The sequence below is a fragment of the Hypanus sabinus genome, chromosome 21, assembly GCF_030144855.1.
Source record: "Hypanus sabinus isolate sHypSab1 chromosome 21, sHypSab1.hap1, whole genome shotgun sequence".
Classification (NCBI taxonomy): Eukaryota; Metazoa; Chordata; class Chondrichthyes; order Myliobatiformes; family Dasyatidae; genus Hypanus; species Hypanus sabinus.
In genome coordinates this window covers 20248691-20392869 of record NC_082726.1, presented here as the reverse complement: position 1 = coordinate 20392869, position 144179 = coordinate 20248691, and the positions used below count along the sequence as shown (strand labels likewise).

At 43.4% G+C, this 144179-nt stretch overlaps 1 protein-coding gene across 6 annotated transcripts; it reads left to right on the top strand.

Moving 5' to 3' along the window:
• Positions 1 to 34895: 34895 nt before the first annotated feature.
• On the top strand, positions 34896 to 125871 carry slc28a1 (solute carrier family 28 member 1). Of its 6 annotated transcripts, none has more exons than XM_059946137.1 (18): positions 34896 to 34939; positions 78468 to 78569; positions 78658 to 78734; positions 87925 to 88016; positions 91818 to 92007; positions 92496 to 92637; positions 94804 to 94917; positions 96176 to 96253; positions 98565 to 98645; positions 98959 to 99039; positions 104829 to 104954; positions 106699 to 106829; positions 111971 to 112139; positions 114560 to 114757; positions 116596 to 116677; positions 122237 to 122335; positions 122942 to 123053; positions 125235 to 125871. In XM_059946137.1, the coding sequence occupies exons 2-18, from the start codon at positions 78516 to 78518 to the stop codon at positions 125362 to 125364; spliced, it is 1956 nt and encodes a 651-aa protein (XP_059802120.1). In that variant the 5' UTR covers positions 34896 to 34939; positions 78468 to 78515; the 3' UTR covers positions 125365 to 125871. The 6 variants fall into 6 exon arrangements, with proteins under 6 accessions (XP_059802120.1, XP_059802125.1, XP_059802122.1 ...); XM_059946142.1 differs by lacking the exon at positions 34896 to 34939 and adding an exon at positions 36612 to 36677; XM_059946139.1 differs by lacking the exon at positions 34896 to 34939 and adding an exon at positions 37155 to 37405.
• Positions 125872 to 144179: the final 18308 nt, after the last annotated feature.

Genomic DNA, 144179 nt, shown 5'->3' with positions numbered 1-144179 from the left:
ATACATTGTATCAAAAGAAGGAAGGAAGGTAGAGGGGGCAGCATTGCTGCATTGATAAAAAATTAAATCAAATCATTAGAAAGAGGTGACATAGGGTCGGAAGGTGTTGAATCATTGTATATAAAGCTAAGGAACTGCAAAGGTAAAAAGACCCTGATAGGAGTTGTATAGAGAACCCAAACACTAGTAAGGATGTGGTCTACAAATTACAATGGGAGATAGAAAATGGATGCCAAAAGGGCAATGTTACAAAAGTCATGGGGGACTTCAATATGCAGGTAGATTGAGAAAATCAGGTTGGTGCTGGATTACAGGTGGGGAATTTCTAGCGTGCCTACAAACTGGCTTTTTAGAGCAGCTTGTGGTTGAGCCCACTTGGGGATCTGCTATTCTGGATTGGGTGTTGTGCAATGAACCAGAATTGATCAGAAAGCTTAAGGCCAAGAGATTATAATCGGATTGAATTCACCCTGAAATTTGAGAAAGAGAAGCTAAGGTCAGATGTACCAGTATTACAGGGGAGTAAAGGGAATTTCAGAGGCACGAGAGAGGAGCTGACCAGAATTGCGTGGAAAAGGACACTGGCAGGGATGACGGCAGAACAGCAATGGCTGGAATTTCTGGAAGCAATTCGAAAGGCACAGGATATATACATCCCAAAGAAGGCAAAGTATTCTAAGGGAAAGATAACATAATTGTGGCTAACAAGAGAAGTCAAAGCCAACATAAAAGCCAAAAACAGAGCATATATTGGAGCAAAACTTTATGGGAAGCTGGAGGATTTGAAAGTTTTTAAAAACCAACAGAAGGCAACTAAAAAAGTAATTAAGGTAAAGTTGAAATACAGAAGTAAGCTAGCCAATAATATTTAAGAGGATGCCAGAAGTTTCTTCAGATACATGAAGTGTAAAAGAGAGGCTGGAGAGGTAGTAATGGGGGACAACAAAATGAAGAAGAGCTGACTAACTATTCTGCAACAGTATTTACTGTGGAAGACACTGGCAATATGGTGGAAGGGGTAATGAAGTGTGAGAAGTTACCATAACTAGAGAGAAGGTTCTCGGGAAACTGAAACGTTTGAAGGTAGATAAGTCACTTAGACCAGATGGTGTACATCCCAGACTTCTGAAAGAGGTAGCTGAAAAGATTGTGGAGGCATTAGTAATGATCTTTCAAGAATCACTAGATTCTGGAATGATTCTGGAAGACTGGAAAATTGCAAATGTCACTCCACTCTTTAAGAAGAGAGAGAGGCAGAAGAAAGGAAATTATAGACCAGTTAGCCTGACCTCAGTGATTGGGAAGATGCTGAAATCAATTATTAAGAATGAGGTCTCGAGGTACTTGGAGGCACATGTTAAAATAGGCCATTGTCAGCATGGGAAAATCTTGTCTGACAAATCTGTTGGAATTCTTTGAAGGAATAACAAGAAAAAGGTTGATGTTGTGGGCTTAGATTTTCAGAAGGCATTTTAAAGGTACCACCACAAGAGGCTGATTAACAAGCCATGAGCCCATAGTATTTCAGGAAAGATTCTAGCATGGATAAAGCAGTGACTGACTGACAGGAGGCAAAGAATGGGAATAGAGGGAGCCTTTTCTAACTGGCTGCTGGTGACTAGTGGTGTTCCACAGGGGTCTGCTTTGGACTGATTCTTTATACATTTATATGTCAATGATTTGAATGATGGAATTGCTGGCACTGTTCCAAAGTTTGCAGATGACATGAAGACAGGTGGAGGGGTATGTAGTTATGAGGAAGTAGAGAGGCTACAGAAGGACTTAGAAATATAGGAACATAGAAAACCTACAGCAGAATACAGGCCCTTTGGCCCACAGTGCTGTGCCGAACATCTACTTACTTTAGAAATTACTAGGCTTACCCAAGCCCTCTATTTTTCTAAGCTCCATGTACCTATACAAGAGTCTCCTAAAAGATCCTATCATATCCGCCTCCACCACAATTACCGGCTGCCCATTCCACACACTCACCGCTCTCTGTGTAAAAAACTTAACCCCAACATTTCCTCTGTACCTACTCCTAAGCACCTTAAAACTGTGCCCTCACATGTTAGGCATTTCAGCCCCCGGGAAAAGCCTCTGACTGTCCACATTATCTTATACACCTATATCAGGTCACCTCTCTTTCTCCGTCGCTTCAAGGAGAAAAGGCCGAGTTCACTCAACCTATTCTCATAAGGCATGCTCCCCAATCCAGGCAACATCCTTGTAAATCTCCTCTGCACCATTTCGAAAGTTTCCACATCCTTCCTGTAGTGAGGTGACCAGAACTGAGCACAGTGCTCCAAATGGGGTCTGACCAGCTGTAACATTACCTATCGGCTCTTAAACTCAATCCCATGGTTGATGAAGGCCAATGCACCATATGCCTTCTTAACTACAGAGTCAACCTGCGCAGCAGATTTGATTGTCATATGGACTCAGACCCCCAGATTCCTCTGATCCACTGCCAAGAGTTTTGCCATTAATACTATATTCTGCCATCATATATGACCTAACAAAATGAGCCATCTCACACTTATCTGGGTTGAACTCCATCTGCCACTTCTTAGCCCAGTTTTGCATCTTATTGATGTCCCGCTGTAACCTCTGACAGCCCTCCACACTATCCACAACACCCCAAACCTTAGTGTCATCAGCAGTTTTACTAACCTATCCCTCCACTTCCTCATCCAGGTCCCTTATAAAAATCACAAAAAGAAGGGTCCCAGAACAGATCTCTGAGGCACACCACTGGTTACTGACCTCCATGTAGAATATAACCTGTCTTCAACCACTCTTTGCCTTCTGTGGCCAAGCCAATTCTGGATCCACAAAGCAAAGTCCCCATTGATCCAATGCCTCCTTACTTTCTCAATAAGCCTTGCATGGGGTACCTTATCAAATGTGTTGCTGAAATCCATATACACTACATCTACTGCTCTACCTTCATCAACGTGCTTAGTCAGATCCTCAAAAAATTCAATCAGGCTCATAAGGCATAACTTGTCTTTGACAAAGCCAGGCATGACCTGCCTTTGACAAATTCATTGCAACAGATGGCTGTGGAGGTGAAGTCATTGAGTATATTTAAAGCGGAGGTTAATAGGTTCTTGATTAGTCAGGGTGTCAAAGGTTACAGGGAGAATGCAGGAGAAAGGGGTTGAAAGGGATAATAAATCAGCCATAATAGAATGACTGATCAGATGCGATGGGCTGAATGGCCTAACCATATAGGACATCGAATTTAGGAGAGTATAGTACAGGAACAGTCCTTTCCACCCACAATGTCCATGACAAACACAATGCCAAATTAAAATGAACCTCTTTTCTCTGCACATGCTCCATATCCCTCCATATCCTGCTCCCTAGAAGCCATTTAAATCATATCTGCTTGCACCACTATCCTTGGCAGCTCATTCCAGGCACCTGTCACCCTGTGTAAAAAATACTTACCCAACACTATTCAGGTAAAGAGTCACATGGCAAAATGTCAAACTGTTTATACCCCTATGTCGATGTCGAGTTCCTCCAGCCTCTAGATTTTCAGTATATTGTGCTTACCCCGCACATCTCCTTTAAACTTTTCGCCTTTCACATTAAATGCATGTACTCGAGCATTTGACATTTCTATTCTATCTCATCTATGCCTCTCATGATTTTATGAAGCTGTAAACTTCTATACTTCAACAAAAGCAGCGGAGGAACAAAACTTCAGGGGGAAGCGTTAAGTGTCCATGAAATGTGTAATTTAAGGACACTGATATTGATGGAGGATATTTGTGTTTTACTGAGCACCTTCTTTCGGCATTACTGATCACAAACAGAAGCGATTACATTCCTATCTCAGATTGAATGAGCAGACACAACAGGAAGCTCAGTGCAAATGGCAGTGGCTGACAACAGGAAGACAGGCTGATTAGAGAACTCATAAGCATCGATGATTTGCTATAAGCAGACCGACAGGAAGAAAAGTAAACGTTTAATAAAATCAATTAATAATTATAATTCGAGCAAACTGGCGGTGATTGTGAAAAGTCAAATGTAAACATAGACACAGCTGTAAAACCAATGAGCCAATCATGTACCTGACAGCCAATGACGACAATTCAATCTCAGACTAAATTGTATTTGTAGATAGCTGATGAATATCATTGAAAGCAGCAGCAAAAATAATGGATATGAAAGCAAATAAAATATTACTTCTTAGACAGAGAATCCAATAAATGAAGAACATTTGTGTCCGCAGTCATTCCAATTGATGTTAAAGAAAACCTTCTGGGCCCATTACTGGCTGTAGTGAAAAAGGAGGACTGATAACGGTACCAGCTTTAGTTCAAAGTTCATATTTCTAAGTGCAAAGTATATATACCGCACCATATACTACCCTGAGATTCATCTTCTTGTGAGCATTCACAGTAAAGTCAAAGAAAAAATAATAAAGAACAAGAGATGAAGGACAACAGGATAGATCACCAACCAATGTGCAAAAAACTGTGAATACAAAGAGAAATAATAATAATTAAGAAATAAATATCAAGAACATGGGATGAAGCATTCTTGAAAGTGAGTTCATAGGTTGTGGGAGTAGTTCAGTGACAGGCAAGCGAAGTTGAGTGAAGTTATCCATTCTTGTTCAAGAACCTAATGGTTAAGGGTTAATAACTGTACCTGAATCTGGTGGAGGATTGGGATAGCAGTGACAGATACTGTATAAAATTGGGGAAAACACATACTTTATATGCATCTCCCCAGACTGTGGTGGCATGGTAGTGTAGTGATGATCACAATGCTATTACAGCACCAGCCACCGGGGTTCGGTTCCAGCCATTGTCTGTAAGGACTCTGTATGCTCCCCCCATGGCCATGTGGGTTTCCTCCCATATTCCAAAGAGGTGCTGGTTAGTAGGTTAATTGGCTTCCTGAGTGTAATTGGGCAGCACAGGCTCATTGGGCTGGATGGGCCCATTAATGTGTCAAATGTCTAATAGAATGTGTGACCCCTATTGCATTCCAAAGCTGTATATTTTTCTCCTTCTTGTTCCTCCTTGCTGTCCACGTTCCTGCCTGCTACTTCCTGGCAACATTGTCCACAGACATGAGGTTAGGCTCCAGATGGATATTGCTAGCGTTCTCCTAGACAAGTCCGCCAACACCATTGACTCCAGAGCTGCCTCGCAAAGCTATGTGCAGTTCAGCACCAGATGTTTTTCTATCACAACCAGGAGCCTTGTCTGCCTGAACATCAAAATGGCAACATTAAATTTAGGATTGTAGCTAAAATCATGTCAGCTTTTTTGACCCCAGTCTGACTTTTGAATCCCAAATAGCACAGTAAATGTTAACTTTTTCAGGCAGTGATGACCGTTGCATTCCTGTTCAATGTTCCTTTCCATTGAATTCACGAAAAGGGATAAAAAAAAACTCGGAGGGTAGATGCTGCATAGCTGACTAAATTACAGTGGCTTGCTATGTGGCTTTGAATTCCACTAGGGCAACTGGGAGATTTCAGTTCCAGTAACGATATAATTCAAAGGACAGGTCTCTATGCTGCGAAGTGTGATTTCAGACACTAATTGGATATAACACAACAGATAGGGTTGGGAACATGATTTGCATTACCCAAGCCACTATTGGTTATAATGTGATCACAAGCTAGTACTGCACACGTAGGAGCAAAGTTGTATGTGTGTGTGGTATAGAAACACACAACTGCTTTGTCTGAATGACTGGCCGCTCAGCCAGTATTGAGGTCTTTAATTTAATGTCAAACCACTTCTGCTCCATCTACCAAAAGTGGAATTTCCCTGTGGCCAAGCATTCCAATTCCTATCCTCATTCCTGTTCTAAAATGTCAATCCATGGCACAATGAAGCCACTTTCAGGGTGGAGGAGCAACACCTCATATTCCACTGATGTAGCCTCCAAACAGGTGGCATGAATATCAATTTCTCCTGGTCATTTTTTTTCTCTTTTATTCCTGTCTCTTCCCTTTCCTTCTTCTCCTATTCCCACTCTGGCCTCTTACCTCTTTCTTCTCCTGGCTATCACGCCCCCCCCCCCAGGTGCCCCCCCTTCTTCCCTTTCTCCTAAGGTCCACTGTCCTCTCTCATAACATTCCTTCCTCTCCAGACCTTGACTTTCGGCACCCAGCTGGCTTCACACATCACCTTCCAGCTAGTCATCCATCCCCTCCCCCCACCTTATTATTTTGTTGTCTTCCCCCTTCCTTTCCTGTCCGGATGGAGTGAGTTCTCCCAAAACATGATTGTTCCTTCATTTCCGTAGATGCTAGTTTGAGATTCTGTGTTTGCTTAATGATCTAATTTCAGTTCTGGGCCTGGCTCTTCATGACAAAGTGTGATGAAGTGATAGGAATGTGCTGACCACAGTGTAGATGGAGATAGAATGATGGTGATGAAGGTGTGTGCTGCCTCGTGAAGACAGCATCTATCGTCAAGGATCCTCAGCACCCAGCTCATGTCCTTTCCCAGCTGCAGAAACTAAACTGCCTCACCACCAGGTTCAGGGACACAGATGCCTACAATCAGGGTCTTCAACCAAACTAATCTCACGTCAGCAACCGAACACTACAGACCATCTCTTGCACTATGCGGACTTGTCTCTGACTGTGTTTTAGCACTAATAAGACCATGACATACTGTAGGATGTCTTGGTTTGCACACTTTTTCTTCACTGTAGTCACAGGTGGCTGTGGAGGCCAAGTCTTTGTGTACATTTAAGACCGAGATTGATAGATTCTTGATTGGTTAGGGCATGAAAGGATATGGATGGGCAGAGAGGTTGGGGTTGTGAGGAAAAATGGATCATCCATGATGAAATGGCATAGCAGACACGATGGGCCAAATGGCCTAATTCTGCTCCTATATCTTGTGGTCTTGTGGTTTTATGTATCGTAAAATGTTCTGTCTAAACCTATGTGTGATGCTGCTTTAATCGTAAGTTTTTCATTGTACTTGTACACACAACAGTATACCCAGCTTACCCTGATGAAAAATCTTGGCCTGAAACGTCGACTGTTTATTCCCCTCCATGGATGCTACCCAATGTGCTGAGTTCCTCCAGCTTTCTGTGAATGTTGCTCCAGAATTCCAGCATTGGCAGAATCTCTTGTGTTCATAATAAACTCGAAGAAAAGAAAGGCCATTTTTCATGAACAAGAAAGAGATCAAACATAATCAAATGTTCAAAAGAAATTTGAAGCTTAGTCAATATTGTTTGAGGAACTGGCCTTAAGGAATGTACACCATACTATAAAGGATTATGCTAGTAATATAAAAGAAAGTTGTCAAGTGAAACTGCAAAGTTAAATCAAATGGTGATAGTGGATACGCAGAGACTGCTGAGTGAGTGGATCGGACAAATGAGCAAAGCATTCTGGGTCAAGGTTTTTGACAATAGAACAGAAAACAGTAGCAATCACTGTTCCCACTAAGCTGTGTGGGGGCACGGCTACACAGCAACTGAAATGCTCCGACGCACATAGCCTTTGTTGACATGTAGCCGTTTATATAGTGTGTGGCACAGTTCTCAGGCCTCACAAACATTTGCTGTTCAGAGCAATGGTTGGTCTGCACAGCTGTCTGATGATAGCTGAAGACATGAAATGAAATGTGGTGCTTTTGGCACAAAGTAAATTAATGCAGAGACGCTGCATAATAGGTAAAAACACTGCAAAAATAATTTTGTTCTATTGTGATAAAGCTAATCGAGGAGGGTGATTACACACTGGATCAAATATTTAATTTGTATCACAGAATTTGGATGTCAGGGTGGAGATATGTCTGTACCAAAGGAAGTGTAAGGCGCCCCCTCCTTCCACAAGCTTAACCCCCCACCACACAAGTGGTCAGGTGAAGCCGTGGGAGCAGGTGGTGGATGGTCGCATGAGCAGCCGGTACAGATCACAAGTCCTGGTTATGTGACCACTGACACCAGGCAGACAATCTCTGAAGGGTATTGATAAGGGCTGGGGTCACCCGTCTTGTAAAGACTCTGCCCAGAAGAAGGCAATGGCAAACTACATCTGTAGAAATATTTGCCAAGAACAGTCTTGGTCATGAGACCGAGATTGCCTACATCTTACAACATGGCACATAATGATGATGATATCAAGGATGTCCTCTAGGACATATACAGTGAGAAAAGAAGTTACTGGTTTTAAGGCGCTGTGATTTTGGGTGCAAATGCTAGCAGAGACTTGGAGCCTAAGCCTTGATTACTTGATTACTTCTCAGCCAACCCTGAAAGGATGGACAAATCAGGCCTAGTTATTTATTTCCCATTAAGCAAAAGTGATTTGGTGATTGGACTAAAGTTTTCCGCTTTCATTAGTTTTTGAGGGAATCTGCAAGAAGAAGAGTATGGACTTCAAAGCTTTTTGCATCATGGACAAACATCCACTTGCAATTGTGTAACTGTCAGATCATATATGTAACTCCCTGGGTCGCCTCAGGCTCTCTCAGCTCGTTCTTGTCTAGGGGGAGCAGCCTTCAGCCCCGCCAAACTGGGTAATCAGCTGGTGTAGATGCTGTGTGATGTCCCCGCCTCGCCCAAAAACAGATAGTACACCATATGTGATTAAATGAGTACAATTTATAAAGGTTACTATAACTAAGTGATTAATAACGATACAGTATATATGAAGAGAAAAAAAATAAAGAAAAGGCGCCAAACTTATCAAAGTCCAAACTACTTCGTGCACAACCGTTGGAGCTCAATTTCTGAAGTCTTCTGGCCACCATTCGATCCCCTCCGAACTCCTCGACTCGCAGCTCAGGACCCTCCGAACACCTCGACTCTCCAAACAGCTCAGGACCCTCCGAGTGGTCAACCAAGCTCATCTAGCTTCATCCCCCCCCCCTCGGAGAATCTCCCGGCCGCGGACCCCCCTTTGGGGTCCGATCCTCGCCCAGCTTAGAGCATTGCGTCCTCTCTCTCAACCCCCTCGCGCCGATCTGCCCAAAAGCCCGTCAACAAAAGCTTACAGACTCAGAAGAAAGAACATTAATCCCCATTTGGTTTACAAAGGAATACCATTCTCGTTATCAGTAAATTAGCATTCCTGCTAGTTAACAAAAAGAAGAAACCCTCTTTACATATAAAAGGCTGATTTTTTTGTTTTTAACACCACCCATCTCCTACCATCACTTGAGCAGGAAGTAACTGCAATATACATGGCCTCCCATTCGAAGGGTGCTTTCTAAAAGCTGATTAACGCTGAAGTTACAGAGGACAGATCTAGCATCACTGAATTTGGAAATGATTCAATCTCAACCATGCAATAGACATCATCTTGGAGGCTTAGGCTGATATAGAAACATAGAAAATAGGTGCAGGAGTAGGCCATTCGGCCCTTTGAGCCTGCACCGCCATTCAGTATGATCATGGCTGATCATCCAACCCAGAACCCTGTACCTGCTTTCTCTCCATACCCCCTGATCCCTTTAGCCACAAGGGCCATATCTAACTTCCTCAAATATAGCCAATGAACTGGCCTCAACTGTTTCCTGTGGCAGAGAATTCCACAGATTCACCACTCTCTGTGTGAAGAAGTTTTTCCTCATCTCGGTCCTAAAAGGCTTCCCCATTATCCTTAAACTGTGACCCCTCATTCTGGACTTCCCCAACATCGCAAACAATCTTCCTGCATCTAGCCTGCCCAATCCCTTTAGAATTTTATATGTTTCAATAAGATCCCCCCTCAATCTTCTAAATTCCAGTGAGTATAAGCCTAGTCAATCCAGTCTTTATTCATATGAAAGTCCTGCCATCCCAGGAATCAATCTGGTGAACCTTCTCTGTACTCCCTCAATGGCAAGAATTTCTTTCCTCAGATTAGGGGACCAAAACTGCACACAATACTCTAGGTGCTGTCTCACCAAGGCCTTGTACAACTGCAGTAGAACCTCCCTGCTCCTGTATTCAAATCCTTTTGCTATGAATGCCAACATACCATTTGCCTTTTTCACCGCCTGCTGTACCTGCCTGCCCACCTTCAATGACTGGTGTACAATGACACCCAGGTCTCGTTGCACCTCCCCTTTTCCTAATCAGCCACCGTTCAGATAATAATCTGTTTTCCTGTTCTTGCAACCAAAGTAGATAACCTCACATTTATCCACATTAAATTGCATCTGCCATGAATTTTCCCACTCACCTAACCTATCCAAGTCACCCTGCATCCTCTTAGCATCCTCCTCACAGCTAACACTGCCGCCCAGCTTCGTGTCATCCGCAAACTTGGAGATCTGCGTTTAATTCCCTCGTCTAAATCATTAATATATATTGTAAACAACTGGGGTCCCAGCACTGAGCCTTGCTGTACCCCACTAGTCACTGCCTGCCATTCTGAAAAGGTCCCGCTTACTCCCACTCAAGGAGTATCACAAGGGATTGCTTTAAATTTCAAAGTTCAAAGTAATTTTATTATCAATGTACATATATGTTACCATAAACATCCTTGAAATTCATTTTCTTGAGGACATACTCAATAAATCCATACTAGAATAATAATCATAATCGAATCAATGAAAGACTGTACAAACAAGACAGAACAAGCAATAAACCATGCAAAAGAGAACAAAGTGTGCAAATACAAACAGAAAGAAATAATAATAATAATAATAATAATAAATAAGCAATTAAATACCAAGAACACGAGATGAAGAGAGCTTAAAAGTGAGTCCATGGATTGTGGGAACATTTCAGTGATGGGGCAAGTGAAGTTTAGAGAAGTTATCCCCATTGTTTGATCGTTGGGTAATAGCTGTGCCTGCACCTGGTGGAGTGAGTCCTGAGGCTCCTGTACCTGCTTCCTGATGGCAGCAGTGAGAAGAGAGCCTGTCCTGGCTGGTGGTGACGGGGTCACTACTGATAGATGCTGCTCTCCTGCAACAACACTTCATGCTCAGTGGTTCAGAGGGCATTACCCGTGATGCTTGCATGGAATTTGCCATGAACTCCATCTATCAAGACAATGGTGAATGGATCCCACCATCCAGGTCATGGTCTCCTCTCACTACTGCAAAAGGAAGAAGGTACAGCAGCCTCAGGACCCACACCACCAGGTTCAGGAACAGTTATTACCCCTCAACCATCAGAAAGGAGGTACAGGATCCTCAGGACCCACACCACCAGGTTCAGGAGCAGTTATTACCCCTCAACCATCAGAAAGGAGGTACAGGATCCTCAGGACCCACACCACCAGGTTCAGGAACAGTTATTACCCCTCAACCGTCAGCTCCCTGAATCAGCTTTGATAACTTCATGCACCCCAACTCTGAACTGATTCCATAACCTAGGGACTCACTTTCCTGGACTCTACAACTCATATTATCCATATTATTTATTTGATTGTTTGTTCATATTTGCATAGTTTGCCTTCTTTTGCACGTTAGTTGTTTGTCAGTCTGTGTGTAATTTTTTGATGATTCTATTTATTTCTTTGTTCTACTGTGATCTAGGGTGACATATACATACTTTATTAATAAATTTACTCCGAATTTTGAACGTGAACTTTGATAAGTTTTTCTCAGATCTATCAATGATTTTAACAGTAAAATGATTCACAAATTAAATTAATTGTGTGTAGATGATCAGATTTGAAGGGATGGAAGATGAGGATGTTGGAGAATTGCTGGATTCCCACAGAGAAGAGCTTTCTCCTGAAGACCTGCAACAGTTGGCTTCTAAAGGTACACTAGCTATTGAGAGTGATGTTGATAATGTTCAGGAAGCTATGCCTCTTCCATCATGTCCTCTGCATTGCAAGAGATTGAAAAGCAATTGTACTCCTTTGGGGATGATAATTAGCATGCTGAGTAAAACAGGAGAGCCATTGGTTCTATGAAAACTGCTCTCCCACACTATCATGAACCAATGCACGCAAAAAGGTTGGCAAAGCAGCAAGAAATAGACTCCTACTTCAAACCACAACACATCAAGCTGATGATTTCTTCCCCTATGCCCTCATTACCAAGATAACTGGTTTCTCACATTCAGGGACCAAAGAAGGTACACTGATCAGGCCAGCCCTCTTCCTATGTTCCCTCGTCTTACCCTTTCTGAAGTCCACAGTCAGTTCTTTGATCTTACTGACATTGAGTGCAAGGCTGTTGCTGCGACTCCACTCAACTAGCTGATAAATCTCACTCCTATACACCCTCTCGACACCATCTGAAATTCTATCAAGGTTAGTTGTATTGTCAGCAGATTTATAGATGGCATTTGAACTGTGCCTAGCCCGGGGGTCGGCAACCCGCGGCTCCGGAGCCACATGTGGCTCTTTTACGTCTGTGCTGCGGCTCCCTGTTGCTTTGGGAAATAATTGGTTGTGGCGACCCTTTTCCTGGCACATCCGAACCGACTCACTATTAGATAGCCTACGGGGGTTTGCGAGCACAGAGCTTTGGAGCCTCTGCGCCATGGGGGGCAGGTTGAGGGAGGCTTAAAAGTGAGGCTGAAGATTTCGAATAAAGTTTTTTCCTTCGACTGCAGTTACCGACTCCGTGTCGTAATTTTAGCGCTGCGTGTAGCACACCGCTACATGGTCAGTATTTAATTAAAATGTATTTTATGTTAGTTTGTTAGTTTTTGAAATGTAATTCTAAATTTGAAGATTATGGTGATCTTGTACAATCTAAATAAGACGTTGTGGCGACCCATTTCCTGACACATCCGAACCGGCTCACAATTAGCCAGCGCTCAGGCTAAGGGAGATAGCCTACGGGGGTTTGTGAGTACGTGCCTTTTGCAGCATCCGCGCCCATGGGGGGCGGGTTGAGGGAGGCTTAAAAGCAAGGCTGTTTAGTTCGAATAAAGCTATCTTTGACTGCAGTTTACTGACTGCGTGTAGCAACCGCTACAACGTGTTTTTATCGCTGGCTGTCCAGAGGGGAGGTGCTGAAACGCTTTGTCGCGTGTCTGGAAGAAGAGAAAACTTTCCTGGGCAGCAAAGGGCTCACCTTTCCTGAGCTGGAACAGCCAGAGTGGCTGGAAAAGCTACACTTCATGGTAGACATGACAGCGCACCTGAGCACGCTGAACACAGCTCTTCAACGGGGTAAGGACGTACAGCCCTGCACATGTTGGAGGATGTTTTGGCATTCGAGCGCAAGTTGACGTTGCTTGCCAGAGATTTACAGAAAGGCACATTGTCTCACTTCCCCAATTTGAGAGAGTTCAAACAAGGTCACGACATGATAAATTCGGAGTATTTACATTCTGCAATCATCGCAATGCAAACATCGTTTGGGAAACGCTTCTGTGAGTTCAGAGAGGAAAAAAACACATTATCCTTCCCGGTCACTCCCCTAAGCATCGATCCATCCCTACTGAATACGACTGCATTGTCAGGTGTGAGTCAACCTGAACAAGTATGATAAATATTTTAATTGCCTATTATTTTACGTATATTCATATGTTTTCATTGTTCAGTGAAATAGTCCTTTTATTTTTCAGGTTGACAGCTGGCTGACGTTATTTTTGGTTTGCTGCTGGCGGCAAATTCAAGTTTGGCGTTTTTCATAAATACAAGAAGGACTCAAATAGACGTTGAGTATTTTACTTAAAAGTAACCTTCAACCCAACGTCTTTTTTTTCGGAGTTCAAAATGTTTTTGTTGCATGCAGAAATGTAATTTCGTTTTCTCTGCAGGAGTTCATCAATTTCATAAATGCAACACATTATAGTTTGTTTATACATAGCATAAAGGCAAAACAAAACGTTGTATGCAGTGTTATTTCATTTTAAATGTCAAACGGGTTTTGCGGCTCCCAGTGTTTTCTTTTCTGTGGGAAACGGGTCCAAGTGGCTCTTTCAGTGGTAAAGGTTGCTGACCCCTGGCCTAGCCACTGTCACAACCAGAGGTCATTTTGAAAAGTTATTTGTCTGTTAGCATGGGGACTGTATTTTCCCTTTTTTTCAGATTCACTGTGTGCATACACACACAGTGCGTAGTGGATAGTGAAGTTTTTATGTCTAATTGTTTGTCTTTGCAGCAGCTCTGGGCTTTCACTTTGTTTTCCAGGTGTCTCATTTGGGATCATGGGGATTGTTAAACTTTGTTTTTAATAATTTCTATTCAGTTTTTGGATAATTTAGTTAGCACAGTATTGTCAATATCCAGAATTCCTGTGTTCTCTAGGGTGTATTTCAGGGCAGCAAACCAACCCCTCTCTGTGGTTCCATGTCGAGTGAAAATCAGACCAAGTTTTTCCGTGCTTTCAGTTCACCGAGATTCTGTTGACCTTAGCTCTTGTTAATTTTTTTTCTTTAATTTTCTGTATTAAATCTTTAGTTTTGTTTGAATTGCTGACGTCTGTGATCCCTGCACTTGAGTTCGCTGGTGATCCTCGCAGCCATACAGTCACGGGTGTAGAGAGAGGAGAGCAGTGGACTAAGCACACACCCCTGAGGGTGAGCCAGTATATCGAGAGCAGGGACAGAAGTGTGTTTGAATAGTCTAGACCAGGGGTCGGCAACCTTTACCACTGAAAGAGCCATATGGACCCATTTCCCACAGAAAAGAAAACACTGGGAGCCACAAAACCCGTTTGACATTTAAAATGAAATAACACTGCATACAACGTTTTTTTTGCCTTTATGCTATGTATAAACAAACTATAATGTGTTGCATTTATGAAATCGATGAACTCCTGCAGAGAAAACGAAATTACATTTCTGCATGCAACAAAAACATTTTGAACTCCGAAAAAAAGTCGTTGGGTTGAAGGTTACTTTTAAGTAAAATACTCAATGTCTATTTGAGTCCTTCTTGTATTTATGAAAAATGCCAAACTTAAATTGTCCACCAGCAGCAAACCAAAAATAACGTCAGCCAACTGTCAACCTGAAAAATAAAAGGACTATTTCACTGAACAATGAAAAAATATGAATATACGTAAAATAGTAGGCAATTAAAATATTTATCATACTTGGTTAATGGGATTTCTGCTCCTGGACCTCAGCGCACAGCGTCTGCACATCAGGGCTGTATGACGTCAGCTTCATCTTTACACAGGGTCGCAAGCTGTCATCTGTGAGGCGTGCGCGATGATTGTTTTTAATAAAGTTCATGTTGGAGAACACCTGCTCACATACATATGTGGATCCAAAGATCGACAGGACTCCAAGCACATACTTTTTAATGTTTACATAAATGTCGGGGATAGCATTCCATGTTTCGAACACAAGTTTGTCCAGTTTGAGGAGGTTTTCAATATCACTCCATTTGTGATTCTGAGCAAGAACGGCCTTCTGACGGGCAACATCTTCAAGGTCTGCTGTCAAGCGTCTAAACTTGGACACCCATATGTCTTTGTCGGCTATGTCGGCCAGTTCCATTTCAAGATCAGGTTGACTCACACCTGCCAATGCAGTCATATTCAGTAGGGATGGATCGATGCTTGGGGAGTGATCGGGAAGGATAATGTGTTTTTTTCCTCTCTGAACTCACAGAAGCATTTCCCAAATGATGTTTGCATTGCGATGATTGCAGAATGTAAATACTCCGAATTTATCATGTCGTGAGCTTGTTTGAACTCTCTCAAATTGGGGAAGTGAGACAAGGTGCCTTTCTGTAAATCTCTGGCAAGCACTGTCAACTTGCGCTCGAATGCCAAAACATCCTCCAACATGTGCAGGGCTGTACGTCCTTTCCCCTGAAGAGCTGTGTTCAGCGTGTTCAGGTGCACTGTCATGTCTACCATGAAGTGTAGCTTTTCCAGCCACTCTGGCTGTTCCAGCTCAGGAAAGGTGAGCCCTTTGCTGCCCAGGAAAGTTTTCACTTCTTCCAGACACACAACAAAGCGTTTCAGCACCTCCCCTCTGGACAGCCACCGGACTTCGTTGTGCAGCAGGAGATCAGAATATGCGCTTTCCAGCTCGTCCAGTAACAAACGGAATTGACGGTGATTTAAACTTTTTGCCATTATTTTATTGACAATCTGAATGACAACATCCATTACTTCTGTGCATTCTGGAGGAAATGTTTGAGCGCACAGTGCCTCTTGGTGCAAGATGCAGTGAAAAGTCAACAGCTTTCTGTCCAGCGACTTCTGCAGTAATGCCACAAATCCCTTGTGCGCTCCTGTTATACTTGGTGCCCCATCAATAGCTACTGACACCAGGTGGGTGGTCTTTATTCCTTTGGCTCTTAAACAATTCAAGACAGCCTCACAGATGTCCTTCCCCCCCCCCCCCCCCGTGTTTGGCCTTTTAGAGGTATCAACTCAATCATTTCTTCCTGTGGCCCGGCAGAGTTTACATACCGGCAGAACAGCGCTATTTATTCAATATCACCTTTGTCTTTAGACTCGTCACAGGCAATTGAGTAGGCCACAGCTGAATTGATGTCTTTAATTCTTTAATTTGCTGTCTTGTGATGTCTTCTGCCATTTTTATGGTTCTGTCTTTGACAGTCTTTGCAGAGAGGGGCATATCCCTGATTTTCTGCACAATTTCACTCTTGTTTTTAAAGTCCCTGTTTTATATATTCACCATCTGTAAACTGCTTCCTGTGCCTGACTATTTCCTGAGCAGCAACAAAACTAGCATATGTAGTTGATTTTCCAGACTTCATCCACTTCTTGAAATGATTTTTGCTCAGATCAACCTTCCGCATCAGTTCCGAAACAGCTTTTTTTCTCTCATCTCCATCCGGATATTTTTGAGCAAAGGCTGCGTGTTTATTCTGGAAATGTCTTGCGACTTTTGACTTTTTGTTGTTTGCTAGTTTCTCATTGCATATTAAGCATACCGGTAAACCAGTCTTGTCAGCAGTGAAAGCAAATGAATCTGCCCACGTATCATTAAACGTTCTGTTTTCTGCAGTCACTTTTCTTTTTTTAGAATTCTCCATAGTTAGCCTACCTTGGATTGAAAAATTAAAAGAAATCACACACTGACAGGTGTCAGGCATTGGCAGTGGTGACATATATTAATAGCGACAAAAAACATGTTTTATTTAGATTGTACAAGATCACCATAATCTTCAAATTTAGAATTACATTTCAAAAACTAACAAACAAACATAAAATACATTTTAATTAAATACTCATCATTTATTTTCCAAAGCCACGGGGAGCCGCAGCACAGAGATGAAAGATTCGCATGCGGCTCTGGAGCCGCGGGTTGCCGACCCCTGATCTAGACTAAAGGTTTGGATGTGATTGTCAGCAGCAGGTGGAGTTGGGTGATGTAAAAGTCACAGAAATCGGCAGCTTTAGTTAAGGCAGACATGAACCAATTCGTGATCAAACCCAGCAGTAAGAATTCAGTAGAGTCTAGTCCAGTTTATCAGTTTCCAAGGAAAAGAATGGCAATAGTGACTGATGAATTAAGATTGTGAATGAGGCCAAAAATAAGTTCTTCACAATATTTATAGAATCATTGAATTACTGTGATTGAAAATGGCTATTGAACCAGCACATCATGGGAAATATCTATCAGTCCACTTTCCCCGTAATTTCCCACAGCTTCGCAGGTTATTTTCTCTCAAAGCCTATCTAGTTCCAGTTTCAAATCTCAGATTGCCTCTGGTTCACCTCCTGCTTCTTATTAGTGTGAGTCCCGGATGTAATTAGATTCTGTGTAAATAGTCCATCCTGCAAAGGATCCAAGAGATGATTGATCTTTAAATGCTGGGAAATCTCAACAAGGTGGATTTCTATTTAGAACCACAAATACCTACTAGAAATATCTCTTCAGCTTCGTCCACACTTACTTTTGTATTTTGTATTGTAGGTACTGGAGTTGTGGAAGGCAGAAAGTAAAACTGAAAATGCTCGGTCAGTCACCCTACATATGTGGATAAAGAAAATGGATCCTGTGTCTGGTCATCACCATGAGATTTTAATCCTGTATCATTTTTATTCAGTTACCTAACCGAAAGTTACTGTACAAACCTTTCAAGAAAGACCACTTGGAAATCTTAGTTTTGAGGAGATGGATGACCGCAAAATCCTTTTGATCCAAACTGAAAGACACAAAGGTAGTTTGCCAAAAAACTAATAGAATTAAAGTCTGACTGTTCCATTGGTCAAAAAAGGGCACAAGTTAAATTCAGTGCTCTTTTGCTCCCTGAATTGTGGCCGTTAGTGAATGGAAACTGTTCTTTTGTCTTAATTATTCTTCTTACACCAGGCCATTAGACTGATTAATTCATGCGGATACAATTGCATTTTTATGTTATATTGACTATCCTGTTGTACATAATACATCATGGTCGACGCTCAGCTGGAGGGCCGAAGAAGCGCTATCAGATGAAGAATGCTTTAAGGAAGTGCCGAGGACCTGGAGGATGTTGCTACCGACCGTAACACTTGGCGACAGCTGTGTAGGGATGGGGTTCGTATTCTGGAGATGGAAAGACCAACCAGAAGACAGCAGAAGAGAGCCAGGAGAAATGCAGCCATGGTTGCCATCACTACCGCATATACATGTCCCACCTGCAATAGAGCATGTGGGTCCAGGATAGGACCGTATTGTCATCAAAGATCTCACCGTTAAAGGAGTGGATGTCGTCATCGAATTTCGATGGACAACCGAAGAAGAAGAAGACATAATACGTACTATTTATTATAAATTACTATAATTGCACATTGCACATTTAGACAGAGACATAACGTAAAGATTTTTACTCATGTATATGAAGGATGTAAATAATAAAGTCAATTCAATTCAATTCAAAGACAAACAAGAAAATCTGCAGATGCTGGAAATCTGAGCAAAACACACAAAATGCCGGAGGAACTGAACAGGCCAGGCAGCAACTATAGAGACAGAAGGCAGGTTAAATTGTATTGGCATTGACTAGATAGGCCCGAGGGCCTGTTTCTGTGCTGTCCTTTTCTATGACTCCATGCAGAATATGACCCATCTACATCCATTCCTTACCTTCTGTGGGCAAGCCAATTCTAGATCCACAAAGCAAGGTCCCTTTGGATCCTATGCCTCCTTACTTTCCCAATAAGCCTAGCATGGGGTACCTTATCAAATGCCTTGCTGAAATCCATACACACTGCATCTATTGCTCTTCCTTCATCGATGTGTTTAGTCATATTCTCAAAAAATTCAATCAGGCTCGTAAGGCACGACCTGCATTTTGACAAAGCCATACTGACTATTCCTAATCATATTATGTCTCTCCAAATGTTCATAAATCCTACCTCTCAGAATCTTTTCCATCAACTTACCAACCACTGATGTAAGACTCACTGGTCTATAATTTCCCGGGCTATCTCTACTCCCTTTGTTGAATAAGGGAACAACATCCACAACCCTCTATTCCTCCAGAGACTCTCCTGTCTCCATTGATGATGCAAAGATCATTGCCAGAGGCTCAGCAATCTCCTCTCTCACCTCCCACAGTAGCCTCGGGTACATCTTGTCCAGTCCCAGTGGCTTATCCAACTTGATGCTTTCCAAAAGCTGCAGCACATCCTCTTTCTTAATGCGTATGTGCTCAAGCTGTGTTGGCATGTGGCCAAGTGGCCAAGTGGTTAAGGCGTTTGTCTAGTAATCTTCTAGTCTCTATCATTACCTAGTTTTTTGAACCTTTTGTTAGCTTTTCTTTTCTTCTTGACTAGATTTACAACAGCCTTTGTACACCACTGTTCCTGTACCTTACCATCCTTTCCCTCACTCATTGGAACATATTTACACAGAACCCCACGCAAATATCCCCTGAACATTTGCCACATTTCTTCCGTACGTTTCCCTGAGACCACCTGTTCCCAATTTATGTTTCCAAGTTCCTGCCTGATAGCATCATATTTCCCCTTACAACAATTAAACTCTTTCCTAACTTGTCTGTTCCTATCACTCTCCAATGCTATGGTAAAGGAGGTAGAATCTCCAAAATACTCTCCCACTGAGAGACCTGACACCTGACCAGGTTAATTTCCCAACACCAGATCAAGTACGGCCTCTCCTCTTGTAGACTTATCCACATATTGTGTCAGGAAACCTTCCTGTTACAATTGACTCCTTACTGTTTCTAACTTCCACCCACAGACAATCCCTCTATGACTTCCAGCCGTGACACTATCTCTGATCAGCAGTGCCACACCTCCACCACTTTTGCCTCCCTCCCTGTCCTTTCTGAAACATCTTCAGCCTGGCACTCTAAGTAACCATTCCTGCTCCTGCACCATCCAAGTCTCTGTAATGGATGGTGAAGAACAACAACAAATTTTCAAACAAGATATAAAGGCTTTTCAAGATTATATGGATAAGACGGATTCAGTAGTTAACCAGCAGCAAGTTCTAATCGCAACTTTGCAAGAAGACGCTCGGAAGCAAGACTTGATAAGCGAAAAACTGGAGCAGAAATTACTTTGGACGATTAAACAGATGGAAACACTTAAAGCCAAGAGTGTCGACTTTGAGAATCGGTCCAGAAGACAGAACTTACGCATACTTGGTCTCCCGGAAGGTATTGAACAAGGGGACCCCTTGAAGTACTTTGCTCAACTTTTAAAGGATGCGTTCCCTTCTGTATTCCCAGACAGTCCTCCGTTATTTGATCGCGCTCACAGAATTATGCGTCGATCACAAGTGCTTCAGCTAAACCACCGGTTGTAATTGTCCGATTTCACTATGTGCATGTTAAAGAGCAACTTATTCGTGTGGCTCGGCGTGTAGGGATGGTCAAATTTCAAGAATTCAATTTTCGATTAGTGGAAGATTTTAGTCCAGAAGTAATGAAGGCAAAGCTTCTTCTTAAACCTCTGATGTCCGAATGTTATGAGAAAAATCTAAAACCTGTGCTCTTATACCCTGCGAAGCTCAGAATATCGCCTCCCAATGCATCACGGCGTATTTTCTTTTCTACATCTGAAGCGAGAAGCTTTTTGAATGAGAACTTCCCTTCTGCTACAGATTCTCATCTCTAATAAATGAGTGATTTTGATCATTGCAAGATGGTTTTTGTTTCCAAAAACAGATTTTGTTTCTGGCTATTGGTGTAGGTTTACTCTATATTTTATACTGTAGTTAAAGTTTTTTTTTGATGTACTAATCTTTTTATTTTACTTACTTCAATCACTGTATTTTAGCTTTGGTCATTTTTATTAATCCTTCGAAGGTGAATTTTTTTTACTAAGATGGCGGTTTCTTCTCTAAAATATTTTTGGCTTTTTTTTGGTTTGTTTGGGTTTTAATCTGATTTATAAGTTACTAGTGATTATATTCTTTTTGTTTTTCTTACTATCAATTATATTAAGAAGTTTGGTTTCAGTATAGTGAGTATTATTTCTTTAGAGTTTGGGTGGATCTTTTTTATCCTTTATATACGGAGATGCCTTCTGCTGATATGGGGCTAGATTTAGTTTCATTTCTCTTTTTTCCCAGCCTTTTCCTGGCTGGGGAAATCTTTTCTCCTCTTGGGTGGGTGGGGGGTGGAGAGTCTTTTTCTAAATCTTATGTTCTTTACACCAGTTTTTTTTTAGTTTCTTCATTTGGGCTGATTTTAAACTACTAAAATGTAGTAGTCATCACTTCTGGGTCCGCCCCTTATTTTTGTTCCTCTTCTGGATGCATGAGTTCATAATTTGGTTAACCCTTTATATACCAAAGGGTTGATTTCAGAAATATGGCTCAGACCATTAATTTTGTCTCTTGGAATACTAATGGCTTAAACCATCCGATTAAACGGAAAAAGATTTTCAAAGTATTCCGAAGACTCAATGTACATATTATTTTTGTACAAGAAACTCATGTGAGGAAAGAGGATAATTATCATTTTTTTAGGTTTTGGAGGGTCAACAGTACCATTCGAATGCTAAAGTAAAGGGAGTTTCAATTTTTATTGACTCCTTCATTGCATTTGTCCAACACAATATCTTTTCAGATCTGAATGGTAGATTTCTGTTAATTACTGGCTTACTTTTTAACAAAAAGGTTGCTATGGTTAATGTTTATGCTCCAAATGTGGATTATCCTGATTTTTTTAAGTCCTTATTTACTTCTCTACTTAATCTAAATGAATATAAGTTAATAATGGGTGGTGACTTTAATTGTTGTTTAAATCCTTTGTTGGACAGATCTATATCTACTCAGACTTTACCTAGTAAGTCGGCCACTTATATTAACTCTTTTTTGACTGATAATGGAATTTTTGATATTTGAAGATTTTGGCATTCTAAGGACAAAGAGTTTTCATTTTTCTCACATGTTTATCATTCCTACTCGAGAATTGATTATTTTTTATTGACTCTTGTCTTATTCCATCGGTAATTGGTTGTAATTATGATATTATAGCCATCTCTGACCATGCTCCATTAAAACTTTCTATTAAATTTATGGATACAGCTTCTAGTGCTAGACAATGGTGATTTGATTCTACCTTACTGCAAGATCCGGATTTTATTAAATTTATGAAGGAACAGATCGATTTCTTCTTTTCAACTAATTCCACGTCTGATATTTCTTGCAGAACACTTTGGGACACTTTTAAAGCATATATACGTGGACAGATTATTTCCTACTCCATTGGTCTGAGAAAATGCATTAAGAAGGAAACTCTTTTATTGGTTGATAAAATTAAAGAGATTGACAAGAAATATTTGACTACTCCTAGTAAGGAGCTTTACAAATAAAGGGTTGAACTTCAAATGGAACATAGTTTATTACTTACGTCTTTGATTGAAAATCAATTAATGAAAACCAGATCTGATTTTTATATACATAATGATAAATTGGGTAAACTGTTAGCGAGTCAATTGAAGAATGCTTCGGTTAAACTTCAAATTACTAAGATTCATCAGCAGAATGGGGATCTGACAGTTAACCATGATGAGATAAACAAATCATTTCAAGATTTTTATACCTCCCTGTATCATTTTGAATTCCCTCATGATTATAATACCATGTGTGATTTTCTTGGGAAATTGAATTTTCCAAAATTATCATCAGATGTTCTTTCAATATTAGAAACTCCTATTACAGATGCAGAAATTAAAGGGGTTATTTCCTCTATGAATTCTGGGAAAGCACCAGGTCCAGATGGGTATACAGTAGAATTTTTTAAATGTTTTTCCACTACTCTTTCTCCTTGGTTATGCAGGGTTTTTGAAGAAGTATTTAGATTGGGTAATCTGCCACAATCTTTTTATAGAACTTTCATTTCTTTAATATTGAAGATAAAGACCCTACTGACTGTGCATCCTATAGACCAATATCTTTATTGAATGTAGATTCCAAGATCTTTTCCAAGTTACTGGCATCCAGGCTGCAGAAGGTATTACCCCAAATTATTTCGTAAGATCAAACTGGTTTTATTAAAAATCGCTATTCTTTTTTCAATGTTAGGAGATTTTGTTTATACTCCTTCACATTGCACTTCAGAATGTGTCATTTCACTAGATGCGGAGAAAGCATTTGATAGATTTGAATGGCCATACTTATTTACTGTGCTTGAGAAGTTTAATTTTAGTCTGACATTCATTTCCTGGATTAAACTGATATATCATACTCCAGTAGCCTCGGTGTTTACTAGCAATCAAAGATCTCCCTTTTTTCGTTTATTTCGGGGTACTAGACAAGGCTGTCCTCTTAGTCCATTCTTATTTGATATTGCTTTAGAACCCTTGGCAATTGCTATCAGAGAATCACAGAACATTTCTGGCATTACTCGTGGGACGGATATACGTAAGTTATCATTATATGCAGATGATTTATTATTATTTATTTCTGATCCTGAGAAATCCATTCCTGCAGTTATATCATTGTTGGCTCAATTTAGTAATTTTTCTGGGTATAAATTAAATCTTAATAAGAGTGAATTGTTTCCTTTAAATAGACAGGTTCCAATTTATGGAAATTTACCTTTTAAATTAGTTAATGACTCTTTTATTTACTTAGGGATTAAAATCACAAAAAACTATAAGGACTTATTTAAAGTTAATTTTTTATCCCTAATCAATCAGATTAAATGTTTGTTTACTAAATGGTCTTTATCTCTGATAGGTCGGATTAATACTATTAAGATGGCTATTTTACCCAAGTTTTTATATATATTTCAAGCGGTACCAATTTTTATTCCGAAATCTTTTTTTGCTAATGTTGATTCAAAAATTTCCTCATATATATGGCAGAATAAAAATCCTAGATTAGGTAAAAAATATTTACAGAAGGCAAGGAAGGAAGGTGGATTGGCATTGCCTAATTTTAGATTTTATTATTGGGCAGTTAATATCTGATATTTGATATGTTGGTTAAAGGATTGGGATTTATCTTTTAGCCCTCATTGGGTGAACCTGGAAATTAAATCTGTACAAGGATTTTCATTGGGTTCTATTTTAGGGTCTTCTCTTCCCTTTGCTCTTTCTAAATTGCCGAAACGAATTGACAACCCGATAGCTAAACATACTTTACGTATATGGTTTCAATTTCGGAAATTTTTTGGGTTGACTCAGTTTGTTTTAAATATTCCTATTGTATCCATTTGCTTTTTTTATCCTTCTATTATAGACCAAGCTTATTCAGCTTGGAAGACTAAAGGATTACTATGATTTTCCAATTTATTTTTGGATAATTGGTTTATGTCTTTTGAACAATTATCTAATAAATATAATTTGCCTAGATTTCATTTTTTTAGATATTTACAGATTAGGAATTTCTTAAACACTGTACTTCCTACTTTCCCAAATTTTGTGTCTTCAGGTATTTTGGAGAATTTGTTTGAACTAAATCCTTCTCAGAAAGGGCTAATATCAAAACTTTACAATATAATTATGAAGATATGTTCAAAGCCCTTCTATAAGATTAAAAATGATTGAGAAAGAGAACTTAACCTTACTATCCCTATTGAGAATTGGGATAAAACTCTTCAATTAGTTAATACATCATCTATATGTGCTAAACATTCACTAGTACAGTTTAAGGTTGTGCATAGGGCCCATATGTCCAAGGATAAATTGGCTCATTTTTATTCCTATATAAATCCTATTTGTGACAGATGTCATTCTGAGATAGCGTCTTTAACTCATATGTTCTGGTCATGTCCGCTTTTGAAAAAATATTGGAAAGACATTTTTGATATTATTTCTATGGTATTGAACATTGATTTACAACCTCATCCTATTACTGCAATTTTTGGTTTACCAATGATGGACTCACTCCATTTATCCTCTTCTGCTTGTCGAATGATTGCATTTCTTACATTAATGGCTAGAAGATCTATTTTGTTGAATTGGAAAGAAATTAATCCTCCTACCATATTTCATTGGTTTTCTCAAATTATGTTATGACTAAATATAGAAAAAATTAGAAGTGTTGTATTTGATACTTCTATTAAATTTGAAAAGATATGGAGACCATTTATTCAATATTTTTATATGATGTAATATGACCCTGTTCCTATTTGTTTTTCCAGTTTTGATTTTATATATGTTGAGAGGATCAGAGTTGACGACACTGATGATTTTGTAGTTTTGTTAGATATTATAAACAGCCTTTTTTTCTTTTTTCATTTTTTTCCTTATTAGTTATTAGATTAGTTTTTTTGCATAACTTTTTTTCTTTTTCTTTTTTCTGTGTTTTTTTTGTATATATTACAATATACCTAGGTTTGCCTTGTTTATTTGTTGTATCATCCATGATTTGGGAATACTCATTTATACTGTAACTATTGCTTATGTATTCTTTCGTGTTCAGTTGAAATGTGTATGTTTGTAATCCCATTATCTATGTATCAATTTTATTTTGTTGATATTAATAATAATAATAATAAAAAGATTGAAAAAGCAAGAAAGAGAAGGTCTTGGTGAGCAGGATTAAGGAAAACCCCAAGACATTCTACAAGTATGTGAAGAGCAAGAGCATGAGCCATGAAAGTCTCTGGGACCAGATGGGATGTACCCCAGGCTCCTGTGGGAAGCGAGGGGGGAGATTGCTGAGTCTCTGGCAATGATCTTTGCATCATCAATAGGGACAGGAGAAGTATTGGAGGGTTGCAAATGTTGTTCCCTTATTCAAGAAAGGGAGCAGAGATAACCCAGGAAATTATAGACCAGTGAGTCTGACTTCAGTGCTGAGCAAGTTGTTGGAGAAGATCCTGAGAGGCAGGATTTATGAGCATTTGGAGAGACATAATCTGATTAGGGATAGTCAGCACAGCTTTGTCAAGGGCAGTCGTGCCTTACGAGCCTGATTAAATTCTTTGAGGATGTAACAAAACACGTTGATGAAGGTAGAGCTGTGGATGCAGTGTATATCGATTTCAGTAAGGCACTTGATAAGGGTCCCCATGCAAGGCTCATTCAGTAAGTATAAGGACGCATGGGATCCAAGGAAACTTTGCTTTATGGATCCAGATTGGTTTGCCCACAGAAGGCAAAAGGTGGTTGTAGATGGTTTGTATTCTACCCGGAGGTCGGTGACCAGTAATGTTCTGCAGGGATCTGTTCTGGAACGACTCCTCTTTGTGATTTTTATAAATGACCTGGCTGAAGAAGTAGAAGGGTGGGCTAGTAAGCTTGCTGATGACACAAAGGTTGGGGGTGTTACGGATAGTCTGGAGAATTGTCAGAAGTTACAACGGGACATCAATAGGATGCAGAACTGGGCTGAGAAGTGGCAGAAGGACTTCAACCCAGATAAGTGTGAAGTGATTCATTTTAGTAGGTCTAATTTGAAGACAGAATATAAGTGGTAAGACTCTTGGCAGTGTGGAGGATCTAAGAGATCTTGGAGTCCATGTTGATAGGACATTCAAAGCTCCTGTGCACAGGTTGACAGTGTTGTTAAGAAGGTGCATGGTGTGTTGGTATTCATCAACCGTGGGATTGAGTTCAAGAGCCAAGTGGTAATGTTACAGCTATATAAGACCCTGGTCAGAGCCCACTTGGAATGCTGTGTTCAGTTCTGGTCACCTCGCTACAGGAAGAATGTGGATACTATAGAGAGAGTGCAGAGAAGATTTACAAGGATGTTCCCTGGATTGGAGGGTGCACCTTATGAGAATAGGTTGAGTGAACTTGGCCTTTTCTCCTTGGAGCAACAGAGAATGAGAGGTGACCTGATAGAGGTGTATAAGATGATAAGAGGCATTGATTGTGTGGATAGCCAGAGGCATTTTCCCAGGGCTGAACCGGATAACACGAGGGGGCATAGTTTTAAGGTGCTTGGAAACAGGTACTGAGGGGATGTCAGGGATAAGCTTTTCCACACAGAGAGTGGTAGGTGCATGGAATGCACTGTCATCGGCAGTGGTGGAAGCCAATACAATAGGGTCTTTTAAGAGGCTCTTAGCTTAGAGCTTCATAAAATAGAGGGCTATGTGTTAGGGAAATTCTAGGCAGTTTCTAGAGTAGGTTACATGTTGACACAACATTGTGGGCCGAAGGGCCTGTAATGTGCTGTAGATTTCTATGTTTTATGAAGCAGTCTCTTTATTGGACAAAATTTTTTAACAAAATAAACTTTGTTCAAAAATAAAATTATGTACAATAAACCATTCAATGACTCTCAATCCTTTACAGGCGTTTCCACTATATTCTATACATTTCCACACTTTTAGCCACCCATGTGGCACTGATTTTTCATCTTTACACACCATTGTTGAGGGATAAACTCCCCACCACCCAACCCCTCCCACACCCACGGGAGTGGTCCTTCCCACACTGGGCCCTTGTGGTGGCTGCACCAAGTTTCAGTGCATCCCTCAGCACTTACTCCTGCAGCCGAGAATGTGCCAGTCCGCAGCATTCTCCCACGGACATCTCCATGTGCTGGTAGACCATCAAGTTTCAGGCCGACTAAAGAGCGTCTTTCACCGAGCTGATGATCTGCCAGCAGCACCGGATGTTGGTCTCGGTGTGCGTCCCCAGGAACAGCCCGTAGATCAGAGAGTCCTCTGTTACGCAGCTGCTGGGGATGAACCTCGACACTAGTCCTTCCATCCTCCTCCACACCTTCTCCGTGAACCCACAGTGTGCAAAGAAGTTGGTCACTGCAGTCCTCTCGTGAGCAGAGGGGTGTGGAGACGTCGTTCCGGGAATACAGGAGGGATCGGACTGGGAGGGCCCCTCTCACCGCCAGCCAGGTGAGGTTTTGGTGCCTGTTGGTGAGGTCTGGTGATGAGGCATTTTGTAAGATGAACTGGAAGGTCTGCTCAGGGAACCACCCCACTGTGTCCATCACGTCCTCCTCCTGCAGTGCCTGCAGGACCTTACGTGCTGACCGCTGCCTGATGGCCCTGTGGTCAAAGGCGTTGACCTGGAAGAGAAGGCATTATATTGAGAACCCTTTCAAAGGAGTAGGTCTGCCTGACCCAACACTACTGACATTTTATATGCCAAAAGTCAAAGGACAATCCCATATTTACAATGCTTCCTTTGAACTACACATCACCCTCACACCTCCCTCTTCACATCCACATGCCAGACACCCAAATACCGGATTTAATCAGCATTGTCTGGTCTTCCAATTTACGGTGGTTGACGGTCTTAGGAACCCATTGCTTAGAGATCCATTTTAGATTTAATTCACAGTACAAATTAGCATCTGAATGCTGTTACTGAACGTCAGTTGCTGAAATTATTTGCTGTATGTGTTAACCCCCAAAAATCCTGTCAGTCCCTCCTGGACAAAAATAAATTTGTACCAGGAAAGCCACCTTAAAGGGGGTCAACTCAAATAGGGCACCAAAAAATACTCTGCCTCAGAACTCCTTCCAATTACTTTATGTGCATCTATATCTACCCTATCATGTACCTACAAAACACTAAGCAGAGAGATTGTCCCAGAAATCTACACAACAGTCTTTAAAATGCCTGTTCATATGCCTGTTGCCTCATTCCCTGTTGGCCAATTGCAGTTTTGATCACATTCTTTACCTCGCCCTCTCGTTCTCTGGTAGCTGAAACTTTCTCTTTCCAGGGGCACCAGCAAGGTAAATGTATCAGGCTCACAGGCCCTCTCATCAATGCACAGGAGGGGTTGGGGTGGTCTCTATTTGAATGACTGTAAGGACCTCTCCCTGGTGGTACCTCCTTCCGAACTGTCCAGTCGATCACTGGCCCAACTGCTGAAAGGGCCCAGCTCATTTGTATTCACTCCTCATTCAGGCTGGGGGTGAATGCCCTCAGATGCAATGTGCAATTTCTTCTCTTTCTCAGTCTGCCATGCCATCGAAGTTGTGGAACCCGATGTCTCTGCCGTAACTTAAATCCCTTCTCATCTATTTTCCTCAATATCTTTTCTATCCTATGTGATACAAATAATCATTTGGCTTCAGCAACCAGCCTTCATTACAAAGTACCATCACCATTACACTTCAGTATGCTATTCACGGGTTTCTGTCACACTCTCAGTGTCTTCTGCCTTCGTATTTGCTGTGGGTCTATTTCCATCAACTGTGGTCAGGACTGGTGTGGCCAGCCAGTGGAATATTTTTAGTCATAGAGTACTGAATCTGCAGAATGTGGCAGACAGTGGTAGGGGTCAAGTTCATGGTTAGGCTTAAAGCGGAAGTTGATCGTTTCCTGATTGGTCAGGGCATCAAAGGATATGGCGAGGAAGCAGGTGTATGGGGTTGAGTGGGACCCAGGATCAGCCATGATAGAATGTCAGAGCAGACTTGATGGGCTGAATGGCCTAATTCTGCTCTTTTGGTCCTCTGGGGCTTCCTAACAAGATAAAAGCTCATGGTGATACAGGGAAGTACCAGTATGGATAGAAGATTAGCTGACAGGCAGGAGAAAAAGATAGGCTGTTGGTGACTAGCACTGCTCCACTGGAGCTGGTGTTGGGATTGATCTTTTTCACATTATATGTCAATGATTTGTGTGGTGGAATTGATAGTTTGCTGGCTGAGTTTGCTTATGATAGAAAGATAGGTGGAGGGCAGGTAGTGTTGAGGAAGCAGGACTTAGACTGGGAGAATAGGCAAAGAAGTGGCAGATGGAATAAATGAAGTGGCAGATGGAAAGTGAATGGTCATACACTTTTGAGAAGGAATAAATGTGTAGACTGTTTTCTAAATGGGGAGAAAATTCAAAAATCATTGGGGCAAAGGAACTTGGGAGACCTTGTGTAGGATTCCCTAAAGGATGACTTGCAGGTTGAGTGGCTGGTAAGGAAGGCAAATGCAATGTTAGCATTCCTTTCAGGTGGACTAGGACACAGGAGTAAGGTTGTGACGCTGAGGCTTTATAAGGCATTGGTCGGACAGCACTTGGAGCATTATGAGCTGACATTGGAAAGGGTCATGAGAACGATTCTGTGAATTAAAGCGTTAATGTATGAGGAGCTTTTAATGTCTCTGTACTCACTGGGAGGGGAACTGATTGAAAATATTGTGGGTGAGTCTAGGACCACAGGCCACAGGCTCAGAAATAGAGTGATGCTCATTTAGAACACAGCTGAGGAGGAATTTCTTTACCCAGGGTGCGATGAATCAATGGAATTCATTGCCATGGATGGCTGTGGAGGCCAAGTCATTGTGTATATTTAAATTCGGAGGTTGATATTTTCTTGATGAGTAAGGTGTCAAAGGTTACAGAGAGAAAGCAGAAGAATGGGGTTGAGAGGGATAATAAATCAGCCCTGATGGAATGACGGATCAGACTTGATGGGCCGAATGGCCTAATACTGCTCCTGTGTCTAATGATCTTACGGTCTTAGCACATTATCATTTCCTCACGTGCAGCTAAGAGTAGGAATTAAATTTTAGTTTTGCCAGTAACACCCAGATTCCCAGAATTAACATACACAAGAGAAAAGTCATGTTCAAATGTCGCTTAAGGAGAGAGAGGGAGATTAGTTTTACTTGTCACATTTACTTCAAAACATGTAGTGAAATGACTCATTTCCATCAACAACCAATGCAGTCTGAGATTTGCTGGGGGCTTCCCGTAAATGTCACTGTAACGTTCTCTTTCGCGTGTAACGAACGCCGAATTTAACGTCGAGATAAACCACAGTTAATAAGAACCAGATCGCAGTAAGATTAACCATCTACTGTTCACTCTTCACATTAACATATGGTGAAAACTGTTGATAAAACAATACAAGATTGATACAGTATTTGTTCCTTCCTTAATATCACATTTCAATTGTAAATACTTGCAAAGGTGACTATAACCACATTACACTAAGGTGCAGTATACAGGCAGAGTTTACCTGCTCCATTGACTACTTTAAATACACTTCCATGCAAACTATCCGCGACTCTTTAACTAACGAAAGCATAAACATTATCTACCGTCGTTACTTCTAACAGGATCGGCATTAACATCTTAGTTCAATATATCGATTATCTATTAACTTACAGCGTTGCTCTCACTGTGATTTCTCATGCCTGCAAAACAACTTCTGCTCAGGTCTGCCTCGTGGTAAGCCCCCACCCTCGCGCTAATTTCAAACCGGTATTTTCCCACAAGACGCGGCGAAACCGCATGTGACGTCATCACATGCCGATATATTTTACATGCAATGAATATACTTTAAACACTTCTAATTCTAACTAGAAAATACTATCGAATGAATTACTAAGCAAAAATATTATAAACTAAATAACTGTCGTAAAGACAGCACAGTCACCATGCCTCTGGCACCCACAACATACAAACACAAACTATTCACATCTTTGGAGTCTGGGAGGCAAGCAGAGGAAACCTGCCCTGTCAAGGAATGTAAAATCTCCTTACAAACAGCAGCTGGAATTCAGCTCCAGTCGTATAGCTGGAGTTGTAAAGCGTTATGCAAACCACTCTGCCACACTGCCATCATTCGCTTGCCATTCAGTTTGATAATAATCTACTTTTATTGTGACCGCTAAAAACTAGCCTCACCTCCATGGACCCTGTCTACATTTTGCACAGCCTTAGGAAAACAGCCATCATTGTCAAAGGTCCCTCCCACCCCAGTCACCTCCCCATCGGGCAAGAGAACACCTACCACCAGCCCAAGGACATCTTTTATCCCTCTGTTAAAAGACTCTTGAACAGGTCTTTTATTCTGTAAAAAAAAACTCTTCATCTGTCAGTCTTCCTCATCATGGCCTTACAACCAAAGCTAGCTTCCAGACTCATTCCAAGTTTAACTTATAAGCAGTAATCAGTTTTTAAGTTACAAAGATGTCTACCAAAAAAAAAAATCAGTACCCATGAATACTCACAATGGATTTTACATAAAGCTATCAGTTAACTGATTGGACATATGAAGTCCTAGGTTTTAGAACCAGGCATAGGGACTTTTAAACTACAGATATGATACAGATACAAGACTTAGTATTCAGGTACCATGTCTCTCCACATTTGTAATTCCTGCTCTCTTTTTTGTCATTTCCACTATTTGGGAAATTTTCAGTGTGCTCTCAAAAGGCAGACTCGCCTCTAATGGAAACTGTCTCTGAATTCAGACATCACTGATTCTATGTCTGTCCTATCATGTGACAGATATGTGTTGTCTTAACCACTGTCTTGTGTTAACTTCCTAAATTCAGCCATTTTTTATTAGGATTTTCTTAACCATCAATTAAACTTGTATAAATAACTTACTCATTAACATTATCTTAACTTAGATAATTAACAAATTTATATAATAAACCAAAACCAGTAACTTAATCCTGCTGAAGGGTCTCAGCCCGAACCGTTGCCTGTTCACTCTTTTCCATAGATGCTGCCTGGCCTGCTAAGTCCAGCGTTTTGTGTGTTAGCCTTGGATTTCCAGTATCTGCAGATTTTCTCACGTTTGTGAACTTAAAACTTTTGCACGGTTTGGCTTGACTTTGGGTGAAACTGTTTATTTAACAATTCCTTAATATTTATATTGAGAAGCTTCTCTGAAGTTTCAGGGATGATGTGAGCAGGGGGTGGGGGGAGGGTAGCTGGAAGAGTAAAGTGCTCTCCTAGCATCTTACTTCACCCCCTGTCGCCCGTTTCCCACCTTCCCCCTCACCTTGTCTCACCTGCCAGCTCTTCCCCCTCCCCACACCGACTTACTCAGGCTTTGGCTCCCTTCCTTACCAGATCCGATTAAGGATCCTGGCCCAAAATACTAACTGTTCATCTCCCTCCATAGACGCTGCCTGACCTGCTGAGCGTCTCCAGCATTTTGTATGTGTTACTGTTTTAAACCTTACTTCATGACAGTCCACATTGATTAAATTTACCTAAACACATCTGGCCTGGAGCCTTAACCTGAGCGCAGCTCATTTTCACAATGGGGGGGATAGTAGGCACCCAGCTCATCTCTGCGAAGGTCCCAGCATTTTTTTTCCGGCTTGAAATTTACTTTTCGCTCCTTCTGATGCCAGCATCATGCCCGGCAGGCAGCAGGCTGCAATATGTCCGCGTGCTTCACCGTCCCTTTGGAGGCTTCAGTATCAGTCTCCCAGCATTAAATCCCCAGATTCCAAACGTGCACAGAGACAGACCCCACTGCACTTTCCATCCACTGGCATCTTCTCAGAAGGGATGACCCCTTAAGATACACTGCTCCCTCTAAGCTGTGCGGTCACACGGTTACTGAAATGCTCCCACGCACATCGCCTTTGTTGCTGTACAGCTGGACTTTTCTTCTATTATGATGTTAACATAAAGTGCCGTGCAGTTTTCAGGCTGTGTAATTGATCCACAAACCTGTAAAAAAAAAATTAGAAGGAATATTGGTGGCGATAAACTGACAACAAATAAGCTTATTGTAAGGAGGTCAACTGACTGAGCTCATCTTCCCTTTTTAAAACATTTTTTGCTCAGCATAACAAAACTTTCAATTTCCAGACACATTTACATTTCTTCCCCTCACAGATATCAGAACACTTCCATCAAAATAGTGTATAGACATCACCGCAACATCCTACACAAAAGCCCTTATCAGTATAGCAGTATAGCAGGTTTACATCTACATACTGCAGAAAAGGTTGCCACATTTTATGAAAACTATTTGTTTTTGAGTTTACCCTACATGTCAAAAAGTCCAAAGGAATGTATTTCATGATTAATTTACGCCAACCAAAAAGTCCAGGGGCCTTATCAGATATCCAACAAAGTAAAATGTTCTTCCTCACACAAAAGGTCAGGATGTTGAAAAGTTTTTTCTGATGTGCATTAATAATACGACTGCTGGGTAAGCCCAAGAGAAAAGACACTGGGTCCACTTCAAGCTCCATCTTCAGAATCTTTTCCATTTCACCCAAAATATCACTCCAGTGTGCCTGAAGTTTGGGACAAGTCCAAAACAGTGGATGGAAGTTCCAATATTTACTTTACATTTAGAACACATTGGAGAAACCCGTCTTAAAATTCGAGAGACAATCTGGAGTCAGATGGGCTCTAAGCAGAATTTTGAGTTGCAATGCTTTAGTTCTATTACAAACTGAAATCTTCTTTGCATTATCACAGATGTCTTCCCATGTTTCAGCTGTAATTTCTACTCCCAGACCCTTCCCGGCCACTCAGCTTCTCCACAAGAACATTCCCTCAGGATACAGTAAAAAGTACTAATGGAGACTTCACCCTTAGAACAAAACACCCTCTTTTCTAGGTCAGAACTATAGAAATCAGTTAACAATGATGTTTTTTTTTCTGTATATAATCTCTTATCTGAATCATCTTCCCTTTAAGATGTCCTGACTAAAACTGTCCTATATTAGTAATCTTTAGCTATCTAACTAAAGTAACTGAAGTAATTGTCCATGAATACTTTGGACTTCTTGTGAATAGATATGTGAAAAATACAGCCAAATCATAATATTGTCCATCCAGAAGGATGTACGTCATTACAGCTCTGGCTGGTGCTGCTGTACCAACATGTCAGCTAAATTTCACAACTATTTGTAAGTACTTCTAGGTAAACTACAGGAGAGTTTAATAATTAATCAGCAAAGCGTGTTACATAGCTTATGCTTTTGTGATTCCACCTATGAGCCTGAACAAATGATATTGTCCTGCTGCCGTGGGAGATCGCAGTAAGTTTTCTTGTACTGCAACTGGGAGGATGCATGAATGATAATCTGTTGTTGGATTACCATATGTTCTGAGAAACACTGTAAACTGATGTTTATCTTTTATAACTGCTGTTATCTGCTGTGATTATAACATTTAATGTCTTCTAATAGCCTTTGAGTCACCAAATCAGCTAAATATTCATTTTTCTGTTTGCTGAGAATCTGTCTCACTTTGCCATTTAAGCTCAGAGGCAGCATTTCTGTCTCTTCCAATGTGAGACGCACTTTACACATTGAGCTTTATGGAGAGGGTGCAAGTTCACCGGATTAGAGTGGTGCAGTTAATGAGCATTTCCTGAGGTTTTGTCCAGATTGTCACTCTGGTTCGGTGGTGTTCAAGGTTTCCTGGTTTCCAGTGAGAAGCTCGGATTCCAAAGTCAGGTTAATGCTTTCAAAACTCAGTTTAGAGCTTTTGCCATGGATCACAGTCCTAACCGGCCCTGTTACTGGAGCTTTGTGTAGGTAATTTCTGGAATAGTGGGCTTGCACACTGGACCTTACCCTTTGGAGATTGAGAGAGCATCTCATCAAAAGGTATGACATTCTTCAGGGGCTTGGAGGGGTAGGTGCGGATTTAGTGTTTCTCTGGCTGGTGTGGCTACAACCAGGAATCAATGCCCAAAAAAAGGGGATGCCCAGATGAGGAAATATTTCTTCCATCAGCCTTCGGAACTCTTTGTCCAAAGGGGCTATGGAAAATCAGTCACGGCACAGATTGATAGACTTCTATACATAAGGGGTTAGTGCAGGGAAACTGTACTGAGGTCAAAGATCAGCTACAATCTCAATAAATTACTTAAGGGGCCAAACGCCTGACTCCTGCTGCCATTTATTGAGTTTTTATGGGTTCTGACCTCATGGGGTCACTTTGCGTCGTTTCATAAAGGAAGTAGAATGAAACAGCTTTTATCAATGGGAAGGTCATTAACCAAAAGGTGTAGTTGACAACAATTGAGAAAAGAACCCGAGACAAAATGTAAAGTATTATCTTTGTGAAGGGTTAATTAGAATCTGGCCAGCTGGTGGCATAGTGGCATCAGCACCAAACTTTGGAGCAGAGGCTCCCGAGTCCAAACACCTGGAGAGGGATGGGCTCCACCAGGTTTCAGATGCCCAAGACGAGCAATCACCGAAAAGATCGGTGCAAAAAGCTTGTCATGATGACGCCCCAACGACTCCACCAGGAGTTAAGGGCACACACACAATTAGAGTCTGGACGGAGATTCATTGGCAAAAGAATTGGATGTATACTTGTTATCATGAATGTGAGGGAAGTGTACAGGAGTTGGGATTCATCAGAACTTTCAGAGAGTCAGGATCAGCACAATATGAGGAACAGCTAAGGGAATCATCGAATCTATAAATTGGACTCTGTCCAGTATTTAGGCGATCACTCCTCACTCCATCCAAAAAAAGAGGGGGAGCTTGCTATTCCTTCAGGAGTAAATCGCAGCTTTCCTGTATACTCAACAAAGAGGTATGGGTCTTTTTATGGGGTACCTTTTACTGCCTGACTCCCATCTCTCATCCTCTACATCTAGTCATTCAGCTGCCTGCCCTTGACTCTGGATGTGGGGAGTGGGGGTTGCTGCTGGAGTTCCCTGCCCCCAAGGGAACAGAGCCGCTGGCTTGGGCATTTCAGGGTGCATTTAAGATCCAACCACGTTGGTGGTGTCGTGTGCCGTATGAGCCAGACCAGGTGAGCACTGTAACTCTCCTCCCTCCATGGACATTAGTGAGCCAGGTGGGTTTTAATGACACCCGGTCTGTATTGCAAGTTCAAGTTCAAATTTATTGTTGTCATAGACAGGGTGTAACTGGTCAGGAAATTTGAAAGGGATGAGAGAGAGAGAGAGTGGGTTGAGTTTGACATCCATTTCAAGGACAATGCTGCCTTATCAGATCCATGGGAAACTGAGATTTATTCCTGAAGGAACAACAATTCGTTAATTAGGTGTTGGGGGAAAGGAGAGAATAAACTCACTGGGAACAAAGAGACCACTATCAAAATGCACATTCAACCCCAGCTTTTCTGGAATTCACTTTGGCTCTTGGAACTTGAACTTTTCAGACTCTGAAATGCCATTAGATCATTACAACAAGATCACATGGTTTTCTTAGGGGTGGGCGTTAACAGTTTTGTTAGACACTCTAAAAATAGACTGATCCCTGAGATGAGTAGTTTTCCCAGAGAGATGATGAATAGACTGGGCTTTTATGGAGGTGATGCAACCCATGGGAGGCCACTGACATTATAAAAGTGGCTGTGATAGTGAGGATAATAACTGTCAAGCTCAAGTCATTGTCATTTTTATTGTCATTTCGACCATAACTGCTGGTACAGTACTGGACTGTTCTGTCTGGCCAGAACGAGGCTACATTCTCAGAAGTCAATCATTTCACTCCGGGTGAGGAAGAATTTCACAGGTGAGTGTTGTTAAACTGAGAAGCTGATTAACTCAAACTAAATTAACTCCCAGCAGAGGTCAACGGAACTTTAGACATTAAGGGCTTTGACTGAGTGGACTGTATGGGATCTGAGAGAAAAGATTGCCCGTAACGCTGTAGAGCAGAGCAGGCTGATGGGCTAAGTGGTCTCCTCCTCTTTTCTCTATAATTCTTCTATGCAAAGTCTGGTTGCATGTAATAGTCAGGCAGCGAACTAAAATGAAAATAGTTAACATACTTGTATTCTGTCAGTGTGCAGACTGTGGCAAGATTATAATGAATAATATAACCTCCCAGTCTGATGATTGGAACAAACCGTACAAGCCACATCATCCTTACGTGGCTGAGAAGACTGGACCTCTTCCAGTGGTGTAGTGAACTTGAAGTAATTAAGTGACACTCCAGCACAGCTTTGCATCTGCTGACATCAGCTACCTAATTTTGCACTAATGCTATCCTAACCTACTCTGTTCTTCCCACGTTCTCAACAACTACTGTATCTCCATTTTCCCCACTCACCTTACACATTCAGGGCAATTAATCTACCAACCAGCATGTCTTTGGGATGTGAGAGGAAACCTGTGGGGTCACATGGAGAACATGCAAACTCCACGCAGACAGGACCACTATATTTCAGTACATGTGACAATACCTGGGGTCAGGATCGAACCCAGCTGGAGCTGCGCTGGCATGCCATCCAGCAGCTGGTGGCAGACAGTGAGGACTTCAGCCTCTTTAACTCCTTCGTAAGACTTGGCTCACTGATGCTGCTGGAGAAAAGAGCAGGAATAATCCCATGCCATTACTCCGTTCCCAAATCTGCTCCAACCCTCTCCAGTATCTGTAATCTCTCCGCATAAGTCACACCCAGTGCCCAGGTACCAGTCTAATAAATCAGGGCCAACATACTCTCTGCATTCGGACAGGTTGTATGGATAGAAAATATTTAGAGGGATTTTGGACAATTAAGGACAGATGGAACTAGCTTCATTGGGCATGTTGGTCAGCATAGACAAGTTGGGCCGAAGGGTCTGTTTCCTTGCATTCCCTGTCTCTATGACCATGACTCTATCTCCTTTCTAAGAAATACGCAGGAGTGCTCACAGTACTTCCACATATCCATCAAATTTGTCTATCTTTCCTGTCACCCATTTACCCTGTTGAAAATTTACAGTGGTAACTTAACCTACCCATATGAATTTGGGATTGAGAAAAAAATCCACATAGTTACAAGAGTGAGTAAAATCCAGAGAGACAGAGTCAGAGATCAGGATGGAAGCCGAACCACACACTTGTGACATTTTACAGTAAATGGCAGGAGTATTGAGATAGTGTATTGATGAATCGAGGCAGTGGGGCCCAGACTGAGAGCGAGGAATAAGCCAATGTGTAGCCATTGCTGGAAAGGGCCCGGAGCCAACTATAAGCAGCAAATACAAGATGAGACAGAGTTGAGGTGACAGAGCCCGGTCCAAGAGTTAGGAACAAACCAATGTCTGACTGACTTAAGGGCAGGGCCAGACTGGAAAGATCAGGTGTGGGCCGAATCAAGGCGGCAGGGCCTGGGCCTAAGAATATACCGAAGCAGCAGGGCCCTGATCCGAGAGCAAGGAACAACCCGAGGTTTGGCCAATTTAAGCACGGGCCAGATTGAAAAGGTCAGGCGAAAGACAGGCCAGTGTTCAGCTTGCTGTGTGGTGAGGTTTACTCACCTCTGCACTGAACTGAGGCTGTGATCAGCAACTAACGGCCTCCTGGACTGGCTGCAGTGATGACTGGCTTCATGGCTTTGAACTCACTTTCATCAACTTCAGTTCTGAAAGTAACTTGCTTACTTTTTATTCTTTATATGATTTGTTTTTATCTGTACATTGGGTGTTTGATGGCCTTTTTTAATGGGTTCTCTTGGGTTTCTTTGTTTGGAGACAAATCTCAAGATTGTATGTAGTATACATACTTTGATAACAAATATACTTTCAGCTTTGAACTTTGAGAGGGATCTTGGAGTCCAAGTCCGTAGCTCGCTGGAAGTGGCCATGCAGGTGGGTAGGATGGTAAAGAAGACATAGAGGATACTTCCCTTCATCAGTTGAGAATTTGAGTATAAAAATTGGGAATTATGTTGCAACTCTGTATAAAACTTTGGTGAGACCACATTTCAAATGCTGTGTGCAATTCTGGTTGACACACTACAGGAGGGACATAGAAGCTTTGGACAGTGTGCCGAAGAGCCTCTGCAGGATGTTTCCTGGATTAGAGAGAATAAGTTACAAGGAGAGGACGGACTGACTTGGATCGTTCATTCTGGAGCGTCAGAGTCTGAGGCATTACCTGACAGAAGAAGACAAAATTGTGAAAAGGCAATAAGTAGTCGGAGTCCTTTCCTAAGGTTGCAATTGTCAAATGCTAGTGAGCACAGGTTCAAAGTGAGAGGGGGAAAGTTTAAGGGAGATTTATGAGGCCGCATCTTTACACAGAGAGTGGTGGGTGCCTAGAACCTGCTGCCAGGGGAGGTGGTGCAAGCAAATGTGGTGAACTACATATACCTGTCTGGACATGCCCCCTGCTGACTGCTCCTGTGGCTCTTCCCACAGACCCCTGTATAAAGGCGATTGGAGGCACTGCTCCTCCCTCAGTCTCCAGGATGTTGTGTGATGGTCTCTTCTGCTGACAGTACTTTCTTCCAGCTAATAAAAGCCTATCTCTCACCTCACGTCTCCGAGAGTTATTGATGCTGCATCACCAGATATGATAACCGTGCTTTACGTGGACAGATGAGCAGGCAGGGAATGGGGGGGGGGGGTTCAGAGGAATATAGACCATGTGCAGGAAGGTATACAGTTTAAGTCAGCACAGACGTCGTGATCATGAGTAGAAAGACCAGTTCCTGTGCTGTATTGTTCTCTGCTCCACTGTATGTCTCTTATTTTTCCTCAAGTGCATCGTTGCCCGATAGAAGACGCATCTGTATTTCTATGTTATATTGGCTATCCTGTTGTACATAATATTTATTACAAATTACTATAAATTGCACATTGCACATTTAGACGGAGATGTAACATAAAGATGTTTACTCCTCGTGTATATGAAGGACGAAGGTAATAAAGTCAATCTGATTGAATTCAAGTTCATCATCTACATGCATACAGATTCCGTCAGCTTCTGACACATCTTCAGCCTCCTCCGGAACTTGTTTCCCACACTTCCAAGTCATCTGCAAACCTGCAGAGCCAGGAATAAATCATTAACTCATTAACTTATGTTAACAAAACCAGCATTGCTGACACTAACCAAATATTCTCCAGTCTGGAAAACAACCATTAACTACAACCCTCTCCTTTCTGCACTTGAACTTGGTTCTCGCCAGGTTACTGCTGGTCTTTTAATTCCACAGGCCTCAGTACATTTTGGTTTGGAACTTTAGCAAAATGCTGCTTTCTCAGTGTCAATGAACATCTTCATCTCTGTTACTTTCCTGTTTTGGTGAGACGTTGGGTCATTATTAGCTCTCTGGAGAAGTTCGAGATGATCCGCTGTAACCGCTGATGAAAAGCAAATATGCCCAACCCTTTCAAAGTGCAGTCTCACTCACAATAGACCATAAGACATTTAGGAGCAGAATAGGCCATTCAGCCCATCGGGTCTGATCCGCTATTGCATCAGAGCTGATTTATTATCCCTCTCAACCCTATTTTTCTGCCTTTTCCCTGTAAACCCTTGACACATTTTCAACCAAAAACCTATCAGTCTCCACTGAGGCAATGAATTCCACAGATTTTCCATCCTCTGGTAAAAAAAAGAAATCCTCCTCACTTCTATTCTAGAGGGATGTCCTTCTATTCTGAGGCTCTGGTTCTAGACAACAACCCCCCCCCCCCCCGCCCCACACTATAGGAAACATCATCCTCATATCTACACTACCTAGGCCTTTCAATTTTCAGTAGGTGCCAATGACATCCCCACCCCCTTCCAGCCTTCATTCTTCTAAACACCAATGAGTACAATCCAATAGCCATCAAATGCTCCTCATATGTTAATCGTTTAATTCCAGGGGATCAATAGACCATAAGGTATACGAGCAGAAGTAGGCCATTAGGCCCATCAAGTCTACTTCGCCATTCAATTATGGGTTGATCCAATTCTTCCAGGCATCCCCACTCCCCTGCCTTCTCCCCATACCCTTTGATGCCCTGACTAGTCAAGAACCTGTCTATCTCTGCCTTAATGACTTGGCCTCCACAGCTGCTCGTGGCAACAAATTCCACAGATTTACCACCCTTTGACCAAAGTAATTTCTCCGCCTCAGTTCTAAAAGGATGTCCTTCAATCCTAAAGTCATGCCCTCTTGTCCTAGAATCCCCTACCATGGGAAATAACTTTGCCATATCTAATCTGTTCAGGCCTTTTAACATTCGGAATGTTTCTATGAGATCCCCCCCTCATTCTCCTGAACTCCAGGGAATACAGCCCAAGAGCTGCCAGACGTTCCTCATACAGTAACCCTTTCATTCCTGGAATCATTCTTGCGAATCTTCTCGGAACCCTCTCCAATGTCAGAATATCTTTTGTAAAATGAAGAGCCAAAAACTGCACACAATACTCCAAGTGTGGTCTCACAAGTGCCTTATAGAGCCTCAGCATCACTTCCCTGCTCTTATATTCTATACCTCTAGAAATGAATGCCAACATTGCATTCACCTTCTTCACCACTAACTCAACCTGGAGGATATCTTGCTCAAGGACTCCCAAGTTCCTTTGCATCTCTGCATTTTGAATTCTCTCCCCATCCAAATAATAGTCTTCCCACTTATTTCTTCCACCAAAGTACATGACCATACACCTTCCAACATTGTACTTCATTTGCCCATTCCCCTAAACCATCTAAGCCTCTCTGCAGGCTCTCTGTTTCCTTAACACTACCCACTCTTCCACCTATCTTTGTATCATCGGCAAACTTAGCCACAAATCCATTAATCCCATGGTCCAAATCATTGACATACATCATAAAAATCAGTGGTCTCAACACTGACCCCTGTGGAACTCCACTGGTAACTGGCAGCCAGCCAGAATAGGATCCCGTTATTCCCACTCTCTGTTTTCTGCCGACCAGCCAATACTCCACCCACACCAGTAACTTCCCTATAATTCCATGGGCTCTTATCTTGCTAAGCAGCCTCATGTGTGGCTCCTTGTCAAAGGCCTTCTGAAAATCCAAGTACACCATGTCTACAGCATCTCCTTTGTCTACCCAGCTTGTAATTTCTTCAAAGATTTGCAGTGGGTTAGTCAGTGAGAGCAGACCCTCTTCCCCTCCACCTCCTCGGAAAAGGATACCTCACATCCCATAAGCCAAGTGACCTCAGGCAGTTCCCCTTAATACTACTCTCTGTAGAGTCACACAGCACAAAAACAGGCTCTTCAGCCCTTTGTGCCCATGCTAACCATCATGTACCTATCCACACTAATCCCATTTGCCGGCATTTAGCCCATCATCTTCAATGCTTTGGCGATAGAAGTGATCATCCAGATGCTTATAAAAGGTTGGGAGAATCTCTGCCTTCATCACCTTCTCAAGCAGTGAGTTCCAGTTTGCTACCCCCGGTGAAAATATATTCTTCCTCGGGTCTTCTCTAAACCTTTCACTCCTCGTCTCAAACTCTGCCCTCTGGTCTTAGACACCTCTGGCATGGAGTGAAGTTTTTTTTCCCCTGTCTAGCCATCCATGCCCCTCGCAAAATTTCTATATCTCCATCAAGTCCCATTCTGGGGCCATTTCACTCCAAGGAAAATTAACTTGGCTTAGCCAGTCTCTTCTTGTAACTGTAACATTTCTTCCCAGGCAATATCCTGATGAATCTCTCTACACCAGTGGTCCCCATCCTAGGGTCCACAGGCCCCTTGCTTAATGATATTGGCCCATGGGTTTTCCTTCGTTCCTCCAGTCTGCTCCCACATCCAAAGAAAGACATGGAGATTTGTAGATTAATCGACCGCTGTAATTTTCTCCCTTGTGTTTAGGTGAGTGGTTGAGTCTGGGGGAGATGATGAGAATAAAAATGGGATTGACATAAGATTTGGAGTTAATGGGCGTTTGATGGTCAGCATGGGCTCAGTGAGCCAAAGGGCTTATTTCTGTGCTGGATCCCTCCAAAAAGAGGCAGCCCTTCCAACAATGAGAAATTGACATAGGTGAATAAAGTGGACACAACTTTGAACATCCCCAGTTGTAGTGCATGTCAAAAGTTGTTCTACTGGACCTCGTCTGACCCCAGGGACCTTCTCCCTGGTCCATACCAGAAAAGCTGGTGGAACTAATCTGTAAGCTTCTGCACTCCAGCTGTAGAACTGTGGGCTAGTTGCATGCTCAGGTCTCTGGGGTGAGAAAATCAATTCTTCCACCAACCAAGACCACAGAAGATGCTGAGCCAATTGAACTCTAATTAAACAATAAGCAATGTCAATCTAATCACTACTGCGTTAGTGAGATTATCATAGACCACACAATGACACATATCAGGATTGCTTCTATACCCTAATGATATTTGTATATCAAACAACATTAGCACCAAGTCAAAGCCCGCTTGAATTGGAAGTGCCTGGAAAATGTTCATCAAATAAACAAATGTATTCATTTATTGTTTGACAGGATATTTAGTGTTGTTTTAAAGGGCCAGGAAAAGGGTTGAGAGGTTTTTTTGATCAAGTTAATTATTGGCTAGGATGGCTTCCACTGTTGTGAGAAGTTCAAAGTGGAGGGTTTGAAATCTGGTCCTCAACTCTCCCAGAACCAGAATCAGAATTGGATTTAATATCACCAGCATATGTCATGAAGTCTGCTCTCTTCACAGCAGCAGTACAATGCAATACATAATACTAGAAAAGAAAAGCTGTACTGTAATATATATATACATACATAAATTAGTTAAATTAAATAAATAGTGCAAAACAAACAAACATTGCAGTATTGTTCACGGGTTCAATGTTCATTCAGAGATCAGATGGCGGAGGAGAAGAAGCTGATCCTGAATTGCTGAGTGTGTGTCACTAGGCTTCTGTACCTCCTTCCTGTTGATAGAAATGAGAAGAGGGCACATTCTAGGTGACAGGGTCCTTAATGATGGATACCTCCTTTTTGAGGTAATGGTCTTTGAAGATGTCCTGAATGCTGGGGAAACTGGTGCCCATGTTGAAGCTGACTGAGTTCAGAACTTACTAAAGCTTCTTTCAATTCTGCGCAGTAGCCACACACCCCACACCTCCCCCCTCCTTACCAGATGGTGATGCAGCCAGTTAAAATGCTCTCCACAGAATATCTGTAGAGATTTTTGGTGACATACCAAATCTCATCAAACTCCTAGTGAAATATAGCCACTGCCGTGCTTTCTTTGCTACTGCATCGATATGTTGGGCCCAGGATAGATCCCAGGGACGTTGTCACCTAGTAACTTGAAATTGCTCACCCTTTCCATTTCAGATTCCTCGATGAGGACTGCTACGTCTTCCCTCATCTTACTCTTTGTAAAGTCCATAATCAACTCTTTGGTCTTACTGGCATTGAGTGCAAGGTTGTTGCTATGACACCACTCAACCAGCCGATATATCTCACTCCTATACGCCCTCTCATCATCATCTAAAATTCTGCCAACAATAGTTGTGTCGTCAGTAAATCTATAGATGCCATGCGGTGATGATGGTAGAGATGATGGTTATGAGGCATAGCTGGGACAACATGGTCTTCACATTGCAACACAGAGCTAGAAGGCCTTTGAAGTGAACAAAACACATCTAGGTCCCTATCTTATCCTTAGATTAAGCGGTGCCATGAGCGTAGAGAGAGTCGAGCAGTGGGCTAAGTGCTCATCCCTGAGGTGCACCAGGGTTGATTGTCAGTGAGGTGGAGATACTATTCCTGATCTGCACAGACTGTGGCCTTCCAATGAGGAAGTCAACAATACAGTTTCAAAGGGAGATACAGAGGCCCAGGTTGTGGAGCCTTTTAATTAGAACTGAGAGTATGATTGTGTTGAATGTTGAGCTGTAGTCAATACTTATCCCAAGATAAGTATTAATATTATCCAGGTGATCTGAGGCCACGTGAAGCCATTGAGATCACATCCGTTGTAGACCTATTGTGTGATAGGCACATTGCAGTGGGTCCATATCCTTGTTGAGAGAGAGAGAGAGAGAGAGAGAGGAGTAACCTCCCAAAGCACTTCATCACAGTAGATGTGAGTGCTACGGACAATAGTTGTTAAGGCAGCTCACCCTGCTCTTCTCGGGCACTGGTATGATGGCCATTGGGCCCTGAAAGGAAAGTATGAAATTCTTGGGTATTTTCTGCTGAGCCTCCCCAACTCCCATCACCTACCTCAATCTCCCTCCTCCCAGCCCAAATCACATCACCTTGCCCGAAATATTCAGTCATATCTGAATAACGGGGGGTGGGGGAGAAAAGTAAAGTTTATGAAAGTGGGGTGACAGGAGTATCTGGAAAAGCTGAGTCAAATGGGGCAGTTTATGGAACATGCCCTTCCTGGAATTGATTGGGTGGAGCAACACACGAGGTAGCTCTTATAAACGCAGGATCCAGGCATCTTGGAGAACCAGAGGGGGAAATCCTCATGCTCAGAGACAGCTGTGAAGACCATGTGCCACGACTGGACTCATGGCGCGTTCGTGAGACCGGAACTGAATCGTTCCCCACCACACTGGCAAATGAAAGCCTGGACCAGATGGACACCAACAGGCCCAGAACAATGAAGTCACTCCCTGTGCAATATTCCATTTGAAGCAATGGAAGGATCTGTGTACTCTGTCGTCCTAGAGATGATGGTTATGAGGCATGGCTGGGACAACATGGTCTTCATATTGCAACACAGAGCTAGAAGGCCTTTGAAGTGAACAAAATACATCGAAGTCCCTATCTCATCCTTACCACACATTAAATGCCCCCAATATCCTCTATCTATAAGTAATTCCATCGGGACCCTGCCAGCCTGAAAGACTCTCCAACCTACAATGTCCCCCCATCCCAGGAGTTACACAATTCAGAAGGAGGCCTTTCAGCCCATTAGCCCCACTTCCCTCTTTGTATCTATTCAGGCCGGCAACTGATTCTCTCTCTCACACACATGCCTATCAGGTCCCCTTTGGTTCTTCAGTCACTGGGGAAACAGAAGCACTCAGTGGAAGTTGGAGGGTGGGTAGACTGTGCCAACTCTACATCTCCAACACCCACCACTCCCCCCATTAGCCCCAGCCTCCAGCTTCCTCCTCCACCAGCCACAAATGCTGGTCGCTAAGGAACCAAGTCAGGTTGATTGTCAAGAGAGGTGCAAGTGAAAAATTCGCGTACAGCAGCATCCTAGGCACTAGATAAAGGTGACACACCAAATATAAATTGTAAAATATAAATTGTAAATTATAAATTGTAAGTTATACTTGAAGCCATCCTATACAGTGAAAAGCATTTCTATGCAAAAGCAAATAATGAAACAAAGACACAGAGACAAGTCTGTGGTGGTGAAAACGGTTGTCCATAGAGCTCCACTGCTCAGGTGGGGTTAAGGTTATGCAAGTCAGTTCAAGAACCTGATGGTTGTAGGGTAGTAACTGTTCCTGCGCACAGTGGCCTTCTGTAACTCCTGACCAATGGTCACAGTGAGAAGAATGGATGCCCTAGATGCTAAGGGTCCTTCTTTATAAATGCACCTTTTTGAGGCAGTGCCTCCAGTAAATGCTGTCAGTGGTTGGGAGGGATTTGCCCATGATGTGTCCACAACTCTCTGCAGCCTCTTCCATTCCTGTGCAGTGGAATTTCTGTTCCAAGCCACAATGCAACCATTCCAACCCCTCTATTGCAGTCCCCACCAACGCCACCATCTCCATTCCAAACTACCTGGGCCTCCAACGCACAGCCCGACCTGGAGACCAGAAGAGAAATGTGAATTGCTCTTCTCTTTGGCAATTCTGAGCTCTGACAGAACAAGAGAATGACCTAGGTAATTGTCCCACCACATCTGCACCATAATGAATCCTTTGGAGAACATCAAAACCCAGCATCATTAAAGTCATCACTGTTACATTCTGTAGATCCAAAACATTAAATCAATTAGAAGAAAAAACAAGAGAGCCAGGAGATGGTTGTGTGTATCATTTCCACTTTAAGCAAGGTGCTCACATATCATGTGGTAGCAGTATGATACATGGAATTCATTTGTTTTTATACATGACCCATAATAAATTATTTTAAAAAACAAGAGTGCTTAAATAACTATTTACAGTGTTACCAAAGAATTACTCAAATATTGTTAAAATACTAAATACACAACACTCCTCCCTGCTTAGCTATAAACTCCAACTCAATAGAGAATGCATCACAACACCATACACAATATACTATATAATACAAATACTATACAGACACACTCTGCATAATACATTTTAAACAGTAGTTTTGTGCCACCAAAGTCAATTCTATGGCCAATATTCTGCTGCCGCCGATTTCTCTGGGTAACCCAGCGAATATACCTCCTGTCCTTTTTGATGCGGGTTTCCATCATGCATCCTATCTGACCCATATAAGCTGCTCTGCATTTACAGGGAATCCTGTAAATGATAGCCATCCTAAGTCCCAGGTCACCTTTGGCCTGCATAAGCTGTGATTTGAGCTTCCTTATGGGTTTGTGGATGGTATAAGTCCATTAGATTCTAAAATCACTAGGGCCTTTTTCTTTCTCCGATAAGTTGCCTACAAATACTGTTGTAATTGGACCAATGTTTCTTTCACTTTCACGATTCCTCTGAACACCATGGTCTTTTCTTGGTCCACTATGCTTTCCAACCGGAGGCACAGAGGACGGCGCCAACACTTGTTTGCCTTCTGTTGGGCAATGGTTCATGGTGTACAGCATGGAGACAGTTGTGGCATCATCCAGTATCCCTCCTAATTCACTTTCAGTTAACTTTAATGCAAGGGATGTGATATGCAAATGATGGATCTCCCGTTTTTACCACATACAAGCTCAGTATAGCTTGTTAGTTGTTGTATTTCACTATTACAAATGTCATTCCCACAGGAGTTAACTTTTTCCACAGTGTAAGTTCCTAGCGGGATATCTGCAGGCTTCAGTTCAGTATCTTTGAAATACTGTTCAATTTTATTTTGTGGAATGACTGAAACAGCCAAGCCAGTGTCCAATTACATTTTAGTTAATTTGCTGTTCACTTCTGGCGTAAGCCGCATTGCTTGTCTATTTAAAGAGCAAACATGAAGAAATCTGCAGATGCTGGAAATTCAAACAACAACACACTCAAAATGCTGGTAGAATACAGCAGGCTTGGCAGCATCTATAGGGAGAAGCGATGTCAACGTTTCGGGCCGAGACCCTTCGTCAGGACTAACCGAAAGGAAAGATAGTAAGAGATTTGAAAGTAGTGGGGGGAGGGGGAAATGCGAAATGATAGGAGAAGACCGGAGGGGGTGGGGTGAAGCTAAGAGCTGGAAAGGTGATTGGCGAAAGTGATACAGAGCTGGAGGAGGGAAAGGATCATGGGACGGGAGGCCTCGGGAGAAAGAAAGGTGGGGGAGGCACCAGAGGGAGATGGAGAACAGGCAAACAACTAAATATGTCAGGGATGGGGTAAGAAGGGGAAGAGGGGCATTAACGGAAGTTAGAGAAGTCAATGTTCATGCCATCAAGTTGGAGGCTACCCAGCCAGTATATAAGGTGTTGTTCCTCCAACCCGAGTTGGAGGTGTTGTTCCTCCAATCCAAACTCAGGTTGGAGGAACAGCACCTTATATACCGGCTGGATAGCCTCCAACTTGATGGCATGAACATTGACTTCTTTAACTTCCGTTAATGCCCCTCCTCCTCTTCTTACCCCATCCCTGACATCTCCCTCTGGTGCTCCCCCCCCCTTCTTTCTTTCTCCTGAGGCCTCCTGTCCCATGATCCTTTCCCTTCTCCAGCTCTGTATCACTTTCGCCAATCACCTTTCCAGCTCTCAGCTTCATCCCTCCCCCTCCGGTCTTCTCCTATCATTTCGCATTTCCCCCTCCCCCCACTACTTTCAAATCTCTTACTATCTTTCCTTTCAGTTAGTCCTGACGAAGGGTCTCGGCCCAAAATGTTGACATCGCTTCTCCCTACAGATGCTGCCTAGCCTGCCGTGTTCTACCACCATTTTGTGTGTATTGTTGCTTGTCTATTGTTAGCTTTCTCATAGTAAATTTCAAGGCTAGCCATTTCTGTTGTACTCTCATCGTTATCAGATTTTTTGTCAGCAGCATGCAGATTCGTGCTCTGAAACTGCTATGTGACATTTTATCTGTTTCTCTTCCATGCGCAGGCCATTTATTTTTGTCTGCCTGATATGCTCTTTGTATGTGATCTACTTTGTTATATTTTCTGCAAGTTTTGGCTTTAAACCTGCATTGGTCTGGTGTACGTGAGCCCCTGCCACAATGGTAACACAATTTGTTTGGCCAGGCTGGTTTGCAAATTTGTTCATGTACACTTTCATTCCTAACTGCAACTCAATTGCATCTGTCTGCTGTTTCCATTGAAACAGCTCTTTCCACTGCTTTTAAAAATGTAATCTGTGCTTCAGTAAGAAGCAATTTTCTAATACTTTCTTGTAGGATTCCAAAACTAAACAATCTCTCAGTGCATCAGTAAGCTCATTACCAAACTGACAATTCTCAGACAATCACTTCAATTCAGCCATGCACACTTCCTTTTGATTCCACTTATGTGACCTGAAGTGTTCGGCAATCAACACTAGCTTTGTTTCTAAATGTTTCTGCATTACTTTCATAGCATCAGCAAAGCTCATTTCTGCTGGTTTGGTTGGAGAAGTCAAACTTTGAAGCAAACTATATGTCTTTAAACCTAAATGTACACAGGAAGATTGATACTTGTTTCTCATTGGCTATTTCATTTGCCTCAAAATACTGTTCAATTAGTTCAGTATACATGAGCCAGTTATTCACTGAGCAGTCAAATGTATTTATCCTTCTGACGTTGCCAGCCCTTTCTGCTTTTTTTAATGATTATTATCATCTAGTACTCACTGTTTATGAACCCATGAATTTGTCTGTTTTCTGTCTTTTTTTAACGACCATGTCCTCCCTTCTGAAGCACACACGCTGCATTTATTTAAAAAATTCAATTGTTACTCACTGCACTTTCTTTAATGGAATATTTTGCTGCAACAGGTTGGTAGCTGTCTCGGGTTTGTTTTAAAAAAATAACTCATTGCCACTGTTAAATTTTGTAATGTTTAAGAAAATATTAAACTAATTAGAAGAGAAACAAGAGAGCCAGGAGATAAATTGTGTACCTCATATTCACTTTAAGCAAGGCATGCACATGTCATGTGGTAGCATCCGGGCATATGCAATTCACAATATTTTTACATATGACCTGTAATTAAATATTCAGATAAAGAATGCTTAATCAAACAATATATTTACAATATTACTCAAATATTACTGAAATATTAAATACACAACATCCTACCCTGGAGAAAAGACTGTGACCACCTCATCTGTGCCCTTCGTGACTTTATGAAATTCTGTAAGATCCATTAACAAATGATTAAAAACAGATGATCTGGCCACGGTCATGCTGATATTTGTGGGAGTGTGGCGACCCATTTCCCGACACATCCGAACCGGCTCACAATTAGCCAGCGTTCCGGCTAAGGGAGATAGCCTACGGGGGTTTGCGAGCACAGAGCTTTGGAGCCTCTGCGCCACGGGGGCAGGTTGAGGGAGGCTTAAAAGCAAGGCTGAGTATTTCGAATAAAGTTTTTTTTTCGACTGCAGTTACCGACTCCGTGTCGTAATTTTAGCGCTGCGTGTAGCACACCGCTACGGGAGTTTGTTTTAAACAAATCAGCCACAGCGTTTTCTATACTGCAACAATAACTTCACTTCAGAACTAAGTGATCTCTGCAAAGTTTTTTGGTACAATCCAAGGCTGTGGAAGGGGAAACAAAATTTCAATTCTCTTTCCTCTTCAGCTCCTAACATGATTTATCAACACGAGTTATGAACCGTAAAGACACAAATTTTTTTCAATCATCAAACTTGGCATAAGACCCAGGGTAAGGTTAGCGGGTAAATTATCCTGGTTATCTATACCTGAAGAAATAATTACTCAATGTGCAGGAAGTGAACAGAGAGAGACAAAGGCAGGTTGTTTTCAGAGGTGGCGACAAGAGGACAGTCACGTTATCACAAGCCAAGTAAGTACTGTGAGAAAACATTCCTGCCCTTTTGCTTGTGCACGTATTTGAATAGAAATGCAGCCAGCTCGTGCTTAAGCAGCGCCACAGTGCACAACTTCACAGACACTATCAAATCTTCCCGCTCTGGAACGGCTTTGTACGTTGATAGGAGAGGCCTTGATGAAGCTGACCCTCCAGGTAAGTAAAGGCTAGTGATCTGCCAGTGACTGGAGCTGTTGCGGAGGGGTCCGTGTTGGGACCGCTTCTTTTTATGTTACATTAATGACTTGGATGAAAGAATTGAATTGTTGGCTTTATGGCTGGGTTTGTGGACAATAGCAAGACAGGTGGAGGCGCGGGTAGTTTTGAGGAGGCAGAGAGGCTGCCGAAGAACTTAGACAGATTAAGAGAATGGGCAAAGAAGTGTACGGTCATGCATTTTGGCAGGAGAAGTAAGAGTAGACTATTTTCTAAATGTTCAAAATTCAAAGTAATATTTATTATCAGAGTACATACATATCACCACCTACAGCCCTGAGATTCTTTTTCTGCAGGCATAATTAGCAAATGTATAGAACAGTATCTGTAAATTGTAAACATCAGGAACTGTAAACTAAACAAACTTTGCAAATGCAGATATAAATAAATAGCAGTAAATGCCAAGCACGGTCCTGCTTTCTTCGTAATAATGTTTTTATGATGGATCCAGGACAGGTCCTCTGAGATAGTGACACCCTGGAATTTAAAGTTACTGACTCTCTCCACTTCTGATTCTCTGATGATTACTGGCATTACTGACCCCTGGTTTCCCTCTCCCGAAGTCTTCAATCAGCTCCTTGGTCTTATTGACATTGAGTGAGAAGTTTGTTGTAATTACACCACTCAGCCAAGTTTTCAGTCTCCCTCCAGTATGGTGGTTCCTCACTCCCTTTGATACGGCAGTGGTGTCATCAGCAAACTTGTGTATAGTGTTGGAGCTGGACTTAGCCAATTCAAAAACTCTAAAATCTGTGGTGCAAAGGGACTTGGCAGTCCTCGTGCAGGATTCCCTGAAAGTTAAGTTGCTGGTTGAGTCAGTGGGGCGGAAGGTAAATGCAATGTTAGCATTCATTTTGAGAGGGCTAGAATCTAAAACCAAGAATGCAATGTTGAGGATTTATAAAGCACTGGTGAGGCCTCACTTGGAGTACTGTGAGCAGTTTTGGGCTCCTTACCTTAGAAAGGATGTGCTGGCATTGGAGAGGGTTTGAAGGAGGTTGACAAAAATGAATCCAGGATTGAAAGGCTTGTCATATGGGGAGCATTCGAAGGCTCTGGGTCTCTGCTCACTGGAACTCAGTTAAATGAGGGGCAACCTCATTGAAACTTATCAAATGGTGAAACGCCTCAATAGAGTGGATGTGGAGAGGGTGTTTCCTATGGTGGGGGAATCTAAGACCAGAGGACACAGCCTCAAAATAGAGGGGTGCCCTTTAAGAATGGAGATAATGTGGAATTTCTTTAGCCAGAGAATGGTGAATCTGTGGAATTCATTTCCACTGGCGGCATTGGAGGTGAAGTCATAGGGTATACTTAAGGCAGAGCTTGAAAGATTCTTGATTGGTCAAGGAGAAGGCAGAAGACTGAGGGCGGAGAGGGGAAATGGATCAGTCATGATGAAATGACAGAACAGACTCAATGGGCCAAATGGCCTAATTCTGCTCAAAGATCTTATAGCTTTATGGTCTGATGTCACATCAAGTCATTTTGATTATACCATGTAGATGGTTGCAATAGTTTCTTGTTTGAGATGCCATCTTCTTGCTGCCACCATCAGGCAAAAGGTACAAAAGTCTGAAGTCCCACGCCACCAGGTTCAAGAACAGCTGTTCCCCTTTAACTATTTGGTTTCTGAACCAAGCTGCAGAACCATAACCACCACCTCAGTACAGCAACACCGTGACCACTTTGCACCTCAATGGATTATGTTGTTTTTGTGCTAATTGTGCTCTTTCTTGATTTTTAAAATAATTTATAGTTAACTTGTTTTTTTCTTGTCAATAATGTGTGTTGTAATTCTACGTGCCTATGAAGCTGCTTCAAGTGAGTTTTTCATTTCACCGGGGCAGTATGACAGACAATGAGCTCAGCAGTGAGGCTGACTGATTTTGGAGGCACCTGAGACTGCAGGTGTTGGAATTTGGAGCTAAAAGAAAGCACTGGAAGAATTCAGTGGGTCGAGCCGCTTCTGTTGGACTAAAGCAATTGCTGAAGTTTTAGATCAAGGCTCTGCAACAATCCTGTTTTACTGCTCCAAAGCTTTATGGTTTCCCGATTACTCCACATAACAGAGCATTTTAGGGGCAGAACATAGATTTAGAGGGTTGTCCCACTCCCTTCCTGTAATCATCTCTCGACCTTTACTCCTATTGTTACTCTGGCGGAGCATTCCACTTCCACACTGCTCACATTTCAGTGGATGGAAACTGGGTGCTATTAGAATTAAATACCTTCTCTGAACAACTGATGTCAAGACTCCCATCTTCACAGCGTGTTCAAAAACCTTGACTCAACTTCTGATTTTTTTGTCTAATCCTCAGCAGGTCGGGCAGAAGCAGAATGAAGAGTCAATATTTAGGGCCATGTCATAGGGTATATTAAAGGAAGAGTTTAATAGATTCTTGATTGGTCAGGGTATGAAAGGATATAGTGAGAGGGCAGGAAATTGGGAGCTGAGAGGGAAAATGATGAAGGATCTCAGCCCTAAACATTGACTTTTCATTCATCTCCATAGATCAAGTCAAGTCACTTTTATTGTAATTTTGACTATAACTGCTGGTATAGTGCATAGTAAAAATGAGAACGTTTTCTCAGGACCATGCTGTTACATGACACAGTACAAAAACTATGACTGAACTATGTAAAAAACAACACAGAGAAAAACTACACTAGACTACAGACCTACCCAGGACTGCATAAAGTGCACAAAACAGTGCAGGCGTTACAATAAATAATAAACAGGACAATAGGGTAGTAAGGTGTCAGTCCAGGCTCTGGGTATTGAGGAGTCTGATAGCTTGGGGGAAGAAACTGTTACAGTCTGGTTGTGAGAGCCCGAATGCTGCAGAGCCTTTTCCCAAACGGCAGGAGGGAGAAGAGTTTGTATGAGGGGTGCGTGGGGTCCTTCATAATGCTGTTTGTTTTGCGGATGCAGTGTGTAGTGTAAATGTCCATAATGGCGGGAAGAGAGACCCGATGATCTCAGCTGACCTCACTATCCTCTGCAGGATCTTGCTATCCGAGATGGTGCAAATTTCCGAACCAGGCAGTGGTTACTTGACCTAAGTTCCTTCAGTATTTTGTGTGTGTTACTCTAGATTTACAGCATCTGTGGAATCTGTTGTGTTTGGTCTTGTCCTGTTACTTCTTCCAGACCACTGACACTGTCAGTCTCAAAACCAACTAGAAACTGCGAATTAAATGCTTTAGACAATAGACCATGTGAACAGGCAGCACAGTACTGGGCGCTTTATCCCCCTGAGTCACTGTTGACCAGTGACCATATAAAACTTTGTCTAGGTTGCACTTAGAGCATTGAATGCAATTCGGATCACCCCACTACAGAAAGGCTGTCCCACACCACCAAGACAGCCATTATAGGCTTTGCAAAGGGTGCAGAAGAGGTTTACCAGGATGCTGCCTGGATTATTTTGAGCTATAAAGAGAAGTTGGACAAATTTGAGGTGCTTTCCCTGGTGCAACAGAGGCTCAGGAGAGGCACGACGGAAGCTGAAAAATTATGAGAGGCAACGATAGGGCAGACAGACAGAATCTTTAACCCAGGCCGAAAATATCAAGTTCTAGAGAACGTGCATTTAAGATGAGAGGGGGAAAGCTTAAAGGAGATGTGTGGAGCTAAAGTTTTTTTATACAAAGAGTGGGTAAGTGCCAAGACCAGGTTGACAGGAGCGGTCGTGGAAGTAGATATTGAAGAGGGGTTAGATGCTTGAGGGGAATTTCAGAGATGTTAGATGGATATGCAGTGGGAAGGGAGGGAGATAGGCAGAAAAGATTTAGTTTAATTTGGCATCATGTTCAGTACAGACATCATCGGCTGAGCACCTGTTACTGTACTGTACTATTCTATGTTCCATGTTCCAGGAGCACCATGCTAGAACATAGAACAATACAGCACAGTACAGGCCCTTCAGCCCACAATGTTGTGCTGACCCTTAAACCCTGCCTCCCATATAACCCCCCCACCTTAAATTTCTCCATATTCCTCCATGTCTAATAGTCTCTTAAATTTCACTAGTGTATCTGCCTCCACCACTGACTCAGGCAGTGCATTCCACCCACCAACCACTCTCTGAGTGAAAAACCTTCCTCTAATATCCCCCTTGAACTTCCCACCCCTTACCTTAAAGCCATGTCCTCTTGTATTGAGCAGTGGTGCCCTGTAATTCACAACAGCCCTGTCCGAGCTTTGCTTTCTAAACCTTAAGAATGCTTGCTTCTTCTTCTTGACTAATAGTTCCACCTCTCTTGTCAACCGTGGTTCCTTTTCTTTGCCTCAGTACGACAAGCACCCATAAGCAAATGTAAGTGTTCCCTAAACAACCTCCACACTTAGACTGTGCATTTCCCCAGGAACATTCTACTCCTGAATTACATTCCCTAATATCCTTGTAATTAGCCCTCTCCCAAGTTAAACATTTTCCCATGCCTTCTACCCCTATTCTTGTCCACAGCTACACTTAAAGCCAGGGATTTTTGATCACCCTCTCCGATATGCTCACCCACCAAGAGACCTGAACCTGACCTGGTTCAATGCCTAATACCAGATCCAGTATGACCTCTACTCTATTCAGCTGGCTTCACATCATGTCAGGAACCCTTCCTGGACACATCTAACAAACCCTGCCCCCATCTAAACTTTTTGCAATAAGGGGGTACCAATCAATATTAAGGAAATTGAAGTCACCCATGAGAACAACCCTGTTACTTCTGCACCTTTCCAAAATCGACCTCCCGGTCTGCTCCTCAGTGCCTTTGTTGCTATTGTGTTGGGGGAAGGGTCTATAAAATATTCGTAACATAGTGATTTCTTCCTTCCCACTTCTGACTTCCACAAACTCCGACTCTGGGCATTTCCTCCACAACATATTCCCTTCCTGTAGCTGCAATAATATCCCTGTTTAGTAATTCCACTGCTCCACTTCTTTCACCTCTTTCCTGTCCCTTTTGAAACATCGAAACCCTAGAATGCCCAGCAGCTATTCATGCCCGTAAAACTGCCAAATCTGAGTACTGGGCACATCGTAATTCCACTTACCTATTCAGGTGCGAAGTTCATCACCCTTATTCTTAAAACTTCTTGCCTTACAGTAAAGAAGTACATTTTAACCCATCCACTGACGGCATTTATGTCAGATCATTTATGTAGATCTTCCTGAGCTGCGGAGAGTTGGCTGAGTTTTCAGTTTATACTCTCCTCCGAAGATCTCTGCTGTAATAGTATTTGCAAGACCTGTTCGAAAACCAGATCGTTCACCTCTCTGCAGCAGCTACACAACAGTTGTTGATATTCAAAGTTTAAATTTCAAAGTAAATTTATTATCAAAGTACATGTACACCACCACATACCACCCTGAGATTTGTCTCCTGGCGGACGTACTCAATAAGTCCATTGAATAATAACCTAACAGAATCAATGGAAAACGGTACCAACTATGACGTTCAGCCACTGTGCAAAAGACAACAAACTGTGCAAATACGAAAAGAAAGAATTAAGAATAATAAATAAATAAGCAATACATATTGAGAACAAGAGGTGAAGAGTCCTTGAAAGTGAGTCCATAGGCTGTGGGAACATTTTAAGCAAGTGAAATTACCCATTTGGTTCAAGAGCCAGATAGCTGAGCTGTATCAACTATTCCTGAGCCTGGTGGTGTGAGTCCTGAGGCCCCTGTACCTTCTTCCTGATGGCAGCAGCAAGAAGAGAACATGGACTGGGTGGTAGGGGTCCCTGATGATGGATGCTGCTTTCCTGCAACAATGCTCCATGTAGATATGTTGAATGATGGGGATGGTTTTACCCATGATGGACTGGGCCATATCTACTGCTTTTGGTAAGATTTTCCATTCAAGGGCATTGGTGTTCCTTGAATTCAGATTCAGATTCATTTATTGAAACAGACAGTGAAGTGCGTCATTTGAGTTAACAAATAACACAGCCTGAGGATGTGCTAGGACCAGGCTGCAAGTATCGCCATAAGTCATGTACCCGTAGAGCACAATTTCACAGAACAGACTAGCAACGACAGCAAAACAAACCCTTTATTTCCCACTACCCACCCACCTATGCACAAACACAGAGAGTCCTCTAACCTCAGGATAGGCCTTCTCTAGGCTTCCAGCCTCCAGACATGCAGACATTGAGTCTCCAACTTCTCCAGTGGACTGCAGAGTCTCACAAACTCAGGCTACAGAGGCAAACAGTTTTCCCTCCTCCAAGGCTTTGCAGACGCACCCATTTTTAATTCTAACTCTTCTTATTTTCAAGAGACTTTAAACCTATTTTTACCCTGATAACCAAAATTAACCTCATTTATTTGACTTAACCCTGAGCATTGGACATAGTTGCTGTAGATACTTCATCTAGAAATTGTGTACATAATACTGTATTTATGACTTTATCAATGGTCTTATCATGCACTTTTTACCCCTGTATTACAGTAATACATCAAAGTTTTTCTGAATTTTCCATATGTACAGTATATACTCAGTAGCTAGGGTGCCTAAGACTTTTGCACAGTACAGTGGTAATTTTATGTATCGCGCTGTACTACTGCCGCACAAAAGAAACAAATTTCATGGCATATATTGATGATGATAAACCTGATTCTGGCATGGGTCTCTAATAAGGACTGAGAGAGGGAAGAGAGTGGGAAAAACCAGAGAGACATTCTGTAATGATCAATAAACAAATTGGTTAGAATGAAATGACCTTGCCCGGTGTCTCAGGGCTGGGTGTGTCTGCACTTGCCCCCTGCCATCCCCCCACCCCTGCACTCATCCTTCTCTACCACTTGTCCCACCCCCCCCCCCCCACCCACTCCCGGGGTGCTCCTGCTCACCATTCCCAACATCCTTTGCTCCCGCCAGATTTACAAACTTGCTCTCCACTCCACATTGACACATACAGTACTGGGCAAAAATCTTAGGCACCCTAGTTTTAAATATGTCATTTTTTTTTGTTTTACAATAACGGTACAGTGCAAAACGTAGAAACTACTCTAAGTGGATTGATAGTGCAAAAGAGGAAAGGTGAGGTAGAGTTCATGTGTCCATGAGCTGTCAGAAATCTGATGGCAGAAGGGAAAAAAATATTTCCTAAAACTGTCCCTAAGCTATTCAGTGTGGGTTCTCAGGCTTCTGTTCCTCCTTCCTGATGGTAAAAGTGAGAAGAGGGCACGTCCTGGGTGGAGAAGGTCATTAATAGTGGATGCTGCCTTTTGAAGACGTCCTCGATGCTGGGGAGGCTTGTGCCTCTGATGGGACCGGCTGAGTGTACAACCCTCTGCAGCCTCGTTCGACCCTGTGGAACCTCCGTACCAGGCAGTAACGTAACCAGTCAGAATGCTCTCCATTGCAGAAGTTTGTTATAGTCTTTGTTGACATACCAAATCTCCCTTAAACTCCTAATGAAGTATATCCTGTGGCATGCCTTCTTTGTGATTGCATCAATGTGTTGAACCCATGATAGCTCTTATGGGATGTTGACATCCAGGAAATTGAAGCTGCTCACCCTTTCCACCACTGACCTTTCAATGAAGATGGGTGTGTGTTCTCCTGACTTCCCCCTACTGAAGTCTGCAACCAATTCCTTGTTCCTTCTGACATTAAGTGCAAGGATTATTGTTGCAACACCACTCAATTAGCCAATATATCTCACTCCGAGATTCTGCCAGCTGCAGTCGAGTCATTGTCAAATTCGTAGATAGCATGTGAGCTGTGTCTTGCCAAACAGTCATGATAGTAGAGAGTGGAGCAGCGAGCTAAGGACATATCATTGAGGTGTACCTGTGTTAATTGTCAGCCAAGAGGGGTTGTTGTTACCAATCTGCTCTGTCTGTGGTCCCCCAAAGAGGAAGTCAAGGATCTAGTTTCATAGGGAGCTACAGAGATGCAGGTTTTGAAGCTTAATGATTAGTACTGAGGGAATGATGGTTATAGAACCAGAATTCTCCATTCCAGAGCACTGAGGATGTTCTGTCATATTTAAGCAGAAGATTGATATCCTAAGGAAGTCAAATAATGGGAAGATCTGGCAGGAGGGTGAAGTGGATCAGAAGATTGGCCATGATCATATTGATTGGCAGAACAGGTCAATGTTCATGGCCGATTCCTTCCATTATGTTTTATCTCATTAAAACAAAGAGAATTAAACAGGATCAAAGAAGAATAGTTCAGGATGGTCTCAGCAAAGGCATAGAAAACACTGATTAGCTTCCCCCAATGTCCAAGGGATATTCACCAGATTGATATCTGGGATGAGAGGATTGTCCTGTCAAGAAAGACCATATACTTTCAGTCTGTATTCTTCGGGGTTTAAACAATGGTTGAGGAGCAGTGACCTTATTTAGACACATAAGAGCCCAAGAGGGTTTAACAAGGTAGATACTGATATGTTTTCCATTGTCAAAGAGTCTTGAACAAGGGCACATAGTTTTAAAACGAGGACAGGTCATTCCAAGTGCAACTGTGCAGGAATTTCTTTCACATAGGGTGGGAATCTTTAGAACTCTCCAACCCAAAGGAACACAGAGGCTAGAAATATTTCAATAGGAAGGTCAGTAGTTTTAGAAAGTTTGAAAAATTCAGAATTACCAGGGACTAGCACAGAAGAAGAGACAAAGTGGGGCAGATCAGCCGTGGTTATATTGAATGACACTACCTTTGAGGGGCCAAGTGGCCTTCTCCTTGGGTTCTTCTATTGCCCCAATGTGTGCACGGGCTGAAGGCCAATAAGACTTTAAAACTGAACGCAAAATGCTCTCATTGGGCAAGGATGGACAAGGTTACAAGCTAGAAACAAACTTCAAAGTTCAAAATAAATTTATCATCAAAGTATATAAATGTCATGACCCTGAGATACATTTTATTGCAGGCATTCACAGTAAAACAAAGAAATACAATAAAATCAATGAAAAAGTACACACAAACAAGTTCTAATAAACAACAAATGCGCAAAAGAAAACAAACTGAAAATACAAAAAGAAAACAAATGTATAAACAAATAAGTAAATAATTCTGAGAACATAGGTAGCAGAGTCCTTGAAAATGAGTCCACAGGTGGTGCAGTCAGTTCAGTGTTGAGGTGAGTGAAGTTATTCATGCTGGTTCAGGATCCTGATGGCTACAGAAGTAAAAGGGGTAGGTGGTAGAGGGGTGGATTCTGGCATTATACCAGTCTCCTGGAAAATTGCAAAAGTTACTTCACTATTTAAGAAGGGAGGGAGGCAGCAGAAAGGAAATTATACACTTGTCTGCCTAACATCGGTGGTTGAGAAGTTGTTGGAATAGGTTGCTAGGGATGATATTACGGAGTACCTGGAGGCACATGATAAGACAGGCCAAAGCCAGCATGGTTTTCTAAAAGGAAAATCCTGCCTGACAAACCAACTGCAATTCTTTGAGGAAATTACAAGCAGGGTAGACAAAGGAGATGCAGTAGACAAGATGTATTTGGATTTTCAGAAGGCCTTTGAGAAGGTGCTGCACATGAGGCTGCTTAGCAAGATAAGGGCCCATGGAATTACATGGAAGTTTCTAGCATGGATTGTCAGGGCGCTGAAGCAGGGACCCAATCACAGACCAAGTATTGTGCACACTGTGATATTTATTTAGTAGCAAGTCCAGAGAGGCAACAAAGTCAGTTTCAGAGTTCAGGCAGAGATCAAAAATTCCAAAGAACTCCAAAAACTAGAATCAGAAACAGGCAGAGTTGATATTCAGGCAGAGTACAGATACGAATGCTGGAAAGGCTCAGGAAAATTCACTGGCACAATCTGGCAACAAACAGGTGAAAACACAGGACTGAAATACACTGAGCAATAAACAGAGGCAGGTGATAGGTGGAGCACAATGAGACACGGGTGGCAGCAATACAGGTAATAACGAGAAGCAGATGAGAGACGGAGTACTCAGTGATACAGGGGCCGGAGTAGAGCAGGAGCGGGGACAGGAGCACATGGGGCATGGAAGCAAACAAGAGCACGTGGCAATACAAAACCACAGACTGACGGCTAGGGGGAAAACACACAAAAAGACAGAGTTCAACTGGAGGTACTGACATGGGTGGAGCATTGGCTGGTCGGCAGAAAACAGAGTGTGGGAATAAAGGGATCATATTCTGGCTGGCTGCCGGTTACCAGTGGAGTTCCACAGGGGTTGGTGTTGGGACCACTGCTTTTTACGATGTATGTCAATGATTTGGACTACGGATTAATGGATGTTAATGGATTTGTGACTAAATTTGTCGATGATACAAAGACACGTAGAGGAGCAGGTAGTGTTGAGGAAATAGAGAGCCTGCAGAGACTTAGATAGTTTAGGGCAGGGGTCGGCAACCATTACCACTGAAAGAGCCATATGGACCCATTTCCCACAGAAAAGAAAACACTGGGAGCCACAAAACCCGTTTGACATTTAAAATGAAATAACACTGCATACAACGGTTTTTTTTTGCCTTTATGCTATGTATAAACAAACTATAATGTGTTGCATTTATGAAATTGATGAACTCCTGCAGAGAAAACGAAATTACATTTCTGCATGCAACAAAAACATTTTGAACTCCAAAAAAAGACGTTGGGTTGAAGGTTACTCCATAGGTAGCCTACCTTGGATCGAAGCATTAAAAGAAAGCGCGCACTGGCAGGTGTCAGGCATTGGCAGTGGTGATGTATATTAATAGCGATAAAAAACACGTTGTAGCGGTGTAGTGCTACACGCAGCGCTAAAATAAAGACACTGCAGTCAAAGATAACTTTATTCGAACTAAACAGCCTTGCTTTAAAGCCTCCCTCAACCCGCCCCCCGTGGGCGCGGATGCTCCAAAAGACACGTACTCACAAACCCCCGTAGGCTATCTCCCTTAGCCGGAACGGTGGCTAATTGTGAGCCGGTTCGGATGTGCCAGGAAATGTGGTCGCCACAATGTTTTATTTAGATTGTACAAGATCACCATAATCTTCAAATTTCGAATTACATTTCAAAAACTAACAAACCACGGGGAGCCACAGCACAGAGATGAAAGAGCTGCATGCGGCTCCGGAGCCGCGGGTTGCCAACCCCTGGTTTAGGGGAATGGGCAAAGAAATGGCAAATGAAATACAATGTTGGAAAGTGTATGGTCATGCACTGTGGTGGAAGAAATAAATGGGCATACTATTATTTAGATGGGGAGAGAATTCAAAATGCAGAGATGCAAAGGGACTTGGGAGTCCTTGAGCAAGATATCCTCCAGGTTGAGTTGGTGGTGAAGAAGGCGAATGCAATGTTGGCATTCATTTCTAGAGGTATAGAATATAAGACCAGGGATGTGATGCTGAGGCTCTATAAGACACACATGAGACTACACTTGGAGTATTGTGTGCAGTTTTGAGCTCCTTGTTTTTGAAAGGATATACTGACATTGAAGAGGGTTCAAAAAAGATTCACAAGAATGATTCCAGGAATGAAAGGGTTACCGTATGAGAAATGTCTGGAAGCTCTTGGGCTGTATTTCCTGGAGTTCAGAATGAGGGTGGATCTCATAGAAACATTCCGAATGTTAAAAGGCCTGAACAGATTAGATACGGCAAAGTTACTTCCCACAGTACGGGATTCTAGAACAAGAGGGCATAACTTCAGGATTGAAGGAAGTCCTTTCAGAACTGAGATGCGGAGAAATTACTTTAGTCAGAGGCTGGTAAATCTGTGGAATTTGTTGCTACGAGTGGCTGTGGAGGCCAAGTCATTGGGTGTATTTAAGGCAGAGATAGATAGGTTCTTGATAAGCCAGGGCATCAAAGGGTATGGGGTGAAGGCAGGGGAGTGGGGATGACTGGAAGAATAGGATCAGCCCATGATTGAATGGTGAAGCAGATTTGATGGGCTGAATGGCCTACTTCTGCTCCTATATCTTATGGTTTTATAGGTGGAGATAAGGTGGCCTGAATAGCCTGATGAACTTCCCACCTTCTAGATTAAGAGTCAGAGAAACCATAGAAGTCCTTCTGAAGAACCCGAGAAAGGGACAGAGAAGGAGGACCCATATCTTCCAGTTCTACTCTGCTATTCAAAAACATCATGGATCTCCTCACCCAGAGATCAGCAAGGGACTCGGGGAACATCCCTGCATCCAGAACAACCCGACACTAAGCTAAATACCTTCTCAGAGCGTGGTGAATCTTTAGGATTCTCTAATGTGGAGGCCCATTGAGGACAGATCTTGAGAAATATTTGAGGAGGAGATGCGGTTTCGAAAGATTGAGCAATTCAGGGTTATCAGGAATTGGGAACGGAGTGGTAATTTCTGTGGCTTTGTTCTCAGAACATAGATCATTCTATCGACTTCCATGTATTTTATTTTTGTGTGGGAGCACAAAGGAATGTCCATAAATCAGAAGTATAGTCACTTTTGTTTTGTGACTTTTTTTATTTTAAAATCAGTTTATTCAGTCACCAAGATAGAGGACTCCCTCGTACTTTTTCAGCAACAAACTCAACACCATCTAGGTCAAAGCAGTCCTGTTGACTGCTCCATCATTCACCCTTTGTCAACCGTGCACCATATCTTCAATGTAATCCACCTACAAAGTTCCCTGCAGTTACTCACCCAGGGTACAACATCATCTTCCAAACGTGTGATCTCTACCACCAAGGACAAGGGTATCAGGCGCATGGGAGATTCACCGTGTAGGTCTGTGTTAATAAAATGGCAGAGGCATTCTAACTCGAAAGGAAACCATAACAACTCACTTTATTGTCAACCAAAGATGGAACATAAATCGCGGTACAAAAACTTCGCATCATTATGTCATCACATGAGACCAGCCTCTTAAAATGAACCCTAACTCAATGCCGGTTGTTGTGCATACGTTTCCACCCATTACATTTGCCCGACAGAGCACCCCACCCCCTCAAAATCACCAAACCCACCTTTATGAACCTACCTGGAGCTCAGATGAGCCCTCCAGCTCAGGCCCTATGTTCCTTGGGTGAAGGAACAGCAGGTTCCTCTGGCTCATCCAGAGGTGTATTGACACACTCATGGTCATGTCATGACGGCAGCAGCATGGTAGCAGAATCCTCCAACTCTTGCTGGGCCAGTTTAAAGGCGACCTACCTAAATACATTCAGGTTTACCCTTCCTATCCTTTCCCTCTGTTCCAAAATGTGGATCGGGCCGTCGTAAGGGGGCCTTAGGGGATGTTGCGTGCATCATGGTGGGTGAAAATAAACGAGGCGGGGTGTAGGTCAACAGGAACCCAAGAGTGCGGTACACCATAATGGGAGGTAGAAACAGGTGAAACCTTTACTGAGGAGGGCAGAACGCTGCTGAGAGGCCGACCAGGCAGTTGTGACATCAGGAATGAAGCCACCTGGCACTCATAACCAACCCAGCTACCGATGACTGCAGGTCCTCCTTAGGGGTCATTCTGAGCCCCAGCTGGACCCACGGGAGACAAACAGGCCAACAATCGTCCATCAGGAAAGCCCTGGGAGCAGCCTTCAAGGAGCGGTGAAATCGCTTGCACATGTCATTGGACTACAGGTGTGTCATAGCCTAACACCAAGGTTCTGGGCCATCACAACTGGGGACCACAGTCAGAGGAAATACCAGATGGGATGCCAAACTGAGCAACCCACGCGCTGATGAATGACCTCTAGCACCTGTTGATAGGGTTCTCCATGGTAAGGAGGTGCGTGAAACTGCGGGAGGAGGGAAGCGGACGAGCAAGGTCCATATTGGCATGTTCAAAGCTTCGCTCAGGGACCTCAAAAGGTGCCAGTGGTGCCTGAACATTACAGTTAATTGTTGCCTGCGTTGAGTGCCACACAAACTTCAGTGCAACCAGTCACTGTGAGGCCTCCCGGGCCAGATGCAAGAGGCTGCGAATGGAGTTAAAAACCATATGCCACCAGTTTGTGGGCACAATGCGGCAAGGGTGACTGGTTAGGACATTGCACAGGTAGTAGAATTAGTAGAGCTAATAGGACTTGATGTTTCAATCCCAATGATAAAGTCGACACTCTCGATGTTGGCAGTAGGCTTGGAGTGGTGACTTCATCGGGGTCATCAGGTGGGCACCCTCCTTCTTTGACATTTCGTTGATAAGCCCACAACATCTCCAAAGGGCTCAACGGTGCTACCTGGTGACCCAGATACACTCCCGTCAGTTCCGTACCCTCCTATCTAAATCCCAGCTTAATGTCAGCCAACCACAGGCCCATAATTTCTCACAAAATGCTGGTGGAACGCAGCAGGCCAGGCAGCATCTATAGGGAGAGCATTGTCAACATTTCGGGCCGAGACCTGACAAAGGGTGTCGGCTCGAAATGTCGACAGCGCTTCTCCCTATGGATGCTGCCTGGCCTGCTGCATTCCACCAGCATTTTGTGTGTGTTCTTTGAATTTCCAGCATCTGCAGATTTCCTCGCGTTGGCCCAAAACTTCTGTTTAGTTAGCCTGGACCTCTGGGTCAGTAGCTTGGTCAGCTACCATGCCGGTACAGTCAACCCCTATGTGTACGGCCTCAATGGCTGGCTATGAGAGGCACTATTTTTCCCCTTAATAGGTTGTATACCATTTGTGAACTCTGATATGTAGGACAGCTGGCATTGCTGGTGCGCAAACATAGGGTTTGATATTTTGGCCATCGCTCGCACAAAGGGTTTGTGGTCAACGGACTCTGTGAAATGGCGACCCTCTAATAGGAAACAAAAATGGCAGACAGCCAGATAGAGACCTGGAAGCTTGCGTTCAAATGTGCTGGACTTTCTTTCGAGGGGTTGGCGCCGCCGTCTGAAGAAGGCAAGAGGCTGCCACATGCCTCCAACCAATTGTTCGTGCACAGCATGCAGAGCAAGGTCTGAAGCGTCAGCACTGATGGCTATGGGTGCATTGGGGAGCAGGCACACCAGTAGGGCCACTGAGCAGTCAAGTGCACGATTAGGGCTTTGCCCTTAAGAGCACTCACTGTACAAGATCAGCAGCTCACGGAATGAAGTGATGATGGAAATTCACCATACCTAAAAACCCTTGAAGTTTCTTAGTAGTGCAGGGCGTGGGAAACCCATAAAAGCGGTGAATTTTGATGAAAGGGGTTTCACACTTTCTGCGAAGATGTGATTGTTGAGGAAGTCAATGATTGACACAGTAACTGGCATTTAGCAGGAATAATAATCAACTCCTGTTGACTTAAGCCTCGGAAATTATGGGCAGATGTGATATGTATTCAGATCTGAATGCCTTGGCGACAGGTGTGTCATCCAGGTAAACGAAAAGAAAATCTAAGTCTTTTAATACAAAGTCCATCAGCAGTTGGGAAATCCAGACTGCATTTTTCAGTCCAAACAGCATACGCAGAAATTCAAAGAGGCCAAATTGAATTGAATTGGCTTTATTTCTTGCATCCTTCACATGTACAAGGAGCAAAAATCTTTACGTTACGTCTCCGTCTAAATGTGCAATGTGCGATTATAGTCATTTATAATAATTTATAATAAATAGAATAGTCAATCTAACATAGAAATGCACTCAAGTCAGTGTGAGTCAAGCAGTCTGATGGCCAGGTTGAAAAGCTGTCCCGGAGCCTGTTGGTCCTGGTTTTTATGCTGCCGTACCGTTTCCCATTTGGTACTGTCGTGGTTTTTCGTGCCTCGCAAATGACCAGGAGACGCAGAAGATTCTTCAAGAAGGGTTAAACTTTAATTTGCAAATCAAAGCTGAGACAGTCATTGAGCTGGTCGCTGATAGCCAACCGATCTCTGGACACAGCACTTTTTATAGTATTTGTCCTGTTGTATTCGCATATGTAATCGATCTATAGTTGCGTATTACACGTACTACACGTCCCTATTGTTCCTATCAATTGGCTTAATCATGTTCTAATCTACATCTCTTTAGCTACCTTCTCATTAACATACCATTGTCTTCTACATTCCTAAGACTTCAGTCTCCTACCAAATTGGGTACATGCACAGCAAATAATAAACTCAGAACTGAGCAATGTTCTACATTTCTTTAGCTCTTTAGCTACCTCTCATTAACATACCATTGTCTTCTACATTCCTAGGATTTCATCTTGGGTACATGCATAGCAAGGTGACTACATAGTTTTGGTTACACAGCAAATGATACAAGTTTTATACTCAATAATATTTTTATACTCCAATAGCAGCAGCTGGAATAGATTGTGGTTGGGGTGACTCAGGTCTCCAATGATCCTTAAGGCCGTTTTTTTTACACCTGTCTTTGTAAACGTCCTGAATCGTGGGAAGTCCACAAGGACAGATGCACTGGGCTGTCCGCACCACTCTTTGCAGAATCTCTGCAGAAATGGGGCTATTACAGCCGTTATGGAAATGTCCTCCAAGCATACAGGCAGCTGATGGTAGCCCCTAACTAAGGCAACTTTAGAAAAAGATTACTTTCTGGCTAAAAGTACTGAGAAGTCTTGGGTGTGTGAGACTGGGTAATGATTAAGGGTGGTGGCCTCGGTAATTGCCATAGGGGTGTCAACCACCACTGGGCTTAGGGACCATGTAGATGGGTGAAGCCCAGGGGTTATTCAACCTGTGTACAATACCAACCCTTTTCATGTTGGCAAACTCAAACTTCACAGTGGCCAGCTTTTCTGGGTCCAGTTTACACGCTGCCACAGACCAGCAGGCCGGTTGTGGAAAGTGGTGCTCAAACCCATGTTTTATGACTGTAGTTGAGACTGTGTGTTTGGCGAGGTTTGGGAATTCGCCCAGCAATCGAGTGAACTCATCTGCAAGGGTGCCTGTGCTTGGCAGAGTCATTGTGGGGAATTTACTAGGGGAGCAGGGTAATAACCCGAAGTCCACAAGCCAGCAGTTCTTAAGATTAACTAATGGTTCTTGGCCACACAGGCCATCTGCACTGAGTAGGGATCTAGCCACTTTAGCCAGGATGAAGTCCCTAGTGTAATGTTGCCCCCTGAAGCAGAGCGCTACCTGTCATATCCCGTTAGTTTGGATCAGCTGCTGTTGGCAGCCTCCAGTGAGGTTTCATCGCTCTTTGTCCTATGATCAATCCTGGCAGCACACTCACTTGAGCACCCGTGTCACACAGGACGCGTTGTCCTCAAAGGGTGTCCATAATGAACAGTAGACGACCTTGGCAGCTGGAACCCACGGTGTTCACAGACCTCTGCCAATCGGCAAGGTGGTCGGCACTTCAAGGTGTTTGTACCGAAGCAAGCGTGGTAAAAACTCAGACCTGGTGATGACTGTTTCGCAGTGGCGGGCGTACCCATGTTGGAAGCCCTACTGACCGAGCTTATTGATGCAAGGAAAGGAGGAGGACTGATACACCGCTGCCTGGCTGAGTGTAGACTATCAGCCATTTTAGTAATCTCCCTATAGTCCATTATGGATGCATTAGTGATGGCTATGTAAACTTGATCAGGCATTTGCTGCATGAAGAGTTTTTTAAAAAATAAAATGAGGATGGTGATTTCCTAGGAGAGACAGCATGTGGTCCATTAGTTCTGAAGTCCTGGCATCCCCCTGGCTGGGCAAGAAGAGCAACTGTTTGGCAGAAGTAGGTGACTCCATTTATAACATGCAGGCAGGTGTTGTAGCAGTCTCCCACTCTCACTGCTGTCAAACTACTGAGTGACACTACTGTGTAGTAATATCTGGTGTTGGCTGCAGAGATTCCTCATAGCACAAACTGAGCTTTGGCTTGTACAAACCAAGTAACAACATTTTGCTCCCAAAACTCCGGCAGTTTCAAAGCGACGGCATTGGCCAACATGCTGAATGACTCTGGAATCATCCCAGAGCATCGGGGTCACCAATACATAGGTTTTGGTAAATAAAATGACAGGGGCGTTTTAAGGTTAAAGAAAACTGTAACAACTTCCTTTTACTGCCAAATGCGGAAGATAAAGCGCAGTAAAAAACTTCACATTGTTACAACATCGCGTCTGAGGAGCCTCTGAAAGTGAACTCCAACTCAATGTCAGTGTTTGTGAATTATGCATATATTTCCATGCCTTACAGTACCCTACAACCTCCTACAGGTTCCCCTCCAAGCCACTAACTGTCCTGACCTCGAGATACATTGCCAGCCTTTCATTACTGTGTCTATATTCTGGAACTGCCTCCACAAAGGTCATGTGGCTGCATCTTCTTAGGAAGAACTAGATCATTTCAAGAAGACCTTTCTCAAGAGTAGTTAGGATGGGCAATAAATGCCAGCCTGGCTAACAATACCCAGGTCTTGAAATTATTTATTAATTTATTGAGTTTTTGCCCTTCTGACCCTTCAAGCTGTGCAGTGCAGCAATCCCCGATTTAACCCTAGCATAATCACATGACAATTTACAATGACCAATTATTATTAATCCCCGATTTAACCCTAGCATAATCACATGACAATTTACAATGACCAATTATTATTAATCCCCGATTTAACCCTAGCATAATCACATGACAATTTACAATGACCAATTATTATTAATCCCCGATTTAACCCTAGCATAATCACATGACAATTTACAATGACCAATTATTATTAATCCCCGATTTAACCCTAGCATAATCACATGACAATTTACAATGACCAATTATTATTAATCCCCGATTTAACCCTAGCATAATCACATGACAATTTACAATGACCAATTTATTATTAATCCCCGATTTAACCCTAGAATAATCACATGACAATTTACAATGACCAATTATTATTAATCCCCGATTTAACCCTAGCATAGTCACATGACAATTTACAATGACCAATTATTATTAATCCCCGATTTAACCCTAGAATAATCACATGACAATTTACAATGACCAATTATTATTAATCCCCGATTTAACCCTAGCATAATCACATGACAATTTACAATGACCAATTATTATTAATCCCCGATTTAACCCTAGAATAATCACATGACAATTTACAATGACCAATTAACCTACCTGACGGTACACTTTTAAACTGTGGGCGGAAACCAGAGCACTTGGAGGAAACCCACACAGTCACAGGCAGAACATACAATCTCCTTACAAACAGCGGCGGGATTTGAACCCCCGGTCGCTGGTACTGTAAAGCATTGAGCTAACCTCAATGCTACCGTGCTGCCCTTTAAAAATAAAGTCAGAGAACTAAGCCATAGTGGCAGATTAATGCAACACTAAAACAGAGCCTTCAAGTCAATTCATCCATGCCGACCTAGGTGTCATTTACATTAGTCTCATTTGCCTGCATTTGACTCGTATCCCTCTGAGCATTTCCTATGCATGCACAGTCCAAATACCTTTTTAGCATTGCTGCCTCAATCACTTCCTCTGGCAGCTCGCTCACCCCTCTCAGGTTCTTATTAAATCTTTCACCCCCTTACCATAAACCTATGCCCTCTATACCTGTCTCTGATTTCCCACCCCTAGGAACAAGACAAAGGGCATTAGCCTGTCCATGCCTCTTGCAACTTCTAATAGTTCAGCCTCAGTCTCCGATAGTTGGAACAAAGTCCTCTCCTGATCTCCTTATAACCTAGTCCCTTGAGTTCTGCCAACATCCTCTTAAGCCTTTCCTGCTTAATGAAATCAAACACAATGTTCCAAGAACAAGCAGCCTCACAATTGCAACATAACATTTAGATTTCTATACCCATTGCTGCAACTATTGAAATCCAGCATATGCTTTATTCATCCCCCTGTCTACCCGTGACGCCATTTTCAGGGAATAGTTACAGAAACTGCTGAGCAACACACACAAAACTCACCAGGACAGACAGCGTCGCTGGAAAAGAGTACAGTCAACGTTTCTGGCCGAAATCCTTCGGCAGGACTGGAGGAAAAAAGATGAGGAGTAGATTTTAAAGGTAGCGGGAGGGGAGAGAGAAATGCCAGGAGGCAGGTGGAACCTGGAGGGGGAGGGATGAAGGAAAGAGCTGGGAAGTTGACTGGTGAAAGAGACAGAAGACCATGGAAGAAAGACAAAGGGGAGACGACCACCAGAGGGAGGCGATGAGCGGGCAAGGCGATAAGGTGAGAGAGGGAAAGGGGATGGGAAATGGTGATGGAGGGCTTCAAAGAAAGGGGCTTCCTTTCCTCCACCATCAACACTGCCCTGAACCATGACTCTTCCATTTTACGCAGTCTGTTCTTACCCCATTTTCCCACCACCCTACCAGTCATAGGGTTCCTCTTGTCCTCACCTACCACCCCACCAGCCTTAACATCCAAAACATAATTCTCCAGAACTTCCGCCTTCTCCGAGATCCCACCATCAAGCACATCTTTCCCTCCCCCTCGACTTTCTGCTGTATGCAGGGATCACACCCTATATGACTTCCTTGTCCATTCGTCCCTCTCCACTGACCTCCCTCCTGGCACTTACCTTTGCAAGTGGAACAAATGCTACACCTCAGTACCGTTCAGGGCCTCAAACAGTCCTTCCAGGTGAGGTGACATTTCACCTTTGAGGCTGTTGGGGTCATATACTGTGTTCGGTGCTCCCGGTGTGACCTCCTGTATATGGGTGAGGCCCGACGTCGATTGAGACACAGCCATGTCGAGCACCTATGCTTCATCCACCAGAAAAAGCAGGGTTTCCTGGTGGCCACCCGTTTTAATTCCACTTCCCATTCCCATTCCGATATGTCCATCCATGGCCTCCTCTACTGTCCTGATGAAGCCACACTCAGGTTGGAGGAACAACACTTCATATTCCATCTGGGTAGCCTCCAACCTGATGGCATGAGCACTGATTTCTCAAACTTCCAGTAATGCCTCGGCCCTTTCACCATTTCCCATCCCTTTCTCCCTCTCTCATGTTATTTCCTTGTCCACCTATCATCCCCCCCCCCCAACCCTGGTGCTTCTCCCCCTTTCCTTTCTTCCATGGCCTTCTGTTTCTTTCACCAGCTCTTTACTTCATCCTTCCCCTCCATGTTTCATCTATAACCTTGTGTTTCTCTCTCCCCTTCCCCCTCACCTTTTAGATCTATTCCTCAGCTTTTTTTCTCCAGTCCTGCCGCAGGGTCTCAGCCTGAAACGTCGACTGTACTCTTTTCCATCGATGCTGCCTGGCCTGCTGAGTTCCTCCAGCATTATTTTGTGCATGTTGCTCGGATTTCTAGCACCTGCAGGTTTTCTCTTGTTTGTGACAGAAACTGCTGACTTCGTTGGGAAAACGAGGATGGTCAAGGCCGACTTCAGGTACTCCAACCTGAGTGTGGCCTCACTTCATTAGTAGAGGAGGCCAGAGACTGACCTGTCGGAATGGGAATGGGAAGTAAAATTGAAATAGAATTGAAGTAGAATTGAATGTCATGTTTGAAATATTACATCGTGTTCATTACTGATAGGATAGAACATAACCTCTTCCTAAATATATGTACCATTAGAGTAATTATTCATTGAAATGAAAGAGTTACTGTGAATGCACATAGGCAACATGATATAGCTAGTTATGGATAGCTTCTGGTTTAAGGAGGAGTCGATGTATTGTAGCGACACATTTCCTGGCACATCCGAACCGACTCACAATCAGATAGCCTACGGGGGTTTACGAGCACAGGGCTTTGGAGCCTCTGCGCAATGGGGGGCAGGTTGAGCGAGGCTTAAAAGTGAGGCTGAAGATTTCGAATAAAGTTTTTTCTTCGACTGCAGTTACCGGCTCCGTGTCGTAATTTTAGCGCTGCGTGTAGCACACCGCTACAATTGGTGACCCCGACGGTCCAAACGATTTTTGGACCAGAAATGACCGACGCCGCCTCTGTTCATGCGGTTTCGTTAAAACTGCCGGGTTTCTGGACACAGCGCCCGAACCTATGGTTCCAGCAAACCTGCACGGCGCACGGATCTTCTCCAAGGTAGACCTCGTCCGAGGGTACCATCAAATCCCGATGCACCCTGACGACGTCCCCAAAATGGCTCTCATCACCCAGTTTGGCCTTTTCGAGTTCCTCCGCATGCCGTTCGGCCTGAAGAATGCCGCACAGACGTTCCAGCGGTTAATGGACGCGGTGGGACGGGACCTGGACTTCGCGTTCATCTATTTGGATGACATCCTCATAGCCAGCAGCAGTCATCAGGAGCATCTGTCCCACCTCCGTCAACTCTGCGCCCGACTGAGTGAGTACGGTCTTACAATCAACCCCGCCAAATGCCAGTTCGGACTCGATACCATTGACTTCCTGGGTCACAGGATTACTAAAGACAGGGCAACCCCTCTGCCCGCTAAGGTAGATGCGGTCCGCCTCTTTCCCCGACCCACCACGATCAAAGGCCTTCAGGAATTCTTAGGTATGGTCAATTTCTACCGCCGCTTCCTCCCTTCGGCTGCCCGGATCATGCGCCCCCTGTTCGCCCTGATATCGGGTCCGAGCAAGGACATTACCTGGGACGAGGAGTCCGCCGCCGCTTTCGTTCAAACGAAGGAAGCTTTGGCGAATGCCGCAATGCTGGTACATCCCAGAATGGACGCCCCTACCGCCCTCACAGTGGACGCATCAAACACGGCAGTCGGTGGGGTGCTGGAGCAACTCATCGCAGGTCGCTGGCAACCCCTGGCGTTTTTCAGCAAACACCTGCGACCACCCGAGCTCAAATACAGTGCTTTTGACCGGGAACTGTTGGTGCTCTACCTGGCAATCTGGCATTTCAGGTACTTCCTAGAAGGTCGGCCCTTCACCGCGTTCACGGACCACAAACCGCTTACCTTTGCGTTTACAAAAGCATCCGACCCCTGGTCATCCCGCCAGCAATGCCACCTGTCCTACATCTCTGAAGACACGACGGATGTCCGGCACGTCTCGGGTAAGGACAATGTCGTGGCAGATGCGATCTCTCGCCCTACCGTTCATGCCCTTTCCCAAGGGGCAGACTTTGAGGCACTGGCAGAGGCGCAGCAGGCGGATGAGGAGATTCCGAGTTACAGAACTGCAGTCTCCGGTTTGCAGCTCCAGGACCTCCCCGTGGGCCCAGGTGAGAGGACCCTACTCTGTGACAACGCCACCGGCCAGCCCCGTCCCGTCGTCCCGACAGCTTGGCGGCGACGCGTTTTCGACTCCATTCATAACTTGGCGCATCCCTCCATCCGGACAACTGTCCGGATGGTTTCCAGCAGGTTCGTTTGGCACGGACTCCACAAACAGGTCAGTGAATGGGCCAAAACGTGCATGCACTGCCAGATGGCCAAGGTGCAGCGGCACACCAAAGCCCCACTGCAGCAGTTCCATCCCGCCCACCGGCGTTTCGACCACATTCATGTGGATATTGTGGGCCCCCTGCCAGTGTCACGCGGAGCACGGCACCCCCTGACTATCGTGGACCGTTTCACAAGATGGCCAGAGGCGGTCCCGCTCACCGACACCACCTCCGAATCTTGCGCCCGAGCCCTGATCGCTACCTGGATATCTCGCTTTGGTGTACCAGCCCACATTACCTCCGACAGAGGCGCCCAGTTCACCTCCAGCCTGTGGTCAGCTATGGCCAGCCTTTTGGGGACTCAGCTGCACCACACCACTGCCTACCACCCACAGTCGAACGGGCTAGTGGAGCGTTTCCACCGTCACCTGAAGTCGGCCCTCAAGGCCCGCCTGCGAGGAGCTAACTGGGCGGATGAGCTTCCCTGGGTCCTACTCGGCATCCGCACGGCGCCCAAAGACGACCTGCACGCCTCGTCGGCCGAGTTGGTATACGGCGCGCCCTTGGTCGTCCCCGGGGAGTTCCTACCAGCCCCAAGGGGGCAAGAGGAAGATCCCGCAGCAGTCCTGGGCAGACTACGCGAGAAGCTCGGTAACCTGGCCCCCATACCCACTTCACGGCACGGGAGGCACCCGACCTGCGTACCCAAAGACCTACAGAATTGTAAGTTTGTGTTTGTACGAAGGGGCGGGCATCGGCCACCGCTGCAGCGGCCATACGAGGGGCCGTTTATGGTGCTCCGGAACAACGGGTCCACCTTCGTGCTGGACGTTGGGGGGAAAGAGGAGGTTTTCACGGTGGACCGCCTCAAACCGGCCCATGTGGACCTGGCACAACCGGCCGAGTTTCCGGCACCTCGGCGCAGAGGCTGACCTCCCAAGCGGGTTCTGGCCCAGGCTGCGGACATTGGGGGGTGTATCGCCGGTTCTGGGGGGGGGGTTATGTAGCGACACATTTCCTGGCACATCCGAACCGACTCACAATCAGATAGCCTACGGGGGTTTACGAGCACAGGGCTTTGGAGCCTCTGCGCAATGGGGGGCAGGTTGAGCGAGGCTTAAAAGTGAGGCCGAAGATTTCGAATAAAGTTTTTTCTTCGACTGCAGTTACCGACTCCGTGTCGTAATTTTAGCGCTGCGTGTAGCACACCGCTACAGTATCATCAATTCTCAGGGACAGAGACTTTATGTAACTGGAAAGAACAACCTCTAATCAGAAAGTAATGGCAACAGACGGGAGGGAAAAGGTTCTCCAAACACAGTGCTCTGTGCACCCGAGTTAAATGCTTTCCAATGCTTTTTTATAACGTACCTGGGAATTCACTTCAGGGAGACCATACGGAGCACTGGAAAGTGTTTAGTTCAGGGGTGGGCAAACTTTTTGACTTGTGGGCCACAAAGGGTTCTAAAATTTGACAGGGGGGCCGGACCAGGAGCAGATAGACGGAGTGTTTTGGTAATACACCTCATAAGAGAAAATAAAATATCATGGGATATGTAGAAAATATGTGCTTTAATTTCAATTGAAAATGAACAAATGCATTACAACAAAATATCTGTCTTTGAAGTCCCATGGTATTTAGCTATTTATTGAAATTACTTTTAAAACACTGAAAATTAAATGAATAAAATACAGCTTTTTTTAATAGTAACAGTTATTATTTTAAACCACTGAAAATTCTTCAAGATATTATCATCATCACTCTCCTCCTGACTGTCTTTATTTCAAAAACGGTAGGAGATGCAGGTCTACTTGTCCTGCTCCTTCTTATTCAATTGTCCCCTGTGCTGAAACTCAACAAAGACCAGCACAAGGACAGAACAATGGCAGCGCGCCAGTATGCGGAGCGCGTTATTTGATCTGGAGCGCATTTTTTATTTTGAGAACGTACGTGCACCTGCGCATTACTCATGTCCATTACGTAACAGAAATGACATGTAACATGTAAGGCTTATTGAAAAAAATATTTTCAAATGCATTTTTTACATAATACAATGAAGAAACTTATTTTTAATTTCAGTGGGAACAGTGTTGTTGGTCTCCCTTTTTAGCCAGCGCATCAAAGTCTGGATTTAGTTTTGTTGTGGCGATTCTTAGGATGGATCTGAGGTGTTCGTCAGTTAACTTGGATCTGTGGCTGCCTTTGTTGATGTTCATGACGCTGAACGCCTGTTCACACAAATAGGTCGAGCCGAACAAAGAGTATAGCGCAAATGTGGAGTAATGCACTGCACCTCAACAAAGGTCAATGTATATAGAGTGCGTCATCTATTGGGAAAACGCCAGAATTGCGGGGAAAAAACGTTAACAAGGTTTATTAATATAATTTCATCAAGTTCTGCGGGCCGGATTAAAAAGCTTAACGGGCCGCATATGGCCCCCGGGCCATAGTTTGCCCATGCCTGGTTTAGTTCATGTGCGTGGAGCACAGTACCCCTGAAGTGAATTCCCAGGTACACTCCCAGAGCAATGTCCCAGGGATGGAAGTAGACCCAAGGTAGTTTTTTTGGGATCTTGAGGACCTATCCAGGCCCTCTTAATAGAAGGCAATGAAAAGCTATGAACTGCCCCTCTGTCTCTGCTCGTGGGTCAGCCACTGGTCTGGTTCTGCCTGGCTCGGCGGTCACAAAGACGTCTCAGTGCCCAGTATGTGTAAAATGGGCATTAGTACTTTTGCAATTACTCTCAGCCATATCTGGCTTTGGGACACGAAGAATCCATAAGACACCGGAGCACAATTGAGTCTACTCCACTATTCCATCATGGCTGATTTATTATCCCTCTCAACCCTATTCTCCCTGTAAGCTTACTAATCTAGACCCCACCAACCTCCACTTTAACTTGACTTGGTCTTCACAGCTGATTCACCACCCTCTGGCTAAAGAAATTCCTCCCTATCTCCATTCTAAAGGGATGTGCTTGTATTCTGAGGCTGCGCCCTCTGGCCCTAGACTCCTACTATAGGAAGCATCCTCTCCACACCCACTTCACTACAATGGAATCAGTCCATTTATTATCCCGGCTGTACAAATCAGCTGCAGTGGTACAGTGGAGGCGAAGAGTTAAAGCACTGCCCTGGTTTTGATTCTGCTCAGAAGTGAGTGTTTGATGAGGGAATTTAAGACCAGAATGTCCAAGGTTAATCTGTCAAACTACAAAAAATACAATTACTGCAACTGTTAAGTCTTTGAAATTTAACCAAGCAAATGAGAAGAAAAGGTATGACAAGAATTCTGCGAACAATGGAGGCCTTATCCCTGTTCAGCTGATTTAAAGTTTAGAGGTGTGAGTTCCATGACACAGATTCAACCTTGAATTATTCATACCCTAAAATGTGATTTCTCCCCCTTTATTTACAGACGGTTTTGTTTTAGAAGGATTGGTGAATCCAGGAAAGAGGAAACACAATGTCTTCACCTAAAAACATTTATTCCTTGGACAATCCGGCGTTTGAAATGGAGGTAATTTTTCAAATATATTTGACACAGCCCAGTCAACGTGAGGCAGCCAATTCCACTGGGTTCCTTCAACTTGTTCTTTATACTGCAGGAAAACACACCATCCAAAGCTAAAAATGAAGAACCGACCAGCTCTTCCAGAACAAAACAGAACCCCAAGGTTGTGAGGTAAGGTCTATAAGAATTAATATTTCTATTTTCAACAAGGCACCAGTCTTTCACCTGGTTCTTTCTCAAAGATATAACGACAAATCAGAATGCCAGGAATGGGAGTAACCCATTGCTGATTAATTATTCACTTAGATTGCAAGTGATCCAAAATAGTTCTTTTTATTCCTCCTCTCCATGTTCCATGAGATCCTTCCAAACTACACAAGCCCTAGAGTGATGCAGCACAGGAAGCTCAGCCCACCATTTCCAGTCGGACCACCATGACTATCTGTACTATTTCCTTTTACCAGCACATATTCTGTAGCCTGCTCTTTCTTGGCAATTCGAACATGTCCCGATTTTTCTCACAAAGTTGTCAGTCTCCTCCTCCTCCACCCACTCAGGCAGAACATTCTAGATTTCAGTCACCCTCTGGGTGAATAAATTCTCCCCAAGGTCCACTCCAAATCTCTTAACCCTAACGCAGATCTATTCCTCTAGTTTTACCTGCCTCTGCCATAGAGATGCATTGCTCAGTATCCACTCGATCCACTCATTATGTATTAGTTCACCCTTCAGCTTTCTTCACTGTAAGCTTATACTGTCTCTTCTCATAACTAAAAGGTCCCTATTTACAACTGTAAATGGCCCATATCCCTCTAAACCACTCCTGCCCATAGACCTACCCAGATGGCTTTTGAACCCTGTAATTAATCTTGCCTCTAACACTGTCTGGCAGCTTGCTCCACATATCTACCACCATCTGTGTGTGAAAAACTTGTCCTTCAGAACCCCTTTAAATCTTTCCCCTCCCACGTGCTCTAGTTTTAGATCTCCCTACCCTGGGAAGAGTATTGTGACTCTCCACCCTGTCTAAGCCCCTCATAATTTTATAAATATCTAGGCATAGAAAGAGAAGCAAACTGCAACCTTTACAAACCTTAATGCACCCTATCCTTCCCCTGTTTAAATTGTCTTGAGATTGTCCTTACTCTTGTCTGTCAGAGATATTCTTGGGTCCGATTTGCTCTCCTTATTTCTGTTCTAAGTTCCCCTGTACTCATACTGAATTCCTGAAGGGCCTCAATATTTTCAGTTTTCTATACCCAGTTTTCATTTATCAAAGCTTCATTATCTCTTGACATCCAAAGTCCCTGGAATGGTCTTCCTACTTTTCATCCCTAGAAGAACACATTGACCCTAAGCTCTCACGATCTCTTTGTTAAAAGACTCCCTCTTCCCGAAAGTAGATTTAGCTGCGCCCAATCAGCTTTTACCAGGCCCTGTTTTATGATGTAGAAATTGGCCTTCCCATTACTCAGGACCTTAATTTCTAGAACAACTTTATCCCTTTCCATAGTTACTTTGAAACTTAATGGACTCTTAAAATGCTCAGCCACAGACACTTCAACAATATTGTTCCAATAATCAGCTGTTCAGTTAATCATAAACCCCAAAGGTTATGCATCTGGTTCACCAGATGGTGGCTGCCATGTTCCCTTCTCACTCACCGGGACTCCAGTTCCGCTCTCCCTTCATACTCGCCAGGCCACCCTTCTATGTCATTCCCCCAGCACACCAGAGACGACTCCTGCACTCCCTTTCAACTCACTAAGTTCTCTGGAAAATTTATTATATGACTGTGTAACATTTAAAATGAGTGCATTAAAAGTGTGTTGGAACACAAGATGGTTGAGGACTCAGTGTGTCAGGCAGTCGTCTACTCTGTGAATCTGACACCATCAAAGTCCCGTGCATGTCGGATTCATGAATTTTCAGGTACTTGCCTCAGAGTAGGCTCTTCACTGTCCCATTCTCTGGGAAAGGTATCTATGCACAGAATCAAAAGTCTCCCCAGCATTCATTTAAAAACTCTACCTCCTCCATTAAAACAATTCAATTAATAACAGAGAAGTTGAAATTCCTTACAATGATAACACTGCTATTTTTATATCTCTGTGTGGCTTGTCAATATACCTGCTCCCCTGCCACCTGCTGACTGATGAGAGGCTGCAGCAAGTATTTCTCACTTCTGCACGCATGGCCTCACTTGAAAAGATTTCGAGGATATCCTCCCTCAACACCACAACAATGGTTTCCTTAACCGATACTGTCCAGATTCAGAATCAGATTTATTTATCATATGTACATCAAGACATACAGCGAAACGTGTAATTTCTGTTAACAACCATCACACCCGAGGATGTGGTGAGGGCAGCCCGCAAGTGTTGCCCCACTTTAAAGAGGGAATAAAACTACACCTGTGCACACCCCTGCAGCATCCGGTGACCCTGCGACCTCTGTCTTGGAGGCTGACGTCAGAACATCTTTCAAGAGGGCGACCATCGGGCCCTGATGGTGTGACTGGTAAGGCACTGAAAAATCTGTGTGAACCAACTGGTGTGAGTGTTGAAGGGCATCTTGAATCTCCCTGCTGCAGTCAGAGGTCCTCACCTGCTTCAAAAGGGCATCAATCGTACCAGTGCCCAAGAAGAGCAGGGTGAGCTGCCTCAATGACTATTGCCCAGTGGCACTCACATCTATTGTGATGAAGTGCTTTGAGAGGTTGGCCATGGCCAGAATCAACTCCTGCCCAAGTAAGGACCCTCTGCAATTTGCCTATTACCACAATAGGTCTACAGTGGATACAATCTCACCGGCTCTCCACTCGGGTCTGATTACTTGGACAATAGTCATACCTACATCAGCTGTTGTTTATTGATTACAGCTCAGTGTTCAACATCGTCATCTCCTCAGTACTAATCAACAAGCTCCAAAACCTGGGCCTTTGTATCTCCCTCTGCAATCGGTTCTGTCACATCCTCACTGGGAGCTCAAGCAACATCTCCTCACTGCAAATTAGCACTGGTGCACATCAAGGATGCATGCTTAACCTACTGTTCTACTCCCTACACCCACGACTATGCAGCTAGGCATAGCACAAATGCCTTCTATAAATTTGCTGATGACACAACTAATTCTGGCAGAATCAGATAGTGACAATGATGCATACAGGAGCAAAATAGATCAGCTGGTTGAGTGGTGTCACAATAACAACCTTACAGTCATTGTCAGTAAGACCAAGGAATTGATTGTGGACTTCAGAAGAGGAAGTTGAAGGCACGCTCACCAGTCCATAAGACCATAAGACATAGGAGCAGAATTAGGCCATCTGGCCCATCAAGTCTGCTCCGCCATTCAATCATGGCTGATCCTTTTTTCCCTCCTCCTGAACACCAGTTCATGACCTTCTCCCCATAACCGTTGATGCTATATCCAATCAAGAACCTATCAGTCTCTGCCTTAAATACACCAAATTACCTGACCATCACAGCTCAGCTGCATGTGGCAACAAATTCCACAAATTCACCACCCTTTGGCTAAAGAAATTTCTCTGCATCTCTGTTTTGAAAGGGTGCCCCCTCTATCTTGAGGTTGTGCCCTCTTGTCCTAGACTCTCCCATCATGGAAAATATCCTTTCCACATCTACTCATCAAGGGATCAGCAGTGGAAAGGGTGAGCAGTTTTAAGTTCCTGGATGTCAACTTCTCTGAAGATCTAACCTGGGCCCAACATATTGATACAAAGAATGGCACAACAGTGACTTGAGAAGATTTGGATGAGTGCAACCTTCTATCAGATGTACCATGGACAGCATTCTAAGTGTTGTATCACCACCTGGTTTGGAAGGACCACTGCACAGGATTAGGAAAGTTATAAACTCAGACAGCTCCATCCTGGGCACTAGTCTTCCCAGCCTCGAGGGCACCTTCCAAAGATCATGCCTCAAGAATACAGCATCCATCTTTGGGGACCCCATCTCCCAGGACATGTCATCTTCTCATTACTACAATCAAGGAGGAGGTACAGGTTCCTGAAGACACACACTCAAAATTTCAGGAATAGCTTCTTCCCCTCTGCTATCAGATTTCTAAATGGACATTGAAGCCACGTACTGTAGACTACCTCACTATTTTTTGCTCTCATTTTGCACTATTTATTTAATATCATTTCTTATATACATTATTATTTCTTATTTTCATTTACATTTTTAATATTATTATGTATTGCATTGTACTGCTGCCACAAGGCAACAAATTTCATGACATATACCAGTGATATTAAATCTAATTCTGACAATCCAGCGCCAACAAAGCATGCCGACAATGTTTAGCAGAATAACACAGAACACAACAAAGCAGAACATACCAAGCAACAACAGCAAAACAAGCCCTGTTTCCCCCCCCCCCCCCACACACCTTTCTGCCCACCCAAGCACACAGTCCTCTAAACTCAGACTAGGCTAGGTTGTCTTCTCCAGCCTCCAGTGAGCTTGTGGATTGCAAGCATTGCGCCTTTGACTTCCCTAGGTATTTGCAGACTCTTTTCCATTCCCATCAGTTGTGAAGCTTCTGCACACTAGAATGCTGTGCTGTCTGTCCTTCGCTACTTTCAACCATCTCTCTGTGATAACAATGTCACATTCCCAAGTATAGTTGACTCTCTTGTGTTCATCTGCCTTACCAGCCTGAGTCCTTGCATTAAAATAAATGATCTCTCCCATGAACCTTTAAACACTCATATCTACCGGCTACCTGGCTGGTTTAGTTCTTCTTTTATATTTGGCTGCATCTCCCTCTGGCTGTACACCTACCGGTGCCCCAGTCCTCTGCTAAAATAGTTGAAAGTCTCGCCTGCCAGCCTTCCTGCAAGGATGTCGGGCCTAAGCTAGTTCAGGAGCAACCTGCCCAGTATGTACAAGTCTCACCTTGCCCAGGAACAATCCAAGTTATCCCAGTCATCCCTGTAGCCACACATCCATCTGACCTTCCCCTTCCATTCCCACATTCACTGGCACATAATCCAGATGTCCAGCTCTTTAATCTGTGACTACACTCCCTAAAACTCCTATTGCAGGAATTCATCTGTTCTCCCCCACCTTAACTTTGGTGCCAATGTGAACCCAACCTCCTCCAAATGCCTTACGATTGCTCTGTGACATCCTTGACCTTGGCACCAGGGAGACAACACTCCATACTGGAGACCTATCTGTGCCCACGTGCCATCAGTCTATTTTCATTACCCTTGAGCCTTCTACCACGATGGCCCTGGGATTATTCTCTTCTTTTCCTGAGTCAGCACAGTGCTGTGATCTTGGGTCTGATTGGAATCCTCAGAGACACACACAGAAGATCATTAAGGAGTTCAGTGTGTCAGGCAGAGTCTGTGGAGGGAAAAGAACAGTTATTGTTTCGGGACATGACTCTATCCAGGACTGATCAGATGAAGGGTCTCCACCTTCAACTGTCCATTTAACCCAAGAGATGTCAACAAATTAGAGAGAGTACAGAGATTTACTAGAATGTTACCTGGGTTTCAGCACCTAAGTTACAGAGAAAGGTTGAACAAGTTATTCCTTGGAGCGTAGGAGGTTGAGGGGGGACTTGATAGAGGCATTTAAAATTATGAGGGGGATAGACAGAGTTGACGTGGATAGGCTTTTTCCATTGAGAGTTGGGGAGATTCAAACAAGAGGATATGAGTTGAGAGCTAAGGGGCAAAAGTGTAGGGGTAACATGAGGGGGAACTTCTTTACTCAGAGAGTGGTAGCTGTGTGGAATGAGCTCCCAGTAGAAGTGGTAGAGGTAAGTTCAATTTTTTCATTTAAAGTAAAATTGGATAGGTATATGGACAGGAAAGGAATGGAGGGTTATAGGTTGAGTGCAGGTAGGTGGGACTAGGTGAGAGTAAGCATTCGGAATGGACTAGAAGGTCCGAGATGGCCTGTTTCTGTGCTGTAATTGTTATATGGTTATATATGCTGCCTGACCCTCTGAGTTCCTCCAGCATCTTGTGTGTTGCTCCTGATTCCAACAACTGCAGTCTCTTGTGTATTCTTGGAGATATTGTACATTCACCCCACCAACTTCCAACAAAGAGAAATGGTTTTGAGTAAGAAGCACCCTGAGGGTTCCCTGACTATCTGCCAGCTACACTTCCCTTGACTAGATGTCACCCATTCCGTCTCTAACTGCCTGGCCTTAGACCACCTCCAAGTTGAGTCCTGAGCTGCATGGACACATCACAGTGCTCATGCTGACCAATCCCGCTGATGTAGTTACCTAGACTGGGGTGAGTGTCTCAAAATTCCCACAGGCTGCAACAAGCTCATCTAACATACTTTAGAAAAAGCCTCTACAAAGTAATCCAACTTGTACAGCCCACATTATGTGTGGGTATATGACATTTACATCCACCTACCTGACATAAACGGCTGTAGACCAAATGCTGATAACGAGATAAGCGAAGATAGATACTGTACATAATGGTTGGCATGGACATGGTGGGTGGAGGAGGTATCCTGTACTGTATACTGTAACTCAATGTGTATTTAACCTTGATAGTATTACATTAGAATGGTTAGTAACTATATCCAAAGTCTGAGAAGTCACGTTTGCCGCAATGAACAATCAATAAGATAACATTGCTACATAAGCTTGATTCCAGGGATTGGCATTACCCCAGTAGAACAACTGAATTCAGGGGGTGGGGAGGGGGAGATGTGCCATTATAGCTGGCAGAAGTTGTGAAGGACGGTGTGCTGGAGAGGTGGTAGGTGAGGACCCGGGGTCCAATGGGACACTATCGCCTGTTCTGTTGGAGGGGGGAGGAGGGGAGGAAGGTGGGCAAGGACAGAGTACGAGAAATAGAGATGTGGGTGAGGGCTCCACCAACAGCAGTGGGTGGGGGTAGGCTCAGATTTCTGAAAAAGGAGGACATTTCAGATGTGCTGGAGAAGAAGGCTTCATGATGAGAACAGATGTGGTGGAGACAGAGGAAAAAGGAACCTTAGAAGCTGTAGGAGTCAGTGGGTTTCTCATGTAAAATCACAAGATCATCTGTCATTGGAAAATGAGACACAGAGATCATGGAAAGAGAGCGGTCAAAAATGGACCAAGAAAATCTGAGGGTGGGGAGGAAGCTGGAAATGAAGTTGATAAAATTGATTAAATCTGCACGGGTGCAAGCGGCACCAAGGCAGTGAAGAATGAGTTGCTGAATGGTTTGGAACATGGACTGTTCCACGGGCTCCAAAGAAAGGTGTGGTAATGTGTTTGGCGGCAGCGTCCTGTTGAAGGTGGCAGAAGTTGTGGAGAATGATGTGCTGGATGTGGAGGCTCGTGGGGTGGTAGGTGAGGACAAGGGGAACTATATCACTGTTAAGGCAACTGGAAGATAGGATGAAGGTGGATGTTCAGGAAATGAGGGAGATGTGGGTGAGTGCAGCATCAATGGTGGGAGGGAAACTCCTCCATTTCCCAAACATCCGCCCTCAGCCCATCTTCCTGCTGCCTTAACAGGGATAGAGTTCCTCTTGTCCTCTCCTACCACCACGAGCCTCCACATCCAGCACATCATTCTCCGCCATCTTCAATGAGAACTATCACCAAACACATCTTTACTTCCCCACAATTTCTGCTTTCAACAGGGATTGCTCCCTCTGTGATTCCCTTGTCCATTTGTCCAACGTAGACTGGGGGATGGCTTTGTCAAGCACCTTCTCTCTATCTACAACAAGCAGGATTTCCCAGTAGTCAACAATTTTAATTCCAGTCCCCATTCCCTTTCTGACATGTTGGTCCATGGCCTCTTCTGCTGCCATAATGAATCCACTCTCAGGCAGGAGGTGCAACACCTCATATTCCATCTGAAGGTGCTTGACAAAGCCATCCCCCAGTCTATGTTGGTTCTCACTGATGCATCAGGAGCACTGGACACAGTAGATGACCTCAGGCAAAATGTTACCTCACCTGGAAGGACTGTTTGGGGTCCTGAATGGAGGTGAGGGAGGAGGTAAATGGGCAGGTGTAGCACTTCTTCTACTTGTCTGATAAATGCCAGGAGGGAGATTAATGGGGAGGGACAAATGGGGGACTGCCTCATTGAGCACCTTTGCTCTATCTGCAAAAAGCAGAATTTCCCAGTAGGCAACCATTCTAATTCCAATCCCCATTCCCATATTGGTCCATGTCCTCCTGTACTGCCAAGTTGAGGTTGTACTCAGGTTAGAAGAACAACACCTTGTATTCCACCTGAGTAGCCTCAAACCTTATAGCATGACCATCAATTTCTCCAGCTTTTTACCCCCTCCCTTTTCCCTTGTCTTCAGTTCCCCACTCCAGCCCCCATCTCTTCACTTTTCCTCAAAGTACAAAGTAAGTTTATTGTCGAAGTACATACAGAATATATCTATATACAGCCATGAGATCATTTTCTTGCGGGCATACTCAATACATCCAATAACTGTAACAGAATCAATGAAAGGCCACACCAACAGGGTGGACAGCCAATCTGCAAAAGAGAACAAACTGTGCAAATACAAAAAGTAAAAAAGAAATAATAATAATAAATAAGCAATAAATATTGAGAACATGAGATGGAGTCCTTAAAAGTACGTCCAGAGGTTGTGGGAACAGTTCAGTAATGGGGCAAGTGAAGCTGAGTGACGTTATCCCCTCTGGTCCAACAGCCTGATGACTGAGGGGTGGTAATTGTTCCTGAACCTAGTGATGTGTGTCTTGAGGCTCCTGTATCTTCTTCCTGATGGCAGCAGCGATAAGAGAGCATGACCTGGGTGGTGGGGTTCCCTGATAATAGATGCTGCTTTCCTGAAAAACCACTCCAGGTAGATGCGCTCAATAGTGGGGAGGGCTTTACCCATAATGGACTGGGAAAGACACTACTTTTTGTAGGATTTTCCATTCAAGGACATTGGTGTTTCCATACCAGGCTGTGATGCGGCTAGCCTATCACCTACCCCCCACTGCCGCCCCCCCCCATTGCCGTCCCCCCTCATTTTTCTTTCTCCCATGACCCATTCTCCTCTCCTATCAGATTCCTTCTTCTCCAGCCCTTTGCCTTTTCTACCTATCACCTCCCAGCTTCTTACTGCGTCCCCCTTCCCCTATCGACTATCACCTTCTAGCTTGGACTCCTTCCCCTCCCCCCACTTTCTCAATCCAGCTCTTACCCTCTCTTTTTCCAGTCCTGATGGAGAGTCTTGGCCTGAAACGTCGCTTATTTATTTATTGCCATAGTTACTACCTGACCTGCAGAGTACCTCCAGCATTTTTGTGTCTGTTGCTCTGGATTTGCAGCATCTGCAGACTCTCCTGAGTTGAAAGTTTATGTGCTTGTCTTTTGCAGAGTAATAACCCGGGGTGCTTCTACAGTAAAGTTGGCATGCAAAACCCACTCCACAATGATTAAACGATGCATCCTCGGCTTACTGATTGCAGGTAACTGTAACTATCGGGTAATGCTGGCCGGTGTAGGGCAGCATCAATCACGTGTGTCCTGAGTTCAAATCCTGCTCCCGCAGGTGAGCTGCGAGCATCCCTTTCAGCTGTAACCTGTACAACCTTCACACTTTTACCAGGAAAACCTGTCCCACGCTGGGCTCAAAATTCCAGCCCATGGGGCACATTGGAATGCAAAACTAATCTGTGGACTGGTGTCACAGTGCCTGAGTCTGCACTGTATGACTCTGACTCACACTCAAACTGTGTGTGTGTCAGAGTCTTACAATAGAAAACGGGCCCTTTGACCCAGCAAGTCCATGCCGACTGTCATGCGCTTATCCATATTAATTCCTCTTATCAGCATTTGATTTGTAATATTGGTGCCCTGGTGATTCAGTTGCTTGACAACATATTTTTAAATGCAGTGGGAGTATCTGCACCTACCTTCCACCCAGCCAGTGCTGTCCTAAAAATTCTTCCTCAGACCCACTCTTCCTCCTTTCCTTGTACTTTCTGCTATGTGGGAAGGTTTTCAGCTACGGGGTCTTCCTGGGAGATAAATCAGCTCCACCTTTATGAATGTCATGGAGTCACAGAGGATGGGAAAAGGTCTTTCGGCCCCTCGTGTTGGCCAAGATTCCCATCTGAGCTAATCCCATTTACCAGCATTTAGTCCATATCCCTCGAAACCTTTCCAATCCACATATCTCCTCTCAAGTGCCTTTTAAATGCTTTTATTCCACCTGCCTCAACTACTTCCTCTGGCAGCTTACTCAAACTCCAGGTGAGAAATTTTGCCCCTCGGTGCCTATTAAGTCTTACTCTTCTCTCCTTAAACCTCTGTTCTCTAGTTCCTGATTCCCCAACCCTGGGAACAAGACTGTGTGCATTCACCTTATCCATACCCATCATATTTTATGCAACTCCATAAAATCATCCCTCATTCTCCTGCACTTCAATGGTTAGAGACCCAACCTGCTCAACCTCTCCTATGGCTCAGTTCCTCGTGCCCCAGCAACATCTTTGTACATCTCCTGTGCACTCTTTCCAGCTTAATGGTATCATCCCTGTAGGAAGGTAACCAGAAGGCAACACAATATTTCAATGCAGCCTCACCAATATCCTGAGCAACTGCAACGTAACATCCCGATTTGTATGCTCAGTACCGTGACTGATGAAGGCCTGCGTACCAAAAGCCTTCCTCACCTCCTCTTTCACCACTTTCGGGGAACCATGCTCTCCTGTTCCTAGGCCCCTCTGTCCAACAACAGTCTCCAGGGCCCGACTATTCCCTGTGACTGTCCAACCCTCATTTGGCTTCCCAAAATGTATCACCTCACACTTACCCATGCATGTCCCTAAGTCAACTTAGGCTGTAAGTCAAAAAATACACGTAAGTCACTCATTGTGACAACTCAGCTCCACATATTATAGTGAACTGCATCAAAAGTAGCTGATAAGGAAGAACAATTACTAAAAGTGGAGAGAAGAAACTAATTCTACTATTCTTAGGTCCGACCATACAGTATGCGCTGTATGTTTTTTGGACTATTGAATTTAATAATATTATAGAAAGTCATTAATCAAAGTCAAAAGTGAAAGTCACATAAGTACAAGTAATTTTAAGTTAGGTACTTGTAGTATTAGACATTTTAGCCCTGGGAAACAGATACTCCTCATCTACTCTATCAATGCCTCTCATAATCTTATAAACCTCTATCAGATCTCCCCTCAGCCTATGCCACTCCAGATAAAGCAACGCAAGTTTATACAACCTCTCATGATAGCACGTGTCCTCTAAACCAGCCAGCAATCTGATAAACATCTTCCGCACCCTTCTCCAAAGCTTCAACATCCTTCTTATAGTGGGGCAACCAGAACTGTATGCAATACTCCGGATGAGGCCAAACCAAAGTTTTATAAGTTTGCAGCACAACCTCTTGCCTACTGAAAGAAACAACATCATAGTTTCCTCATCCCTCACCTCCCTTTTCTACCTCCTATCACAAACAAGAAAAAATCTGCAGATGCTGGAAATCCAAGCAAAACACAACAAACTGCTGAACGAAATCAGCAGGCCAGGCAGCATGAATGAAAAAGAGAACAATTGATATTTCAGACTGAGACCCTTCATCAGGACTGAGTGAGCACATGGTCAAAGAGTCAGAGGACAGCAGAGATCACAGAGGGGGAACAGTGAGAGGGGGTCTCACTGAACTCCCGTCGAAGGGAAGATTTAAACTTCTTCAGAGCAGGCATCCCTGGAAGTGACTTCGCAGTGGAGTAGTCCTATCACAAACAAGAGAAAATCTGCAGATGTTGGAAATTCCCAGCAATTCACACAAAATACATGTACAGGAGGAACTCAGCCGGCCAAGCCACATCTATAGAGAAGAGTAAACAATTGATGTTTCAGGCCAAGACCCTTCATCATTCCGTAATCCTTCTTAACCAGCTTCCAAAGAGCTATAAACTTGGATCCCAAGATCTCTCTGCTCAGCAATACTACTAAGGATCTTACCCTTAAGTCTCCTTGCATTGACTACATATAACTCCAGACCCAACAATATACCTGACTTGTAACCGCCTCATCAGTTTATGAGCAATTAAGGATTGTGGACATAGCTCAATCCACTGTGAAAACCAGCCTCCTCTCCACAGATTCTGTCAACGCCTCTCACTGTCTCAGAAAAGCAGTCAAAGATCCCTCCCACCTGGACATTTTCTACCCCTCCTATCAGGCAGAAGATACAAAATCTTGAAAACACACACCACCAGTCTCAAAGACAGCACCTCTCCCATCTTGTACATTGAAGATAAAGTCTTAATCTAACAATCTGCCTCATTATGATCCTTGTACCTTATTATCTACCAGAATTGCACATTCTCACTAACTGTAACACTGGTTTGTATTCTGTAATTTATATGTTCCTTTGTACTATCTCTAAGAATTTTGAAATGATCTGTCCGGATGGCTTTTAAAACTAAGCTTCTTACGATAATTCTGCACATGTGACAATAAAAACCTGTATGAATACCAATACCACCACTGACCACATCTACATCCAAGCTCAGGAGTCCCCACCACCCAGGTTCAGGAACCATCAGGCTGTTGAACCAGAGAGGTAACTGCTCACTTCACTTGCTTCACTTGCCCAATCACTAAACAGCTCCCGCAACTTATGGACTCACTTTTAGGAACTCTTCATTTCCTGTTCTTGATATTTATTGCTTATTTATTTATTATTATTATTTGTCCTTTCTCTCAGCTCTAGCTGGGAAAACCTGAGCTATGGGCATAGCCAATCGCACTCACTCTCAATTGCTAGGAACTTTCAGACTATTCTAGGTTTTGTTTAATATTGTGGCTTTCTGGATATTTACATAAATATTGCTGTGTAGGCCTAATTGTTTAATGCTATTATTTAAAGTTATTATTATTATTTCTATCTTTCTCATTTTTGTATTTACACAGTTTGTTGTCTTTTGCACACTGGTTGTCCACCCTGTTGGTGCAGTCTTTCATTGATCCTGTTCTGATTATTGGAATTATTGAGTATGCCCATAAGAAAATTAATGTCGGGGTTCTATATGGTGACATACTGTATATGTACTTTGAACTGTGAAAGGCTGGTATTACCAGTGACGTCCAAATCCTTTGTCTAATTGAAAGTACTCTTCTACCTTGCCTGGTCCAGCATTTGACTCCATTGCAATATTTTTGTCCGTTATATTAATCTATTACCCAATAAATGAAACTAGAATTAGCTGACCATTTGTTTGTTTCCCCTAACACAGCCTTTTTGGGATTTCTTATCACCGCATGCATCTTTGATCTTCAGCGAGCTCTCGCCCTCCTCATCATGACGTGCATAGTGGTGTTCTTTACAATTTACGAGCTTGTGAAAAGGTTGCTGGGAAAGCAGATCATAAACTTCTTCACGCCTGTGAGTTCCTTCCTACAGAAGTACAGCAAGTGGTTTAAATGGTAGGTCATTTCTACCTGATTGACACGTTGAAGCTGCTTATTCTTTGTGCCTTGCAAAACTTAAGACTTGCTGAACCAATGCAAAGCATTAATGAGTGAAGGGGATAACATTTCTTTATGTTTTAGCTTTATTCAGGGCTGATGACCTGCATGTTCCAGAACCTCTCTGGGCTGAGGGATTAACACTGGGCAGAAAGGCAGGGAGAACCCCTTGATCGACTACCGATCTATTACAACATCTTGAGAGAACTAATCTATTTGCTCATCCAAACACTGCTCTTCCAACAGTGCAGAACTCCCACAGTACTGCATTGAATCATTAGCCTAGACTTGAGTGAGGTGTCGAACCCACGACCATTGGCACGTAAGCGAAATACAAGCACCTTGTAAAGCCACTTAGTGAAGTCCTCACATCCCACTTCAACCTTACGAACTGTCAAAGTAATACCAGATGAAAGGCCTAATGGTTTGGGGTTTCTTCCTGCCAGGTCTGTTGCTTTGTTGGCGCTGGCGGGATTAATTACTTGGATTGGCGTTGATACTTCAAAAAGACCCGAGCAGTTAACTTCCTTCGGAGGATTGTGTATACTCGTCACCCTGCTCTTTATCTTCTCTGCAAAGCCTCTGGCGGTGAGTTCCATCTTCTAACCCGGCTCATGAATCCGCAACAAACACACCCAGACTACTTACCCCATAAGTGAAAATCAAAATCCTGAAGATGCTGGAAATCTAAAGTAAAAGACCATCAGACCATAAGATATAGAATCAGAACCAGGCTATTCAGCCCATCAAGTCTGCTTCATCATTCAATATTGTTACTTTTTCCAGTACCATTTCTCCCCATAACTGTTAATTGACTCCCTTATCAATCAAGAACCTATCAATCATTGTCTTAAATACACCCATGGACTTAAATCCATTCCCAGGGCTCTCTCTTTGATTACGAATGTGTTACGCTGAATTGTCTTCCCAAACGACAACACATTACACTCATCCTAAATGTTTGATATAGGAGCAGAGTTAGGCTACCTAGCCCACTGGGTCTGCTCCACCATTCAATCATGGCTGATTTTTTTCTCAACCCCACTCTCCTGCCTTCTCCCCATAACTCTTAATCCCTTGCCAATCAGAAACCTATCAATTTCTGCCTCAAATTCACCAAAAAGCTTGGCATCCACAGCCCCCTATGTTGATGAATTCCACAGATTAACCATTCTCTGGGTGGAAAATATCCTCCTCATCTCCATTCTAAAAGGACACCTTTTTATTCTGAGGTTGTACCCTGGGAGCCTAGAATCTCCTACCATCTCCCATCAACTCTCCACCTCTATCCAGGCTTCTCAGTATCCATTAGTTTCAATAAGATCTACCCGCGTCCTTCCAAACTCCATTGAGTACAGGCCTGGAGACATTAAATGTTCATTATATGTAAGCCTTTCATTCCCAAGAACAATCTTTTTGATCTTCTCTTTGACCACATCGTGGCTGCCACATCTTTCCTTTAGAAATGGGAAAGAAGAAAATGCTGGAGGTATTCAGCTGGCCAGGCAGCATCTGTGGAAAGAGAAACTGAGTTTACATTTCAGGTTGGTGACCATTCATCAGAATCATAGCATTCCAGTGTTGAACAAATAGAGCACTTGGCTTGTTGAAGAAGGCAAATGGTTAACATTTCCTGAACCGTTCACGTCAATGGCAGTGAAGGTGATGAGTGTCCAGAGCTGGGTATTAACCATCCAAACAACATGCTCACAACTGCTTTGATTTAACTTCTAAATAATTGTTGGTTGTGCTGCTTCATGGCTCATCATAGCAGGAGGATTGTGTGCACATCTGAAACATTTCTGGGGTAATGAAGGTTGGAAGCTGGCTCCACCAGACAATGCTAGGTCTGAGTACTGAAGGAGACTTACTTTTCCACCAGAATCGGGCGTAGATCTTGTCTCCCTATTTTTAGGACCACCTGAAGATTAGCTCAGGTGGGCCAAAAGCAGCCAATCAGCGGACACAATTTTTCCCTCCAACTTCTAAATGTCAGTCATCCATTATTGCTGGGAAAATGGGAAATCAGACAAGTACATTGACGAATGATGTCAGGATGAGATCCTAAAACACTCAAGGATCCATAGGTTTGTATAGGTAGGTCAGCATAAGGAAATATGACACATCTCTTAAATAATTTCATAGAAATCAGCCAGCTCTGAGCATCACTCTCATAGACAAATCCCAGAGGGTGGGCGGGGGTGGGGGGGGGGGTGGGGGGAGATTTGTTTGAAAGGCACCAGTGATGTAGTTTCAGCATGTGGACAGACTGGACAAATTATAGCTGTTTTCCTTCAACCAGAGTGATTAAGGGAAGAATCAAAGAATTGGGAATTCTGAAAGGCAGTGATCATTCAAGAAGAAACTAGATCCATTGGCAGTAGGTTTGACCTGGTTTAGTTCTCAAAAGATATTGTGAAATTGAGATAGGGACATACGTTTTTTTTTAAAAAACTGTTTATTATTCAGGGTTAATAGAGAGCTTGGTAATACTCAAAAAAGAAAATATTGCAAGGCTGTGAGAAGTTGTTAGTTAATAGAGACATAATGGGCTGTGTCAATCTGTTCATCAATAAGATCATTAATAAAATTTCCTGCAAAACAACAAACATTGTCAGCACACCACTCCATCCTCAAATGTTTGAAATAGTTCAGCCAACTGGGTTTGTGTGTATGTCTCAATGCGAATTTTGCAGTAACTCCATTCGGTGACGTTGTCAATGTGCGTACTAACTGCCGCTTCCCACCTCTCAGGTATCCTGCCAAGCACTGTTTGTGGGACTGGGCTTACAGTTTGTTCTTGGCCTCTTTATCATCAGGACGGAACCTGGCTTTCAGGCGTTTAATTGGCTTGGAATCCAGATCCAGGTGAGGTCAGAGGGAAGGAATCTCACCAATGAGTGTCATCCACTAGCAATGTGATGTTATCATTTGCACTTTAATAGTTCCATATCATTTTAGCATTGCTCGGTGATATCTCCTAAAAACAGGAGTCACAGTATTAATGCACAATCCACTTTTTGGTCCCATAATTGATCACTTCCATCGTACACTGTTGTCTGCTAAATGAAAGAGTTACAGGATTAATGTGTGATCCAGTTTCTGAGCTCATACTTCGTGATAGGCGAACCGAAATGGTAAGAGGAGAACAAAATTAGAATGACAATCATCATCATTATGAGCTGTGTCAAATGATGTGGTCGATCATGGTCTTTCCATGACCATGATTGTTCTTGCCAAATTTTCCTACAGGAGCGGTTTGCCATTGCCTTCTTCCGGGCAGTGTCTTCACAAGACGGGTGACCCCAGCCATTATCAATACTCTTCGGTGATTGTCCGCCTGGCGTCAGTGGCCGCATAACTAGGACTAGTGATATGTACCAGCTGCTCATATGACCATCCGCCACCTGCTGCCATGATTTCATGTGATACCAATCGGGGGGGGGGGGGGGTGGGGGGAAGTGAGTGCTAAGCAGATGCCACTCCTTGCCCAAGGGTGACCTGCAAGCTAGTGGAGGAGTGGAGGGAAGGGGAGCCTCACACCTCCTTTGCTAGAGACATATCTCCAACCCACCTCCAGAGCAAGACAATTGGGCTGAGGAAAGGTAAGAGCGAAAGCCAGGCTCTGCATTGTTTTCAACTTGTTCATGCTCGTATGAACATTCTCCCCTCCCATTAACAATATATTGGATGTGTTTATCACTAAATATCAGCAATAAACCCACCAAAGCATCTTTATCAGCATCCAGTCAAACCTGCTGCCTCAGTTAATTAGAAGAGCAAGGCCAGTTTATCAGTGGAGATACCGCCACTCCAAACCTCACACCTTGTTGACTCAGAAATGCAGTCTATCATTCCATCCTCTGGGTCTAAGCCCCAAAAATTCTTACCCAATACAGTGTGAGATTACAGTGTGGTAGGCTCTGAGGCTCGTTGGCTGCGGCCTCCTCAACAGTTAGTAATAAAAGCTGGAGATGTTAGCTCGGATGAACAGAAGAAGAAAAAGTTTCTCTCCTGAACAGAGCTGTTCTACCTTATGTATTGTTACTTTGAGAAGAGTTCTGAGGCAGCATCGACACTGAAAGCCTTACAGCTGTAACAATAACTTGTTTTGTTTTCCTTACAGACCTTTCTGGGTTATACAACTGCAGGGTCCAGCTTCCTGTTTGGAGATAATTTGATCAATGGCATTTTTGCCTTTCAGGTCAGTTTTCTACTTCCTCTTATTCTGGTGAATGAACTAGTGCCTCCAGTCCAAGTTTTACAACATTATAGACAACAAGCTGGTCCCAAAATTGCAATAAAGGACACAGCTGCAGGTTAACCCAAGAAACTATTTAGCACAGAGTTACCTACTCAAGAAGGGAACCTGAGGGAAGAAATAGATACAGATCTGAGCAAATTGTAACTGGACGCAGATTGCAGTTCCATGTGATTGCAGTTGTGAAAGAATGCGTATATCAGTAAAGGCTGTAAACACTGTGGAAGTTTCAGACCAATATTTCAGGCTAACAACTTTACTCATCAGTTTAAATACTGAGTAGTCACATGATTGGGTTAATGTGCTTGGGTCAGGAAATTAGGTTTGTTCTAGGTGAAAAAGCTGGAGTAAGTCAATGGCTAAGGCAGGAAATGGACAGTCTATGTTTCGTGTCAAGACCCTTTAACTGGACTGAAAGACAGATCAGAGAGAGGTATAAATAGGTGGAGCAAGAACTGGCAAAATGATTGGCAGATCCAGATGAGGAGAACTCTTGTTCCATTGTCTTCCCCTCACCATTTGATACCAGCTCTCCCTCCTCTACCTTTCAGTGCAGATGAATGATTTGAACTTGAAACGTCAACTGTCCAATCCCCTCCACAGATGCTGCCTGACCCATGAGTTTCTCCAGTGTTTTGCCAGTTGCTCCAGGTTGTCTCAGCGTCTGCACTTTCTTGAGTCCCCATTTGTTCCAGGTGACTTGGAAATAAGTCTTAAGAGTCATGGAGACATAGTTATGCAGTGCACAAACAGACCCTTTGTCCAAGCTGCCTAATTAAGCTAGTCCCATTTGCCCGCATTTGGCCAGTCCCAATCTCAGTCAATGGTAGGGGTCCATGGCATAAAAATTTTGGGAACCCCTGATCTGAATCTTTCTGATCTACAAACCTGTCCTAATGCTTTTTAAATGTTGTAATTTTGCCTGCTTGAAGCAATCCAGGGTGTAAAGATCAGATGAAATTTCCATAAGACCATAAAACATAGAAGCAGAATTTGGCCATTTGGCCCATTGAGTCTGCTCTATCATTCAATCATGGCTGATTTAATATCCCTCTCAAACCCATTCGCCTGCCTTCTAACCATAATCTTTTACACCCTTACTAATCAACCCCAGCTTTCAATATACCCAAAGACCTGACCTCCACAACCATCTGTGGCAATGAATTCCACAGATTCACCACCTGTTGGGTACAAAAATTCTTCCTTATCTCTGCTCTAAAGGGACATCCTTGTATTCTGAAGCTATGCCCCTGGTCCGAGACTCCCCCAGTATTGGAAACATCCTTTCCATATCCACCCTATCTAGACTTTTCAACATTTGGTAGGTTTCAATGAGGTCCCCCTTTGTTCTCCTATGCTCCACATATTGAGGACTGAATGTGGAGTGAGCACTGACAAACTGCAGTGGGCAGGAGCTGAGGGAAGTTGTGATGAGGCTGAGTTTGGTGTCATCATCACATCAGCAGAATCTTACAACATATCTCTGCACGGCGTGGCTGAGAAATAGAATGACTGAGGGGAGGGGTGGATGGAGGGGGAAGGGAGAACCAAAGAGGGACAACAGGAAGAGAAGTCACTGCAGGGGATTGTTCAGTTACAACTTAGTTGACAAGTGCAATATCATCTAGGAGCATAAATGAGAGGATGGGCTACTCTGTTTTGGGAACAGAAGAGTGCAGATGCTAGAATCTGGAGCCAAAATCCAACTCCTCCTCCTTTATTTAGTTCCACACTCCACGTTCCTCCATTGTCACATTCCAGCAGCTGCAGCCCTTCATCGCCTCCACCTCAAATCTCACAGTCTCTGTCACTGTCATGACTCCTCCCTCCTCCATTCTCCTATCACACCTCCTCACCTGGATCCACCCATTGCTGGCCAGCTTTTTCAAAACCCTTTCCCCTTACTGCTTTCTACCAGCCACCTCTCCTCTATTTTTCATTCCAAATTAAGAGTCTCAACCCCAAAATTCAACTGTCCATTTCCCACCGCCTCCAGCATGTTATTTTTGAATCTGTTTTGGTGGTAACTTGGCAACGAACATTGGCCAGGTCACTCAGAGATACCCTTTTACTGACACGCTGTGAGACCTGTAACATCTCCTTGAATGCTGGACAGTTGCAAGGCCTTGGTTTTTAAGATATCGTTGGCAGAATTCCCCCAGTCCTGGAGAGTCAGCCTTGGCTTGTTGCATCCTTGAATCATTGCATTCGCTCCTTCAGGATTTTACTCAATGTTTTGTCTCTCTGTCCACAGGCATTGCCAATCGTTGTCTTCTTCAGTTCTGTGATGTCCATTCTCTACTACGTTGGTGCTATGCAGTGGTTAGTTCTTAAGGTAGTAAACACATATCCCTGGTAGGTACTGCTGAACGTACGATGATACATTCTGCTTCCCCAAATCATTCCATTAGCTTCAATAGGATACACTTCAGAGGCAGAACAAATATAATACATCAGCTTGAAAGTTACTTGCCTCTCCTTGTGCTTCCCTCTCTGTGCCTCTATCTCCATACCATCCCACTACCATCGAACAGCTCCCGTTGCTTTGATTTTCCAATAAATACTAATGTGTTAAACATGGATGTACCGCCGTCGCTCTCGGCTATCTTGCTGTATGTGGTCAGTGTGAAACCTGGTGTTGCTTTCAGATCGCGTGGTTGATGCAGGTTACAATGGGCACATCCGCAACAGAGACTCTGAGTGTCGCTGGCAACATCTTTGTGGGGCAGGTAGGTAGATAATTAAGGATAACTTCTGTTAAGTTTTGTAAATCCAGAAATTAGTCAAAAGAAAAACATGAGGAGATCAAAATAAATGTAAACCCAAGATCCGTTCTTTACTTTTAGTGGCATCTATAACATAGTGGCACAACGACATTTGCCATTCTCATACTTGTACATAAAACCCATAATGAATTATGTAAACAACAACAAATACTTAATCAAACAATATATTTCAATATACTCAGATACTACTGAACTATTAAATACACTACACTCATTCCTGCTTAGCCATAAACTCCAACTCAAAACAGAATGCATTTTAATTCAAATATGTAATTAAAGCTCTCTAGTCATCTTGCTTGTGGAAGAGCATCTTTCCTGACAGTGGTGGTGGGGCGGTGGGTCACTCTGCTTGATAAGTGAGACTTGTGGCTGTGAAACAATCTAAGGTTCTAGTTCTGAATTGACTGGAACAACAGGAAGTGGTTCTGACAGCTCTGGGCACCTTTTTTACGGATGCGTTGGCATTCTGAACAGTGCACGGCAAGCCACTCCATCTGCTGATCTTTCCCAGGCCACCAGACAAAGCTTCAAACCAAGCTTGCATTTTGACCACACCTAGATAACCGGCATGTACTGTAGCTCCTCCAACATTTTAGCTCTCAGCTTGGATGGTACAACAACTGTCAATCCCCACATAAGGTATGTCAAGGGCAAGTTCATCTTGGTGCTGGTAGAATGTGGGAACTGGAAATTCTGATGCAAATTCCAGCCATTTTGGGTGGTCAAGTAGACCTGAGATGGTATGGGGCCTTTTCTGGTTTCCCTGTGGATCATCTGTGCCGGAACAGGGAGAATTTAGATTTGCATTATGGAGAATATGTCAAAAGAAGTGTCCTCTTTTGTAAATTTCTCAGGTATTTGTTTCCTTTTCCAAAGGTAAATAGAACAATCCATCAGCATTTTCATGATTAATTGTCCTCTTGAATTAAATCTTGTAATTGCGTCCCTCAAGAAACTGAGCCCATCTCTGCATTCATGCTGCTGCTTTTCGTGGAACACCCTTCCGTGGATTGAAAATGGGCACCAGTGTTTGATGTCAGTAATAAGGGTAAACTTCCTCCCATACTAATACTGGTTGAAACATTTTACACCCCAAACCAGACTCAAGGTATGACGAGAGTCCTGGCCCATAAGACCATAAGACATAGGAGCAGAATTAGGCCATCTGGCCCATCAAGTCTGCTCCACCATTCAATCATGGCTGATCCTTTTTTTCTACCTGCTTCTCAACACCAGTTCCCAGCCTTCTCCCCGTGACCTTTGATGTCACGCCCAATCAAGAACCTAACAATCTCTGCCTTAAATACACCCAACAACCTGGCCTCCACAGTTGCACGTGGCAACAAATTTCACAAATTCACTATCCCTTGGCTAAAGAAATTTCTCTGCATCTCTGTTTTGAAAGGGTGCCCTTTTATCCTGTCTAGGGCTTTCAACATTCAAAAGGTTTCAATCAGACCCCCCTCATCCTTCTGAATTCCAGTGAGTACAGACCCGGAGTCGTCAAACGTACCTCATGTAATAAGCCTTTCCTTCCCAGAATCATCCTTGTGAACCTCCTCTGGACCCTCTCCAATGCCAGCACATCACATCTTTTCTAAGATGAGGGGCCCAAAACTGTTCACAAACTCAAAGTGAGGCCTCACCAGTACCTTATAAAGCCAAAGCATCACATCCCTGCTCTTGTATTCTAGGCCTCTTGCAACGAATGCTAACATGGCATTTGCCTTCCTCACCACCGACTCGGCCTGCAAGTTAACCTTCGGGGTGTTCTGCACAAGGACTCCCAAATCCCTCTGCATCTCAGATTCCAGGATTTTTCCCCTTTTAGAAAATAGTCCACACATTTATTTCTACTACCAAAGTGCATGACCATGCACTTGAAAAAAGATGGTTTGGACTCAAATGCTGGAGTTTCCAAAGCAAGGATTGAGTCAAACTGGATCAAGAACTGAGCACAGACCAAATGCTAGACAGTATCACTAGTAGGGCTTACATTTGAGCTCTGAGGTTCCATTCAGGTGCTCTTTAAATATTCAATTCTTGGCACCCAAACCATGATTGGCAATTAACGGGATGGTCTTGAACCCTTAAAGGGGCTGTGCCAGCTGTCCATATATGGTGAGACAGTGTCTAAATTCCGGAAGCTGGCACAGATGAGTGCGTCTCATAACAGGACGCCCTCCCTACGGCTGACTCCTGATGGCCCTGGCTGCTTGGAGAGACAATGATGGTGGTCGTGAATGCAAGCCAGATCCAAGGTGTCTCTTTTGGGCACCAAGCACCTTTTCTTGGGGCTGAATCCTTCCTAGTCCATGAACACCCCAAACAGTTTGTGAGTCCAAATTTCTTCTCACCATGAAGATCTGTTCCCAATCAATAAACCTGGGTGGGTGGTGGTGGGGCTGAAGGTGGAGGGGCTAAGGGGCTGATACAGATATGTTTGCATTTAGAGATGTGAAAGGTGGGATTGATCTTTAGGGTCTTAGGAAGCTGCAAGGTGTAAGCCACTGGGTTTACTTTCCTCGGGACTTTGAAGTGTCCAATGAACTTGGGCACCAACATTCTAGAGTCCACTTGGAGAGGCAAATCATGAGTGGACAGTCAGATCTGTTGCCAATGCTGCAAAGCGGGTCCTCGACTTCTCCTTTGGTTCACCTTGGTTTCCATTTTCTGGGTAGAGGCCAGCAGAATCTCCCTTGTCCTAATCCATTTCTGCTTGTAGCATTGAATGATATCTTCAGCTGCAGGAGTACCAAGCAGCTGATCCGGAAACGGTGGCAGAGGATAACCAAATTGGCACTCAAATGGTGAAATCCTGCGCACCGAATGTTGTAAAGTGTGGGCAACCTCTACCCACAACAAATTGTCGCATCAGGTCTTTCTGAGGCCAGGTGTCTTAGGGTACGTTCCAAATCTTGGTTGGTCCACTCTGGCCATTAGACCGTGGCTGAAAACCAGAGAAATGACTTGCCATTGCCCCAATCAGCTTACAGAATGCCCTCCAGAACTGTGCAGTGAATTGTGGACCATGATCCGAGACAGCGTCCACCAGGAATCCATGGATGATGAAGAACTGTCTCAGGACAATTTTGAACAACAACACACACAAAATGCTAGTGGAACACAGCAGGCCAGGCAGCACTATCTTGATATTTTGGAGATGTTCCTTGTCACCCTCACTGATAACAATGATGTTGTCCAAGTTACACAGAGCGCCTGGGTGATCTAGCGGCACCTGGTCCATAGCATTCTGCCTGAGTGCAGGTGCAGATGCTACTCCAAACATAAGCCTATTATAGTGATAAAACCCTTTGTGAGTGTTTATGGTGAGAAACACTTTGAAGTCTCCTTCCATCTCCATTTGTCAGTAGGCCTCAGCTGTGTCCACTTCGCTAAAGTGTTTTCCTCCAGAAAGGTTTGCAAAGATATCCTCTATCCTGGGCAGATGGTATTGATCTCCTTTCAGTTGATGGTGACCTTAAAATCACCACAGATCCTGACAGACACATTCTTCTTGCCCAGTGGGACCACTGGTGTTGCCCATGGGCTCCACTCAAACCTGGAGAGAATTCCTTCATCCTCCTTGCACTCTCACTTTATCATGGACAGTTTAAGAAACTGGACGGCCTTTATAAGACTTCGGGTTTAGCATTTTCATTTAACTTCAATTTCATCCCCTTAAGCGTCAGGACAATTCCGCTAGTTGCCAATCACACTTTGGGTGCCTAGAATTGAGCACTTAAAGAGCACCTGAACAGAGCCTTGATGCTCAATCCTACTACTGATATCGTCTAGTGTTTGTTTTTTTCAGTTCTCAATCCAGTTTGAAACCGTGTCTCAGTCCTTGCTTCGGATACTCCAGCATCTGGGTCCAAGCCATCCTTATCAAGGACTCTCGTCACAGTACAAAGGACCCAGCAGGGTCAGGGTATCAGAGACTTTCATCCACTGTGACCAGCCATTGCAAAAGGATTTCCAGACAGAGTCTGGAGCTACACAACCTCCAGGTAGCTGTTTGTCAACTTCTGCAAGAAGGAAGTCAGAGTTGCTCGGGAGAGACAGCTGGTTGCTCTGCAGAGTCAATACATCTTCCAACTCCAGAGAGATTCGACAGTGCTGCAGCTGCAGCTGCAGCTTCCCTATTCAATGCTCTATTGCAGGGGTTATGGCATGCACATGGTGGATGGACTTCCCATCAAGCACCAATCACATCCCCACAATGCTGGTCCATCTACTTTTACCACATACAAGCCCAACATGGCTTGTTGGTTGTTGTATTTCACTGTTACAAATATCATTCTCACAGGAGTTATCCTTTCTCCAGTATCAGTTCTTAATTAGATATCTGCAGGCTTCAGTACAGTATCTTTGAACTGTCATTCAAACTCATTTTGTGGAATGACTGGAACAGCCAAGCCAGTGTCCAATTCCATGTTAATTAATTTGCTGTTTTTATGTGTAGTAACTAATTTCAATAAAAAGACAGCAGTCCAGGAGAATGGGTCTTAGTTTGTTCTTTACTTTAGCAAGACATGCACTTATCATGTGGTAGTATTGTGACATATGCAATTCATATATTTTTACATATAATCCATAATGAATTATTTAAATGCAAAAGAATATCTGATCAAACAATGTATTTACAATAATACTCAAATACTATTGAAGTATTAAATACACAATGCCGTTCACTTCTGGTGTAAGCCATATTGTTTGTCTATTGTTAGTTTTCACATTGTAAATCTCAGGGTTACCTAGTTCTGTGTCACTCTTATCATTATCAGATTTTTCATCAAAGGCATGCAGATTAGTCCTCTTTTTGAAACTGCAACTTGACTTTTTAGTTTTTCCTCTTCCCAAAGCAGTCCACTTATTTTTGGCTGCCCAAAATGCTCTTTACTTGTGTCCTACTCTGTTGCATTTTCTGCGAGTTATGCCTTGAAACCTGCATTGGTCTGGTTGGTGTATGTGAGCCCCTGCCACAATGATAGCACAAATTGTTCTGCCAGATCACTTTCCGTTTAAATGTTGCAATTTTGTTCACGCTCACTTTCATTCCTAACCACAACTCAAATGTGCCTTTAACTGTGGTTTCCATTGATACAGTGATTTCAACTGCTTTTTTAAATGTGAGTTGTGCTTCAGTTAGGAGCTATTTTTGAATGTTTTCTTGTAATATTCCACAGACTAAATAATCTCCCAGTGCATCATTAAGCCTATCACTGAACTGCAATGCTCAGACAATCTCTTCAATGCAGCCAGAGGTGGCTGGAGAGGCCAACTCATTGAGTATGCTTAAAGCAGATTAAAGTTGATAGGTTTTTGATTAGTCAGGACATTAAAGATTATGGGGATAGGACAGAAGAACGAGGTTGACAGGGATAATAAATCATCCATGCAGGAATGGCAGAGCAGACTCAGTGATCAAATGGCCTAATTCTGCTCCTATGTCTTATGATCTTATGGTCTAACAGTGGTTGTACCTTCGCTCACTCCAAACTTCTTTGGTTTTGCCAGCACCATCTTCCATTCTTGAAATCATCATTGGTCCAAGACAACACTTCCATGTCACTGGATGTCAGTCAGGAACAACAGGACAATATTTGCAAAAATCACTTTTATGTATGATATGATCAGTTAGGCAATAAATCTTATAGGACATACTGCAAACAGAACCCTTCATCCAAACAGTTATCTTCAAACAACCATGAGGGAATATTTCTTTTCAGACAGAGGCACCTCTTCTCATCCGGCCGTACTTGTCAGACATGACCAAGTCAGAGATACATGCTGTTATGACTGGAGGATTTGCCACCATCGCTGGGAGTGTTCTGGGAGCCTACATCTCCTTTGGGGTAAGTGTGTACCAGTTGTGAAGCTCATTTTTTGGATTAATTCCTATCAATCCTCATCCCTTTCTCTCAAACCTTTCATAGATGTGACAGCAGAAATCTGGAAGTCACTGCCCAAAAACACATTCAAATGAACAGGACAAAACTACGTAGCTTGTCAGTTCCTGATGCAAAGGGCTAGGAAATAAAGATAGGTAGAAGGTTAATTAGTCTGGTCAAAATTTAAATGAAAGAATAGACATGAAAAGTTGGAGACCCCACATTCAACTAGGAGGATAGATTATTATTTTATCTATGGGCTGTTCATTAGAGTATTTATTTACCCATCACTCACCACTCACTATTATTTCTAACTACTGTAAAACAAAATGATTCTTGTTAAATGCAAAGAAGATTTATGAGAATGTTACCAGAATTCAAGGGACTGAGTTATAGCTAGGGGCTGGGGAGGGTTGCTGTTCATTCCTTGGCACATAGGACACTGAGAGATGACCTTATAGAGGTCTGTAAAATCATAAGGACCCTAGATAGAATGAACACACACCATCTTTTTACCTAGAGAAAGTGACTCAAAGACTAGAGGAGAAACGAGGGGAAAGATTTAAAAGGGACCTGAGAGGTAATTTCTTCATGATATATCCTTTAAAAACGCCCATTCTCTGCTTCAAAATGCAGGAATTCCTTGTGGAGTCTGCAGAATTCTTACCAACTCCCAAGTAAATCTACTTAATTACCCCGAGGAGCAACTTCATCATGCAGAGGGTGGTGTGCATAGGAAAGAGCTGCCAGAGAAAGTAGTTGTAGTTGTTTTAAGAGATCGCGTGCTCCTTATGTGCCATGTCATATGATGTGGGTGATCATGGTCTTTCAATGACCATGATTATTCTTGGCAATTTTTTCTACAGAAGTGAAGAGATGGATAGGGAAGTTTTTAAGGGATACAGACCAAATATGGGCAAATGGGATTAGCCTGGGTGGTCATGTTGGCTGGTATGATTGAGTTGTTTCCATGACTCTATCGCTCTAAATTACAGTCATTAATATGAATTAGGATCACAAGGGGAAAAATATGAAAGAGACATAACATGATTGTTAATTATAAAACAATCAATCAAATGAGCTTGTAAGAGCTTTAATGCTTTTTATTCCTGTGTGTATTTGTTATAGGATGCAAGAGTTGGGGATGTTGCTCATATACCAAGACAACATTCCAGCCCACAAGTAATCACAACGACTATTTTTCTTGGAGCATAGGAGAGTGAGGGGTGACGTTATGGCCTCATAAAAGCCATAGGCAGGGTAATTGTACTCAGTCTTTTTCCAAAGGAAAGGGACTCAAAAACTAGTGGACACAGGTTTAAAGTGAGAGGAAAATTTTAAAGGACAATTTCATCATGTCATCTAAAAAAAAATCCATTCTCTGCCTCCAAATACAGTAATTCCTTGTGGAGTCTGCGGAACTCCCAAGTAGATCTACTTAACTACCCTCATCTGGCTAAGGGTCCAACTTCCCAGGATATACTGTGGGTAGCACCAAACTTCGTAACATTGAATAGTAAAGTACACACGGATATACTTGTGAACATAAAGTTGGTGTGTCAGTTTTGGAGAGTTAATAAATACTTCCCATGTGTGAAGAATTGTCCTAGGTCATATCTTTCGAGAAATTGCCTTGGACTTTATTAATGTTAGTTGCTCTTCTCGATTAGCTGATTCAGTCAGGTGACATTCTCGCCTTGTATTCCAGATTAGTGCATCCAATTTGATTGCAGCCTCTGTGATGGCAGCACCATGTGCACTTGCCCTTTCAAAACTCAGCTACCCTGAGATGGAAGAATCCAAGTTCAAGACCGAAGAGGGAGTAAAGCTCGATAAGACGTATGTAAAATCAGCCCTGCACTGAAAGTGCTCAGAACCTCCATTTCATGATCAAAATCCTCCAGAATAACATATCACAATACCAGGTTTAGGAGAGAGTGGGCTATAGGTTTAATTCTTGACATTAAACCAAGTCCAGGCTGCCGAGCATGGTTTAAAGTCAGGACACTTCAGAGTAAGATTGCTGCGGGGGTTCTCCGGAATTGTCACCTTAATGTGATTGTATAATGCTCCTTTCCTATTGATGTCAAAGAGGGACATGAGGAAAACCCTTCTGCAGAAATTCCATCCACCGTCCATGAGCCCAAAGAAAGCCACGAATGGGAATCTGGGTTAAACTGGAGAGGTTAACCAGGATGGGCCTATCCTCCATTGGAATTCAGAGCTAGGAGAACCATTTCAGGTTCTGAGGGGCTTGACAAGTCAAATGCTGAAAGAATGTTTCCTTCTCTTGGTGGGACTACAGAATCAGGGGCAAGGTTTTGGAGTGAAAGGCTGGCGTTTTAAGACATAAACCAAGAGAATGCTTAGAGGGTTTTAAATCTTTGTTCCCTACCCCAAGGAGCTATATATTCAGGACTGGTGTAGATTTATGGACCACTGGGGAGGCAATTGACTAGGAGAACAAGCAAGAAAATAGAGCTGAACCCAATATCATACCACCCATGACTTACTGATGGCAGGGATGGGACTGAGGGCTGAATGGCTTTCTCCCACTCCCGTTTCTTATGTTCTCATGCCAGCCTCGTTCACAATGATAGATAATGCGGGGATTGAGAAAAGAAATTTTGGAACTGGAATTTGATTATTACTGTCACATGTACCAAGGTGAAATGAAAATCGTGTCTTGCATACTGTCCATACAGATTAATTTATTACACAGTACATTTGAGGTAGAACAAGTTAAAACAATAACAAAGTAGAATAAAGTGTAACAACTACAGTGAAAGTGCAGGTGAACAATAAAGTGCATTATTATTACGAAGTAGATTGTGGAGTCAAGAGACTATCTTATTGTATTAAGGAACCATTTAATAGTCTTATCACAGCAAGGTAGAAACTGCCCTTGAGCCTGATAGTGTGTTCTTTCAGGCTTTTGCATCTCTGCCCAGTGGAGGAGAGGAGAAGGGAGAACGTCTGAGACGGGTTGTTCAAGTAGAATGGAGGTTTTTTTTAATTTATTTTTTTTTATTGAAGTTCATCATCAGACAAACATTTCCATAAGATGTATTTCAGACATTGTATGTATATATCATATAATCATATATATCACAAATCTCCACAAAGTATTTATCTGGGGTATACACTTATAGAAAAGAGTGGAAAGAAAAATTTGAAGGTCAGCTTTCGGTCCCACAACTTGATCTGTGGTTACACAGTAAGGCAAGGTAGAATATTTCAAGAAAGAGTTTATCTAAAATGGACCATGATCTCCATTGTGCACAGCTGGTGCCTTCCCTATGTGCATCCATCACCACAGGAAGAAACCGTGTTATCTTAGATAAACACTGGCACCTTTGATGGGCTTTGTGATACGATTCTATTGAGTGGTGCACAATAACGTTGCACGATGTGAGCCAGTTTCCAGACCAAAAGCTCTCACCTTGCACCTGGCTAATACAGCTTTAAGTTGACAATATAGAAGAGATTTCAACGTGCTCTCTCCAGCACTGGAGTTAAAACCAAATTTGCAGACTTGCCACTCACTTACTGCCTCAAGCACCATCTTCCTAAGTGGAGGAGGTGCCCAGAAGAAACTCAGACGCTGGAAATCGGAAATGAAAACAGGAAATGCTGAAGTACTTAGTCTCTGAAGGAAAAGAAATAGACTAAAGGCTCAGTCTACATATTCCAATGAATTGTCTTTGACTTCAAATTTAAATCTCTCTCTATAGATACTATCTGATCTGCTGAGTATTTCCAGCATTTTCTTTTCTTTTATTTTAGATAAAACACCTTCCCAGCTCAGTCAACTCACTCTGAGTTTAATAATGGGAGGAGCAGACGGTCTGACTGAAACTCCTTTCCTCAGTGGAAGGCACTATGTGATGTGAGGTGGGCTGGGGATGTTTCCCCTCTAATCCAACATTCAACTTTCAACTAGAATCCCAATCCCCTCCCTTCCTTTCTCCCAACACCACCTCAATGTCAGGTGTCCTTTCAAACTTCACTACCTTGCTTTTTCAATAAATTATACAGTATCTTCTATGCATAGCTTTTGTATTTTGCCCATTCCCACCCACAAGTACTCCTCGCACCTCCATCACAGTGCCAACCACTGAGACCCACAGACAAAGATGATCAGTTAGACTGTGCCAGCATTCTTCAGGGGAACCGAATCAACAACATGCATTGCCAGCCAGGAGTTCTATTGATAACGGAAAAGAATGATGAAAAACTGCAGATGCCGGAAATCTGAAATAAAATCAAACAATACTCAGTGGACCAGGCAGCATCCCTGGAGAGACATACAGGATTTGACATTGGCAATAATGAAGATTTTCCAATATCCAAACCTGCAAAGATGGATCAAGAGTGAATCACTCAGACTATCAGACCTTCACTGACATTAAATGGCTGCTCTGACTTTAGACTCAACTTCACATTCCCACTTACCCCTATCATCCCTCAGTTTATCAATAATCTATTTCTGATTTTAAAAATATACTCAAAGATTGATTTGAGGAAGAGAGTTCTAAAGATTCACGAGAAGAAAAATCTAGATTTTATGTTTTTCAGTCTCCTCTCACTCTTCAAAACCGCAGCAAACTCTCATCTAGCTTGTCCAACCTGCAGCCTTAACTCTGCTTCTCTCTGTTCAGAAGTTGCCTGAACTGCTCGACACGTCTGTTTGTATTTCAGACCTCTGCTGGTGTTACAGTCTGCTGCAGGAGCTCAGTGGGTCAGGGAGCATCCATCAGACGAGAGAAGTTGCCAGTGTTTCGGGATGAAACCTTGCACCAAGACTGATACAGGGTTTTAACCCAAAACATCAACACTCCTTGCCCCCCCCCCCCCACCCACTGATACGGCTCAATCTACAGCAGATTATGTGTTCAGATTCCACCATCAGCGCTTTGTCCCCAGTAAGGTTCTTACCTTTGTCCCTCAGTGAGTTCCACATTCGCCACGACGCTGAACTCTTCTTCCGCTGGCTCCGTCTTCAAGCCTACTGCTTCGGCAAGGGCTCTCCCACCCCCACCGATGACCCCTTCTTCCGTCTTCAACCCTCCTCCTCTTCATGGACACCCTGCTCTGGATCTCTTTATTGCTAACTGCCGATGGGACATCAACCGTCTTGACTTCACCACACCTTGTTCCAATTCCAACCTCACTACAAAACCCACTGATAAGGGTGGCGCGGCTGTAGTCTGGTGTACTGACCTCTACCTTGCCGAGGCACAGTGACAACTCACTGATACCTCCTCTTATTTACCCCTCGATCATGACCCCACTAAGGAGCACCAGGCCATTGTCTCCGATACCATCACCAACCTTATCAGCTCTGGGGATCTCCCATCCACTGCCACCAACCTCATAGTTCCCACACCCCACACTTCCTGTTTCTACCTCCAAGATCCACAAAACTGCCTGTCCAGGTAGACCCATTGTCTCAGCTTGCTCCTGCCCCACCGAACTAATTTCTGCATACCTCGACACTGTTTTATCCCCCCTTGTTCAATCCCTTCCCACCTATGTTCATGACACTTCTCACGCTCTGAATTTTTTCAATGATGTTAAGATCCCTGGCCCCCACTGCCTTATTTTCACCATGGATGTCCAGTCCCTATATACCTCTGTCCCCCACCAGGAAGGTCTCAAATCTCTCCACTTCTTTTTGGATTCCAGACCTAACCAATTCCCCGCTACCACAACTCTTTCCCTTCCCACCTCTTTCTGCTTTCTGCAGGGATCGCTCCCTACACGACTCCCTTGTCCACTCGTTCCCCCCCCCCATCGCTTCCCACCAATCTCCCTCCTGGCACTTAACCTTGTAAACGGAACAAGTGCTACACCTGCCCTTACACTTCCTCCCTCACCACCATTCAGGACTCCAGACAGTTCTTCCAGGTGAGGCGACACTTCACCTGTGAGTCGGCTGGTGTGGTATACTGTGTCTGGTGCTCCCGGTGTGGCCTTTTATATATTGGTGAGACCTGACACAGACTGGGAGATCATTTCGCTGAACACCTACACTCTGTCCACCAGAGAAAGCAGGATCTCCCACTGGCCACACATTTTAATTCCATGTCCCATTCCCATTCTGATATGTCTATCCATGGCCCCCTCTACTTTCAAGATGAAGCCACACTCAGGTTGGAGGAAGAACACCTTATATACCGGCTGGGTAGCCTCCAACCTGATGGCATGAACATTGACTTCTCTAACTTCTGTTAATGACTCTCCTCCCCTTCTTACCCAACACTTATTTATTTGCTTGCTTGCTTGCTTGCTTGCTTCTTTCCTCTCTCTGTCCCTCTCACAATTACTCCTTGCCTGCTCTCCATCTTCCTCTGGTGCTCCTCTCCCTCTTTCTTTCTCCATAGGCCTCCCATCCTTTCTCATGATCCTCTCCCTTCTCTAGCCTTGCATCCCTTTTGCCAATCAACTTTCCAGCTCTTAGCTTCATCCCTCCCCCTCCTACCTACCTTCTATCATTTTGGATTTTCCCCTCCCCCTTCCACTTTCAAATCTCTTACTATCTCTTCTTTCAGTTTGTCCTGACGAAGGGTCTCGGCCCGAAACGTCGGCTGTATTTCTCCCTATAGATGCTGCCTGGCCTGCTGTGTTCCACCAGCATTGTGTGTTGTTTGAATTTCCAGCATCTGCAGATTTCCTCATATCTGCAGCCGTTTGTGTTTCATTTGTTGATATTGTTTTGGGTTTTATTAGTAGAAATTGTAAAATCCAAGCCCAATAACATGTCAAGAGCTGTCAAGAGGCTTGGCAAAACTGAAGATGTAGATCTGAGGTGTGAGGACAAAAGAAAGGGCCACAGAGGAACTGACTAACAGTGGCTAGTATTATTATGAAAGGCCAAAGAAATTCCTTTCAATTTATCAATTTTCCATTGTTTCACTTTCTATGCTCTTTAATCTAAAATGAGAGTAACCCTTTTTTTCTTATTTATTCCTCTTCAGTGGAGAACAGAATGTTCTAGAAGCTGCAAGTAATGGTGCCTCTGCCTCTATTGGTCTGGTTGCTAACATTGCTGTGAACCTACTTGCATTTTTAGCTATTCTGGAGTTTTTGAATGCAGCACTCTCCTGGTTTGGAGGAATGGTGGACTATCCCCAGCTCAGCTTCCAGGTATGTCCAGCCTTCCATCTGACAGGTCCGCCTTTGACCACATGTCACGGTGCGACAACTTCACTCAGTCCAAACCGATGGGAACACAGCTACAGCAAGTAATGGTAAAATGACCCACCACATAAACAGGCCCTTCAGCCCAACTGGTCAATGCTGACCAGGATTCCCATCTAATCTAGTCCCATTTGCTTGTATTTGGCCCTTGACCCTCCAAGCTTTCTCTATCCATGTACATGTCCAACTACCTTTCTAAATGTTGTTAATGTACGACCCTCTCTCAACCACTTCCTCTGGCAGTTCATTCCACATAAACACCACCCTTTAGGGCAGGAGTTCCCAACCTAACGTCCACATAGCCTTGGTTAATGGTAGCTGTCCATGGCATTAAAAAGGTTGGGAACCCCTGCTTTAGGTGAAAGGTTTTCCTTCAGGTTCCAATTAAATCTCTCCCTTTTCACCCTAAGCCTATACCCTGTATTTCTTGATTTCCCAATCCTGGGAAAAGACCATGTGCATTCACCATGCCTATGCCCCTCATCATTTTTTGTACATTTCTATAAGATCACTATTCATTCTACTGTCCAGTGAAAGAACTCTCCATAACTCAGTCCCTCAAGTCCCGGCAATATTCTCCTAAGTATTTGTTGCACTCCTTCCAGCTTGATAGCATTTTTCCAATAGCAGGGTAATCAAACTGAACACGTTATTCCAAATATGTCCTCACTAACGTCTTGTACCACTCAATATACAGTAACAACCCAACTTCCATGCTGGATGCCTTGAATGATAAAGAGCAGCATGCCAAAAAGCCTTCTTCACCTGCCTGTCTACTTGCAATGCACTTTCAGTGAACCATGTACACATACTCCTAGGTTCCTCTATTCTACAACATTCCCGAGGACCCTCCCGTTGACTGACTTTCTAGAAACTTGTTCCAGACCACTGGTTGCAGAGCATTCACAGAGCAATTGTTCGCATGCTACATTCCCTAAAAAGGTTCACACTACATCACATGAGCCACAACATTCGTTACCCATGTCACATTAGACACAACAGATTTAAAACGACATTTGGACGTGCACCTGGATAGGAAAGATTCAAAGGGGTAAAGGCCAACTGCGGAAAAATGGGTCTAGCTCAGCTAGGCAACTTGGTTAGCATGGATGAATTGGGCTAAAGGGCCTGTTCCTGTGCTGCGCTAATTCCTGATTTCTTTTGGCAATTAAAGATATAAAGGGTGACATCTTACTGAGCAGGAAGGCAGAGTCATGAGCTCTACAAACATCCCCGCTGACATTTCTTGTTTATTTATTCAGAGAGACAGCACGGTAACAGGCACCTTCCAGCCCAAAGAGCCTGCGCCGCCCAATTACACCCATGTGACCAATTAAACTACCAAACGTGTACATCTTTGGAATGTGGGAGGAAACCGGAGCACCCAGAGGCAACCCGCGTGGTCACGGGGAGAATGTGCAAACTCCATACAGACAGCGGCGGTATTCAATCTGGGTTGTTGGCGCTGTAACAGCGTTAAACCAGCTGCTGCGCTATCGTGCTGCCCTAAGTGCCAAGCTAATGCCCATATGATGCTATTCAGTGGTACTTGCTATAAGCTCTCTGGCATCCCAGAGCCATTCCTACCTCAATGTTAGCTACTGTCCCTCTCCCCCAAATTCATCCCTTATACTGGCTTCACCCTCTCCCGGTGGCAGCAAGCTGCACTTCCTAATCTCTCTTTGGAACACAGAATGCAGAACAGTACAACACAGGATATCGTGCCAGCCTTTCAATCTACACCACTATCAACCTAACCCTTCCCTCCTACGTAGCCCAAAACCCTCCATTTTCCTTTCATCCGTGTGTCTACACAAGAGTCCCTTAAAAGTTCCCAGTTTATCAGCATTCACCACCGCCGTCAGCAGTGCATTTAAGACAATTACCACTGTCTGTGTAAAATACCCCACCTCTGACATCTCTGCTCCTCTTAAAAGGATGTCCCCTGATATTAGTCACTGTCGCCCAGGGAAAAAGATGGCCGCCTACTCCATCTATGCACCGTATAATTTTATCAGGTTGCCTCTCATCCTCCTTTGCTCCAAAGAGAAAAGTCCCAGCTCGCTCAGCCTTTTGGTTTCAAATCCACTCCTGATATCCCTCCTGCTTTTTTATTTACTGCCTCACATTTATCAACACTTGGCTTCTTCCAACTACTCTACCAAACTTTTTCAGAACTTCAAAGGCTTCCCACTACCATTTTTCTGAAGAGAAGAGCCACAGCCCTCCCTGATAAGTTGCCAGTCAGGTCTGGTTTAAGCTAGGAAGGCCACTTCCCCTAATTGCACTGTGAACTCTCTTAGTTTGAGTCTCTAGCTCAGGATGTGGGACACTTTAGTGAAGAATATTTTGTACTGTTTATGCAGAACATTTGCTCCTACATCTTCATGCCAATCGCCTTCATAATGGGAGCAGACTGGAAAGACTCCTTTCTTGTGGCTGAGTTGATTGGAACCAAACTCTTTCTCAACGAGTTTGTGGCTTACCAGCATCTTGCCCAGTACAAGACCAGACGCATGGCGGGTGTACCTGAATTTATTGATGGCCAAAAGCAGTGGATTTCAGTGAGTATGGACTATGTCCAATGTTAAATTTCAGCCAACAAGGAGCCAGGCCCCAAGGAGTTGTTGACAATAATAGGTTGAGGAAAACTTCACCTCATGGATCTGCCTCCAGGAGATCACATTAACTCAAGGTGCCCGCCGATCCTAACCTAACTTCATTAATGCAATGACAAAGATGGTGGGAAGTTTACTAAAGGGTGAAAGTTTTGGGAAGTAGGGAGAGTACGGGTACCTGGTGATGGAGGGGTGGGCAACTGGAATCAGAGGCAGATTTATTATCACTGACTTGGTGTATATGACATGAAATTTGTTGTTTTTCAGTGGCATTTTAGCACAGACACATAAAATTATTGTAAATTACAGAAATAATTAAAATTAGAATTAGAATTTATTTAAAACTTACGTCCATCCCACAATGTGAGGGAGTAAAAATCTTTGCATTATGACTCCATCACAATGTACAGACATTTCAATTTAAAAGTCTAATGGCTTGTAGAAAGAAGTTGTCCCGTGGCCTGTTTGTCCTGGCTTTATGCTGCAGTACCGTTTGCCAGACAGAAGCAGCTGAAGAAGTTTATGGTTGGGGTGACTAGTGTCCCCAATGATCTTCCAGGCCTTCTTTACATACCTGCTGCTGTAAGTGCCCTCAGTGGAGGGAAGTTCACATCCACAGATGCACTGGGCTGTCTATAACGCTCTGCAGTGCCAAGCGATCAAGATTGGTGTAGTTCCTGTACCAGTATGCTCTCAACGGTGCTCCTGTAGGTCTTGAGGAATTTAAGGAATAACAAGGTAGTGCTCATGGATCTACGGAACTTTCAGAAATATACTGGTGGAGGGGTTGAAACTGCTTCTAAAACATTGTGGATCCAGTACCTCGTCACTATAGTAACATTCGTGGCCCAGATGGTGATGGCCCTCAGTGAAGGAAACCACCCTAACCCAAGGCACCAACTATTGAAGATGCCCTTGATGCTGGGGAGGGTTGTGGCTGTAATGGAGCTGGCTGGGTCTACAACCTTCTGCAGCTTTTTGTATTCCTGTGCATTGGAGCCTCCATATCAGGCTTAGCCAATTTGAGCCTGTGCAGCTTTTTTATATTTGTAATATAAATAACCAGAGTACAACTGTAGCAAAGTTATAATATTAATCATCTACTAGTGGTATGACCATGAGCTCGTGTGCCTCTTCAACATAGTGCGGGCATCAGAATACCCAGTCGTTCTGCACGGTGGCTTCCAGTGAAGAGACCAGATGAAGTTTCATTTAGTTTCAACATGTTGGTAACACTTCAGTCTAGGCTGAATTTGTACTCAGGTTCTTTGGCTCAGATCCAAAACACCACACACCTATTACCCAAAATGTGAGGAGCATGTATTGTTAAATTGAAGGTGATATTCATTCAAACACAGGGTTAAAACTAAAGCTTTAGGGTAAGGGTGATGGTGGTGGGGAGAACTGAGGAGAAAAGCTTCTATGTAGAGCCCGGTTGGAATCTGCCTGCGGAGTTGTTGAAGGCAGAAAATATCACAACATCTGGATGAGTACTTGAATCACTGAAGCATAGAAGTTACAGACCAAGAGTTTGTAAATAAGATTTGTGTAGGTCGGTATTTGAAAGGTGGTACAGACAAGGTGGGCAGAAAGACCAGTGGTGTATGACTCTGTAACCAAGTAGGAACTTTAATTAGAACCTCTAAACCAGGTGATCCCAACCATTTTTTGCTCTGGATGCCTATCATTAACTGAGGGGTCTGTGGGCCTCAGGTTGGGAACCCTTGCTCTGAGAAGTCAGGGTGGTGAATGGAGAATGTTTGATTCCTGTTTTATTTTTGTAGCTCAGAGCAGAGACGATATCCACATATGCCCTTTGCGGCTTTGCTAACTTCTCTTCAATCGGTATCATGCTCGGAGGACTCTGTAAGTAGCTAATCACTGACTATGTGCTTATGGCTCCTCAATATAACAAGTTGATCTTTTGTAAGCTTTAGCTGTTCTAGATTGCATCATCAAACCATGCTCGCATATTTTACCTTAAACTTTTTTGTTCTAACAGTCTTAATTTTCGTCTAATTCAAATGCTTCGGGGCAATCTGGAGTTGTAAAGGAGCTTGTGGAAATCCTCTCTTTCTTTCCACATTCCCCTCTTGGCTGGCCTTCTTCACCCACGGGCAATTTCCATGAGTGGTCCCTGGATAAGATGTGGCTGATTTGCAGACACCATATTCCTGGAAGAGGAGGAAGTGGCAAGAATGTGTCACTGGGGAGCTAATAGATTTCTTGGAAGAACATGTTGCTGGGATACAGAGAAATAAATAGTGAGAATGGATCTGTTGGGATTCTGCTGTTGGAAGCTGACATCAACTGCTATAACTAAGGGATGGTGTAGTAATGTCTGATTTACACAAGGCAAACAGTAATGGCCAGGTTATCTATTGTTTCTGTAATCAGAGTGAGAAATGTTGGCCAAGATACCAGGAGAAACTCTCTGCTCCCTTTTCCACAGTGTTATGGGATCACTTACATCCAGCTTGATGGAACAAGAAACCTTGATTATTAATCTCATCCAAGATATAACACCTCTCACTGTGGCACCTGTTTGGAAGGCGGCCCAAATTTTACGTTTGAGCCTTGAAGGTGAACAGTAGAGAGGGATCCAGCTTGCTCGAACTGAATAACTTTGCACTCAAAGGGTTTGCAAAGGGCTACTTCAGGAATGGAATTGATTTAAATTTCCTTTAGATTCAATGAAAAGAATTATGTAGAAGACATAGTGTCAATTGTCCATCTCTGAATCAGTAGCTTGTAGATTAATGTCCCACTCTGCAAACCTGAGCAGTTAACTCAAGCTAACTCAGCAGTTCAATTCCATTCAGGAATGAAGCAGTCCATTCATGTATGTAGCAGGACATGGACAATGTCCACTCGTGGCTGGAAAATTCCACGTAACATTCGTACTACAGAAGGTTTAAGTAATTAATGTGTCCAACACTTTTCACTGAAATACAATAACATGACATCATCAACCCCCAAGCATTGACCAGCAACTCAGCTCTACCAGCCATATAAACACCATGCGACCATTGCAGTCAGACTGAGTATCCTGCAGTGAGTGACTCACTTCCATGTGCTGTCCACTCTCAGGAGATCGACATATTCTTTGTAGGGAAACATGAGAGCTTAGCACTTAGTATAATGCTTTTCAGACTCATTTTTAGGATTAGTGTTCAATTCCTGCCGCCGTCCGTAAGGAGATTGTACGTTCTTCCCCTTGACCATGTGAGTTTTCCTCTGCGTGCTCTGGTATCCTCATACATTCCAAAGACATATAAGCTAGGGTTAGTAAGTTGTAGGCATACAATGTTGGTGCCAAAAGGTTGGCAACATGTGCAGATTACCCCCAGCATATGACGTATTACGTTGGTCAAAGAACATAGAACATGGAAATTTACAGCACCTTACAGGCCCTTCAACCCACAATGTTGTGCTGACATATAGCCTACTCCAGAAACTGCTTAGAATTTCCCTAGCGCATAACCCTTTATTTTTTGAAGTTCCACGTACCTAAGAGGCTCTTAAAAGACCCTTTTGTATCTGCCTCCACCACCGCCGCCAGCAGTGCATTCCATGCACTTACCACTCTCTGTGTGAAAAACTTACCATAGAACTATAGAATCATAGAACACACAGCACAGAAACAGGCCATTCAGCCTTCCTAATCTGTGCTGAAACTTTATTCCGCTAGTCCCATTGACCTGCACCCAGTCCATAACCCTCCAGATTTCTCCCATCCATGTATCTATCCAATTTATTCTTAAAACTTATGAGGGAGCCTGCATTTACCATGTCAGATGGCAGCTCATTCCACACTCCCACCACTCTCTGAGTGAAGAAGTTCCCCCTAATGTTTCCCCTAAATCTTTCTCCTTTCACCCTAAAGCCATGTCCTCTCGTATTTATCTCTCCTAATCTAAGTGGAAAGAGCCTACTTGCATTTACTCTGTCTATACCCCTCATAATTTTGTAAACCTCTATCCAATCCCCCCTCATTCTTCTATGCTCCAAGGAGTAAAGTCCTAACCCATTCAATCTTTCCCTGTAACTCAACTCTTGAAGACCCGGCAACATCCTAATAAATCTTCTCTGCGCCCTTTCAATCTTACTGATATCCTTCCTATAGCTAGGTGACAGAACTGCACACAATATTCCAATTTGTCCTCACCAATGCCTTATACAACCTCACCATAACATCCCAATTCCTATACTCAGTACTTTGATTTATGAATGCCAGGATGCCAAAAGCCTTCTTTACAACCCTGTCTACCTGTGATGCCACTTTCAGAGAATTATGTATCTGTTCCTCCGCACTCCACAGTGCCCTACCATTTACCGTGTATGTCCTACTTTGATTTGTCCTTCCAAAATGTAACACTTTACACTTGTCTGCATTAAATTCCATCTGCCATTTTCTGGCCCATTTTTCCAGTTGGTCCAGATCCCTCTGCAAGCTTTGAAAGCCTTCCTCACTGTCCACAATGCCTCCGATCTTAGTGTCATCAGCAAACTTGCTGATCCAATTTACCACATTATCATCCACATTACCTCTGACATCGCCTCAGTACTTGTTTCCAAGCACCTTGAAACTATACCCCCTCATGTTAGCCAGTTCAGCCCAGGAAAAAGCCTCTGGCTGTCCACACGATTAATGCCCCTTATCATCTTATACACCTCTATCAGGTCACCTCTCATCCTCCATCGCTCAAAGGAAAAAAAGACCAAGTTCACTCGACCTATTCTCATAAATTACACCCTCCAATCCAGGCAACATCCTTGTAAATCTCCTCTGCACTCTCTCTATAGTATCCACACCCTTCCTGTAGTGAGGTGAGCAGAACTGAACACAGTACTCCAGGTGGAATCTGACCAAGGTCTTATATAGCTGTAACATTAACTCACGGCTCTTGAACTCAATCCCACGGTTGATAAATGCCAACAGAGTGTAGAACAGTTCTTAACAACACTGTCAGCCTGCCAGCAGCTTTGAGTGTCCTATGGACACAGACCCCATGTTCTCTCAGATCCTCCACGCTGCCAAGAGTCTTACCATTAATATTACCTTCTGATTTGGTCATTGATGCAAACAGCACATTTCATTGTATGTTTCGATGCTTCGATGTACATGTGACAAATAACACTAACTTTGATGAAATACATTCTGCTAGACAAGTACAACTCTCTGTGAGTACCACGCCATCCAGGACTAAAGCAGCTCACCGTCGTCCGGATCAGCCGGTCCAGCTCTCTCAGGGAGTTCTGGGATGCTTCATTCAGGGTCAGATGGTAGTAGATTCGCGGAATCATGAACATCCGCATGAGCTCGATCTTTTTGCAGCGACTTCAGCTTTGCTGCCTTCAGGCTCTGGAATCACGTACCCAGTTTGTCCTGCATCCCATCCATCACCATAAATATTAATTCCCTCCACCGTTGGCACACATTGGCCACGGTGTCCACCACCTATCCTGGTGCAGTCTGAGTAAAGTTTGCATCTTCCCAATGGACTGTTCTTGGAGTTCCAGTTTCCTCCCACATCCCAAAACTGTGCAAGCCAATAGGTTACTTGGCCACTGTAAATTGCCCCTTGAGTGTAAATGTAAGGTAGAAGCTGAGGGAGGTGTTGATGGGAATGTGGGATGAAATGGGATTAGTGTAGGATTAGTGTAAAAATGAGAAACTGATATTTGGCACAGACTCAATGAGCTCAAGGGTCTGATTCCATAGTGAATCTCTCAATGACTCCATCTATAAATTCCACTGCCATTACTCACCCTCCCAAACCAATGCCATCTACTGCCAAGAAGGACAATAAGACATAGAAGCAGAATTAGGCCATTTGGCCCATCCAGCCTGCTCTGCCATTTCATCATGGCTGATCCAATTTTCCCTCTCAGCCCCAATTTCCTGCCTTCTTCCCATGTCCCTCCATGCCCTGACCAATCAAAACTCTATCAACCTCTGCCTTAAATATATGTAGTGACTTGGCCTCTACAGCTGTCTGTGTCAACAAATTCCACAGATTCACCACTCTCTGCCTAAGGAAAATCCTCCTCATCTCCGGACGCTGTTCTATTCTGAGGCCGTGTCCTCTGGTCCTATGTTCTCCCACCACAGGAAACATCTCCAGGTCTATTCTATCAAGGCCTTTCACATTCGATAGGTTTCAATAAGGTCACCCCTCATTCTTCTGAATTCTAGTGAATACAGGACACAGCCATCAAACACTCTTCGTATGACAAGCCATTCAATCCCGGAATCATTTTCGTGAACCTCCTTTGAACCTGGCAAAATGATCTGATGACCCCACCACCTGTGGGTTGCCCTTCAAGTCATACAACATCGTCACTTGGAAATATATTGTTAGCCATTCTTTGCCACTAAGTCTAAATCCTGAAACGCTCTCCTTAACACCAGAAGGACTGCAGTGGTTCGAGAAGGTAGCTATCTTTCTCAGTGGCAAGCAGAGATGTGCAATAAGTGGTGGCCTTGCTCCAAAACAAAAAGACTCTTATAAAGAGTGCCAAGTCACACTATGCTGTGAGAGTGGGGACACAAGAGGAATAGCAGATAATGTAAATTTGGAGCAACACACAAAGTACCAGGAAGAACTCAGCAGGTCAGGAAACATCTATGGAGGGAAATGAACATTTGACGTTTCAGGTCGAGACCTTGTCAGAGATGTTTTCTGGATGATACTTTAAATAAAGCAATACACGTAAAATAATGGAGGAATTCAGCAGGTCAGGAGCATCTATGGAGGGGAAAAAACCAGTCACTATTTCAGGCCACAACTCCTCACCCGGACTGGAAAGGAAGGGGGAAGAAGCCAGAACAGGAAGGTGGGGAGAGGGGTAGGAGCGCAATTTAGCAGGTGATAGGCCAAACCGGGTGAAGGGGAGATGGGTGGGTGAAGGAGGGGGAATAAAGTAGGAAGCAGGGAGGGGACTGGTGGAAAAGGTAAAAGGCTGAAGAAGAGAAATCTAATAGGAGAAGACAGTGGACCATGGAAGAAAGGGAAGGAGGAGAACCAGAAGGCAGGTGAAGTGAAGAGAAGGGGTGAGTGGGTATCCAGTATGGGACAAGGAAGAAGAGGAAAAGAGGGAGGGGAGAGAAATTACTAGAAGTTAGAGAAAGCGATGTTCATCCCTTCAGGTCGGAGGCTATGCAGACAGACTATGAGCCAAGACTCTTACTGTCCTCTTAGCTGAATGGAAAAGACTCCTTGCACTGTTTAAAAAGACAGAGTGTTCTTTTCATATCCTGGCCAATATTTATCCCTCAAATAAATAGCTAAAACCGATTATCTAATTACCTGAGGCCACTCTTTAAAAATCACTAAGAAATCTATAATGTGCTGTAATTATGCCAAGTTTACATGTTCTACACACGCTCTCTCCATCGTCCCCTTGTTCTGCCCTCTGCAGCTGCTATGGCCCCAAACCGCAGGAGTGACTTTGCGGAGGTCGTTATCCGAGCTCTCATCACTGGGTTCGTCACCTCGCTGGTGAATGCATGTGTTGCAGGTACTTAACCATGAACTTCCACAAGTCTATCCCCACTCCGCAAAACAGAAGGAATGAAAATCAAATTTCACAGGAAGGACAGAATGCTAAAGATACTGTACAGGATGGGCAGCATCTGTGGAGTCAGAAGTGGTTTTGGGTCAAGGACCTTTCACCAGAGCTAGATGGAAATACAGATGGAAGTCAAACCTGCTTTGAGCTGGAGGGTAGGCAGGTGGAGAGCAAGAAGGTCAAGCGATGGGGTGAGTGGGAGGGTTGTGGAGGTTTGTTAATCACAGCTGATCTGTCTGAAATGTGTAAATAGAGGGAGAGGAGAATGGGGGACAGAAGAGAGGGAAAAGACAAAAGCCAGGATAAAAATGGTGGAGACACTCAACAGGCCACATAACAAATATGGGGAGACAAGCAGCTGATGTTTCAGATTGAAGACTCTGAGAAAGAAAAAAATCATGCTGGAAATAGAAACAACAATTTACCAGAAACCTGAATTAAAAGAGATTATTGGAAATAACCAGAAAGTCAGGCAGCATCTGTGGAGAGAAAAAAACTGAGTTAAAACTGATCACCTATTTGGTGCACGATTCATCTTTACTTTCTGTGTTTTAGGGATTTTGTTTGTGCCCAGGGAGATTTTGGACTGCATTAGTTACCTCAATAGCAGCTCCTTTAATGGGACAAGTTCAAGCCTCCAAGACTGCTGTCAGAATCTCTTTGGAAGGTGAGTTCCATTGCTGGTTAGAGCAGAAAGTGGCCAGAGGTGTGCAGATGGATATATCAAATCAAAGCAAAGCAAATACCCATTCTACACTGCTTTTCAATGTCTTTGGCAAAGACCACTTTGAAAGAACACCAATGTAAAATAGTCAACTTGAAATCCATTATAGAACTCAGAAGAAACTGTTTATACCAAGTGAGGAGACAATGAAACTCGGTCATGTTGGAAATGGCATGGATCCATTCAAGGGAATATGAGGCTATACTTACACAAAATTCTGAAAGAACTCAGGAAGTCAGGCAGCATCTATTCGGTGGACTAAGCAGTTGACGGTTTGTGTGAGACCTTTCATCAGGACAGAAAAGAAAGAGGGAATATGCCAGAATAAGAAGGAGGGAAAGATTGAGAAATGCAAGCTGGCACGTGATAGGTGCAACCGGGTGAGGGGGATGGTGTCTGTGTGGGGGAGGGGTGGAGCAAGAAGTTGGGAGATGATAGATGGAAGAGGTCAAAAGCTGAAGAAGAATAAATCTGGTGAGAGAGAAAAGTAGAGCACAGGAGAAAGGGAATGAAGAGGGAGGTGATGGGCTGGCGAGGAGAAGGGCTGAGAGGGGAACCAGAATGTGGAATGGAAAAAGCGAGGGGGTGGGAAGGGGGAGAAATTACTGTTGGTTAGAGAAATTGATGTTTGTGCCATCAGGTTGGTGAAACCCTTGCACCCATCTCCCCTTCACCTAGTTTCATGAACCCAGATGCAGCATGAGAGGTTGCTCCTCCAGCCTGAGTGTGGCTTCATCATAGGGGAGGCCAGGTGCTGACATGTCAGAAAGGAAATGGGAAGTCAAATGAAATGGGCGGTGACTAGGAAATCCCTCCTTCTGTGGCAAATGAAGCGAAGGTGCTCGGTGAAGCGGTTCCTCAATTTATATTGAGTCTCGTTGAGGTAGCAAAGGCCTCACAGGGACCCCCGGGTACAGTAGATGGCCCTGACCTTTGACAGGTGAAGTGCCACATCACTATGCTGATGGATTCAAAGAAACACAGGAAGGAGGCTTAAGAGGAGCATAAACGGCGGTTCAGACTGGATAGGCTTGTTTTTACGTTGTCCTTCCAGTTCAGCAGGAAGTTTACTCTGGAAGCCAGCTGCAAGCAGTTATTTGCTCAGCTCAAGCCCTTGAGCCTAAACAGCAAAGTGTTCTTTCTCACAGCCCATCAGATGTTTTAGATAAGGCAAGAATGCAGGGAATGCCAGGGCCTTTGGGGAATGGAAAGAGGCAAACAGGAGGATTTAACTTCTGTAGATGTTTCAGAGAGTGGTAGATAGTTACACAAAGATAACATGCAAGAATAAATCCCAGTCATTTTCAGCAGTGCAGTCACCGAGCTGGCTAGACAGGGAGGTTACCTAGTGCTCTCTAGTCTGTCTATGGAACTGACATTCTCTTCAGTCACAAACAATTGGGAAAGAAAACCAAGAAGGTGTGGCAGTAACTCATTATCCAACACTCCCCAGGGGGAGCTTACCTGGAAAAAATCTCACACACCAGTGGTCTTTAATATTTAATATATGGCTGTTTTTAAGATACATGACTTGCTGAACCCACCCTTTCACACATCTTCCGGCAGATCTCCAACTCCTTCCATTTGAATGAACCAAAACAGACATGGTTCTTGAAATATGGTCTTAGTATAAAAAAGTTAAGTGCTAAAAAATTAAAAGTGTGATAAGAATGCAGACTGAAACACCCAAACCCAGTGTCGATGAACTCATCTCCATTCCCTCCTCATTTAACTCAGCCTGTGGGTGGGTATCTAGATCAGTTCGTTATGTCCCATGCAGACAGCCATCTCCCAATACAGCCTTTTGTTGGTGCATTCTTTTTGCATCGTGAGCAATTTCAAGAACCCAAGATTTACAGTTTTGCACATCTCCCAATGCACCCAGAACAAAAACCTGATTCCTATTGAACACCACAATTAACCTGACAATTTAAATATTACATGGCAGAAAGAAACCTTGATCAAAGGAAGATCATTGTTTCTACCTAAACGACGAGTTAATATTGTGTGGGGTTAGAAAGCTGGTTTATTCATGTGTTGGTCTATAATTCTTTGCGATCTGATTTGTCATTACAACATTATCTGTCGGAACTGATTCCATCCCACTACCGTTTCTTTCCACAGTGTGCTGGTCACTGGAAATGAAACCTTTGTTTTTGAAGGACAGTGGTCAAATGTCACTCAGAGTTACTCTTTCTTCCAAAGCTGCTGCAGTCTTTATAACAACAGTGCACCATGTAAACAATACTTCTAACAAATTTGTAAATAGATTTTTTTTAATTTGTTGTGTCCAGTCATCATGTTATTGTAAAGATGGAGATTACCCCAACCAATTGTCCACAGAACAAGGAATGGAGTTGCTGGCTTTGTCATGTACATGCTGTTGTATGAATTAATTGTGTCCACAGACATGTACTTTGTAGAACACTTCCCTTTTATTCTCTACGTGTAACAAACTTGACTGTATACTGCAACATCATCACAGTGTGACCATGTTCTGAGTATTTAGCCACGTGGTGGGAGGAAGGGAGTGAAAAGTCATATTAAAATTAACCACAGTTTGTGGTAGCGACATCATTGCTAACGACCAATGAGCTGTGCCAATGGTAAACATGTGATTGACATGGTGACAGTGAAGAACGGTGGGAATCGCGACTTCCACTTGATCATTCCTGTTGAAGCACAAGCAGATGATCTGGAGGAGGAACGCCTACTGCTTTGGTCATTTCTGTTTATTGTACAAGAACATTAAATATGATTTGCTAAATTCTTTCAATCTGTATTTTTTTTCCCCTCTTCAAACATTTAGAAAAATAATGACATCTACACAGTGGTACTTTATTACATACTCCTCAAACTAATAAAATGGCCACTGAGTGTAAGTTGGTGGTCTTCTGCTGCTTGCAGCCTATCCACTTCAAGGATTGACATGTTGTGCATTCAGAGATGCTCTTCTGCACACCACTGTTGTGATGTGTGGTTATTTGAGTTACCATCAACTTCCTGTCAGCATGAACCAATTCCTCTGACCTCTCTCATCAACAAAATGTTTTTGCCTACAGTACTGCCAGTCACCGGATGTTTTTTTTTCCTGTTTTTTGCACCATTCTCCGTAAACTCTATAGTCTGTTGAGCGTGAAAATCTCAACATGTCAGCCATTTCTGAGATACTCAAACCACCCTGTTTGGTACCAACAATCATTGCACAATCAAAGTCACTTAGATCACATTTCTTTCCCAGTGAGAAGTTTGGTCCAAACATCAACTGAGCCTCTTGACCATTCCTGCATGCTTATGTGAATTCAGTTGCTGCCACATGATTGGCTGATCAGATATTTGCATTAACAAGCAGGTGTACAGGTGTACCTAATAATGGGGCCACTGAGTGGATGGGGCAGCTTTGAATTGGAACTTATAACCTCCTATTCTTCCACCCTGTAAGAATGTTTTATTATCTGGATGGTTGTTTGCCCTTATCATTGCAAGTCTAATGAAAAGGCTTAAAGTACAGCACTTTTTGAACGGTGATCATTGTTCCGATGCAAAGAAATCATATTGTGTTATTGGTAAATATTCACAAAAATCTACTGGAGAAAATTGAAATGTCTTATGCCAGCAAGGGATTGAGGAAATACATAGAGGCTTTGGGCTGAACTGGTTAATTATTGTCACATTTATTGAGAATAATTGTTTTGTATGCAACCCATATAGATCATTTCATTACACCAGTGCAGGCAGTAAATGGAAAGTGATAATAAAATGCAAAAACAGTCACAGCAAAAGGGCAGTGCAGGCAAGCAATAATGTGCAAGACCATATCAAGGAAGAATGTGAGGTCAGGAGTCCATCTTATACTGTGAGATTGTTTTTACAGCAGTCTTTTCACAGGGGCATTGAAACTGCCCTTGAGCTTCGTGGCAAATGCTTCCGGGCTCTTCTATCTTCTGCCTGATGGGGGGAGGGTGAGAACATTCAGAGTCGGTGGGGTCTTAGACTATGCTGGCTGCTTTACTGAGGCAGTTGAGAGGTGCAGGCAGAACCCATGGAGGGGAGAGGCTGAGCCATGTCGTCTGCAGTTTCTAGTAGTCACAGGCATCCAGACAGGATGCTTTCCGTGGTCCCTCGACACGAGTCAGTGAAGGGCAAAGGAGAGATGCCAAGTTTGTTTTTAGCTGGGGTGGAATAACCCTGCGTCTTTTATTCAGGATGAATATTCTACATTTAGTATTCAGAGGAGCAGTAATACTTCTGGTTTTAGCTCAACAATTGGGAACTAGAGCTCCCATACCCTTCATTCCCTCTCACTGAGTTCATGCAGTGAACATGCAGAAGCTCCAAGCTGATGGTTAGGATTCACACAACACTGGTTGTGCCTTTGTCACTGATCTCCATGTCATCCTCATGCAGGGCTCCGTGCTCATCTTCTTGGTTATCATTCCAATTTCAGTTCATGTGCTAATGAGCGTGCTCCTCGGAATGCTCCAGAACACTCGGCAGGACCAAAAGCCTGACCCAAGTATGAAGGTGTGATGTCAGTTGTTAAATACCATATTAAGTCCATAAGAACATTTATAACTCATGCAAAGCAGGGATATCCCCTTCTCATTCAAAAAGTTGCATCCATTGTCATATTAAGTTTATCCTTCCAAGCAGTAGGTGAGTCCTCAGAATTCTCCACCCAGATAGATACTCGTGCATTCAACATACTTAAGCTTGAGACTTGGAAGTTACAAAACAGGATGTATGAATAGGGAAGGAAAGCTAGTTGGTGTGAATATTTAGAATCAGGTTTATTATCACTGACAGATGTGAAGTATACTGTCCTGTGCTTAAAAAATACTCTTAAGTTATAATAAATAAATAACACATAAGAGGAATAGCAAGGTAACGTTCATGGGTTCAAGGACTGTTCGGAAATCTGATGGCAGGGGTCAAGAATCTGTTCGTAAAAAATTCAGCATATGTCTCCATGCTCCTGTATCTCCTCTCTGATGGATAGTCACGTAAAGAAGACATGCCATGATTGGTGAGGGTCCTTACTGATGGATGCCGCCTTCTTGAGGCACTACTTTCTGAAGACCTCCCTCGAGAGTGGGGGAGTTGTCTGAGTCTACAACCCTCTGCTGTTCACACATTCAATGGTAGAAATTAGTGGGCACACCTACTCCTATTGCTTTACATCCTGCTTTCTGCCAATTTCATTGTCCTTCCTTCAAAATCTAAACTTCAAGCCTCCAGTACCACTGATCCCAGCATTCTATCACTCCTTTTTCTCCCAAGAGAGCAGCCATGGTATTATGCTTTTATAGGACTTTTCCTTAGGACTGTCTGCTGCTCAAATCCATCAATTAATCTGCACAAGGAGGTCTAACAGATTTAATTCTGGACAAAATTGTAGCTATTGACTTTGCCAAATAATCTGACCATGGTTCAGGCTTAAATATCGTCTGAGAATCCTTGACTCATGCAGGTGGGTTTCAGAAGAACAGAAACACAGGGATCTGCAGGTGCTGGAAATCCAGAGCAGCACACACAAAATGCTGGAAAACTCAGTAAGCCAGGCAGCATCTAAGGAGGGGAATAAACAGTTGATGTTTTGCGCTGAGACCCTTCATCAGGACAGGAAAGGAAGGGGATACAAACCAGAATAAGGATGAGGGAAGAGAATAATAGCTTAGGGTGCTCTGTCAAGTGAGTGCTTTCTTATTAATGTCCTGGAGTCAGTCTAGATTACGTGCTCAAAACCCAGGAGTGACATTTAAACCACAACCTTCAGACTCTGAGTCAGATCTTTATTCACTGAGCCACACCTAGCTATGTTTGTAAATAATACAGCCATGTGAGGCGAGATATAGGCTTTTATTGGCTGGAAGAAAGAACAAGCAGCAAATGACCACCACACTGCATCCTGGAGACTGAGGCTGGGGCGGTGTCTCCAATTGCCTTTATACCGGAGTCTGTGGGAGGAGCCACAGGAGCAGTCAGTGGGGGGGCGTGTCCAGACAGGTATATGTAGTTCACCACAGGTATGTTCAAAATAGTACAAGAAGCAGCCATAAAGTTTATGTGAACCAGTAGCACTCTTCCAACTTTGGTGACATGTTCTGTTTACAAACAGACAAATAATCAGAACTGAAATATCCTTCTATAAAAGAGCAGTTATTTCTCCAGGCACATGCAGTGAAGGGGAAGATGGTTCCTTAATACAACTGATGAGCTCATAGTTAATTCCAATTCCCTTATCCCAGCCAGTCTCCAAACTTGACAGGTGAGGGAACTTTCTGGCAGATGTCAGCCAAAGCTAAGTTAGAAAACATCTCCTGTACAATGGTGACGTTCTGGCAATATTCTCCATCAGCCTGCCACTGAAGCCTTACCTGCTGAAATCTGGGTGCATCTAATGTCCTCAGCAAAACTACAAATGGGGGCAATTGGATATTGTTGTAACAGTGATGACTGATGCATTGGAAGAGAAATGTGGAGTTTTAGCTTCATTGTCACTTTCACCAAAACAGCTGGTGTCCCATCGATCAAGAAATGTTTAAAAAGATTTGGAATAAACCATCTCCTGTGTCGCCAGACTCCCAGCACCTGCAGTAGCTTGAGTCTCCATTTTAATGATGTGAGGCGTATTGTTCACTTGTGCCCCAGAGACGTCAAGCTGCCATTTCAAGATGCATCAATTTCTGGATATTTTATTACATCACCTGCCCCTCTACATCTATTTTTGCCAAAAAAAGTTCACCTCCCCACACCCCACCAACCTGACCCTCTCTCTCTCCGGGGGCAACTTTACCAACTGATCAGTTTCTCAACTTAAATTCAACAGTCCTTTTCCCCATCAGAATTTGCTTATACGATAAGTGAAAAAAATTAAATGAACAAATCAACAAAGAACCCTTAAATCTGCCGGAGCAAATCTTTCTCACAAGAGACTCCAGAACAGTCCTGGAGGCCCAGCCACCCAGCAATGTGCATTACACAACCATCAGTTTCTCTCAGAAATTGCTTTTAGCTTTTATCTGCAAAATAATCAACAAGGAGTTTCCAGGAATGTGCTGCATGAAATCTTTGAACACCTGTCAAAAGGGAGGAAAACTGATTGTGGAAGTTGGAGGCAGTGCTCTCTGATGTTAGCACAACTCGCAAGTGACTCCAGTTACTGGTTAACACTCCGTTACACAAATGTGAGCTGAAATCAGTCTCTTGAGCACGGAGTGCCCCACTTGAGTTTTCACCGGCTGTTTTCCCTTGGCTGATGACTCAGTGTTCCAGCTATGAGCAGGAAATGGGCAAGGTCCTCAGTGACTACTTCTCTTCTGCTTTTTCTGCTGAGTAAGACATGAGACATCAGAACTTGAGGTAGTTAATGGGGATGTTTTGGGTGCAGGCCATATTACAGCAGGGGAAGTACTGGATGTTATAAAACACATGAAGGTATGAAAAACTACAGGATCCAAGAAAATTGTGAGAAACTGGAAAAGAAATTGTGGGAGCCCTGGTTGAAATGTATCCATCATTGTTAGCAATAGATGTTGTGCCAGAAAACTGGAGAATGGCTAAATGTTGGGCCTTTACTTAAGGAGGGCTGCAAAGGTAAGCCTGGAAACTCTAGGCCAAAAACCCATCCATCTGTGGAAGGTAACCTACCATAGGGAATTCTGACAGATAAGATGTACATTAATTTGGAAAGATAGGGGTTGATTAAGAATAGCCAGCGTGGTTTTGTCCACAAGAGATCAAATCCAATTGAGTTTATTGAACATTTAACCAAGATGGTTGATGGGGGCAGAGTAGTAGATGTAGTCTATGCAGACTTCATTAAGACTTTTGATAAGGTTCCTCATAGTAGGCTGCTTTGGAAAGTCAGATCACATGGGATTCAGGAAAAACTAATTGAATACACAATTGGCTTAATGTTAGGAAAAAGAGGGCAATGGTGGGGGGTTGAATTTGGACTGGAAGCCTGTGAAAGTTGTGTGTTCCAGGGGTCAATGCTAGGCACATTGCTATTTGGTACATCAATGATTTGGATGAGAATATAAAAGGCATAATTAGTAAGCTTGCAGATGGCGTTACAATAGGTGGTGATAAAGACAGTTATCAGGAATAGCAGTGGGATCTTGATCCACTGGTGAGTGGGCCAAGAAATGGCAAATGGAGTTTAATTTAGATAAATGTGAGGTGCTGTATTTTGGGAATACTAATTAGGATAAGAATTTCATTAATGGGGAGTGTTGTGGAACAGAAAGACCCAGGAGGACAAGTGTATGATTCCTCAAAAGTGGCATCTAGGTACATAGGATAGTGAAGAATGCTTTTGGCATGCGGGCCTACATCAGTCAGGATTCTGAACATTGAAGCTGGGGTGATAGGCTGCAGTTGTGCGAGATGATGGTGAGGCCACATTTGGAATGTAGCGTTCAGTTTTGGGTCACCCTGCTGTAGGAAAGATGTCATTCAGTGGAAAGAGTGCACATGAGATTTACAAAGTTGTCGCCAGAACTCAAGGAACTGAGTTATGAAGAGAGGTGATCAGGTTGGCTCCTCATTCACTGGAGGGTAATGGATGATCTTATAGAGGTGCGAAAAATCATGGTAAATAGATGGGGTGAATGCAGAGTCTTTTACCCAGGGGTGGGGAATAAAAAACGTGTGTTTAGGGTGATTTAATAAGAACCTGAGAGGCAACTTTTTCACACAGAGGGTGGTACGTCCTGTCAGGGGAAGTGGTTGAAGCAGACACATTAACAACATTTAAAAGGTACTTGGACAAATGCATGGAGAAGAATGGGCACATGGGGCTTAGATGGAATCTTAGTTGACATGGGCTAGTTGTGCCAAAGGTAATATTCCCATGTAGTAAGACTCTATAACTCTGAATCAAATGAGTGTAGAACCATTTATCCGATTCTGCATACTTAGTGTTACCCACTCAGGACTGGTGGTAGACAATTACAAAGCTACCTGAAGTATCTCCAGGAGCAATTCCATTTCTCAGTCATGGCAAAAATCCAGCCAAAGGCAGAGCAGGAGCACTTGCACAATTGCCAAGAGAACATTTCATCCCAGCTTCTTTCTCAGGTCCCCTTAACATCAACCGAACTTCAACTTAGGTTGACTCACTCCTTGTAATACCAGTGAAGAGCACTGAACCAAGCAGGAATGCCATTTGCAAAGTTAAAGTTGTTATGGTCCGCAGTTTGCCGTGCCTCTAGCAGGTAGAGATATAACATCAGCAGGCATGTAAACAATGTGAAAAATGCCACTCGACAGCATCTCCAAGCTATAATAATAATCATAATAATAATAAGTACTTTATTGATCCTGAGTCAGATACAACCACCATAATCAATGATTGTGAAAGCAATGAAATATATCATCAACACTGTTATAAACTAGTCCACACACCCAAAATCTGTTTACCAATGTCCTATTCAGTTTATCAGAAACCCTTAACTCTAGCCTCAATAGAACTGCAGTCCAAATCTGGAAAAAAAATCAGAATCAGGTTTATTATCACCGGCATATGACTTGAAATTTGTTAACTTAGCATCAGCAGTTCAAAGCAATACATGATCTAGCAGAGAGCGAAAAATAATAATAAATACAATTTTTTAAAATAATAAATAAATAAGTAAATCAATTGCACATATTGAATAGATTTAAAAATCATGCAAAAACAGAAATACTATATATTACAAAAAAGTGAGGTAGTGTTTAAAGCTTCATTGTCCATTTAGGAATCGGATGGCAGAGGGGAAGAAGCTGTTCCTGAATCGCTGAGTGTGTGCCTTCAGGCTTCTGTACCTCCTATCTGATGGTAACAGTGAGAAAAGGGCATGTCCTGGGTGCTGGAGGTCCTTAATAATGGACGCCACCTTTCTGAAACACTGCTCCCTAAAGATGACCTGGGTACTTTGTAGGCTAGTGCCCAAGGTGGAACTGACTAGATTTACAATCTTCTGCAGCTTCTTTCGGTCCTGTGCAGTAGCCCCTCCATACCAGACAGTGATGCAGCCTGTCAGAATGCTTTCCACGGTACAACTATAGAAGTTTTTGAGTGTATGTGTTGACATGCCAAATCTCTTCAAACTCCTAATAAAGCATAGCCGCTGTCTTGCCTTCTTTATAACTACATTGATATGCTAGGAACGGGCTAGATCCTCCGAAATCTTGACACCCAGGAACTTGAAGCTGTTCACTCTCTCTACTTCTGATCCCTCTATGAGGATTGTATGTGTTCCTTCGTCTTACCCTTCCTGAAGTCCACAGTCAGCTCTTTCGTCTTACTGACGTTGAGTGCCAAGTTTGAAGTTAATAACTCATCAGTTAATAACTCATTAGGGGCGATTGATAAGTTTGTGTCCTAAGGAAGAAGGAGATGAGTTAACTTCGAACTTTCTGCATAATCGCTCAAAGAGTTGAACTGCATGTGCATGTAACGAGAGCTGTATAACTCATTTCCTTCTACCATAGGCCACGAACTTATCAATCACCCTTGCTGTGGACACCTTCTGGAGGTCCAGGATCTGTATACTCCATGACCGCTGGACTGTGTGTAAATGTAGGAGGGGACTATGTTGAGAAATAAATGTGCTAGGTTTTCTAAAATTGACTCCTTCTACCTTAGACTACGAACTTATCATTCACCCCTTGTATTTCACTAGAATTTTCAGTTAATAAAAGATTATATTGACAATTAAATTTTAAAGAGAATTAATCACAATATGCAGCTAATCATTAATGGATTTTAAAGCAGGTTGCCTTGAACAATCAATAGAATTGTTAATATTTCCTCAACTATAGCATACAACTGATAAATATTAAGTACTTGTAATTACCTTTAGCCTCAGGTGCAACGAAAGCTTCCATCTGTAGTCTTTATTGATTGATTGAAACGCAGCATGGTTTTGGCCCTTCCTGCCCTTTGAGTCACACCACACAGCAACCCACCAATTTACCACCAGTCTAATCATGGGACAATTTACAATGATCAGTTAGCCTACCAACAAGTACGTCTTTGGAATGTGGGAAGAAACCGGAGCACCAGAGAAAACCCACACGGTCACAGGGAGAACATACAAACTCCTTACAGTCAGTGTCCGGAATTGAACCCGGGTTGCTTACGCAGTAAAGCGTTGTGCCTACCACGATGATACCGTGCTGCCCCGTACTCTCTCATTACATAAGCTAAATTTCATTCACTTCACAAATTGTTGAGAAGCTGCTGAAAGGATTGGATGCAACAAAGACTGTGGGACTAAACGACATCCCCATTGTAATGCTGAAGGCTTGTGCTCAGAACTAACATCTCTCCCCAAGTGTTCCACCATGGGTACAGTGTCATCAGCTGACTGGCACCTACCAACTGTGTGGAAGATTGTTCGGGTATGTCCTGCCAACAAGAGAAAGGGCAAATCCAATTGAACTAACAACAACCCTACAAGTTCATTCTCAACATCAGTCAATAAATAGGTTTGTATAATGCTCCCGATTTGAACATACTTGTTAATAACTTGCATGGGACTGTTCAGATTAGTTTTTGCCATGACCACTTGGTTCCAGATCTGTGGCAAATTACTTTAATTCCTTGGGTAAAGATCACGTAGCTGCCTTTGAAATATTTGACCAAGAATGATGTTGAGAATTCCTTGAAGGAAACCTGGTCAATAGGAGTCAAATTTTGCACTGTACCTCACAAAAGGAGCATTGTTGGACTTCATTTATTTCCAAGGATGTCACTGGGACAGGACGTCTTGAGTTATAAAGAATGACTGGATAGGCCCAAGGGCTTTTTCCTGGAGTGTAGGAGGCTGTGTGGTAGCCTCTATATAGCAAACATGAGGAGCATTAATAAAGAGGATGGCCATAGTCTTTTCCCATCATAGAGGAGCTTAAAACTGGAAGACATAGGTTTAAGGCAAGAGGGGAACATGTTAAAGGGGACCTGAGGGGTAATTATTTCCCCAAAGAGGAAAATGTGTATGTAGAGCGAACAGACAGATGAAATGGTAGAGGCTGTTAAGGTTACCACATTTATGGGCCCAACCATTTGATGCAGCTATAAAGAAGACAAGAAGTGGTCATATTCATTGGGAATCTGAGGAGATTTGGTTTGTCACCTAAACAATCACAAATTTCTACAGTTGTACCATGGACAGCATTCTGAGTGGCTGCATCACTGTCTGGTATGGGGAGGTGGGTGCTACTGCACAGGCTCAAAGTAAGCTTCAGAGGGTTGTAAGCCAGCTCCATCATGGGTACTAGCCTCTGTAGTATCCAGACATCATCAAAGAGTGGTGCCTCAGAAGGGCGGCCCATCGTTAAGGATACCCACCACCCAGGACATGCCCTCTTCTCCTTGTTACCATCAGGAAGGAGGAACAGAAGCCTGAAGCCACACACTCCATGATTCGGGGATCAACTTCTTCCCCTCTGAATGGACATTGAACCCATGAACACTACCTCACTACTTTTTTTTGCACTACTTATTTAATTTAGCTATTTTATATATGTATATACACACACACACTGTCATTCAGTTTTTCTCTATATTATCATTATACTGCTGCTGCTAAGTCAACAAATTTCACAACCAGTGCCAGTGATATGGGACTTGATTCTGATTCTGAAATTTGGACAGTAGTATGAATAGGAAAGGTTTAGAACAATATGGGACAAATGCAGGCAAGAGAGATGACTTAGGTAAGATAATTGGTCGACATTGTCAAACTGGGCCAAAGGGCCTGTTTCAATGCTGAATAATACTATAACCTCACTCACCTGCCCAACTCCTCAAATCGTCTCCACCATCCAGGAGGTAGGGTTGTTGTGGAATGGCCTGCATTTGCCTGGAGCAGTGCCCTTCAACAACATCAAGAGGGAAGCAGCCCACCTGGTTAACACTCCACCTGTCACCCTGAGCACCCACTACCACCAGTGAATGGTGCTTGCAGTGTGCATTATCTACAAAATGCTTTGCTGTCACTTAACTGCCCACTTCCCAAACTCATGATCTCTTCCACCAGAATTAACGAGAGAAGCAGATGGGTGGGAACACCACTGACTATTGCTTTCCTTCTCGGGCACATGACATCCTGGCATAGAAATTTATCACTGGTCCTTTAGCATTACTGGGCCCAAATCCTGCACCTCACTGGCCAAGAGCATTCCGGGATTGTATACACAGAGGGATTGCCCCATCTCCCAGTTTGAGCTGTGGCACCCAGCAACCCCTGATAACTTCAATTTAACCCTAACCTTATCACGGGACAATTTACAATCACCAATTTGCCAACCCGGTACATCTTTGGACTGTGGGAGGAAGCCAGAGCAGCTGGGGAAAACTCATGCATTCTGTGGGGAAGGCATACAGAGACTCCTTACAGAGGCCAGGCCTCTGGCACTGAGTCTGGCCCTGTGGCTCAGAAGGGTAGGGAACTGAAGAGGATGGCAGCAGTGATAGTCAGATAGTCATATAGTCAGCGGGACAGACATGTGACTCCATAGTCAGAGGGACAGACAGGTGATTCTGCGGACACAAATAAAGAAACATGGATGGTAATTTGCCTCCCAGGTGCCAGGGTCTGCGGTGTTTCTGAGTGTGTCTGCAATTTCCTGAGAAGGGAGGGCGAGCAGCCAGAGGTCATGGTATATATTGGTACCAACGACATAGGTAGGAAAGGGGAGGGGGTCCTGAAAGCAGAATGCAGGGAGTTAGGAAGGAAGCTGAGAAGCAGGACCTCAAGGGTAGTAATCTCAGGATTGCACCCGTGCCATGCAACAGTGAGGATAGGAATAGAGTGAAGTGGCAGATAAATGTGTGTCTGAAGAATTGGAGCGGGGGCAGGGATTCAGATTTCTGGATAACTGGGACCTCTTCTGGGACAGGTGTGGTCTGCAGAAAAGGGATGGTTTGCACCTGAATATAAGCAGACCAAAATTCTTAAGGGCGGGTTTACTAGAGCTGTTGGGAGTGGTTTAAACTAATATGGCAGGGGGATGGGATGGGGACCAATATGATAGAGCTGAAGACGAGCCAGCAGGTTTACAAGTAGATGATGGGTGTAAGATGAATGTAAGGAAGGACAAGCCAATGGCTGGCTACAAATGCAAACAGAGCAAAGAGTTAAATTGTACCACAAGGCAAAATTCCAAAGGGTGAAGAACGCAGGGCTGAAGGTGCCATGTTTAAATGCGCGTAACTTTCAGAATAAGATGGATGAACTCGTGGCGCAATTACAGTTAAGTCGGTATGATGTTATGGACATCACAGTCAGGAGCATAACATCAAAGGACATCCTTTGTATCGAAAGGACAGGCAGGAAGGCATAGGCAGTGGTGTGGCTCTGTTGGTAAGAGATGGGATTATATCTTTAGAAAGAGGTGACACAGGGTCAGAGAATGTTGAATCTTTGTAGGTGGAGTTAAGAAACTGCAAGGGTAAAAAAGAAACAATTATGGGAATCATATATAGGCTTCCAAATAGCAGCCAAGATGTGGGGTTGAGAATGCAAAGGGAACTGGAACAGACGTGATAAGGACAATGACACAACTGTAATGGAGGACTTCAATATGCAAGGAGATTGGAAAAAATCAGGTCGGTGTTGGATTGCAAGAGAGAGAATTTGTTTAATGCCTATGAGATGTTCTCTTTAGAACAGCTTGTGCATGAGCCTACTCAGGGAAAAGCTACCTTCAATTGGGTGTTGTGTAATCAGATCTTATTAGGAAGCCTAATGTAAAGGAACCTTTAGGAGGCAGTGATCATAATATGAGAGGGAGAAACGTAAGTCACATGTATCAGTATTACAAAGGACTAAAGGGAATTTGAGGCTTGAGAGGTTTGCCTGGGTGGATTGGAGGACACTGGCAGTGATGATGACAGAGCAGAGAGGGTTGAAGTTTCTGGGAATAGCTCACAAGGTTCAGGATAGATATGACCCAGAGAAGTTGTTCTCAAGTGGTAGGGGTAGGCAATCATGGCTGATAAGTGAAGTTAAGGATTACATAAAAACCAAAGAAAAGGCATATAAACTGAGTGGGAAGTTGAATGATTGGGAAGCTTTTAAAATCCAACAAAAGATAACTAAAAAAGCTATTAAAAAAGGATACGATGAAATATGAGGGCAAACTAGCCAATAATATAAAGCAGAATACTAGAAGTTTTTTTTTCAGTTATATAAAGAGTAAAAGGGAGGTGAGAGTTGATACTGGACCACTGGAAAATGATGCTGTTGAGGTGGTAATGAGGGACAGAGAAATGACACATGAACTTAGTAAGTATTTTGCATCAGTGTTCACTGTGGAAGATACCAGCAGTGCGCCAGATGTCAGTTACTGTCAGGAGTGATGTCTTTAGTATTACCAAGGGAAAAGTACTAGGCAAACTCAAATGCTTAAGGTGAATAAGTCACTTGGATCAGATGGACTACATCCTAAAGTCCTGAGAGAGATTGATGAAGAGAAAATGGATGCATTCGTCATGATCCTTCAAGAATCACATGATTCTGGCATAGTCCTGAAGGACTGGAAGATTGCAAATGTCACTCCACTCTTTAAGAAAGCAGGAAAGCAAAAGAAATTATAGGCCAGTTAGCCTAACCTCAGTGGTTGAGCAAGTGTTAAGAGTGCATTATTAAGAATAAGGTTCCAGGGTACTTGGAGACTAATAAAGTAAGTCAAAGTCACCATGGTTTCCTGTGAAGGGGAATCTTACCTGACAAATCTGTTAGAATTCTTCAAGGAAGTAACAAGCGTGGTGGACAAAGAACAGGCAGTGGATGTCACGTAGATTTTCAGAAGGTACCTGATAATGTGTCTCCATGAGGCTACTTAACAAGATAAAATCCTAGAGTTTACCCTAGTTACTGGCATGGATAGTAGAATGGCTGACAGGCTGACAGCAAGTGGGAATAATGGGGGCCTATTCTGGTTGGTCCAGTGACCAGTGGTGTTCCTCGGGGGTCAGTATTGGGACCATTACCTTTCACATTGTTTGTCAATGATTTGTATAATGGAATTGATGGCTTTGTGGCAAAGTTTATGGATGATACACAGATAAGTGGAGGGGTAGGTAGTGCTGAGGAAGCAATGCGATTGCAGCAGGACTTAAGTCTAATTGGAAGAATGGGCAAAAAAGTGGCAGGTGGAATACAGTGTTGGGAAATATTTGATAATGCATTTTAGTAAGAGGAACAATAGTGCAGTCTATTATCTAAATGGGGAGAAGGTTCAAATATCAGAGGTGAAGAGGGACTTAGGAGACTCCCTAAAGACTCCCAGAAGGTTAATTGATAGTTAAGTCAGTGGTAAAGAAGGCAAATGCAATGTTGGCATTTATTTTAAGAGGAATAGAATATAAAAGCAAGGAGATAATGCTGAGACTTTATAAGACACTCGTCAGGCTGAACTTGGGAGTATTGTCAACAGTTTTGGGCCCCATATCTCAGAAAGGATGTGTTGTCATTGGAGAGAGTCCAGAAGAGGTTCATAAGGATGATTCCAGGAATGAAGGGGTTAACATATGAGGAGCGTTTGACAGCTTTGGGCCTGTACTCACTGGAATTCAGAAGAATGCAGGGGTTCTCATTGAAACTTATGAACGTTGAAGGACTAGATAGGGTAGATGTGGAGAAAATGTTTCCAATAGTGGGGGTATCCAGAACTAGAGAGCACAGCCTCAAAACTGGGGGGTGGGCAGCCTTTAAGAACAGAGGTAAGGAGGAATTTTTCTAGCCGGAGAGTAGTAAATCTGTGGAATGCTCTGCCAGAGACTGCAGTGAGACCAAGTCCGTGCGTATATTTAAAGTGGAAGTTTCCTGATCAGTTAGGACATGAAAGGTACAGCAAGAAGGCAGGTGAATGGCGTTGAGTGGAAAAATTGGAGGGGGAGCTTCTTCACACAGAGAGAGGTGGGAGTGTGGAATGAGGTGCCAGATGAAGTGGTAAATGCGGGCTCACTTTTAACATTTAAGAAAATCTTGGACAGGTACATGGATGAGCAGTAGATGGGACTAGGCAGAAAAATGGTTTGGCACAGCCAAGATGGGCCAAAAGGCCTGTTTCTGTGCTGTAATGTTCTATGGATCCAGGATCAGCAATGATGGAATGTTCAGACTCAATGAGCTGAATGGCCTAATTCTGCCCTTATGCCTTAAGGTCTTCCGGACACTGGGATTGAACTCCAAACTCCAACAACCTGACTATAATATCACGTTAACCGCTACATTACAGCGATGCCTTGATTCGGAAATCTCAGAGCCCTGGCTCAGGAAGATTGTTCACCATCAGCTTCTCAACGGCAATCACAGATGGGCGCTAAATGCTGGCCTTGCCTACATCAACCACAAGATCAATCAGAATCAGATCTTTCTATCTATTGCTTTATTGATTGAGCTACAGTGCTGAGTAGAGGCCCTTCTGGTATTTCAAACCACACTGATCTATCCCTAGCCTGATCATGGGGCAATTTACAATGACCAATTAACCTATCAAATGGCACTTCATTGGACTGCGGGAGGAAACCGGAGCACCTGGAGAAAACCCACGTGGTCACAGGGAGAACGTACAAACTCCTTACAGGCAGTGCCGAATAATTTGGAAAGACAAAGTTACTACAAATTACAAAAATGAAAAAAGTGCAATATAAAAGAATAATATGGTGGTATTCTTGGACTGTTCAGAAACATAGGAAGTTGTGAGTGATTTGTTGAGTGTGGGTCTTCAGACTCCTGTATCTCCTTCCTGTAGGTGGTAATGAGAAGAGTACATGTCCTGGATGTCTTCTTGAGGCCCTGCCTTTTGAACATGTCCTTATTGATAGGAAGAACTGCACACATGATGTCTACAATCTTCTGAAGCATCCTATAATCCTTTGCTCCATACCAGGCTGTGATGCAATCAGTCAAAATGATCTCCATTGTCCTTATATGGAAATGTGTAAGTCTATGGTGATGCCATTTATGCTACTGCCCTCTCCATACCCACAGCCTCTCACTATGAGTGGCTTCTACCCAACAATTGTCTAATCTACAACATCTCCCCCACCCACCGATCAACAATGTCCAGCTCCACCCTATCCCCACTCCATCTGTCGATTACCTCGCAAGTCTGGAACCCACCACACTCAGTCACCACCCTGACACACCAATGGAGCCCACTACCAATCACCGACCAATTGGTGACCTCAAACCATGCCACTGTGGCTCACTGGCTGGCAACTGTTCCTTTGGAAATGGCCATGGCACATTTCACTCCAGAGTAAGTTCTCATTTGGTTACATAAAGCTGAAAAATACAGCACCGTGCAATTCAATTTCTAGGAAAACGACTCAATTGAGCATTTTGCTGGAGCTTGCTTCACCTGTAATGGTAAGTGTTTTCAGAACGTGAAACTACTTTACACTCCAAACTAATTTGTTAGCTGCCCTCAGCCAATTGTTGGCCTCTGCCATCACAACAGGGCAATTAGTGCAAATGGGCAGATTACTGTTCACCTTTAAATTGTTATTGCAATTATATCCACCTTGAGGGCTCTGAAGTCCAAAGAGGGCTCTTCCATTACCTCTATGTGCCACATGGAGCAAAGTATCTAACTGAAGGGCAAAGAGCATTGGGCTTGCAATAAACAAGTGTTATTAGATAATTAACTGGAGAAATCTGAAGTTTGAATCCCCACCCTCACACAGTATAATGTCGAAGATTGCTGAACAAGGCAAGAATCATCCCATACTTGTGTGTGAGTGATTAATCAGGCTCACCTTGTTATCTAAATAGGCCATTATTATAAGGTCAAGCTGTAATAAGACAAGTGTGAGATCAAGATGTCAAGGTGAATAATTCCTCTCCAGTGTGTCACTGCTATTGAATTATGGCTTTGGTGCAATAACTAGAATTAATACTGTGTCAGAGAATCGTACTGTTTAGGAGAACCTTTGTGTGCTGGATCAGCAGTAATCACTCACTGGTCCCACGCTCCTGCTCCACATCAGACTCTCAGATTTCACAATTGAAAGTTCCCATTGAATTTGCCTGCACAATCTCTTCAGGAAGTGCCTTTCTGATCATATCTAAATTACTCCTCTTAACCCCTCAATGCTTAGGACCATATGTGTACCCAAACTTGACCGCAATTCTTCTACACTTAACTTTGTTATTAAGATGGCTTATAATAACCTCGATCCCATCAGCCACAGAAAGAGAGTAAAAAAGAATTAAGGTTCTAGTGACCTATAGTCTGGATTAATAATTGTGGGGATGAAAGTCCATGTTCCAAGGCATATCAGGAAATTGAAATCTGCAATTAATTTTAGTATCCATAACGCTGAGTATAAACCCTCTAGATCTTTGAAGAGAATGCATTGATTTTAGACCATAAGACATAGAGCAGAATTAGGTCACACACACAAAATGCTGGTGGAACACAGCAGGCCAGGCAGCATCTATAAGGAGAAGCACTGTTGACGTTTCGGGCCGAGACCCTTCATCAGGACTAACTGAAAGGAAAAATAGTAAGAGATTTGAAAGTAGTGGGGGGAGGGGGAAATGCGAAATGATAGGAGAAGACCAGAGGGGAAGGGGTGAAGCTGAAAGCCAGACAGGTGATTGGCAAAAGGGATACAGAGCTAGAGAAGGGAAAGGATCATGGGACAGGAGGCCTAGGGAGAAAGAAAGGGGGAGGGGAGCACCTGAGGGAGATGGAGAACAGGCAGAGTGATGGGCAGAAAGAGAGAAAAAAAAGGGAGAGGAAAAACTAAATATATCAGGGATGAGGTAAGAAGGGGAGGAGGGGCATTATATTTGATTGATACCTATTTGATTGATACTTGGATTGATACCTGGAATTATGATGTTGTAGCTATTAGTGAAACATGGTTGCAGGAAGGGTGTGATTGGCAACTAAATATTCCTGGATTTAGTTGCTTCAGGTGTGATAGAGTAGGAGGGGCCAGAGGAGGAGGTGTTGCATTGCTTGTCCGAGAAAATCTTATGGTGGTGCTTTGGAAGGATAGATTAGAGAGCTCCTCTAGGGAGGCTATTTGGGTGGAATTGAGGAATGGGAAAGGTGTAGTAACATTGATAGGAGTGTATTATAGGCCACCTAATGGGGAGCGTGAGTTGGAAGAGCAAATGTGTAAGGAGATAGCAGATATTTGTAGGAAACACAAGGTGGTGATTGTGGGAGATTTTAATTTTCCACACGTAGACTGGGAAGCTCATTCTGTAAAAGGACTGGATGGTTTAGAGTTTGTGAAATGTGTGCAGGATAGTTTTTTGCAACAATACATAGAAGTACCGACTAGAGATGGGGCAGTGTTGGATCTCCTGTTAGGGAATGCGATAGGTCAGCTGACAGATGTATGTGTTGGGGAGCACTTCGGGTCCAGTGATCACAATAGCATTGGCTTCAATATAATTATGGAGAAGGACAGGACAGGACCTAGAGTTGAGATTTTTGATTGGAGAAAGGCTAACTTTGAGGAGATGCGAAGGGATTTAGAGAGAGTGGATTGGGTCAAGTTGTTTTATGGGAAGGATGTAATGGAGAAATGGAGGTCACTTAAGGGTGAAATTATGAGGGTACAGAATCTTTATGTTCCTGTTAGGGTGAAAGGAAAGGTTAAAGGTTTGAAAGCACCATGGTTTTCAAGGGATATTTGAAATTTGGTTCAGAAAAAGAGGGATGTCTACAATAGATATAGGCAGCATGGAGTAAAGGAATTGCTCGAGGAATATAAAGAACGTAAAAGGAATCTTAAGAAAGAGATTAGAAAAGCTAAAAGAAGATACAAGGTTGGTTGGCAAATAAGGTGAAAGTAAATCTAAAAGGTTTCTACAGTTATATTAAAAGCAAGAGGATAGTGAGGGATAAAATTGGCCCCTTAGAGAATCAGAGTGGTCAGCTATGTGTAGAGCCGAGGGAGATGGGAGAGATTTTGAACGATTTCTTCTCTTCGGTATTCACTAAGGAGAAGGATATTGAATTGTGTAAGGTGTGGGAAACAAGTAAGGAAGTTATGGAACCTATGACAATTAAAGAGGTGGAAGTACTGGCGCTTTTAAGAAA

Excerpts from the sequence above, each read along its gene's own strand:
- slc28a1 (XM_059946137.1), top strand. The coding sequence starts at position 78,516 with ATGTCTTCACCTAAAAACATTTATTCCTTGGACAATCCGGCGTTTGAA. Across the intron at positions 78,735-87,924 it reads CAGAACCCCAAGGTTGTGAG|AGTAATAACCCGGGGTGCTT; the intron begins GTAAGGTCTATA and ends TGTCTTTTGCAG. Across the intron at positions 88,017-91,817 it reads CCTCGGCTTACTGATTGCAG|CCTTTTTGGGATTTCTTATC; the intron begins GTAACTGTAACT and ends CCCCTAACACAG.